Below are 143,442 nucleotides of genomic sequence, written 5' to 3' on the forward strand. Positions count from 1 at the left end.
TGAACGCAGAACACAAATTGAATATTATATAGGGAATAAAATATAAAAATAAATAAATAAGCAGGTGGTGCATGTGCAGAATATTAATGTAGTAGAAGTCTGCTGCTATCTGTTTAAAACCTGAAATTCTGTTCTGATGAGTCATTGTACATTTTACAATTACAATTAATTACATCCAATTATATACAGTATGGAAAGCAATAAATTTTGCATAAAATTATCAGTCAGCATCATACATAAGCTCTGAGCTGACAGGCGGAAATGTGCATGCTGGCATATAGAACGACAGCAGAATGTGTATGCGCTGTCTGTGATGGGGGAGACTGCTTTGTCGCGTCGGACTGCGTTCACATAGCTGTATGAGCGTATCCGTGATAGTAGTGTACTCCACGGTCTGCGTGTGAATGTGAGTGTCTGTGTGAGCCAGTAGCATCGGGGGGGTCAGAGGTCAGCCCTGTTTGTGTTTCCGTGTCAGTGAAGTGTGCCGAAGAGGCTGGGGGGGCGGGGGGGGGGGTAGATTTATGATCTTCATGTCAGGAAGACTGCAGGCTGTGGGATAATGAAGATAGATCAGAAAGCTATCTGCCTCTCCCTCTCTCTGCATGTTGCAGGATAGTCACTTAAATCCTGGCCCTAAGTCTAACTTGTTTGGAGGGAGCTGTCTTGTGGTCCCAGCTTTTCCACACATGGGACACTTCAGCGCCTGCTGACAGAGAGCAGATACCCTCTGATGCCACCCCAGCCCCCCACCCCAAATGCCGATACTCTTGTCTTCATGGGTGGCATCTGCCAGTGTCACATCATTGTTATTCCAACTCTGGAAATGACATCAAACCTATTTCTTTTTGAAGCGTTCAGATGTTAAGCTGTGCTTTTGCGCTACTGCAGTTCAGGGCAAACCACCAATTAGCTAATATTTTCAGTGTCAGTTTACCTTTGAAATGCATGTAATTACTTTACATTCTATGCAATGTATTCATATGCCATTTATTAAAATTGTTTGCTGCTGTTTTGGTGTTTTGCATCATCTCTGGAAAAAAAACTATAAAAATGTCTTTGTCTCCCAGACTAACTGCTGGTTAACAGATTAAAAAGGTTAGAACAAAGGGGGGGGGGAGTCAGGAAAAAAATGGGTGGGGGGCAAGACGGAGGTGATCGGAAAGTGAGGGGAAAGAGTGAGGAGGTGAAATAGGGAGAAACGAACAAAGGAGCAGCAGTTAGAGGCAGTGTAGTTTTAGAGAATGTAAAACAGGGGCCCCATTTGGAATCTTTCAGAGGAGAAACCACAGAATAGTGTGAGCCTGAGGCCGGTGGGGGGAGGGGGGGGCGGAGTGGGAGGGCGGGGGGGGGGGGGGGGTGGTAGACACGACAGGCCGTAATGAGATCACTGTTTCCCCGCTTTCGGACTGATGTCATGCAAAGTTTAGTGCTTTGTTCAGAGGCATGCAGAAGATGTGAGGCATGATCACAAAACACACACACACACACACATACACACACACGCACAGAGGAGCAGGCCAACACCAACAAGCAAACAACAGGTCAGAGGAGGGAACACACACAGAAAACACACTGACTCACACACATACGCACAGTTAAAGAGGAATGAGGGAAAATAAGGGGAGGCAAGGTGTGTGTGTGTGTGTGTGGGGGGGGGGGGGGGGTAAATAAGCAGGAATGAGGAAAAGAGAGAGAGAGAGAAACCAAAGCAGGATGAGAGACTGTAGAGCGCTTGTCAGGTTTGGGTTATAAAGTTAAACACGCATCCTGGGCGATGAACAGGGTCATTCATCCGCTGGTGCAATTTACACATTTATATTCTCCAGTCATGGAAAGAAACGTGGGAGGACAGAGGCGCTTGGCCATGGTGGGTGAAGGGAGGGGCGGGGGCTTAGCCACATATGGGCGGGGCTTAGACACAGAGGGGTGGGGCTTAGCAGCGTCGCATGCTCAAGGGCGTCAGCACGCCGTGACATGTGTGTCCAATGAAAGGTGAAGGCTCTCCCTGTGTAAAGCTCATGGTCGGCCATGATGTCACTGTGAACGCTCCCTGAACCCAACTCTGTCAAATACCATTATATTCCTATTCCCCCGTCTCTCATTTTTATTTCCCGCTCCCTACTCCCTTCTTCATTCCTCCTCTCTCCAGTGCAGTTTTTTCCTTTCACTTCTCCAGCAGCGCTCCCTTCTGCAATACATCCTTTCTTTTTTCCCATCTTTCTTCTGCTGCCTCCCAAAATTGCTAGTCTCCCTTCCTCTTTGTTTGCCTCCCCTCATAAGGTTGCCTTTCCTCTTTCTCTCTTTCTGTCGCTCGTCCTCTTTCTTTCACTCTATTTCTCTTTTTCTCTCTTGTATTAAGGCACCACAGATGCACTGCAGAGCCCAAAGGTATGGAAGCATTTTGATTAGGACGTACTTTTTCAAACCAGCTGTGGAAAAAAAAAGTGCTTGTCTGTGTGTGTGCGTGTGTGGGGTGGGGGAGGTGGTAGAAGAAATGGGACCAAAAGAGAGGGTGAAGAAGAAAAGGGTAGGCGGAGGCTCTGTGGCTGCGAGGCAGTTTGATCCACATGTGGAAATAATTCTCTAATTACTGCCAAATTTGTGAGCTCAGGAGAGGAGGAGGTGGGAGGAACACAGGCACTTCTCTGAGTCCTTTCACTGTGGACAAAACTGCTTTTGTGAGGCAGAGGGTGGGGAGGGGGGCAGTGGCGGCAGTCGACGCCACTGCTGCCAGTTCAGTATGGGTGCTGCCCGCCGACGAGAGCCAGCTTGTTGGCCTTTGCCCCCCTCCCTCCCCAGGGCAAGCTAAACCCTCACGCTGCAACGTTATTTCAGCCAGCCCAGACTCAACGTACAGCACGGTAAATAAACACATGGCCGGCGTTAAATACGCGGCTCACTGCCTCTGCTTTCACCCGCTGTCGAGGCCCCCGGTTCTGCTCTGACCGCCACATCGTTAAAAATCGCGCCGCGCCGCTTTCAAGTTACCATAAGGCCCCCCGTTTAATTCCCTGCATCTTTTACGACAGCACAGAAAGACAAACAAATTAAAAGGTTTATAGAGGTTTGGAGTGGCCACCGCCTCGCCGGAGCCGCCCTGCTCCCTGTTAGTGTGTGACTGATTGCTCTTATTAAACGGATGGATATCAGCGAGCGCAAAGTCAGACAAATCTGTAGTGTGTGTGGGTATATGGTGAACGTGGAAGTGCACTGACTCAGACTATGAAGGCAGAATCTGAAGTTTTGGGCACGAGCTTTTTCACAGGTGTGTGCGTGCGTGCGTGCGTGCACGCGCGCGCGCGCCTTGGCAACGGTCTCATGCGAATTGCAAAACATGACTGTAATTACCAACATGCTCTGTCACAACACGCAGGCAGGATGAAGGCGCACAGAGTCTGGGGAAAACGCGAACACGCTATCTGTCTATCTATCTAATTGGCAGCTGGCACATTTTAAATTGAGCAGAAAAGAAATAAATCTTGTAAACATAATATTAAAAGAGAAAGACGGGTACCAGAAAGCCCCGCATTCTTCGAGTCCAACACCAGCACGGCAGAACTTGATTCCATATTCAGAAAACCACATAGAGACCCGGCCCCCTCTCTACCGTAGTTATTTTCCAGGGACCGTTTCCCTTCCTGTTTGCCAACAGTTTCCCGTAGTAGCAGAGCGCGGAACTGCAGCACCACCTAGAGGACGGTATCCACAGCGTTTTAATGTCACGCTTCAGTTAACCATTTAGTTAGACTGGCTGACTCCGCGGATGATTTCTGCTCCTTTAACAAAGGCGAGCTTTGCTGTTGTATCAAATTACTTCTCAATTTATAAACAGGAGGGTAAGAGTGTACATTTTTAATGAAAGATAAAAAAAAAAAATCCCGAGGCAAGAAGGAAAGCAGGGACAAGACTGGAGATGTTTTAGAGATGCAATTTAGAGGGGAAACACCCGCCCCTTATGAAAGAAGTGTGGTTTCTGCTGGTTTGAGCTAAAAAAGGAAATAACTCAAATCCTTGAATTTGCTGAACATACAAGAAACGTGACTCTGGGTGGCAGCTGCTTGTCGTTTACAAAAGAGAAAAGAACCTTCTGGAATCTTCTACTTCCTGCTCATGGGCACTTGCCATTTTACCTCTGTCCTGTGCAGACTCCTCCTCGGAGATCAAAGTGGCTTTCATCCCCATTATGCCAATCTGTGGGGAGCGGCTGGGGGTTATGAACACATTGTTAGACCCATTACTGGAGTCCCTAAAGCCACCACCTTTCCAGTTTATTACTTAATTGCAGAAAAAAAGAACCACAGTTGCAGTTCAATAGCCAGAGATTCAGATTTATGTATGAAAGATATTTCTGCAATATATTAGTGCATTTTCTTCAGTTTCCTTTACTATTTGTGACCATGGGTCCTGCCCACGGTGCCCCTGCCTTGTGCTCCGCGTTTTCTGGGATTGCCTTCCGGTTTACTGTAACCTTGTACTGATTTAAATGTTTGGAAGATGGATGGATCATCTTAAGTAATATTTGTACTAGTTAATGCAGCAGAATATGGTCAAATGATTTAGATGTTAGTGAACATACACTGCAAAATTTAGATTATTTTTTTCTTGTGTGAAAATTAACACACCCTTACTAAAAATCTTGCTACTTCATGTCTTCGTCTTTTAATGACAGCCCTACTTCTGTGGTGTGTACTGCTCAATTTAATGGTCAAACAGTAATAGCTTGTGAAGATCGTCACGGGCCTTCCAGGACGTCACAATAGGGCCCTGCTTTAAGGTCAGGGGCAGGTGTCCCACGCAGAGAGACAGACAATGCAGGGGTCAGGAATTAACAGCAAACTGAGACGCTCCAGTAAAACCTTCTCAGACAACTGCTACCAAACACAAGACTGTTTGTTTCACACAGTAAAGTAGACGGCGCCAATCCCCTCCAGACAGCCAGGACAGAGAGCTGCACTCAAAACGGTCTGACGCGATAAATTTAGGCAAGTGGACACATTTTACGCCTGAAAAAAACGGGTCAGGATAGTGATTTATGAGTAACCAAATAATTACTACTGATTTTGTTAAAAGACAGGGGTTTACATTCTTCTATAAGAAAATGTAGCTTTAAAATGAAGCTTGTTCCTTTACTATTGCTAAACTGTGCATCTGAGGGGGTGTGATATGTTGGGTAACATCTGCCCCTTCACAGATCCGGAGTTATACCCTCAAATCCAGTCCTGGCTCCGTCTGTGTGCAGTTCACATGTCTGGGTAACTTTTCCCAGGTACTATCCAGTGTCACGCTGGAAAAATAAACCGGAGAGAAACCTGACAAGGTGATTCTGAGGTGCTATTGGCCAGGAAACTCGGGGGTATTTTTGGACAAGATCAGATTCATGGAGCCAAATGTAATAAATAAACAATATGGTAATCTTGTTTTCAGTTAGACATGCTCTACAAATGCTAAAGGCAGGCAGAATATCTCAAAGTGCGTCCTTCTCCAGTTCGCCGTTCTCATTAATACTGACTTTCCTTGAATGTTCAGAGTCTTTTGTTCTGTCTGGCAGTAGACAGCCAGAGATGTTTGCTAACACAAAGTTCTCACTGCGACACTTACTTTTGAGTCACATACTCAAACGTCTGTAATTTAACTTCGAAATAGAGCCAGTTCACTTCAACGTACTCTGTCTAGATTATGCATTCAAACAGAGGAAATGATTAAAGGTGGTTAAAGGTGGTTATCCCTTGTATCTAAGGCATATAACACGGATCCAGGCTTAGAATGTTGGAGGACAGACTCGGAGCTGTGACTCACAGATTCAGTTTTGCTGCCGATCCTCATTTTCTGTTTGTAATGCGGGGTGGATGCACCTTAGACTGTCCTTTGAACTTTTATATTGTTCATTTCCCTCTGAAATGTTTCTCATATATAACAGTGATGGAAAAAAACTTCAAAACCCCACAGAGGACAGGATGAATAAATGTTGATGATCCCCCTCAAATCTAATGTATTTTCCATCTCTTATTTTGTCGCCCCCACCTCCTGAACTGTGACAGCATTTCTGAGTGTATGATATCATCACCAGTGACATGTCCTTAACTACGAGGACACCCAGTGGTGTTGGATGTCACGGGCGCTGCATGGCTGGCTCTGCTCTAAGTCTTTATCACAAATTGCTGCTCAAACCATATTAATTATCACTCATAAATATAATTTAGTGTTAGCACATATTCATTTACATTATTGTCATTGTAAACTTAGAGAGCTCATTACTATGGCGCTAAGACATAATCGTATAAAACATAAAAAAACAATTGTTATTGCAGTCGTTTTTCGAATTACATAGCAATTATCAGTCTAATAGAACTTCATAGATTTAATAATTTAATGACTAAAGGCAGAAATAACCATTTTCACCACAGGGGGGAGTATTTTAGTCACAGATAAGTCAGGCTCAAGTTCCTTTTGCAAGGAAGTCTAGTTGATATGTGATATTATTCATCACTGGGTTAAATAACGCGACGCTTTCGGATGCGTCGCTGTTTTATTCCAAATGCGTGATGATAAAAGGTGCAGGGCGCCGATCCAGACTACATTGTCCCAGCAGCCCGTCGGCCTCAGACCTGCATTCTGAGCTCTGATCGGCCGCACTGAATTCGCCCGTCCGAGTCTTGTGTAACTGCAGTTTGTCGTGAGCCTCTATGCCCCCGAAGCAGCGCGGCAGTCACGGTGAGCTCCGCCCACTTTCCATGTGCTTCAGTTCTCTTCTTCCTCCCTCTCTGCCTCACGCTCCGCGCATTTGCATAAAATGTGTGTCAGTAGGGCAGCGCTCCGCGCGGCTCACATGCGGGGCGCACATGCGGCGCGCCCGCGCTCAGGCGCGCCGAGGGTCCGAATGGGATCAGCTGACTCCCCCGCCCCTCCACGCCGCGCCTCCTCCAATGGAAACGTGAGGGAAAATGAAAGAAGGACAGAAGAAAAGAGGGGGGGAGTCCATACTGCGTGAAGTTAGTGGCTGAACAAGGGCGAGAGAGGACAAGCCTCTCTCTATGCAATAACAAAAACAAGGGAAGTTATAGGGACAAAAGCGCAAGTCACATTTGGCAAGCACCTAAAAACGTGGCTGGTGTGGGTGTAGCGTGGTGGCGGGGGGTGTGTGTTTCGCTTGTCACTTCTGCCTTAATGAAGTCGGAGGATTTCTTCAAAACAGACGCTCAGTAGTTGTGATCTATCACTTTCTTGCACAGGACACCGCAGCGGAGCTAAGCGACCCGTCAGTAGAGAGCGGACCGGTGACACGGCGACACAGGACTGTCAACGCACCTTGAAAACACGATCATTATTTACAATTATATCATACGGACATCACGTTTTTTTTCGGATGGCATGAGACAACCCCCCCATGCACTGCGATCGGTTGTTTTCTTTCAGTTTCTCGAGGAACGTTTTATAAACAGCCATTTCATGACTCTTTCGCCTATATTGCACTACTTCTTGTTGACACAGAGAAAGACAGCACAGCGGCACTTTGACTAAATACGCTGAGACACTAAGCGGACACAAGGATGGACAGCGGTCCAGGTAAGCAGCCCGACAACTGGCATTTATAATAATAATAATTGTTGTTGTTGCTAGTAGTAGCTGTTATATTATTTTTGTTGTTGCTGGTTTATGTATTATACACATTGTCAACTTATATCATGTGACAGCGTGCAAAACTAACGCAACTGCATAGCGACTTTTCGGGTTTAATGTATGTGGTGTCATGTAAGTGGTGTCATGTGAGCGCTATACCGATTGAGACATAAGCCATAGAAAGGCAGAACCTTTGTCATTGGATAAATAAATACATATTGCCATATGGTCGCATGTTTTAATGTAGTAATCAAAAGTACTGCACTTTTCGTTTAGTCACTTGGAGTCGAAGCACAATATACAATACAAAGCCAGCTTCAAACTTTATGCAACTTCTGGAATTGAGTTACTGGTTATACATTATATTATATATCTTGTACCGAAATCCCCACAGATGGGTTGTTTGTGCTGCTTTGTGTGAAGTGAACTGGGGAGCAGGACGGAGCTTTAATTCACGTGTAGTGCCACTTTTAACTCAGCTACGCCTACCACTGTAACTTCCTGCCTCTCGGCATGTCAACAAACTCACGTGTCACGGACTTCTGATAAGATGTTCTTTTCCTTTATTATCATTGTTATTGCTTTGTTTGTTATTGATCTTACTTGGAGAATATTTTCTCTCGGTACATAGCTTCGGTATGACCAAAAATAAAACATCATCCGTTAGCTTTCGGAAGAAGACGGCCACAATCCGCTGCGACGCTACCTTAAATAACTAAACTACATGAAGTGCATGTTTGTGACCTTCAGTTGCGGCGACGCGCCGGTGATTCATTTGCAAAGCTGCAGTCACGTTTCGGTGCTGGTGACTGCAAAGGTGCCTCCTGCGGAGCCACTCCTCTCGCGCTGTGGATGCAAAGCAAAAGCTGTCAAAATGGACTTAAATCTATCAGCTGTGAACGTCAACAAATGTAACACTGAAAGTGCTGTTGTCCAAAGCACTAATAATGAAGTTACCTACCTTGACTATATCAAGTAGCCTACATTTTGCGCATTCGGTTCTTACAGTAAACAGAATTCGGTTTATTTTCTGATAAAAAATGAGAGTCCTGCTACAATCTGGATTTATTAAGATTGCACACAAATGTATAATCTATGACTACAACCGGACCCAATCCATAATTTTAATACGTAAAGTCAGAAGTGTACGTTGAATTATAATTGGATTAGTACAGCATGCACTAAACGTTTATAGGTATATGTATATAAATAAACGCATTAGAAAATAAGCCGAACAGTGTGATGTACTGATCATAAAACGGAGCATGTGCAGGGTTTACAGGCACCGTTTCTGTCGGAGCCGGTGGAGGCAGTAGGGAAAAACGTGACGGCCGCGTTTCACAGACGATGCCGGAATTTCAGATTACCCCCGCGGCGACCGCAGTCTCTCCTTATATCTTTGTCGATCGACCGTGCAGCAGGAGGTTTCCATGCCTAACTAAGTTTGAGCGCCGAGAGAATGGAATTGCGCAGCTCTTTGACTGCAGGTTCGGCTCCCCACGCTGCCATCACGTGGACGGGCTCCCTCGGCCGCGTGCGGCGCGTGATTCCCGCCCCCACCCTCCTCTTTTTACCCACCCAGAGACTCTTGTTTTGATCCCCACCTGCGGCGATGGAGGTTTTGGTCAGTGGGTCAGCAGTTTTTGCACATCAAATGAGCTGAAGTACTTCCATCACGTTTCCTGGTTTCGTGATGACGAGGCAAAGCGGATTAAATACAATTAAAAATAAACCAGAACGAATCGGCGTGCACGTTACATGCAAATTAAAATAACGTGATTGCTGCGATTGTGGTTGGGGGAGGGGGGGTTGCACAAGCTGCTGCAAACCTTCGTATCGAATGGGACGTTTCTGGTGTTGAGCTCCGGGGATCCTGAGTGGGATGTAGCGGAGGGGACGCTGGTGGGGGGACATTGTTACACAGCACAACCCGCTAAACATGAGCTGTCATTTTCATTCATGTTTAGAAGTTCAGCGCCCTATTTACAGATGAAATATATAACACGTTTATAATAATGTATGCGTGTTTCATTTTCTCTGTTAACGTTTGAATTTGGGGTGTGGTTTATACAAATATGTCGTAATTACTAATGGCAGGGGGAAAACGGAATTGTAATTTTAAAACATCCATTAAAAGTAAAACTCTTGGGGTTATTGGGGAAGTTTGGGGTGGGGGTACAGAGACCCAAGCTGTTCAGTAAGCATCAACAAACTCTAGGAGCGGAGTGATCATTATCCCTTCATTGCTAAGGGGGCTCTTCATAATACAAGAGTTTTGTGTGTCAGATTATCAGGATTTCCAGGTTATTGTGACATTGGCCTACTTTCCGTCTTTATAATTCTGCAGAGAAAATCCTACGGAACAGCACAGTCTTTAAGGCTTTCGGAGCACACAAACTTCGGGTTCCACTATGTGTCCCTCACAGGTCACATTTTCTGTTACTGTTTTTTTTTATGCTGACCACCCCCCAGCCCCTCCGCCCAGCTTTTTATATTTAGTCCAGCGTTTTTTCCCCACCAAACTGACATGCACTGGGGGCAAGCGGACACCCTGCATGTGTCCCACAGCAATATGGACAAAGAGAGCGGGGATTAGGGGGGATGCCCTGGAAACAGGAGGGGGGGGGGGGTAACAGGGCTCTCATGTTTCACAGCATACCCTTACTGCTGGTATAGGACTCGCTCAGGTAAACTTGCATGAGATTTTCCTGTCAGCTGACCTTGGGGGGGGGGGGGGGTCTTCAGTCTCACGTGTGGCACAGCATCAGACGTGCCCCTCTGGCTGAGCCCGCAGGGTGACTTTGATAACTGGGAACAGAGTAGCAGCTTACAAATGAATTATGCTTAAGCCCCCACCTCCATATCCCAAAACAACACCCTGTGTTCTGGTCATTTTTGCTTAGTAAATGGATGCCTGGGCACTGTCTTTATGAGGTCAGTGCTAAATAAACTGCTTCTAAATTTATGCCTTATATACCCTGCAAAATAATAACACCGTTTTGACTAGCTGCTTTATGGGGATGCTGGAAAAGGCAATATTACAAATTGGTCTTTCCATGTTGGGTCTGACCTGTATGCAAACATTATTGGGTTATTTAGTGAGTTCTGGAGCTGTTCAGTAGGCAGGGTCTTCGGGAACACGAGTCTGGCAGAGTGGTGCGTTGTTTTTCCTGGAAACAGACCCACTAAAGGGAGGTCACTCCCACTGCACCGTTAGTCCACACAGGCCCTGCAGAGGAGGGAAAATGTGTCCGTGGGTGGAGTGCTCGCGTGTAGAAAGAGGGCACGAGGGATCGAGTCCAGGGGCACAGTCCTGACAGGTACAGCCCTGTCACACGCTGCGAAAGAAAAGCCGGAAGTGCGGAGACACGTGCTGCTGGAGGAGTTTCCAGAACGCGCCAGCCAAACAGAGTCACGTGTTTCAAAGGAAGCAAAACGAATCTATAAAAGAACCGCTGCCAATTACACCAGGCTCTCGCGCGGAGTCACGTGAAAAATGTCGTTTGGCTACATCAATGAACTATTTTTAAAGTTACATTCAATCCAGTGTACTGTTAATATAAATTAGCCTATAGGCAATTTTGCCTTAATTAATATGAATAAATTGCGTTAAATGCACACGACGTTTAAGGAATGATTGGAAGCTGTAAAACATCGAGGTACCTTCTAATATTATCCTACAAATCAGAGAATGAAAAAAACATATTATTTCTTGGACGGTTGGTGAACAGTGAGACAGGCTCACACTTCCAGGCTCCGCATTTCCCCGACCTCCCCCAACAACCGATGCTCACTGCGGGCAAACCCATCCTAGCATAGACCGGCAAACGTGACGGATCACGTTTCCTTTCTGCAGCCGAATTCCGGCGGCCGAACCCGTGGTGCCAGCGGCGTACCGCACGGCGGCCCAGGTCCCACGCCTCCCCCCTTCACTCCGATGCTTGTCGTTAAAGGCGCTCGTCCAACGTGATCACCCAGCTGCCTGTTTTTGTATTGCGGCTGCAGTCGACACGGGACTGCGGAGGCGGTAACTGTGTCGGGAGTCCATGTGAGGCTGCGGTCAGGTGTCGTGCAGCGTTACTCGGCTCCGGGCGCCCTGCCAGTGGAGCCTGGGCGGCAGCCAGTTCCTCCGACACGTGAGGTCTCGGCTCATCCGCAATGCACGACCGGGAGACTGAGAGGAAGGAGGAGGAGCGACGTTACTGTCAGATCTGGCCACTTAACATCAGTTTCAGTGCCGGTGCTTTTTTAGCCGATCACCATTATACTGAAATTGCATGTGGACGCGGAATTTTGCCAGGAGCTGCGTCTTGAATGTTGCTTTAGCTGCTCTTCCTATAGTTTCTGAACTATTGCGACTGCAGGGGGCCAAAATGTATGTCGTTTACGTAAAGGTTATTTTTAAAGACAGTGTAATGAGGAGTCATTTTATTTATTTGTTTATTGTGTTATTGGTGTGGATGGTTATTGTTCGCCTTAAACAAATACAGTCTAAGGACTGTCTTGTTTCTTTTTTGAGCTGAACTTTTTACACACTATAATGAAATAGGTGACTTTCACTGCCACTACATTGTCAGTGCTATGGACTGGGTACAGCCAGGCAAATGCTGATTCAGTGTGTACTGCAGACAGCTGTGATGTATAACAGATAGAATATGGCCACAAAGTCCACAAAAAGCATTTGTACTGTACAGTACAGTGCAGTCCAGTTATAAATAAAATCAGGATGGAAAACCGTTGGCTGTTTGGCTATGTTTGGTGAATGGGTCTCTTTTTAGAGACTTCTGGCGTGTGTGTGATCAGAGGGAGTGCCCTGTTTCAGCTGGCCCGGTGACCACTGTGTGCCTCCACAGGGGGTGTGATCCTGTACGCGGGCTCTGCTGGCAGTGCCAGCCCCAGTCCGGGCAGCCCCTCCAGTGGGTACCAGACCCAGTCTCCCTCCTCCCACTCCCAGCCTTCGTCTCCTGAGGAAATCTCCTTCACCGAGATCGGTGCCCTGAAGCAGAGGGGGGCAGGGGGCACCCCTCCATCTCCCAAACTCGTCTTCCAGTTCCCTGACATGACCACCACTGCCACGGCCCCCCAAGTCCAGCAAACCTACTCCCACCCTATGGTGGGCAAGAGGCCTTGTGGGTTCACTGGGACATTCACTAGTGAGTATGACTGGTATTGCTGTGTTTGCTTGTTTTCTGTTAAAAAATAGATTGGGGGGGAGGTTATAGGGGGCTAAAATGGACAGTAATAATAACAAATCACAGTTATGGGCACCAACGGAGAAAAATACATGGACTGTACTTCTTCTGAAACTATTAATTGTAAATTAATCAAGCCTTCAAGTCACCCTGGATGGATCCCCTGCTAATGATTGCGTCCCCACCTGTGTCTCTTCCAGAGACCGGAGGAATGGTGCTCTTGTGCAAGGTGTGCGGGGACATTGCCTCTGGCTTCCACTACGGCGTGCATGCCTGCGAGGGCTGCAAGGTACGGCAGATGGAGCGCCCGGGGGAGGGGGAGGGGGCTTACAGGCATCACGTGGAGCCCTCTGCTGGCTCCCTGCCCTTCCACAGCAACCCACCTTCCTCAGTCTCATAATCTCTCTCATTCTCTCTCCCTCTCTCTTCACGTCTTCCTGTCTCTTTCACTCTCATTCTTTCTCTCCCTCTCTCTCTATTCCTCACTCTCCTTCACCTTCGTCCAAATCTCTCCCGCTCCCTCGCTCGCCTCCTCTCCATCTTGCCGTCTCTTTCCATTTCCCATCCTCTCTTTCTCTCCCCCATCTCTCTGTTTCTCTCTCTCTCTCGCTCTCTCCCCCACTCTTCCTCTCTCCCTCTGTCTCATTCCTCCGCTCTCTCTGTCCCTCCCACCTCTCAGGGCTTCTTCCGCCGCAGCATTCAGCAGAACATCCACTACAAGATGTGTGTGAAGAACGAAAACTGCCTCATCATGAGGATGAACCGAAACCGCTGCCAACACTGCCGCTTTAAGAAGTGCCTGTCTGTGGGCATGTCCCGAGATGGTGAGCCCCGCCCCCACCACCAAAGAGCACTTCCCATAGGTCCAGAGATCCCGCCCATAGTCATAATTTGGATAATTTAAATTGTCACACCATGAACAATTGACCTCGTTCAATGGTACAACAGAAGGACACCTTCTACATGTTGAATAAAAAGTCGTCGGATTACAAACCTGTGTCTCTAACCACTAAGGCCCCAGGTCCCTGTCTTATGTAACTGCCCTGCATGAACTTTTTCAGTTATACTGTGCTTGAGTGTCCATGATGGTTTATCTTGATGTTTTAATAGACACTGGAGGGATGTATTTGGACTTTGGTGTCCTGTTTGTGACTGAGGCATCACCGTATTGCCTGTGTTTATGGTGCCATGACAAATTCCAGAAGCTTCTAGCAACATCTTTCCGATCCGAATAAATCCGTCCCTCTCTCAAATTTTCCATAGCAGATCCACATCCTGCCTTTATTGTCTTGCCTTCTCTTGTATCCAGTGCCAGTGTTGCCCCCCCTCCCCATCCATGCTACCCCAGCTGTGTCCACTCCCTACTTTCCAGCAGACAGTGATTTATGAGGCGAGGGGCTGCAAAGTCTCCGAAGCCATCAGTTTTGTGGAAAACTGCAGCGAAGGTGGTTTATTTTTGGAAATTGGAACACGGGGTACTTGATTACTTCGAGTAGCACGTCATACCTTTCTATCGCATTTCGCAATTAATGACGAGAACAAGCAACATTTAAATATGCGATGCACCAGATAGCCAGCTATGAAAAGCCCTTTTCCTCGTAACATCTCTTAAATATGGTAATCCAGGGCTTCATCCATCTTTTTAATGGTATTATTTAACACTAGCACACCGAACCCCACTCTCTGGAGACTGCAGAAGAAGATAGATGGCAATAAATCATTTTTTTTTTCTGGAGCAAGCGCCCATTTTTGGATGTGACCTAAAAACAAAACAACAACAAAAAAAATGTCCACGATTTCCGCAGTCCCATTAATCATGGCGTCCTTGGGTTTCTCCCTCACTTTTGCTGCAATTGTCTTAGCTTGTATGGTTTTAATTAGGGCTCTCAAACCACAGTTATTTATAGCACCAAAACAGTACCTGAAAGCCTCTGTCAGAGACTTTCTGTTGATCGTCACTGGGGCAACAGCAGCCATGTGATGCTTCGAGAAGCCAAGTCCTTGTGTTTGATGGAGTGGTAATGAATTCTGACATCGTATGTGATGTTCCAGACACACGGTCCTAGTGATGATTATAATTAGTGCTGTGTTTTCTCTACTGATGGTCAAAGTTGACACCACCCCAGTAAATGAAAAGTAAAAGAAGTTCTATCAGGCACAGAAGTTCAACATACTGATATATTTCTGAATGGTTTTAAATTTTTAAATAATATTAAAATCAATTTCATTCTGAAAGACACATTTTAAATGGCTTTTCTACAACCAAAATTAGATACTTTTTAAGTGTGTTCTTATGGGTCTTTTCTCCAGCAGAGTAAGGGGGAAAAGTGATATTAAATTAAGACAGCAAAGTGAGATTAAAGTGTCCACAATTGAACCAGGGGCAGGCTAGTGGGGAGGGGGGCAGGCTAGTGGGAGGGGGGGGGCAGGCTAGTAGGGTGGGCAGCCTGGGCAGCTGCCCCAGGGCCCCCTCCAACTTCAAGTCTCACATATATGAGAAACATTCCTGGGGATTACAGGGTTCATGTGATGCATATCATGAACTTCTCATTTTTATGTATACAATCTCATTATGGTGTGAGTCAGCACAAAAATTTATTTGGTACAAAAACAAATTTTAAAGGTAATATTTTGTAATGTCTTGTAGCCTTAACGAAAAAAGCATGTTTGTGGGATTTGCTAACTGCAGCAGTGCATGATGGGTATGACATTTGCCGACTACTTCAATTTCATGATCCGCAACTGCTGCAACTGGCAGGCAGGCCCTGGGTGTGAATTTGGAAATGGGGGGGGGGGGGGGGGGGGGTATGCAGTTGTTCTGCTACTGAACTGGACCTTACTGAAAAACAGGAGGTGTCAGACATTAAATAATTTGGGCAGCAATATCTATTGGATTTATACAAAATGTTACATTTTATTTAACATTTATTAACATTATTAAGAATTCACAGAGCTTTTAGGTGTTTATAGATATCAAGGATACATAATTACCCCAAAACAAGCAGTGTGGTAATAATTCTAAAATCTTTAACATAAAATTGTGCATTTAGTGTTTTCACTGTGTAATACATTTTAATAAAAAACTGAATTTTTAATAAATGGTCATACAATTTTTGTAAAACTTTGCGAACCCTCTGGAATTATCTGGGTTTCCAGATGCATGCAGGCATGTAGTAAGGGACCCAGCAAGGGCAGGGTAGGGTATTGGTAGGGTTTTTGGACCCCCCCCCTCCCCCCGCCTCATAAAGTTTGTCTCTGACTGCATGGCTCCTGAAGTATGATCTCGAAAAGGCAGTCATTTAATAAACAACATGCATAGCATGTAGCTATATTTTTATCGAACAAATGGTTTAAACATTCAAGTGACGGAAAACCCTCATGTTCATTAACTAACGGATATCCCTCATTTGCAATAACCTCAAGCAAACACTTCCTGTAACTGCTGTACTGTGGTTCGCAGTTATTTTGGCCAGTTCCTCCATGCAAAAGTATTCCAGTTCAGGCGTATTTTTGGGATTTCTTGCTTTACTGGCCTGTGTCAGATTGCTCCACCATTTCCGTTGGACTGAGGTCAAGACTCTGGCCGTTCTGCAGTACGGAATCCTCTGTTTCTGAATTTATGTCTGTGTTTGGGGTCATTAAGGTTGAGCTTTGGATTACAGAAAAATATCTTGACATTCTGTTATCGAATTTCCTGATATGGTTTGGGATTCATTGATCTTTCATTGATCTTGAGCCAGCAGCCAGTCAGGCCCAGAGGCAGTAGCTCCAGACCATTATGCTCCACCATGCATCACAGATGGGATGAGGTTTTGCATTGGCATGTATTTTGTTTTCAAACATATCGTGTACGATGAGCGGGTGGATCGTTGGAGTTTAACTTACACAAAAATGTTCTGAGGGCAGAATGAAAAATGATTGGTTCAGAGAGATATGCAATCAGATTGTAGAGGAGGCGGGGCCAACACATCTGATTGGCTGGTTTTTGTACAAGTAAAACTACCATGAGCGTTCCTTTGGCTACTCTAGCTTATTTCTGCAGTCTCAAGACATGCAGTTGGTCTAAATGGTGTCTTTAAGTTGCCCAGTGTTTGTGTGTATGTAACCTGCGGTGGTGTGGTATTCCATTCATGGCGTACACCAGCCCTATTCTGTGTATATGCTCCAGATGACTAGGACCACAGTGTTTAGAAGATGGGTGAATAGAGATTGCTGTATATAGTTACCAAAATCTTGTTTTTTGTATGTCCAGAGATTTTTTTCCAGCAGTGCTGTGGAACATCCAGATGGTTTTGAGATGTTTTTTTCCTTTCATTGTACCTTCCCCTGAACACCATTCTTCTTCAGACTTTATCAAATCAAAGAGATGCCCGCCACTCCTGAAGCGTTACCTCCTTTGCGATTCCCCCAGACGCACCCTGCAGTGATCTCTGTAGGAAGCCCATTCCTAGGGAGACTAGCAACATGCTGAATCTCTACCTTTGCTAAACTGCCTGATGATGGACTACTGCAGGTCCAAGTCACTGGAAATCCATTTGTATCCCTTTCCAGTCTTGCTAGCTTCAAACTCTGCCTAGGTGTTGCCATGTGAAAACTAACTAGTTTCCCTTTGCCTCGTTTCTGTTTAAGCCGCAGATAGACCAGGCACAGGCCTGAGCAGTTTGCTACCATAGATGAATGAGATGATTTAGAGATCTCCAGCCATGTACCCAGTGCCCCGTCTCTATCCCCTTTTTGTATAATTGCCGTTATTACTTTTCATACTGATACTTGAGCTGTAACTCTGATCTCCGTGGGTCACAGTTCACCCCTCCAGTGATATTTCCCGTGTGTCTGCCCCCAGTTCCTCTCCTCCCCCTTTGTCATTTTATCTCCCCCTTCGCTCGGTCTCCCTTCTCGCCCCTCATTCCCTCACTCCCTCCCTCTGCCCTGAACTGCCACTCGGTTACGGCGCCAATCCCATCACCTTTGTGCCGGCCCACTGACCCACTTTCTCGGTGAAATAGGGAGAGCTTGAAGGAGCGGGAGGTGCCCGAGTATACAATGGCAGGGAGCTAATAATAGGCTTGTCAGTTGACAGTTATTCTTGGAGCAGGGTGGGGGGGGGGACCTGGGAAGGAGGGGTAGTTAGAAAACACTCCCTGGTATGCAGTGATTTGAAGGTGTTACGGAGACACCTACGCTGCCTACATATGGATGCTTTCCAATTAACGATAAATGAAATGAACACTGTGCCCCGTTTGATTGGTAGTAATGAAGACGGAGAGGTAGCATCACCATGGTCGTTGACCGTGACATCCGCCCTGTCCTGATGTTTTCCTTGTCGTCTTCCCCTCAGCTGTGCGCTTCGGCCGAATCCCTAAGCGGGAGAAGCAGAGGCTCCTGGACGAGATGCAGAGCTACATGAACAGCCTGAACGAATCCACATCCATGGATATTGATTCATCCCCGCCGCCTGAGACCCCACCCAGCTCTGGAAACAGCCAATCGGAGGATGCCATTGGGGCCATATCGCGAGCGTATCGCAACATCTTCGTGAACAGGCAAGATGGCCTGGGCAGGAGAGGCAACATGAACAAGAACAACAGTCCGCCGTCATTTCAGAACGTGTCGTCTCCGGATCCTGGCTGCGGCGAACCCCGGCCCCAAACCTACCAAACGCAGGGATACCACTCTTACACCTCTGCTGGGTTCCAAGCCCACACCATCCCGCACTGTCCTGTAGGCCCACGGGACATTAACCCCTCGTTTGCCTTTGTTGACAATGCCTCTCAAGGCTACCAGTCTTCAGCCACTGAAAATCACGGCCAACCAAAAGGCTACCCGGGCAATTACAACGAGTACTCAGATGGCGAGTCGCAATCCCAGAGTCAATGTCCCTGGAGACCAGGAGGAGGCACCAAAGTTCTGGTGAGTTACATCAGGAGGTAGACGTCAGGAGGTAGACGTCAGGAGGTAGACGTCAGGAGGTAGACGTCAGGAGGTAGACGTCTTGTCTTTTTCACACCCCTGCACCCCCTTACTGATCGGGCTTCTTCCCCTGCAGGCCTGCCCCCTCAATGCCTGCCCCATCTCCCCGGGTGTGCTCACCAGCCAACAGGTGTGGGAGTCCTTCTCCCAGTGCTTCACACCCGCCGTGCGTGAGGTGGTGGAGTTTGCCAAGAGCATCCCGGGTTTCCAGGGACTCAGTCAACATGATCAGGTCATGCTTCTCAAGGCTGGGACTTTCCAGGTACCAGTGTCCTCCTTCCTTGAGGAATTTCCACCGGTCGAAACATTGAGAGCCACCTCACGTAACTAAACCTATGCTCTTGGTCTTCTGGCTTCCCATAGGTCCTGATGGTGAGGTTCTGCTCATTGTTCAACCCCAAGGAACGGACAGTGACCTTCCTGAATGGGCAGACATACCCCCTGACAGCCCTAAGGGCTATGGGCATGGGCTCCCTGCTGGACGCCATGTTTGACTTCAGCGAGAAAGTGGGAGCACTTGGACTGGAGGCTGATGAGATGGCGCTCTTCATGGCCGTGGTGCTGGTTTCTGCAGGTGGGGGACGCCGCCCTACAGTTCCTCATGGTTCCTAACAACCGTAAAAATGCACAGATGATCTGTGCAGATTCTAAGCACAAGAAAATATCAACTAAATCTCATAGAAAGAGGTCACATGACCAGTCATACTAGCTGTCATAATTTAATGGGGGCCCTCTTGTCTGTCTTTCAGCTTTAAGTGTGACAGTCTTCTACACATTGCCCATGTCTGGATTAGTGAACCTAACAATGACCTGTTTTTGCTTGTGTTCACACCACTCATGAGGGCATCACAAAACATTATAAGAGCAAACTGCTACGTTTAAAGTTGAAGGACAGACAGGAGGGCTCACTCAATTCATGACAGGCAGTAACCATGAGATACGTCGCCTTTATTGATGCTGGTAAATGTGTGCTTTACTATTGGGTCATGGTGTTGAGTAGGGAGTGTTATAACGTAAAAAGTGAAGTGAACCAAAACTCCCAGCAAACTGTGTGATGTGCACTAGCAGCATGATTACCAGCGTAGACTCTCATGAGGTCTGACCTGGGACCTGTTTCTGCAGATCCCTCGGGGCTCGTGAACACGGGAGCCGTGGAGCAGCTGCAGGAGTGCCTGATCCGGGCCCTGCGCTCGCTCATCACCCGGCGCCGGCCCGAGGACAGCACCCTGTTCCCGAAGCTGCTGCTTCGCCTTCCGGACCTGCGCACCCTCAATGCCATGCACTCCGATAAGCTGCTGGCCTTCCGCATCGACCCATGAACCGACGGTCTGCCAGGACTGGTCCAAGCCCCGCCCCCCTTCCATGTCACCGGCTGATTTTTACATTTCCATGGGGCACGTCAAGAAGCACTCCATCGTTCATTTGGCCGTCGTTCTCCGTGATGGACGCAGCTCTCATCATTCCTATTCTGGACGGGGAAACTCTGTAATTGCCTTCATACAGGCACCATCATGTCCTCCTATATAAGGCGCATAAACTCTGCTTCCCTGCGGAGTGATCTGACTGGACAGGCGAGTTTCTAGAATTTGGACCCCCACCCCCTTAAATTCCACCTGCCTGTTTTCAGACCAAAATGCCGCATGCTTGTTTACTTCTTATATCCACTTTTTTCCTCGTCTCCGTTTGTTATGTGCCTGGTGCTGGGAAAAGGGGAGAATGAACTGGTCACCCGGGGAGCAGGTGTACCCGGGGAGCAGGTGTACCCGGGGAGCAGGTGTACACCGAAACACATGTGCAGAGATAAGGGAACATATATAAATGAAAATTAACCTATACATGTTACCCAAAGTGGGAAATTGCTCTTCCCATTCATTAATAAAGACCTATATTGGAATAAAAGAGTAGAGTAGGTAACTATAGGACGGTAACCTTTAGCAAGTTGCACATGTACTGCATTTAATGACTGTAGTTCTCTAAACTGCGTAGGATACAGAAGAGACACATGATCAGCAAGTGATTTTTGCCTTTGGGCTCAGGTGTCAAACGTGACGCGGTTGTTTTTTTCTATGATTCTCCTTCGGCAGCGAGGCAGAAGATCAGCATAGCCCTGCCCTGTAATTCCTCCTCTTTAATTACGTGTTTAATCGGGGTGTTTTCCCCCTTGTTAGCATGTGGGGCTCACAGATGCTTTCTGTTCTTGTAAAAACTGCACTACAGCTGGCAGCCATGTTCGGAGGGGTGCAGTTGCTGTGTCAGATCATAAGCAAGGGAATTATTAAAGGTTTCTTTTTTGTTGGGGGGGGGGGCTGACAATCTGTTTGGAAATGAGAGGATGGGACAAGGAAAGGACATTCTAGGACAGTATGTGTCCCACGCCTGGTTGCAGCGATGACCTCGCTGATTAGCTCGGCAGTGTCCAGCTGATCTGGGTTTTACAGGCACCTCTGGGACCTAAACTTAGGAATCTGTCACACAAACTTGTCAATGGCACTTATGGGACCTAGATAATGAATCCAACTTTATTATTTTGTTTAAAATGTGTATCATGACATCTATGACAACTGTTGGTTGACCGCTAACCTCTTGTATATTTTGTAAATTGTTCCTGCTTTATCTTCTTCCATAGATACAATGTAAGAATGATATTATACAGTGTTTCATGTCTGTTTCATTTTGTGACTCGACTCGTCCTTCCGTTTAACATACACTATAATTAATTCTTTTTAAGCAGAGTGGCGCTGTATCTTAGCAACCAAGCCTTACTGGCGGGTATTTATAATCCGCCCGCTCGCGTCACGTGATTCGGGAATCGCGGAAAAGGTCGCACGTGCCTGTGTTCAGAGCGTGGTAAAGTACACATGAAAGTGTAGCACGTGAGAAACGCTGAAAACGAGCAGGATTCTTCGTTAAAATGTTTAAAAGCAACCAGATGAAAAACAAGCGGAATTGAATACTGCTGACAATCACACAGAGACTGATTAGAAAGCACTTTCGCCTGATGGATATGCAGCCATGTGCTTTACTTGTCAAACCCAGGGAGGTCTGCCATGTTTGTCAGGCATTTGTAGGCCGATATGTACAGCTGGAATATAATCCATCACTTCTAAGATTTTTATTCAAATGTTCAAATCAGATGTGCTTAATTAAAAATGGTTTCTTCTCTAGGGTTCCATATTCAATTTCTAATGTACATCCATCCATCCATCCATCCATCTTTCAAACTCTCATTCAGTTCAGGACCGGGGGTGGGGTGGGGGGTTTGCTGCAGCAGAGGGCACAAGAACATTAACTTGTATGGGATGTAAGTCCATTGTGGGCGTACAGACATATTCTATAATTTCCACACTCCTCAAAATCACAATGAATTATAGACCAACTATAGACTATATCGTACATATACATGTTCACTCGATATGCATTCAATATATTCAGTTAGCCATAATGTATATGCAGATGTGTGTGTGTCTGTGTGTGTCCAGGTATATCTTACCCTGTGGGGACCAAATGTTCCCACAACTTGATGAAAACCCATTTTTTTACCTTATGAGGACCCATAAGGGAAAACTCCATCCATCCATCCATTTTCCAAACCGCTTATCCTACTGGGTCGCGGGGGGTCCGGAGCCTATCCCGGAAGCAATGGGCACCAGGCAGGGAACAACCCAGGATGGGGGGCCAGCCCAAGGGAAAACTCTATTTTACAAAAAACTGTGACTGCAATGAAAAAACTAAAAATGCAAAAGCTCTTGTATTTTGCTTGGTTACTTATTTTTAGGGCTGGGTTGACGTTAAGGTTGTCATAGTTAGCATTAGCATTTTCCCCACAGAAATGAATGAGCGGTCCCCATAAACATATGGTTACACAACTGTGTGTGTGTGTCTGTGTGTGTGTATATGTGTGTGTGTCTGTGTGTGTATATGTATGTGTGTATATGTGTGTGTGTGTGTGCATAGTGCCATATAGATTGCATAGTGTCTTGTACACTGCACTACTTTCTTAGGATATTTGACGTTTTTACTTAACAGGGTATTCAGTGTTTCCCCCCACCCCCCTAGTAGAACTCTTTGTACTGCAAATTTTCACCAAAAGAAAGGCTGTCTACATAAATGCTGGATGCAGTTTGCACCTGCTTTAGGATGGCAGTTAGATTTGACTTGTCGTGCACATTTAGTTGGTGGGCGTCAGTGAAGGTGTGCTTATGCGAATCCCACTCTCACCCCTATGCGGCCCAATTGGAAAAAATTAAATACACCAGTTTATAAACCAGTTGCCAAAGCCACAGAGCCGGATTAGGGATCCCAGCCCTGGATGTATGAAGTCCCAGAGCTGTCCACTAAGTTTCTGTAATATAGTTTTCATCATTATATGAATTAATATTTTACTGAATTACACAGAGATCTTAAAGATCATCATCTCAGATCCTAAGTGACAAAAAACGTTAAGCACCCAGAGCGAATGGTGCGATTTGGATGTCATGTGGTACATGTGCAGACCAGCGATGGGCATGTGAACAATTCGACTTCCAAGGAGCTGGTGCATCTAGTCACCAGACACAGAGGATTCCTCATAGACGCATTAGACAGCATTACCAGCACTTCATGTTTGATAGGGGTCGCATTGGGGGTCTGCATGAGGCCACATGCTTGTATGACGCAATTGCCCGGCATGCAGATGTCTGTTCCTCGATGTTGGAACCAATGGGCACGCACCCACCCACCCACCCACACACGTCGTGAAGGTTCCGGTCGCCCAAGACAGACCACACCAAGGGAGGATCGTCATATTGTGCGGCAAGCATGACAGAACCCTATGACATCTACGCCTGACACCCCGACAAAGGTATTGGACTCCCTGTGTCATCTGACACCGTGTCCCGATGTCTGGCATCTACCAGACTACGTGTTCACCATCCCATGTGTAGGCTGTTAACACCAGCGCAGAGATGGCTGCCATTGGAGTGATGCTGAAACTGGGAGGCATGAACTGATGATGAGTGGCATTGCACCATGTTCTGAGATGAACCTTGGTTCTGCATTATCACAGATGACCGTTTGTGTACGTGTATGGAGGCGGCAAGGGGAAAGGACTGATCATGCCAATGTTGTGGAGAGACACACCAGTGTTGCTCCTGGCATCATGGTGTGGGGAGTCATGGGGTATGACATCATGGTTTGGGGAGCCATAGGATATGATATCATGGTGTGGTGAGCCATAGGGTATGACATCATGGTGTGGGGAGCCATAGGGTATGACATCATGGTGTGGGGAGCCATAGGGTATGACATCATGGTGTGGGGAGCCATAGGGTAAGACATCATAGTGTGGTGAGCCATAGGGTATGACATCATGGTGTGGTGAGCCATAGGGTATGACATCATGGTGTGGTGAGCCATAGGGTATGGCATCATGGTGTGGGGAGCCATAGGGTATGATATCATGGTGTGGTGAGCCATAGGGTATGACATCATGGTGTGGGGAGCCATAGGGTATGACATCATGGTGTGGGGAGCCATAGGGTAAGACATCATAGTGTGGTGAGCCATAGGGTATGACATCATGGTGTGGTGAGCCATAGGGTATGACATCATGGTGTGGTGAGCCATAGGGTATGACATCATGGTGATAGGAGCCATGGGGTATGACATCATGTTGTGGTGAGCCATAGGGTATGACATCATGGTGTTGGAAGCCATGGGGTATGACATCATGGTGTGGTGAGCCATAGGGTGTGACCTGAGACAGCACAAGACAACACCCATCCACACACAGCACGTGTCTACGGACTGCCTGTGTCATGTCGAGGTCCTCTGGTGGCCAGCCAGGTCCCCCGATCTTTCCCTAATCCAACATGTGTGGGATCAGCTCAGACCCAGTGCCAATCTGCAGGATGTCGAGTGCCAGTTACAACAACTGTGGGCCGACTGCCCTCAGGAGAGGACACAACGGCTGTACGACTCCCTTCCATACCATATGGCCGCATGTATCCAGTCCCGGGGGGCACACCCTACGGACATGGGACCAGCAGTGCGCCCATGCTGCCAACTCTGTCATCCATTTAATCTGATATTATAATCATTGCCATACAGTCACATGCCCTTTCACCACGTGCGGATTCATTTCATTTCCACCACTCCCTCTGGGTGCATTTTTGTCACTGACTGTGTGTCAAACTAGGAATCTTCAGAATGCATTTTAAATATCAAACTTTGAGTTTTCATCAGAGTACAGTGTAGGTCGCTTTAAATTTCCTGAGTGAGAAAATAATGAAATGTTGCATACACTGTGCACAGTAGATCCCTGGGTATTTAGTCTTGCGATTTTCAGCTTTTTGTTTATGCAGGCTGACCCAGTCACAGATTGCATAAGTATTTCTTCTCTCGTAGGACCTTGGACTCTGTCTCTGGAGGAGCGCAGTGTCTATGTTGAACAAAAGAGAGCTAACGTATTATGTGTTACTGCAGAAAAGTGGGGCAGGCATTCGCTGGGGCAACCATGCTTCGTATTTAAGAAACGCCTTTAAAAAGCACAAAAGCGATGGAAAAGTTCAGGATCTGTTTTCTGAAGTGTATATCGAAGAAGGTAGCTACGAGCAGAGAGGGCCATTTGCGTGACGTATTGATGTTATTTCACTTGATCCATAAAGAGGTCTGTTTCTTAAAACCGTTAACGAGTCTGCATATAAGATTTCAGAGAAACCCGATCGACCACGATGCGTTGACTTGAACAGGTTGAGCCAATAGAGTAGGAGTCCCACCCAGAGCGTTTGTAAGGAAATACTCAAAAGAGCAGCGCCTCTGCTTGTGTCCTTGTTATACCAGCACAACACGTGGGAAAACCCCAAGGCAAAGACGCATTGACGGCATTTCTTTGATTATGTGCGTATATCTGTCCGCTTATCTTACGGAAACAGTTAAAGAGTTTTTACTCCTCTGTATGAAAGACTGAAGGCTCACTTAGGTTTACCAACTAAATGCATATGGATCTTGACAACTTCAAAATATACCTGTTTTTTCCAAATCAAGCAGTCGTTAATCAGGCACATTACTTGCATTTCACTGTTTAAATAAATAGGATGTGATTTTGTGAAAGGCACATGGGAAGTAGGCCTATTCCACGCACAAGCAGACGTCCATCCATCCATACATTTCCTGTAACCGCTTGCCCTATTCAGGGACGCGGGGGTCCGCTGTCTATCCCGCAGGCTACGGGCGGAAGGTAGGGAACAAGAAAACACGGGGCACCAACCCATCACAGGGCACATTCACACACCATTTACTCACACGTGCACAGCTACGGACACTTTAGTAACTCCAGTTAATCTCAGCATGATGAGCAGACGTGGGACATTGAAATCCGACATGCAGCGGGGCTGCGTGTTCTACCATATTCGAGGGCTCTTTCGGCCATGACCAATTCTATTCCTGTGAAAAAACGCTTAAAGGGCGCCATCTACAGTAAGGAAAATGTAAAGCGTCACATTTTCTTATTCAAATGATCACTACGGCCAGAGGCGGCCCGCCCCATAGGCGTCTAGGGCGTCATTTGATTAAAGGGCGCAAAAGAGCGAGTGAAAAAAATCTCAATAAACACCCAGAGTCGGCCCCGCCTCAGGCTATAAATCCAGCCATAAATGAATTGATCCTAGTTATGATCGAAAATTATTTCAGAATATTTAATTAAATTTTGATTGAATGAATTTGAATAGCTTTTCGCTCAACAAAGCTAGCCAATGATTAGCGTGGTGTATCTTAATTTTGGATTAAGAGGATAATGGTCTCATCATGCCTTGTGCATTAACTGTTTAGTCAATTTTAAACCGTTGGTGTTATATTTCTACATCAGCATCGCTCTGTGGTTACATACGGATTCATGTTAAAGAACAGAATAGACCCCGCTGGATGGATATTTTGCGGGCTCATCGGCGCAAGTAAGAAAGGAAACACATTTTGTACTGTATGTTGACAGTTGTGAAACAATAGACTTGAAAACATGAAAGTACACACCGACTATTAATTTTGTGTAATAATAAGTACGTAATATTGCTGACTTAGAATGTGTCCTGTCTCACTAAATTTCTTGTTTATATAGTCATGAGGATCGAGCTCGTTTAAATATCCAAACTTCATTCCTGTAAAAGAGGTCGTTAAAGTTCTATCTTCTAATGAGTGTCGGTACAATCGAAAAGATGTTAATTGTTCAGCAAATATATATGCTGTTTGCAATATAATTATCAACCTACCGGCGTAATTATTCTGCCTTAACAAAATATGGCTGATTTATAAAAAGTAGTGATTCAGCACTACGGTTAATGCCCTGTAACATCAATATGGGCCAGTTTTTCTGTTCACCGTCCAAAGAGCTGTAGATAGGTTAGCTGGCATCTCTAAATCGCCGATAGTGAATAATTGTGCGCGAGTGTATGTGTGACCAATGGTGCGCTGACACCCAGCCCCTTTGCACTTCCGACCAGCATATGCATATGGAAGATACATTTCCCTGCTTATTATTATATTTCAGAAGAATGGTACGGTAATTCGACTATTACGGCTACCCGCAAAATATATCCATCCATCCATTTTCCAAACCGCTTATCCTACTGGATCGCGGGGCCCGCAAAATATATATTTTAGCTAATTATTATAATAAAAATAGACCCATGAAACAAACAGCATTTAAATGCTCAGTTTAAATGCAAACATCAGTAATAAAATAATTTGCTCCGTCATCTTAAGTGAATATGTTTTTCAAAACACAAACGTCCCTTCGTTTGGTTAATTGTCAGTCACAGTCATCATAGTTGTGGCCTGTTTAGTCTTTTTTTCTGGGTTGTGTCCATATTTCTACAACCCTGCCCCCCTCACATCCACCTCTGATCCTGCACAGCTGGGGGAGGAAACAAACTGGACATATATAATGGGTTTGACTTCTAGCATTGCCATTCTTGCGTGGCATTAAACCTGGCTCCAATTCAAGCCCACTGCTATTTTTAAAATTAAAATGTAAAATGGGACAACACTGTGCAGCTCAAATGCTGAGTCTGCCGTTTTAAAAGTTCCACTTCCTCACTGCATGACTTAGAGGAAGTTAATGACTCACACCGTTCCCCGGTGACACACAGAATCACCAGTACAGCCAGTGTCTTGCTTTTTGTCCACATGCTCCAGCTGGATGTGCCAGTGGCCTCGTTATCCACACTGTCTCTCTTCCCATCTCCTCACAGGGCAGTAGAAACTCACAGAGGGGCTCAGGCTGATCAGTGTACCTGCACACTTGCCAGCTGGGATGTGGATGTAAATTCTTCAGCATAAAACATATTCGCAAAGAGGTTTTCACACAAAGGCTGTTCAAGTTCTGTTCTTAAACCCAAGAGAAAAGAATGTAAAAAATACAGTAAATTCCGCATTAATATTGGCATGAAGTTAGAATTCTCCCCTTCAAAAAATAAATCTTGTTTCTTTTTACAAGAACAGAAATATCATGTTTCCAAAAGTAATATTCAGCATAAAAGTTTTATTTGAGTTATAAATTATCTAATGACCGATGTTTATGTAATACAGTAATCGAGTTCAGAAGTGATGAGTATTGGATGGACTTCTGAGGCCAAAGAGCGTGTATTTCCCCATACTCACCATATACTGTATCAAGGCAGAAACATCTGTCGAGATCCAGATTCTGAAAGCGCTCCCACTCTTTCCCGCCTGAAGAATGTCCTCATTTGCACTTGAAAAAAGCCTTGAAATGAAACGGAGCATGAAACTCCCCACGACAGGAGCTGCGGGATGCTTATCTCTGAATGCAATATTGTGGCTGCAGTAATGCGCATGTCCAGGACAGCAGCCAGTGTGAAGCTGCAAGCATCTTTGCTTACTGTATGTCATGTGACAGCATTCCAGTCAAAATCCTACAGTCACTGTCCTGTATAAGATCAGGTTTTCATATCACATAAACATTAACTTTGCAAAACAGACCACCTATCAGGGTAGCTAGATAGAAAGGACCTTTGCATGTTTGTGATTAAGTACACCATATGGACAAAAGTATTGGGACACCACCAAACACTGATGTTGGACATGAAGGCCTGGCTCACAATCTCCGTTCTCGTTCTTCACAAAGGTGTTTGACGGGGTTGAGGTCTGGGCTCTGTGCAGGCCACTTAAGCTCTTTCACATCAAACCCACCCAGCCATGTCTTTATGGACCTTGCTTTGTGCACTGGGGCACGGTCATGCGGGAACAGAAAAGTTAGAAGTATAAAATTGTTCAAAATGTCTTGATATGCTGAAGCATTAAGCGTTCTCTTCAAGCCCAACCCCCAAAAAACTACCCCATACCCATACCATCCCTCCTAAACCCAATTTTTACAGTTGGCACAATGCAGTCAGGCAGGTAACGTTCTCCTGGCATCTGCCAAACCCAGACTCGTCCATCAGACTGCCAGTCAGAGAAGTGTGATTCGTCACTCCACAGAACACGTTTCCACTGCTTCAGGGTTCAGTGGCTTTACATCACACTATCTTACGCTTGGCATCGTGCTTGGTGATGTGAGGCTTGCATGCGGCTGCTCGGCCATGGAAGCCCATTGCATGAAGCTCCCAGTGCACAATTTTTGTGCTGGAGTTAATGCCTGAGGAAGTTGGGAACTATGCAGCTACTGAGTCAACAGAACGTTAATAACTTTTATGTGTCTCATCGCTCGGTGACGCCGCTCCCTTACTATACCTGGTCCTGCCATTTCATAGGTGAATTTGTTTTCCTAAATGTTTCCACTTTGCAATAATGCCACTTACAGTTCACAGTGGAAATTTAGCAGGGAAAAAAATTCACAAACGTACTTATTGCGAAGGTGGTATCCTACCACGCTTGAATTCATGGAGCCCTTCAGAATGACCCATTCTTTCATGAATGTTCGTAAACCTGACTGCATGACTGGGGGCTTGATTGTAGGTACCTGTGACAATAGGTCTGAATGAAACATCTGAATTCAATGAGGCATATCCCAATACTTTTGTTTATATAGTGTATGATCATTTAAGGTGTGTTTTCGACCAAGTGAATCTCAAATGAAATTAAATTTAGGAATTTTCATTTACAAAAAATGGAGTTTGCATACCAGGACCTGATAAAGCCAATTAGCAATAAATAGGTGAGAATCAATTTGAAGAAAGAGGATAGAATCTCAAACTCCACCACAGAACGATATGTTAATTATTCCATTTCACACTATTTTTTATATAAGCACAACTTAACAACTTATACAGCTTATTGTGTTATTTTTTTTTGTTTGTTTGTTTTCGGGTTGGGATCACAAAGGTCTCAGGTTCGAGAACTGAGAAATACCATTCTCGGTAGCCGCATATCTGTCCCGCTAGAGGGCGCCTGTAGGCTTTCCGCATTACTATCACCCGTCTGGGAGCTTCGCTACTTTGCAGAACAGCAGAAATATTATCTGTTTCCTGAACAACACGATTTCAAGTAATACAATATTTTAAATTCCTATGGTGTACTTCAGAATGACCCTTGGTTTTGTTTTTGTTTCCAAGACTCATTTGCAACTCTGATGAAAATTAACTACTTATTCTGATGGTGAAATTGTCTCTTCAAAACTCATTAGTACTGAATATAAAAGGAAAGAGCTGTCTGTTTCCACCCCTCTGACTTGATCTGACCCAAAGTTGGAACTTAATACATTTTATGACTGTGTATTGTCAGCAGCTCGGCTTACACACACTTAAAACATTGTTGTGTAGGTGTCAGTCACAGGTTGGGACAAGGGTTGTTTTTTAATGACTGAGAATCGCTGAGAGGACTGTGGAGCGGTGTTGCCTTGTCGGAGCTCCAGATCTGCAATTTCACTCCAGTCTACTTCAACGACGTCACCACGTTTCCAAGCGAGTTTCCCACTGCTGCCAGCTCTCACGCATTTGGCGTGTCGTTCACGCTTTCAGACTCTCACTGTCATGTCCTGCCTTCCTGCCCCTCTCGTTCTCCCCCTAGCGTGACTTTAATCGCGCTTGTTCCCTTGGTTTGTGTTAAATCTCGTTCAACCCTCATGTGGATCAATTCAGTTGCCTCTTGTCTGCTCCCTCGTCAGTCCTATATGAAAGTGCTGCCCAGTGCTGTGCTCCCCAGTCCTGTCATTGATGTCATAATGTTAACCCCTGTGCATGTCTGCAGTTTTTCCTCAATACCTGCTTCCCTGTTCTGATCCCTTGTGGTCAGGTTGTTTTTTTTAGTTTCCCTTTTTTTTAAGTCCCTTTCTTTGTTTGTTTGATCCCAACACTATTCCTCGCTGCGCCATGATGCTCACACAAGAAATTGTATGGCAAATCTGTATTATTCCATTATAAATCTAATAGCTACATATAAAGGGCTGTGGTAGTTTGCAAACCTTAAAAAGACTATTAACAAGGTAATTGAACTCTACATACATATAAAGGGGTGTGCAGACTTGTCTGGAATTGAAAATTCTATGCCAGTCAGATGACCAAAGTTGGCAAATCTCCTTTCCTTGTAGTAATCCGGTTTCTACAATATTCTTAAGAATATATATATATATATATATATATATATATATATATATATATATATATATATAGATAGATAGATAGATAGATAGATAGATAGATAGATAGATAGATAGATGTCATGCCCGGCTCGTCCGCTCCTCCTGTGTGCCACGCCCCCTGCTTACCCACGTGTGTTTCCCGGATCGTACCCAGCTGTGTCCGTTTGCTTTCAATCAGTCTTGTGTATTTAAGTCCTGGTCTCCCCTGTTTTCGTGGTCTGTCATTGATGTTCGTGCGCGTGAGCTGTTTCCCGTTATCCGTAATAAACCCCCAGTTTTACCCCATTATCTGCCTGCCTGCGTATTCCTGTTCGCTCGCCTGCCCGACGATCGCCCGCTCCCCGTGTGATCGTGACAGATAGATAGTCAGATGAACTCACTACTGCAAACTGAGATCCCAAACAAGCAATCCATACTTCTTGTAAGTGGATGTATGCTATGTGAAATGATTCCGTTAATTAAAATTACATTAATACGGAATGCCTATTTTATCTTCTCCCATACATCCCCTTAAGGTTAGCTATAAACTGTAACTTTGGTGACTGTGACTTGTGGTACTTGTGCAGGGGTCTTACACTTCGTAGCAGTACTTTTCTGAATAGAGAGCGCGTATTTGATATTTAAGAGACTCATTTATCGCTTCACTCGAACGAGACACACTGCAGTTTTGCTTTGGCCGGTGTCACTCGACAATGTTTGTGTTTCTAAAAGAAGATGCAGGGAAATTGAACTGCAGGACAAGATGTAGGCTATATCTGATCATTTCATATTTTAATATTTATCTTACCTCATGTCGTTAATGCTTCAATGCGTATATTAGCCTTAGCCTAATGGTATATCATTATAGGCTACTTATGAACTTTTATCTTTGAATTTAGTAACATTAAATGTTTCATCGTTGCAGTGTGTCGTCATGTTCTTATTTTTTCCAGAGTGATTTCACATGATCCTTACAGAGCGTTCATGTTTATATGTGAAATGCGCAAAAAATCGAAACGGACAGATTCACCTTAGAGAATTCGATTAAAACGCGGACATTAAAAACTGAGCTGGGTGTCAGGTTCATTCAATATTTTTCAAAAGCTTCCCTGCTTACTTGGTTATATGACATGCTTGGTTATATAAGAGATGCATTCCCGCTCCTTCCACAACATCACTGCAGTGCTTCGCTATAACAACATCACCTGGCACAACCGCAAACAGGAAAGCGGCGTCACCGTTTTTCAGTCGAAGTGGTACCTTCCATTTATGCCGTCGAACCGGGATGTTAGTAGTAGTACCATTTCTGGGAAGCGGGGGGAGTGATGGAGGATATGTAGGAACAACCTGCTGGTACAGTATAAAGCGTTTGTTTGATCCGGGCTGAGTCTAAACTAGTTATTTTTCCATAGCTGATTGGCCGTAAAGTAGCGCCTGTGTAATTTAGTACCAAGCAAAACAAATAAGCAGAAAGGAGAAGAAGAAAATTGCCTCAGTCTTGAGGAGATAAATATTTTGGACAGTGAACGTTAGACTCTGCAGACAGTCATGACGCAGGGGAAGGTAAGGCTCTTTATTTTCAGGGTATGCCATCGTGGGGTGGTGACGATCATCAAAACGCACTTCTTATAGCACTATTTTTATTGCAATCATATGAGAGGACAAAGAAGCTTTAATACCAAAAGCTATTGCAACAGTCCCGTCCAAATACTTATAGCGCTACCTAAGTGTTACCTCACCACTGATTTCCTTTTCGGTCCGATTCGATCCAGTACCAAGGTGGGTGACATGGTACCGATACCGATATAGCTGTCCACCTGTTTGAGTCTATAACGATCTCATTACATTATGTGCAGGCGGATCAATCGATCCATTACCAGGCCAGTAGTGTCTTAGCCCATGAGAGTGCCCCCACCCAGCAATGCCTGGTAGTTATTATACTGCTTCCAGGGGTGTAGCAAGGAATTCTGCCCCCATGACAAAACGTCACCTTGGGCCCCCTTGGTACATTCTACAGAATGGAAGGGGCGCCCCCACCAGTCGAGGCCCGGGAAAACGTACTTGCCCCCCGCCCGGGCCTGCCTGCTCCCCATAATAATATAAACATTTAAATTATTAGGTAGGAAAATAAATATTTTAACGTTAAAATCTATTTTCACCACAAAACATTCAGATTGAAAGATCGATTTTTTTTTATATCGGTCCTCACACCGGGATCCGTAGTTCCACACAAACTAATACTGATGAAGTGGAGCTATGAGGCAAATAGAAAATTTCATCCTTATTTAATGTTCATATAAATGTTTTTTGTTTGTTTGTTTGACAGTATCACCCAGTGAAATATGAAATCATTACAGTCATGTGAAACTATATTTCAGCAGTCATACCAATACAGACCAGCATAAACTGCTGATGTGTTGTGCTGCAGTAGTTTCATTTTGGATAATAAAAGTCCTTTGATTCTGATGCCAGGAGTTCGGGAATTTTTGAGTATGAAATAAATTACCAAAAGGACTAAGTTTTAGTCTGCATCTGAAACATCAAGAGATTGGGCAGATTAATGCATCTTTCAGATTGTGAGTTTACCTAGAACCTTGGTGTTTACAGTTAACTGCAATTCACCTGATCACTCTTGATAACATTCTGGAGTTTATGCAGATTGCCATCATAAAAACTGAGGCAGCAGATTTTGTGAAAACCAATACTTGTGTCATTCTCAAAATTTTTGGCAGCTGACAGTTAAAAAAATATTCAATTTGACGCAGAGTGTGATCTGTAAAAATGTAAAAAAAAATTATGAATTCACTGAATATAAAAATTAATTTATAAAGAAATAGATATTCATGTGCACAGTTTGTTGTGCAGTGGAAAGTGGACATTGAGAGAACATTCTGAGTGAGGAGGCTCTCCAGTTACTTTTAGCTTCTACAGTCATGGTTTTTATGGACGATCATTAGCTCATTGTGGTCTGTCTGGAGGCTCTGAAGTTTGCGAATGTGTACAATAATAATAAGTTAATTAGAAACCTTTCTATAATGTTTTTCTTCTTTTTCTTACAAAATAAGGAAAACCGACTGTGTTTAAACTTCACAGGAACACGATGCACAATTAAATACCACAGACTGTAAGGAAATCAGGAACAAACAAAGTGTAAAGCGGAATGAAGTTATACTGTCACGCTGTGGGGGTCTCACCGTGGGGGTCTCACTGTGGGGGTCTCACTGTGGGGGTCTCACCGTGGGGGTCTTTTGTGGGAGAAAAGAAAAACACCTGAGAGTTTCATATGTGCAGTAGATGAAATAAGCAGTAACCACCAGCTCCGGTGACTCATGGGATATCTGTTGCATCTCTAGGTCTTTGTGGCAGACAAGACACTCAGTGGCCCCCAAGGAGACGGGACGCCTCCAGTTTGCCCTCCCAGCTACGAAGAGGCAACTGCAGGTTGTCGTGGTAGTCATACATCATGAAGTTGTTGGTTTAGCTGAATGGGCTTAAGTCAGTGCCTGTGAATAAGGTTTCATTTACACTCATCTTTCATAATGGGCTCCTCTTTGTCTTACATCTTTATTGCTTACATTTCCTTTTCACATTCGTCTAGATTCAAACGTTTCCAGAATGACAATAAATGTGACATCCTGGTTGGGGTTAATTCATGACTTTGAGACTCAGTGCACTGTGTCATTTCGGTCGCCAGGCCCCAGCCTGTGTCACAGCTACCAGGGCGGTGGAGAGATGCTCACGGAGTTTACCTGGCAGGACAAAAACATCCGACGGATCTTCATTCGTAAGGTACCACTTAGAGACGTGTTAGAAAAACGATCTCATTAATCTCTATGGAGGAAGCCATCTCGCATCCTTTGCGTGTAAGACCTCATCTCGCATCCTTTGCGTGTAAGACCTCATCTCGCATCCTTTGCGTGTAAGACCTCATCTCGCATCCTTTGCGTGTAAGACCTCATCTCGCATCCTTTGCGTGTAAGACCTCATCTCGCATCCTTTGCGTGTAAGACCTCATCTCGCATCCTTTGCGTGTAAGACCTCATCTCGCATCCTTTGCGTGTAAGACCTCATCTCGCATCCTTTGCGTGTAAGACCTCATCTCGCATCCTTTGCGTGTAAGACCTCATCTCGCATCCTTTGCGTGTAAGACCTCAGGTGTGCCTCTGCCTCACTTTAACGTGCTGTCTGCTGCCTCTCCAGGTTTATTGCATCTTGATGATCCAGCTCTGTGTCGCTGTGGCTGTGGTCGCCCTTTTCTCCTATAGGTGAGGTTTCCCAGCACTTTAGAAAGGTGGTGATTTGTACCATCCAGTCTCAGGCCGGACTTTCACTCTGACCCTTAGTCTCCTCTTTCCATGACAGCGAGCCGGTGAAGACGTACATCCAGGCGAACCCAGGCTGGTACTGGGCTTCCTAGTAAGTTCCCAGTTCAGTTGCAGCAGAGCCCAAATGGCGGCACGCAGGAGATTAACTGGGCTCTGTTGATTCTGATGATTCATTCTCCTCCCGCTCAGCGTCGTGTTCTGTGTCACCTTCATCTCGCTCTCCTTCTGCTCCGTGGCAAGGTGGGTGTTGTGGAGTCGTCACTCGGGGAGGGGGGAGTCGAGCTCAGCTTCGTGATTCGGGTGAGTCATGGTAGAGAGGGTGAGTGTGGCTGCTCTGCTCCTCCTGCAGGAGGTGCTTTCCATGGAACCTGATTCTGCTGGCCGTCTTTGTAAGTATCACCACCAGTGGTGAGGGTCTCTCTCAGCACAAGGCGCAAGTGAACAAAGTGGCTGCCTAGGGCCTAGTGGCCAGCAGGGGGCGCCCCTAACTGATCAGCCTGTCATTTTGTGAAGGAAGATTAGGTTAGTGATATTTTTCTTAGGGTACCCTAAAAGGGTTGGGCCCTCTTCCCCTTTAAATGACACCACCCTTTTGAGACCATAAGAATCTCATCTGATGACACTGAGGGGATGGAATTCATGACTAATTAGAAATCGAAGTAGTATTCGTGCTGAAGACTACATACACCGCAAAATGAGCTGAGTGAGAGACAATAAGTGCTGTTACAGTGTAGTGAAGAGTGGCAAGCGATTTACAGTTACTCATTTAGGCTTTTGTCGCAAGTGAGGATCAGAGAGTAGGGTCACATTGTGTCCCGGGAGCTATTGGGGTTAAGGACCTCGCTCAAGGGAACAACGATGACATCACTTTGTCAACCACGGGATTTGAACCAGCAACCTTACGATCACAGTCCTAACTCACAGAGATCCGCACACCATTCTATCAATGCAAACATATGTTTGTATTTAAACGGCATTTTCAGTATATACAGAGCAGCAGTGCAGGGAGTTTGCAGGGGTCCCATTTGGAGAACCTGGGCTCATTTGTTCCTGCTTGCACCGTTTCCCAGAGTTTTGAGGCAGCCCCCCCCCCCCCCCCCCCCAAAAGGGTTTCGACCATTAGCCTGAGAAAACCGGCATTGCCGTTAAGGGACTGCAGCTGTAAACAGGGCCCCACACGTCCTGCGATCCCCAAGCTGAAATATGCTTTACGTGGGAACAAATCCACACAAAAGTAATATCACATTTCTCATATTTGCTATCAGTCCACAGCATGTGTGAAATTGCTGCGTTGCCATTTACTGCCGAATCTTATATTCATGCTGTGTGCTGTTTCAGACTCTGTCCCTTTCCTATATGACGGCGATGGTGTCCAGGTAGCCTCTCAAAGTCGGAGTCACTCTCTCTCTCTGTGATCTCACTTCACCCCAGATGCATCATGGCCTGCATTTTGGCACTGGTGCCTTGGTAAACTACCAAGCCTCTTGCTGGGCAGCAAAGGAGCCATTAGCCATAAACTGTCGCACGATTTAGACCAGCACTATGCAAATAATGGTCCTTAAGGACCGAATCCTGCTGATTTTCCAGCCATTTTACCTACGAGCCAGTGCCAAGCCTCTGTAGCACAATCAGAATCAGAAATGATTAAACTACCTACTTGGGAGAACTGAAAACAAGGCCTGGATTTGGAATTGAGATCCAGATTGGAGGAGCCCTGATTTAGACCAAGCTTCTCCATATTTGGTGAATGTTTGAAATTTGGACTTGCAAGTGTGATTTTAGTTGATTGATTTGTTAAGTATTTTGCTGAGGTAAAAGCCTGATGCTAACCAGACCTCTTTACAATATAAAGGTGACGATACAGAGGGCAACTTTTTGAGCAATGTTGCCGTGCAGCCGCCTGCCATGTGAGAGAAAGGGCAACTCACCTGGAGCTGGGTGATGGCAAAAGCTCACCTACTGCTGATCAAAGTTTCTTGTGGGCCAGTATCAACGGGAAAGTGCCCGAGCAACATTTGTCTGCAGCATCGCCCTGCAACATTGCTCAAAAAGTTGCCTTGTGCATCATCACCCTAACATCCCAGTAACAATTTGCATGCATGTAAACCTGATGAATTCTTACATTTAGTCATCCTGGGCTCTGTATAAGGTAACATCTGCCCCTTATTCCCCCCTGACAGTTATTACAACACCAGGTCTGTTTTGGTCACCCTGGGAATCACAGCTCTGGTCTGTCTCTCTGTCACCGTTTTCAGCTTCCAGACTAAGGTGGGTAAGGTTGTCTGCTGCACATGTAGTTACTGCTCTTGTGTTAGTCCAAACCCTATGAAAGCATAACAAGCTGTACAGAGGTGCACTATGGGCACCTTTCCACTGCGCCAGGTACCTTACTTTCGGTACTTCAAGAAAGTACCAAAAGTACAGGTATTTCAAAGTGCTGGCAGTAAAAACTAGTACCGACGCTGAATGACATCACAACACGAGGTGGGTATTATGTACTGACTTAGAATAATGGCTGAAGTGTATTATAAGGCTGTGCGAAGTGATATTAGTGCCAACATCTCATGTTATGCACATGCAATTTTCACATCGCAAGGACCGCAATAGTCTGCTGGTTTGAGATCATGCTTTTTATTAGCTTCATACTGTTTGGGCATTATAGCATTTTTGCTTTGTGTTTGGAAACAAAACTTAGCAAGCACTGCAACTGTTCCTCTTCAAAATGATCTAGTGTATGTTGAAAAATCAGTTTAGCTCCTCAGCTTTTGCATGAGCGTTGCATGTGTTCTCAGCGACAATCATAGTCACTTTCATCCTTGCTGTTTAAATCACTCCTGGATGGGTTTGTGAGAAATTTGTGTTAAACTCCTTTTTTTGCTTTATAAATTTTTATTACAACAAAATTACATGGCAAATCTTCGAGTACTGTGCTGCCGTAGTACATTATACAAAATACTTTTTTTTTTCTTGTCATGCTGTCCAGATCTGACCAGATCGCAATTAAAGCTCGGATCTCTTAATTTGTCCAAGCATCCATTATTAATATGTTTTCGTTTTTTTACTTTGTTAATTTCAGAGTTTGTAATTTTTTTCAAGACGACAGTGTTTTTGCATAACCAATGGAAACAAAGAAAGCATTTGCAAGTCTCACCCCAAAGTACAAAAGTACAGAAAAGTACCAAAACTGGTTTGGTACTTTAGGTACTACAGATTTTGGTGCTGGTACTAATACCCGACTAAATGTATGGTCCCTGGTGCGGTGGAAAAGTGCCGCCACTGTCAGACTGTATTCATGTGGATTTGTCTTACGGGGGCCTATAGACACAGTGGATGAGTGTGCTGACCTATAGGCCTGCTGTCTCCATCTCCCTGCAGATTGACTTCACCTCCTGCCAGGGAGTGTTGCTTATCCTGTCTATGACTGTCTGCTTCTGTGGCATTTTCCTGGCCTGCGTCGTGCCGTTCGGATATGTGAGTAATCCCTCCATCCTTCATCCCTCCATCCTTCATCCTTATTGACTACGACCTTGACGCACTGCTTGCCTGCTATAACAGCTCCTGTGTGTTGTGTTTTTCTGTTTGTCAGAATATTTATGCGTTCTTCACTTTTTAAATCTGTTTGCACTATATGTACTTTGTTTGCACTGTCTGTACTGTCTGTACTTTCTTTGTACCTTGTCTGTTTGCACTATATGTATCTTCGTCTGTGGACTGTTGTCTTGCTGCTGTATGCACCAGAATTTCTCCCTGGGAACAATAAAGCTAATCTTAATCTTAATCCTAATCTTAAGAATGTGGGTAGGAACCTGTCTTACTATTTGTAGAGTCTTTTGATCCAAATATACCTGAGGAGAGATCTAAGTCTTGACTATACTTACTTGAAACCCAGCCTCATTTTCTCCTGCTCTGTGTTGCAGGTTCCGTGGTTACAAGCCATCTACGCTGTTCTGGGAGCGATCGTGTTTACTATGGTGAGGAAATGTGCTACACCATGCAGTGGATCCTAATCATCCATCATGTCTACCCTCCAACCCTAACCTAACCCTAACCCTCCAACCCTAACCTAACCCTAACCCTCCAACCCTAACCCTATCCCTCCAACCCTAACCTAACCCTCCAACCCTAACCTTCCAACCCTAACCCTCCAACCCTAACCCTAACCCTCCAACCCTAACCCTAACCCTCCAACCCTAACCTAACCCTCCAACCCTAACCTAACCCTCCAACCCTAACCTTCCAACCCTAACCCTCCAACCCTAACCCTAACCCTCCAACCCTAACCCTAACCCTCCAACCCTAACCTAACCCTCCAACCCTAACCTAACCCTAACCCCTCTGATCTTCTCTTTCTTCCAGTTCCTGGTATTTGACACCCAGGTTCTTCTGGGAAAGAAGCATTCCTCCATTAGTCCTGAAGACTACATCTTTGCCTCACTCAGCATCTACCTGGACATCATCTACATATTCTCTTTCTTACTCCAGCTCTTTGGGATGGATAGGTATTGATCCCCTCGGGTCCCTCTACACACCCTAGATATGTCAAGGTTTCCTTTTACACTTTTACTAATCTGTTATCCACTGATCGGCCTCTGGACCTGGACTATCGTATTGGTGATGCACCAGCTGATCATTCAGTGTTTAGTAATTAATACCTCGTGGTACTGAAAGATGGCAAGTTATAAGAAAACAGTACTTACAATGCAGAGGGAGGGCAGTTTGTTTTCCCTACACTTCCATTAATCATTGGTATATAGTTACATAATAGCATGCAAAGGTCTTTCTTCATGTCATTGAATGCAAGTTCAACTTACAAAGGCGGCAAAATCAAACTGTGTAATTTAACAGGTGAGGAAAGCTTTCATGTGTGACGAATAGGCAAAAATTGTGCGATAATTAATTAGTCTATGTGCTTTTCGTAAAATATCTCTGAACATACATTATGCACTGTGTGCTTCAGTGAATTTTCGAATTAACAGGGCAACATAGAAAATTATTCGGGGGAAAGTTTAGTCTTTTGTGGAAAAAAACAAACATCCAAAAAATGTCCAGTTCATCCAACATATTTTCTTGATGTTACAAAAGTCAGTTAAAAAGTCACGTAAATAATTCTATTAGGATGTGAAGAGAGCTGTATGGAAAGTAAATAAGTATGTTTAATATGAATGTGAACAAAGCTCAGGTTTGCTTCTGAGTTGTGAATGGATTTCGTAAAAAACAAATCAATTGTTGTTTTATTTGTTAAGAGGAATTCAGATAATATGATTTTATGAATTATGGCTGTTGAGGTCCAGATTATTTTGAGAGTATTTGTTTAAACAAGGGATTATTTTTTATTGCCATAACTTTTGTAAAGAAAAAGGATGGATTTTGGTAGTTGCATCAGCAGGCGACGGACTTGTGTACAATGCAGTGGCCATTAATGCATCCATGCCCGCTTAGTCCCTGTGCTCCGCTTCTGTTCCCTGCTTACCCTTTTGCCTTTGTGGGCTATTGATGTAGTATGTTATTGATGTAGTATGTTATTGATGTAGTATGCTATTGATGTAGTATGCTTTTGATGTAGTATGTTATTGATGTAGCCTTGACCATTTGTTGTATCAGGCATTAAATGCATGCATGGTTGCTAAGGCCACTCCTCGTGTGCACATGCAGACTCCCCCGCTACGTCAGACGCACTTTGCAGACCACGCTGTGCTAGGTGTTGACCGCAAGCCCTCCATGAATTGTGGTGAACATGGAAAGTGGACAAGCAATCTCTGTTGCTGTCCCTCTTATTGCCTGTTGTACTGCAATTTTGGCTCACAGCAAATACTGTGGACACGTTTAGACGTTTCACCAATGGGTTGCAGGTTCAAATTCCTGGCAAGGCAGCTGTAACACAGGGTCGCCTAGCCACATCTCTACGCACCCAGTCCTTGTCAGCACCTTTGAAACTCTGCTGTAACCACAGGTGTTTGTTATGCAAATTATAAAACAATAAAATGACAGAGAGTATTTGTTAGAAGTGTTGTTTTGCTGTGGGTTTAGGATCCTTGTGCTTTGTCGGCTGAATGTGAGGGTAATGTATTTGCACACTGCAGGGGTGGAATACGGCCCTGCAGGTTGCTGGTTCAAATCCCATGGTCAGCAGAGTGATGTCGCCACTGGGCCTTTGACCCTGATTGCTAAAGGGACTGACTGACACTGTTTTCTCAAGTGAATGTCGCTTTGTATGAAAACATCTACTAAATAAATAAATGGAAATATTTGTTTTGACAATTTTTTTTCTTAATTTCAAAAACAAAATCATTATGTATATTTTGAAGACCATATGAGCAGGAAAACACATACGTGGGTTGTGTAAACATTTAAATAATTTAAATCATTCTTTAGACCATTAGATAAGCAACCCTGATCCTTTGGTGCTGGTACCCAGCAGGTTTTCCATCCTGCCTCGTCTCCGATGAACCACAGCTGCTCTCAGGCAGATAGGAACTCATCAGGTAGGACGGAAAACCTGCTGGACACCGGCAGTCCAGGATCAGGATTCCCTACCCTTGCTTTAGACATTCAGAATCATTTTCCACTGAACTTGATTTTCCACTGGATACAGTTCTAACACCAGTCAGACTTTTCACGGTTTAAGAGCAAATTGGCTCAATTCTGTTATCTCAGGTCATCAGGAAGTATGATCATTAACGTTAATCATGTTTCAAATATACTATGAAGTGTTTGCCAGATCAAATCTCTTACAACAAAGAGAAAGTAACTACATCTAGATAAGAGTTTGGCGTCTTAAAAAGAAAAAAAAAATCCACATTGTGATCCTGAGCTCAAATCAGTAATATACTTCATAGCCGTGCATGTTTGCATACACAAACAGATAGTTTATATGTCACATTCGTCTAAATGTTGCAGAATGTGGTAATTGCTGCATTGATAGCATGCATAAGTGGCGATGATGGTAGTGTTGTTGCCTAAGAGATTGCGGTTCTGTCCTCTGATTGACTCAGACAGAGTCACTATATTACAGTGCTTGAACCGCCTACACATGGCAGGCCCACAGGTGGGGAAGTGAGTGCTGTAGGGGCTGGTGGGTGTCAGATTGCTGTTCTCTCAACAGGCTGCTGCAAGCGGATAATATCACAATGAAAGCATGATAAAGCATTTAAAAGACACTTATTCTTTGAAAAGGCTTTTAACATGTATAACAGCACAGATAACTATGGCAAACTGACCATACATGGTAAGAGGCTGATTTCTGCCTCTTTATTTAGTGACATTTGGTTGGTCCCACAGATGCTGTGATGTTGTAAGCTTCTCATTTCCGCTTAGGCTGCAGGCCAGAGTCACCCGATCATGTCCAGAAACGGAACCTCGGACATCATCTGGAGTCCACAGCGCAGAGCTTCAACGGTTATTTCAGTTTTACTAGCAGCTTCATTAGACACTGAACATGAAAACCTATATCAGTCTGCTTTGTTTATGACAATAGGTTCCTGTTGAAGTTAAAATGCTTTTCTTTTTGTACACCATTAATGATACTGCGTAGGTATAAATACGCTAAAATTATCACTAATAATATCACTAATAATAATAATAATTAAGTGTTGTATTCTGGATTTTTATTATGGCAATAATTTATATCAGACTTTATTCAGAAATAGAATGTTAATTTAACTGACAGCAGGAATAAGAAAGTGCAATTAGTACTGAACACTTACTGGCTTATTTGCCTTTTAAACTCCTCAACATTTTAGATGTACCAAAAGCACAGACACTGGATAGAGTTTCCTAAATTCGCTAATGAATAACAGAATGGGATTTAGGCTTATTAAAAGTAATCTATATTACTTTTGTTTTTTCACCATAAACAAACACCCATCTTCTAATCGCTTACACTAGTCAGAACCACAGTGGAGCAGAGTGATGCTGTTAGTGTTGTTGCGGTTCTGTCCTCTGATTGGCTGTAGGAGGAGGCTGCCTGGACAGCTTAAAGCAATGTTAGCCAATTCAGCCCCTGGGGACTCCAGCCAATCAAGAACACCAAATACCTGGTTACAGGTGTGGAGGGGGGGGGGGGGGCGCTGGGAGACAGCAAAAATGTCTGGGGTTCTCCATGGACTGGGGTGGGAAGCACTGGCTTCAGGGACACCCAGGGTGGGGCACCGATCCATCACAAAGCACATGGAACATCTGGCTATTCAGAGATGCCAGTTAGCCAATTAACTGCTTGTCTTTGGACTACCTCCACAGGCACAGATCAGAGGCGGGATTCAAACCCACAACCCTGGAGGTATGAGGCCACTGTGCCAGCTACTAGCAAACATAATGCAGATTGGGGTGAAATAAAATTGATGACAAACACACACGTGAAAAACAAGATCTTTTTAATTAAAAAAAAAACTGACACATCAAATTCAAAAAGCAAAACCAAAAGTCAAAAAAAGTCTTTAAAGCTGTGATTTTGCCCCCCTGTAATAAAAAACAAAAAGGTGCACGAGTGTGTGCACACTGACACTCACACTCACGATTAACGGAGGAACCAGAAACAGTGGTACAGGAAGACAGAGAACAGTTAACCCACTGATTACTACAACGCTTTTCTCGGAACCGTTCCAACAAAATGAAATCCTGTGTACATAAGGAAAGTGCTTGAGAGCAGTGGCTGCGGGAGAGATGAGTCGGTTGTGTGGTTGTGAGTCCTGGAGACACGTGAAAGAAGGAAGACAAGACACTGAAACTGTCTAGTTCAGCAAAACAGGAGCCAGTGTGATTGACTCTGGAGTCCAGAATAGGGAACAACTGCCTCTATAGGAGCTACACAAACACTCTCCACATTTTTGTGCAAAAATCCCTTTCATATTTACTCGATACTGCAATTTCTGCCTAATAAATTTTCAAAAAACGTTTTGATTGCAAAATCTGTTATGTACAACACATGCAAATGTGCATAAACGTGTGACACGCAATGTGTGTGCTAATGTTAAGGTGTGGGAGAGGAGCACAGAAATGTAAAAACCAACGCCTAATGTTCAGCTCACCCTTCAGGAACCACTAAATATTGCCAGATGAAATAGCATGATTTTCTTGTCAAAGTTGTTCCTAGGAGAATTGCAGCTATCTGAACAGACATTTAATAGGCAATGTCAAAGGCACGTATTTCTGACTGATCTGCGAGTGAAAACAACGTTGCTCTTAACTCTCTTCAAACAATTCATTTATACTAATCATTGACGGTTTTTTATAATGATCAAGTGCAGTTTTAGACGTCTGGAGATTTCAGTGGGACTCGAGCTCATTTTACAGTAAAAACCACCAGAGTCTCCTGCCCCCCGTCGTAACACAGCTGCAGCTACCCGCTACACCACGACAGAAGTGTCTGACCCTAAACTGCCTTTTTAAAAATATATATTTTTTAATTAAATTAGAAAGTAAAGATGGGTTTATTTAAACACCCACTATGGCTTGAGCCTCGCAAAACTGATTCCTCATTTTCCTCATTAGCAGCGAAAGGATTTAAAACTATGAAATAAAAAGGTTAGAGCCGCACCAAACGGGGCAGAGGACTAAATGAACATCGCAGGACATCCTTAACAGATTTCTTTAAAATCCAAGGCTGGTAAGTGAGAGATACTGTCCAGTACAACCATCTGAACTGTTCCTATATGCACAGTCTACTGCCTGTAGACCAACTACTGAGAGCTGGGGATTGAGGTATATGGAAGCTTTTACATGCAAGAACCAATAAATATGCCACAGAATGAGTTTGGCGACTGAGCTCAGCTTATGCTGACTAGGAGGCAGGTAGAAGATAAGCAGCCTTAACCCACAAGCTCTCACCTTCGACTTAAACCTGGATCCAGAGGCAAAACATTTAAGCACAATAGTTCTTTCATAGTTTAAAACCAGTATTGTTATTCTCAGTATAGTGGCTGGATTGATTTGTTACATTTAAATAACATCATAAGATAAAAAAGACAGTTTCCTTCATGAGGCCATTTGCATCTGATAGATATGAACTGACTGTATGTCCGAAAGAATTACCAAGCAAAACCAGACACAATTAAAGTGATACAGGGAAAAAACACAGCTAAATATAGGAGGAGAGTCCGAATGCTTAGACAGAATCAGGGTAAATTAGTCTGAATATGTACAGAAATGCAAATAAACCTGAAAGCATGCAGCTGTTTTTCACGTGTAAACGTGACCAAACCAACTGACCCATCCGGTTCCTCATCTGTCTGCCCATTTCCATTGATCTAAATTGTCCTTTACAGGTTCACTGGCCCCTTTTATGTTAAAGTATCAGTAACTTTCTAAGAAGGTGATTATTTCACTTGTCTTAAGCAACAATCAGCCACACATTCAATACCGAGACTCAGAGGACAGCGAGTGAAGGACTGGATCCCGAATCCGGGAGAATGAGATCACATTCCATACCGAGACTCAGGGTACGCCAGCGGACAGCGAGTGAAGGACTGGATCCCAAATCCGGGAGAATGAGATCACATTCCATACCGAGACTCAGGGTACGCCAGCGGACAGCGAGTGAAGGACTGGATCCCGAATCCGGGAGAATGAGATCACATTCCATACCGAGACTCAGAGGGTACGCCAGCGGACAGCGAGTGAAGGACTGGATCCCGAATCCGGGAGAATGAGATCACTGACGGACAGAGGCAGTCAGAGTGGAGCCGGCCTCCTGCTCAGAGTGAGACTTGGCTTTACACTCAGTTCATCTTCTACCTTAAAGAAAGTGTCCTTCAACAATGTTTAATTTAAGATTACATCATCAACCCAATGGCTCCCTGGGATTGGATGGCTTATCTTTCCATTCCTTGTGAGTCCTAAATGCATTTTTCTGTTGTTTTTTTTAAACGCTGATCCCAAAGGATAAACGTCCCTCTTTAAACGCAGAGTAAAATCTTTCAGCCTTTCAGTCACGATCAAACAATCAAAGAACACCACTTACTGCTTGCTCAGCCAACAGTCACTTGTATGTCTTGGTCCTTGGTCAGATTTAATTGACCCAAGGGTTTAATATTACGCAGAAGGAGCTGCAGCTTGTGTAGTCAGTAGATATGAGACACTGTACTGTACATACTGTAAATACAGACAAAGTCCCTTGTAGAAAAATCAGTCAAAGCCCCAAATCTATCCAAATGTGAAAAAAGTCAAGTATTTCCTGATATAAAAAAAATTGGCCAGCAACATTTTTCTACTAAATTGAAGAAAGGAAGCTACAAAATTTAATATTACAGGAAAAGGCCAAATTACCACAAAAGACCTCAGTGATTTGGATGTTTTAACATTCCACAAATAGAATAAACTCGGAGTGAAACATTAATTCATTTTTTTATATGACGCTTTTGTACATTGCACAGTTGTGGCATAAAACATATCCATAGCAATCTAATCGAATCAAGTTTCTAGGTTTAAATTTGTATGCTGGAATTTTGCGCCCTGAATTTAGTACCAGTACTGCAACATCTGGATCTCCACTAGGATGTCATCTGGAAATGTCACGGTCTCCAAGAAACCTTAGAAACATGCGACTGTTTCACCTTTACCTGCATAAACGCCTGAGACGGAGGTAACCCTACTGAAAACGAGGCTTGGTTCCAAATGTGACTGATAAAGAATCTAAACTATTACAAAAGAATAAAAATCCCACACAAATGGGGAAAACACTGAGTTTTGTGCACAAACTCACAAACCTCAAGCATCATTTCAAAATCCTACGCATTGTTTAAAGGCTAACAGCTAATCTCCTAGAGTGTTATTCACTAATAACGATCTACATTATCGGAAAGAAATTTAATATATTAAAAAAAAAACAAAAACAAAAATCAAGTCAATTAAAAGCCCCAAGAGAAAAAAAGCATTTTTAAAAATCCAGGTCACAGGAGAAGATTAATACACAGAAACAGCAGCATTGTGAAAGCAAAAATAAAAACAAAAAAGACCCCCCCAAATCCCTCCCCCACTATACAGCTTCAGAGGACTTTATGTCGTCTGCTCGCCTTCTCTCCTCACGTTGACATTTTTTCAAAATCTAAAGTTTAGCTTTTTTAGGTCTGCACAGTTCTGTTCATATTTACTTGTCCGACGGCATGAAATATTTAATGAAAACCAGACAAGTACAAACACAAAGCCGCTTAAAATCAGCCCTCGTCCGCAGCCTGAGGAAGCCGCTTGCTGAGTGCAGTATCACTGGCTGACATCCCGGCAGAGCGCCCCCAGTCCAGGCTAAGAGCCGTGAGTCTGAAATTTAATGAAACCCTTACAAGCCTCAATGACATGGAAGCCGGTTAACAAAACTTGTAGGCTGAATTGACTATGTTTTTTCTTTTAAAAATGTATTTCAAACCATTGAACATCGTTACTTTCAACGCAGAAGGCCTACATTTAGCTAAGCAATTCCGTGTCAAATATACTATGTTGTTTCCGGTTCAGTGTCTTCTTTTGGAAGTGGGTGTGTTACATTAAATCTGTGAAATACTTACATACTTATATAAATTACTTATATCTTTTAGTTCTCGATATCGTGGTGCGTTTTCATTCGGCCGATTGAAATGGTAAAAATTAGAACTACGGCTAAAATATAAATAGTAAAGTTTGTGATTGTCTTTTGCTCCTAATTGGAAAAATTGTTTCGGGGGAAACGTGAACGTTCGTCTTTTCCAGGATGCTCTTTAACAATGAAGTTGTGGCTCTTGATTTTCACAACGGCTCGGATGGGAAGCAGTGATTCAAGCGGTTTGGTTTGTATTTGTCTTCAATTAAAAAAAAATAAAATACAATAGAAGTATCAAATCTACTATGTCGCAAAACTGGACAAAAATGCATCGTTTCATTGTTTCAGCTTGTGAATCTGTACAAAAATCCGCCTCTTGCAGCCGACCAAATGTCCAAAAACAGACACAACTAAAAAAAATGCAAATAAAAGTTTGCATATTTTACAAAAAAGGAAACTAAAAAAGACACTTTGTGTTGCAACTTTTTCCATGTTTCATTCTGAAACTCCAGAAGCTTTTTAAAAATAAGGATTTTTTATGATACGTGCACAAAAATAAGGTTTGTGTCTTTTCCCCTTTTGTCGGTTTGCGGTATTTTCTCTCTCTCTCTCTCTTTCTATGTATATTTTTTTCCACTTATCAAAATAGATCATTCGTCTTTCCCGGAAATTCCCCCACCTTTGGCTGCGTCAACCATGATAAGCTTTTGTCTTCCAAGAGAAACACGTTCCTTTCTGTCTTCCATGTGAGAGTCCGGTGTGTGACGTCCAGGGAGTTTGTGGAGTCAATGCCCATCTCCAGCTCCAAGCTGCCCATTCTGGGGTTGAATCTGTGGGAGCGGAGTTGGGGGGGCAGAGAGTCAGCAGGCTTCATTAATAAAGAGCCGCAAATGAGATGGGCTGAACTGAACGTACCTTTACTTCACTTGCTGTGCTGGTAAGAGTAGCCTGTGTGTTCTGTGGACGTATCTATAGCAACCTGCTGCTGCTGACCACAGTTTTCCTGCAAACAGAGATCAGCCCAAAGACTAACTGGGTTATGGAAACTATTTATTTGACATTTCAGGTCCAGAAGCTTCAACTCCAGACCGAAATTTTGTTTCTACCAACCAATCAGACTGTGACTCTTTATGCTCTGATAAAAACTGGTGCGTTTATCCTGAACTTTGTTGGTCTGACAAATCATACAATCTATCAAAACGTTGTACGGTGGATGATTTGACCACATTTCTGAAGATCTTACTTGGGTAAAGTTTTACAATATGACTTTAAGGTGGAGTGATCACTGTATGGTGCACTAGGAAATCTGACCCCCCCCCAAATTTACCTCTACTGAGACGCTGGAGGGAGGCACTGGGGTGTATTGTGGGATATAGGTCCCTTGCATAGCTGTGTTCGCTGGTATATACTGCAGAAAGAGGAGGGAGACATTGGCAGCAGTGAAGGAGTGAGCCGGAGATGCTGATCCTGGTTATGCGCAGGTCTGAGGGACTGACCGTGCCGGTGCTGCCCAGGGACATGTGGCTGAGCTGCTGCGTCAGGGGAGCCATCATGGAGCTGGGCTGGATGGACATGGCGTGGTCCATTGTGGGGGTGAGCACCGCCCCCTGGAGGCAGACAGGCAGTCAGACACAGGTGCACAGGCAGGGAGATGCAATGAACGGTACAGTCAGGCCAGGGCGGACCGGAAGAGCGGGAGGAAAATGGAGGAAGAGAGGAAGAAACAGAAGGAAAGACGGAAAGGTGGACAGATAGACAGGTGAACAAAACAGGACACAGGTAGACAGCAGGGCCTGATCCACCTTTTAAGGGGCCCTAGGCAAAGCCGGCCCTGAAACGGGCCCCCAAAACGGGCCCCTACCAAGAAAACTAACGATCATATTTTTCTCATGACTTCGTCTGGGCCTCCTTGTGCCGAATGGGCCTTAAGCAGCTGCCCACTTTGCCCATGCCTGGATCCGGCCCTGGTAGTCAGGCATCTTCGAGCCTTTGGGCCTCTCTGCTGGTGTAAGGAGTGCAGGGGGTATAATGTTACGGGGATTCACTCACTGCTGGCTGCATGAGGTACGACTGGTGGTGCATCCAGGACGGGCTGTGCACCTGCGGAGGATCAAAGAGGCTTCAGGAGAGGCACCTGAGGATCTCACACTCACTGGAGGGACATTCCCATGCGGGTTGTATATTTTACATTATAAATTTCCATTTTACAAATAAATGTAAAAGGTAAATTTACACGGCATCCGTGACTGTATTCTGGCTGGTGGGCTTTAAGACCCCGGGCGCATGCTGGCTCTCCTACCTGATAGGATGAGACAGGGGAGTGTATGTAGGGCGACAGGGACGTCTGAGCCATCATCCTGTTAGGAGTGATGCTGTACGGGGACGAGTAAAACCTGCAGGACAAGCAGAGGTTGGCCTTCATCAGTTCACTGTTACTACTGAGAAGCTCCATGGATGCTTTTACTCGTGACTGAATTACAATAACAGATAAACATACACAAATGTCTGATAGAGGCAAAAGTGAGGAACTGAATCCCAGGCGAGATGGTGGTAACATCTGGGATCTGATCCCAAGCTGAGCATGATATTTAATTAGCTGTTATGTAAGTAGCAGGAAAAAAAATGCATCATTTTCATCATATATGTTTATAGCATTAGAGGGGAATGAAGTCCTGAATTCAGCTGAAATTCATGCTCTTGCTGGCCTGGCGATGTAGGTCACTGCCGCCCTGAGAAAGGTCTGTGGTCTAGAGGCAGAATAGTGACTTTCATCTACAGCTGTAGTGAATCATGCATGTAATGTGTAAAAAATTGCTGCTGTGTTTAAAATCATTGTCTAAAAAAAAAAAAAGGCCCACACTGATCCCAGAACAGCACTAGGAGTGTGCAGTTCCCTTGCACTGCAGCCCTCGCAGTCTGGGCTGGTGGTGGAGCTGTAACTGAGATCTACACCTACACATGTTTGCGCTCTGCTCGCTTAGATGGGGGACTCATCCCCTCATTTGCCCCTTTTAAACCATTTTTCTCAGGTTTCCCACTTCCATCGTTATGCTTAACCCCCCATGCTTTATACTCACCCGTTCTGTAAGGCTGCTGGATCATATGTTAATGTCATTCCGCCCTAGGAAACAAAGCCATGCGTAATGATAACACTCTCGTTATTACATACAAGAGTGACAGTTTTAATTTCACCAAAAATCCAGGCCAAGGTTTTGTTTGAACCAACCAGTTGAGTCCTCCGTGAAGGCAACTCCTCATACTCAACTGCTTGATTGAAACAAAATCCTGGTCTGGATTTTTACTTTCTTCGCCTGAACTTTCCACCGCTTGGCTTGCAATGTGCTAAAGGCTCTGCTTGTTGTTTTTGAATCCCGACGCAACGACGTGTCTGTTCTCAGCCAGTGAGATTTACATACAGATTAATAAACTGACAGGCCGGCATCTTCTAGCTGGTAGCCTTTAGCATCTCACCGTTTCCGATTCCCTGGTCCACGGCCTCCCATTCTGAAGGAACTTGCCCAGGTTCTGCCTCTTTTTCTGCCCCCCGTCAGCAAACTTGCACAACAAGGGCTCTGTAGGCACTGTGCGGACAGATGGGAGTTTAAGGCCCAACATCAAAAGTCAAACAAATAAGCAGGTACATCCACCTCTCAACGCTAAAGGTTTCTTCTTCTCCACAGAAAACAGCTACAATCTCACCTGGTATTCCTGGGGGAGTCTTTATGTATTTGCCATTAAAATGCTGAATGATGGATTCACACTTCTCTGTGGACTCCATCCTGCAAGACAACACATTCATCCAAGTTTCTTAGTTTCTCAGGGCAATGCAATCCCACTTACGGCCAAAAGGGGGCAATACTGCAAACATTTCATAACCACTGTTCCTACGATAATCTTAAAATCTACTTTCACCGGACGCTATGCATCAGATGAAGCCTGCGAACACCATGTACTACCTTCCACTGGATGTGGAAGTCAGCATTTTCTCAGGCTTCACCTGCATATCTTAAAAAAAAAAATCTCCTTTTCCAGGATGGGCCTATTAATAAATCAAATTTCAAGGCAGATGTTAGATCCCTTCTAACAGGAAGTACTGCATTATTTTCCGGCTGGATCCAGAAATCCTTATTAATCTTATTTGCTGCAAGTGATGCATTAAATTAAAGTCTTTCGTCACAGGTTTCATTTTGAGGTCAATTTGGATTTTTTTTTTTTTTAGACCAGAAGGCTCCATGAAATGTTCTCAGTGAGGCTCTTTGAAACAGGAATGAAAAGGGGGAAGTGAAGATTGCAGCATTAGAAGACAAATCTGAGAATGACAGAGTAACGAGTCAATGAATCCCCCACCTACCTGGCAAAGCCGACGCCCCGACTCGTCCCGTTACTGTCGCGAAGGATGCGGGTGGAGATGACCTGACCGAAAGGCTTCAACATGGCCTCCAGCTCTTGCTCGTCCATGGACAGTGGCAGGTTGGAGATGTACAGGTTTGTGGGGTCCTGCTCCTGTTGCTGTGCGTCAGTGGTGGACAACAGGGCAGAGACTCAGTGTTCAGGACAAACGTGGTCAACTGGGTCCATGTTCGAGACAAACAAAAGCTTGACGATTGAAGCTCAGTGTTCAACACAAACGTGGACAATAGAGCAAAGGCTGGTGCTCAAGACAAAGAGCCAAAGAGCAACTGAGACCTACATTCAGTTACAAATAAAGTCTGATCCTTCATCCCAAATTCTTCATGTTTTGCTCTCAGATAAGTAACCTCCATTAATGAGCAGTACTTCTCAATCACGCACGAGGTCACGGCAGCACTGCAGACACAGACATACTGGGCAGTGTAACAACGGCTCTGGACGTCTTCACATCTTTCAGGGGAAGTGAAATAAGCAGCACAGATAAGCAGATACAGACAATTCAGTAAGAAGGACGGGGGCAGAAAAGGAAAAATTCTTCATAACCAATAAGGCCGCGAACTTGGGGGAAATCATTCACCTGTATCTTATTCAGTAAGTGCAGTGTGTTAGTGGACAGGGCTGAAATGCACTGCGTTGGGACACAATCTGCGAAGGATGTTTACTGTAATCCTGCATCGTGTTGTTCCCGCCACCCGCAACAAACCCAACATGTCACTGGTGCATGAAGAGGTCACACACTTGCAGATAAGTAGCTGGAGAGACTGTCATACTTGTATGGGAAAGAAACGCAAACTAAGAGGATTTTTATTTCCCAGGATTCAGCAGCAACGCTGTCAGGAATCCAGTGACGTCTTTGTCCAGCTTTTTGAAGGACTGGCTTTTTTTTTTTAACAAAATGTTTCTAAACATTCGTTTTTACACGCCTGCTTAACAGAAAGAAGTTTACCATAACAAATAATCTTTTTTATATAGGAAGCAGAACAAAAATTTACAGCAAAAAAGCACTGGAAGATTTCAGAATTGAGAATTTCCCATAACTGCTTTGACTAGTATGTGGATGTACTGTAGGTGGACAGTTATATAAATACATATGTAGGTTTATTTTTAAAGATACAGAATATTAATTATCCTGTAACATAATACACCAAGATAGTAAATGGTTACTTGACACAAATTTGTCGTTAAAAATAAATGCAGAGATCGATGACTGGTGCTTTTCTACACAAGAAGGCTATTTCACTGCAGTGTAAATTTACGGTACAGCGAGACGTCCTTGTTCCTCAGGCAAATGCTTGTGCAGCTGGATGAGAAACCTGATCCCATCCAGCAGGACCGAAGGAACAGGAAAGATAAAGATGAAACATTTATGCACAGGAGCCCCAGTGAAACGCACGGCGGCGACATTAATCACTATGAAGTTCGAACTGTTATAGGAAAGTCTAACATTCATAAGGAGTGACGTCTGGAGCCTGTCTGGCTTTCCAGCAGGCATGGAGCTAAACACGATTCCTGGAAGCTAGCAATGAAAGGTGAGGGAGGACACGTGAAGATATGGATATGTACTGTACTGCGCTGGAAATGGAGCATGTCGGCCGTGAGTATGGGGGGGGGGGGGGGGGGGGTGCATGGTGATGGTGGAAAGGAGAGCAGGGAGAAAGAAGGGAAGGCTGGGGGAGGAAGCTGGCTGTACTCAAGTTGAACTCAGTCCCCTGGGAGACTCCTCTCCTCACTGTGTCATTTTACTAAGTGTGTGTGGGGGGGGGGGGGGCATTATGCATGTCGACTCACATTGGTGGTGGGGGGGGGGGTGAAGGGGACATGTATCAGGGAAACAGAGCAAGGGAATGCAGCCAATCCAGCTAAAAGATTCTCTTTGTCTCTCTCTCCCCCCCCCCCCAGGCCGCCCCACCCCCCCCATCCCGCCCCTGAGGCAGCACATTGTTTTATGCTGAACTGTACGGGCCCTTCATGTACCCAGAGAGCACTCGCCACATTCCTCAGGCTGCAGACACCCTGAGTGCCAAATGACATGCACGGCTCTTTCTGATGATGCGGCTGCAGACGCCCTGAGTGCCAAGAGGTCATGCACGGCTCTTTCTGATGATGCGGCTGCAGACGCCCTGAGTGCCAAGAGGACATGCACGGCTCTTTCTGATGATGCGGCTGCAGACGCCCTGAGTGCCAAGAGGACATGCACGGCTCTTTCTGATGATGCGGCTGCAGACGTCCCGAGTGCCAAGAGGTCATGCACGGCTCTTTCTGATGATGCGGCTGCAGACGCCCTGAGTGCCAAGAGGACATGCACGGCTCTTTCTGATGATGCGGCTGCAGACGCCCTGAGTGCCAAGAGGACATGCACGGCTCTTTCTGATGATGCGGCTGCAGACGCCCCGAGTGCCAAGAGGACATGCACGGCTCTTTCTGATGATGCGGCTGCAGACGCCCCGAGTGCCAAGAGGTCATGCACGGCTCTTTCTGATGATGCGACTGCAGACGTCCCGAGTGCCAAGAGGTCATGCACGGCTCTTTCTGATGATGCGGCTGCAGACGCCCCGAGTGCCAAGAGGTCATGCACGGCTCTTTCTGATGATGCGGCTGCAGACGCCCCGAGTGCCAAGAGGACATGCACGGCTCTTTCTGATGATGCGGCTGCAGACGCCACGAGTGCCAAGAGGTCATGCACGGCTCTTTCTGATGATGCGACTGCAGACGCCCCGAGTGCCAAGAGGACATGCACGGCTCTTTCTGATGATGCGGCTGCAGACGCCCCGAGTGCCAAGAGGTCATGCACGGCTCTTTCTGATGATGCGGCTGCAGACGCCCCGAGTGCCAAGAGGACATGCACGGCTCTTTCTGATGATGCGGCTGCAGACGCCCCGAGTGCCAAGAGGACATGCACGGCTCTTTCTGATGATGCGGCTGCAGTGGGCAATTTATAGGTGCATTTTCCTCATCAGAATAAAAAATAAGGAATGCAATCAAAGTGATGGCATGTTCCATTTGTAAATGTCGGGATTGCAGTTACGCGGACCCACTGGCATCGCGAAAAGATGAAAGCCATCTTATTCATGAGCGAATGGTGTCTAGAAGACACAAGGAAACAGATCATGCTGATTTAAATATGAGCCCTTCCTGACCACTGTACAAGTTAGCCGTTCCCTGTTATTTCAGCTCGCTGGGGAGGGGGGCAGTTTCCTGGCGCTTTCAATTATTTTAGCTCCAGAAATGGCAGGAAGCAAACCCCTCCCTGTCTCACCACTGCTGAGCCACCATCAAGCCGTGACACCCCAAACCTGCAGTCTCAGGTTACGCTTCAAACATATGCCTGCACACCAATGAAATAATTTTTTGGGCGTGGGGGCGGGGGGGGGGGGACATCGGCTCATCTGATGGAGAACCAGAGAGGAAAAAAACACCCCAGAATCCAAAACACTGCGCTGTGGGGTGGGGGCGCAGGAGATAATCTCACAGGAGATATATAAAGGTCTGTGTGTGCGAGCGGGTATACCTATCCTTATGGGGACACAATGTCCCCATAACGTGATAAACATCCGTTTTTTTTTCCCTTATGGGGACCGGTTTCCTGGGTACTTATGGTTATGGTTAGGGCAGGGTGGGACTTAAGGTTGCCATAGTTAGCATTAGCATTTTTCCCATTGAATTGAATGAGCTGGCCCCATACGGATAGGTATACCCTACGTGTGTGTGTGTGTGTGTGTCTGTCTGTCTGTGTGTGTGTGTGTGTGTGTGTGTGTGTGTGTGTGTGTGTGTGTGTATGTATGTATGTAAGCCACACTGTCTCTTGACTCTCTCAGCATACACAGAAGATTAGTGATGCTTGACCTGATGATTCTCAAGCTCCAAATAGTGATTGAAAAGGAATAACTTCAGAACCACCAAGACCAATCAAGGTATGAAGGATGTGTCAGAAGGCCCCAGGATGGGGAACTGAGCGCCACACCCACCCCATCCCTCACACCCTCATTCACACCAGCACCCGCTGGAGCTGCTGATGTTTGTGTCACGGGAACTCAGGCCATCTCGCCCCCCCCCCCCCCCCCCCCCGACATTCCAGGCCCAGTCGGGCCCTCGTTCAGCCCGTTTGCCGGCATTCTGTTTATTCCACGTGCCGCATGGGAGGGGCGAGACCTCATTCTGAAAAAAGCCAAAAGTTCAACCCCAACTGCTCTTTCAAAACCCCCATTAAGGCCTGTCCTGAATTAGCTTCACTGGAACCCGTCACAGTGTAACTGTAAAAGGCGACGGGCAGGTTCAGGGTTCTCTGGTCTGGTACATATTCTGCAGGATCACATGACTGTACTAATCACCACTGACGTAAGGGCTGTAAGAGAGAAATGCGACTCAGGCTCCCACGTTACACAGACAGTCACGCCGAGTCTGCCTCAGCTGAACAGCACTGGGGAGTCGCAGTTCAGAGGGAAGAGGGCCCCCTCTGGTCCACCCCACAAAACCGCTTAGTGTGTATGAGATGGTAACTGGACTTCAGGCCCTCAGGGCCTTACATAACAAAGGGCCATTTTGACTGACAGAGAGCATGAACACCAAATTAAGCACTGCCCCCCAGCTCTGGGAAACCCATTGTCAGCAGGCCATTCACAGAGGGGGCCAGGGCACGCTCCAGGGCGGGGTCCAATGAGGACTGCTAAATGGGATCAGGCTGATGGGACAACGGGGCCCCTTTTCCACAGACAGATGCCAGCAGAAGGGAGTGGTCACAGGTCAAATCAATGGGACACCCAAAGAATGGGGAATCCGGGAGAGATCACAGAGAAAGCAGGAAGGATACAGAGAACAGAGAGAGACCATAGAGAGAAAAGAGAAAACAGGGGAAGAGAACAGAGAGTATACAGAGAACAGAGGAAGACCACAGAGAGAATACAGACAACATAGAGAGATCAGAGAAATAATAGAGACAAAAGAGATAATACAGGGAACAGGGGAAGACCACAGAGAGGGCAGGAAGGATACGGAGAACAGAAAGACCACAGAGAGAACACAGAGAAGAGAGGAAGACCACAGAGAGAACACAGAGAAGAGAGGAAGACCACAGAGAGAACACAGAGAAGAGAGGAAGACCACAGAGAGAACACAGAGAAGAGAGGAAGACCACAGAGAAGAGAGGAAGACCACAGAGAGAACACAGAGAAGAGAGGAAGACCACAGAGAGAACACAGAGGAGAGAGGAAGACCACAGAGAGAACACAGAGAAGAGAGGAAGACCACAGAGAGAACACAGAGAAGAGAGGAAGACCACAGAGAAGAGAGGAAGACCACAGAGAGAACACAGAGAAGAGAGGAAGACCACAGAGAGAACACAGAGGAGAGAGGAAGACCACAGAGAGAACACAGAGAAGAGAGGAAGACCACAGAGAAGAGAGGAAGACCACAGAGAGAACACAGAGAAGAGAGGAAGACCACAGAGAAGAGAGGAAGACCACAGAGAGAATACAGAGAGACTAGAGAAAACAGGGGAAGATCACAGAGAGATTATGGAGAACAGAGAGACAGTAAAGTACAGAGAGAAACCACAAAAAGATCACAAAGAGAGAGCAAAGACCATAGAACGTACAAGAAGAATACAAAAAACAGAGAGAGACCACAAAGTGCAAGGGTGTAAATTTGGGTACAGATGGCATGGACAAGTCCCTACCTATACTACGGGAGTACAGTGTGTGTTTAGGGAGGTGGGAGTGTTATGGGTTGATTTGGTTCCTGCCCATGTTGTAAGATACGCCACTGACAGAGACAGCAGAGACCACAAAGAGAACACAGAGAATACAGAGAACAAGGAGGACCACAGAGAACGTACAGGGAATGGAGAGATACTACAGACTATTACAGACTACAAAGTGAGAGCAAAGACCACAGATAGATCATAGAGAGAATACAGAGGTAATACAGAGACCACAGATGGACCACAGAGAGAGACCATATATAGACCACAGAGAAAATACTGAGGTAATAGAAAGATTACAGATAGACCACGGAAAGTAAGCAGCAAAACCAGCAGGTCTCCAGGCCTTGGTCTGTACCACACACAGACCCTCACTAGAGCTGGTAAAATCAAAGTTTCAAAGATTCAAACACTGGGAATAACTGGTCACAACTGCAAACTGTTCATGTCACAGAACTGGAATCCAGCTGATCCGAATACACTGGAAAACAAATGTGGTCCCAAGCAGCCCCCGGCAGCCATTTGGAGAATGTGAGAGCTATGAGGTGTCCTCTTGCAGGTGTTTGGGGGGGGTGTTTAAAAACCAACCTTGGCCATCTGAGCCTGCACTCCACTGGCCTTGAGCGCAGTGACAGCCTTCTGTGCTGCAGCTGGGCTGTCGAAATCCACAAAGCCATAACCTGCGGGGGGACAGCCGGACTTACAATGATGCCGCTGCTGCGGGGTGGGGGGGGGCACACACATGCTGGACCATCACACACACAGGTTACAGCATCGTGTGCGTTTCAGTCAGTAGGGACCCAACATCCTGCTGCATACATGTAACACCCAGCCTAAGAACCCCCCCCCCATTATAAAATAAAAGATAGTGATCATGACCCATACAGTGAAATTCAAGTCTCACCTTTACACTTGTTGGTGGTCTTATCTAGGATGGCTTTCGTCGACACTATTTTTCCATACCTGGAGGGCAAGCAGAATGGGGGGGGGGGAGAGACACAAAAATTAAGCTCTGGTGATACACGAGAAACATGTGAACTTCTCAGGACTTTCAGGATTCCAAGAAATTCCACAGAGCTTCTGCTTCTGCTCTTTAACGACAGCTGAAAGCAGACGGAGGAGGCCTATCATCACCGCAGGTGCTGCCCCGCCGCCTCACTGCTCGTCTGTCATACTTGTCTCCGGTGTCAATCACCTTTGCCTTAAACCCTCTGCGAACCCGCCGGCTCCACCTCCCTTAAAGACGTCTGCGGACACCCCAGCATCACATTCCCCTGTGAAACTCAGAAGGGTCGATGTGGTGCTATGAGGCAGCACATGTCAGGACCCTGATGGCTCACGGGGACCCGTAACTGGACCCCCCTTGCCATGCTGACTCCCTCCGAAATGCATCCTCCGGGTCTGATCCACCCCCACATCCCTGCAGTTGGGCTCCATGATCTCCTTTTAAGAGCAGGGCCATGAGGTCAGCTGGGCAGCCTCTTGCTGCACCTCCATACCCACAATCCTTTGCTGGCTTGATTTTCTCCAAGTTTGCTTCTGTGGCTGCATCAAAAACATAGGGAGGAACTGGACCCCTGCCCCAAGAGGCCCAGTATCAGACAAGGAGAGGGTTTGGTCACCTCCAGCAATCAGAAAACCAGCTTGCTTTATTGTATGTCTGTGCACTACGACAGGTTTACAGAACGGGGTAGTTTACAAGAAAACATGGAGGTCAATCATGCAGCATCTTCACATCACTACTATTTATCTTCTGTGCTTCAAAAATGTGCAACTTTCACACAGAAATACACGTAAACAAAGTGTCGTGGTGCAAATTCAGGTTGAGGATCAAGTGAGAGGCCGGGGGACAAATGAAATGTACAAGCAAAACTTTCTTCTGAAACGTTACATAAAATGTTGACTAAATATTCACAAAGTGTTTGAGAGAAATGCAGAATTTCGTCACACATAATCCCCGAAGGATACACACTCATGCATAAACATACAACAACAGATAAATCCATCCATCCATTTTCCAAACCACTTATCCTTCTGAGTCGCGGGGGTCCAGAGCCTATCCCGGAAACTATGGGCATGAGGCAGGGAACAACCCAGGACGGGGGGCCAGCCCATCGCAGGGCACACTCACACACCATTCACGTACACATGCACACCGGAGTACCCGAAGGAACCCCTACAACATCACGGGGAGAACATGCAAATGGAACACGCACATGGAACCCAGGCGGAGACTCAAACGCTGGTCCCAGAGATGCAAGGCAACAGTGCTAACCACTGCACCACCACGCCGCCCTCAATAGGTAAATATGCGTAAATAATTATGTATAATTACATTCCAGGCACGCGAGCGGACTGCCAGGCACAAGAGCGGACTGCCAGGCACAAGAGCGGACTGCCAGGCACGCGAGCGGACTGCCAGGCACGCGAGCGGACTGCCAGGCACCCGAGCGGACTGCCAGGCACACGAGCGGACTGCCAGGCACACGAGCGGACTGCCAGGCACACGAGCGGACTGCCAGGCACACGAGCGGACTGCCAGGCACACTTCAAATGACCTGGGAATGTCACGTTGACCATGTCAAACTATGGAATGCCCTCAGGAACATGGTTGTAACAGGGCATGTCTTTGGCCTTATGAAGAGTCCTGAGATTGGAAAAGAAGCCACAATCGTAGTGGAATATGGAGAAACTGTCTGGATCCAGGTTCATAAAGGAGATAGATGAGGGTACAAAATATCAACATGCCTGTTCATCTTCTACACAGGAGATACAATGAAAGAAGGGGACTGGATGAAGAATAATATGGTCATGAAACCATGAATAGCATCAATATTCGGATGATACCAGAAAATGAAGGTCTGAAGACACTTATAATTCCCTCCTTGGATCAATTTATATTTTACAGGTTTAGCAGATGCTTTTGTCCAAAGTGACATCGAAGAGCAGTAAATGGCACATTACAAACAGATATGCTGTTAAGGAGATGACTAGACATGACTGCAGCTAGGCTGAGCCACTAATGAAGGCCCAGATACAAATGTAAGCAGTGTTGGAGCAGGAACAACTTCTAACAAAGCAAGAGCACAAAAAGACTATTCAATGACCAGAAGTGCAACAACAATATTCAGGAAACAAAGAGGCATCGGGGTAGCAGAGGAATTCATGGAACAGATGGGTCTTGAGGCGTTTCTTGAAGGTGGAGAGGGAGGCTGATGGCTGGATGTGGTTCAGCAGCTCATTCCACCATTGGGGAACTGCATAAGAGAACCGTCTGGGGTGAATCAACGATCAACAAGAAAGGATCCAGCAATCAATAAATACGCTGCAGACTGACACTGAGCAGAAATGCGATGAACCAAGAGAAATATCTTCAAGAGTACAGAAATACTTCTAAGAACGATGATGAGGATAGTTCAGAATACATTTCCTTTTATTCTTTGGGAAAATGTGTTGTGAAAGTAGAACTATGTAGAAAGCAGGAAGGGTACCGATGTCTTTGAATTTCTGTTCTGTGGAGGACTTAAGAATCGGTCTGTAATGAAAACAAATAAGTGGATTTTTGATCAAATCAAACCAGGATTTTCACTTGAAGCACAAATGACCAGACTGAGGCTGTCCTATTCTGGGCATATTATTAGAAGACTCACTGCACTGGAGACAAGCACACTGGCTGTAAAAGGGGAAGACGATGAAGCGACAGGAAGAAGCGGGACGGACTCGGGCACCGCAGCGAAAACGCCAGGAAAATAAGTTCATTTCAGATCATAGTTCCATTGAGGTAAACTCAATAATTCCAGTTTGAGTCCACTAGTCTTGTCATACACACTTGCATTAGGACAACAGGAGAGGACTGGCCTCTGTAACCAACAAATGCATAAATAACCTTGAGTTTGCAGGTTTAGGTCTGAAAGTGTAGGTCACGCTGGTGAATCTGCTCCTACATCAGCATTTGGGCATTGGAGCAGCTCTCAGTAGGGTGAAGGGCGACTGGCCTTCACCATGAATGTGAGCACACCGGCAGGAACACACAGGCCACCCGGTCATGGTTGGGCTGCTCTGCAACCTGCTAGTGGGGGGGGGGGGGGGGGGTCGGAATCCAGAAACTCTCCGACCTTATCCCTCACCTAAAGTGCATGCTGACCAGTGGTTGTACTGGCGCAGTGGGAGGGTAGGCCTTTAAATCCATTTCAAATGTCTTACGATACACATGTATATTCTCTTACAAACAGATCCCAGCCACTAAAAATTTTAAAGAACAGAAAAAAAATCGGTATAATCACAATCAAACAAATCACACAGAAAGTCAACCACAGCAGATGGGGCAAACCAGTAATACTTTCACTTTACACAGGAATGGTATTAAATTGTGTAAAGCATTAATGGTGAAGCTGGAGAAGCACGTGAGATTTCATGTTGAGCTTGTGAGGGACGTCAGCTTAATGGTGTCTGCAGTGCGTAAATGTCCTTCTGCCTTCCCAGCATGCCTCTGTGGCAAGTCACATGACCATGAGACTCCCATTAGGAGTCTCTGCATCATTGTTCTGATGCCTTGGAGTCACCGCCCTGCTTTTCCCCTTCGTGCATTTCCTGTCAGGCCGCCCGCCCCTCCCCCCACTCCTCTCCCTCACTGCACCTCACTGAGGCACATGGGAACACAGATGCACATTCTCAACACATGCGTGCAGGAGAAAGCCTGCTCCACACGCAGCCTGCACAGGATGCATCAGAGATGCCACCAGGGGTGAGAGGGCAACATGCTCTCTCACTGTCCCTCATGCTCGCTCTCTGCGGCACTGGGGTCCCGTCGGGCTGGCCGATGTCGGACAGGCATGTGGGAGAGCCAGAACCGGGACCAGTTAGCTCCGGCAAGCGAGAGATGGTTTAGAGCCGTCAGACAAGACATCTGTCAGCTGGCGCTGGTGCGATACTGCCTTCGGGATGGAGGCAAGGAGCGAGAAACATCGGCAAAAAGTTAATGATAGAGAGAAAAAAGAACTGCAAAGGAAAGGGGTAGAGTCAGGGGCAAACGTGAGATAAAGAAAGAGGAGATGGATACAGGGATGGGATACAGGCTATTTCTGTAGTCACAGGATATGGCGAGTCAGGAAGAATTTTATTTGCTTTCTCGCAGTTGTCACATCTAGAGAAGACAGGCTGACTGAAAGGGGTGGGGGGTGAATGGGGGTCTGGGTCTGGCGGTACCTGAGCCTGAGCCTATGAGGAATTTTCTGAGGGTTCCTCCTGGAAGTATACCGCCATCCGTGCTGAACTGGGGGGGGGGCAATTAAGAAGCTTTAAACCCTTTCATACTCCCCCCCCACAAGATAAAACTGCATTTAGATAAAAGAACCGCTATTCTGAACTTGTAAGGTCCAAACATTTGACTACAAAGAAAAATCTGAAAACAGGTGCATTTTTCTGCATATATGCAGAGGAACCCGTGGAGATCTTTGGTGTTTCATACATCTGCTCTTTGGATGACACAGGCAGTGAGACGGGGGGGTGGGCTTTCTGCTTCTGCAAAAGGGTACGGCATATTCCACCACATTTGCCAAAAACGGATGGGGGGGCCATGTCCGGATACGTAAAACAAGCAGCCCCCCACCCCTCCTGCCCATATTGGCTTTGGTTTCAGATTTTCTTCCCATCTCCTGTCTATTCCAAGGCTTGACTATATCCTCCACATGCCGCAGTTCCGGAAGCTTCCCATGGCAGGAACATGTGTTCACTTTGACCCAAAAGAATGTACCGGAAAGAAGTGCAACCACTCACAGGAACTAGACCGGCACAGGAAGGAGTTACTCACGGCTGGCACAGCTTGACCAGATCCTGGTCTGTGGTTCCTGGGTGCAGCCCACGTATGTACAGGTTGGTCTTGCTCAGTTGCTCTCCTCCGCCACTGCTGCTGTTACTGCTGCTGTTGGTGTTGGGACTGGGTGGCGCCATCTGCTGGCCGGAGGACACATAGGCCTGCTGAAGAGAAGAAAATTCAGACTTGGTGTGAAAATAGCCCAGGTTGATTAAGAAATACACATTAGGAATGCAGGATCAAAACAGGCAGGGGGCGGGGCTATCATACACAGCCGCTCACATGGCCGATGCGGTTTATGCAATTGGTTCGTCTGGGCCATTGTGTGGTAATCCCGCCCACCGAGGCTTTTCAAAGGCTCATGTCTCACACATATCATCGCACACAGAACATGTTTACAGATGGTAACGTGATTCCATAGAAAAGGTCAGGAGTTGCAGAAAACGCGAGATAACGTGAGACACGCGGACTGGCAAATAAGCTACAGTATAAAAGCACAGCCGGCCGGAACCAGACTCGATCAAAGGACCTTTCATAATGAGGGAAAAGGGGGAAATGTGGATGAGCTGAAGTAACGATGTCAACATCGACAGCATCTACACTCCCCCCTCGGGGGAGGCGCACACCGGCCAACCCAAATGCTTCAGTGACCGAGCAAAAGTGAGCTTCACATTATGCAGACACACGGAAAACAAAGTTTGACACTCTAAATGACAGTCAATGACCTTGTGAATCAGGAGCAAAATCCTGAGGTATACTTAGTAGAATTAGAAAAATTCTCAAACATGCGGCGTGTTTGGGGGAAAAAAAACTAAGTAAATGTACAAGGATTTCTGAAAGGAGATTTCGACATCGAGTAAGACCTGGCTGGACGTGTGAACGACGTCATCTGACAGATTCTCACAGAAAGGCCCCTCAAAATGGAGCCAGCTTCACAAACAGGTTCCGCAAGAACTCAGCTTGCGCAGGGAGCAGCCTCACACTGAGCAGGGCGACTTAGCTCACTAACGAGATGCGGGGGGGGAGTGAAGGGGGGGTTATGGCTAACAAACTAGCGGCATGCTGTGCGAGCCAGCCTGTGTACAAAGGGCGTGTGCCGGTGTGGGAGGCCGGGCGCCATTTTTCATTTCAGCCAAGACGACAGTTACTTCATTTTCAGCCTCACAATAATGCCTTAGGATTAGGGGGGGGGGGGATTTTAAATACAAGTAAACAAGGAATACATTTTTTTCTTTCATTATTAAAGTTATGTTAATATTATTTTTACATTTGAGACCATTCTGTTAATTCTGAACGAGTCCGGCTTCCAACTCTCATCAACAAGGTGTTTTTTGCCCAAATAACTGACACTGACCGGACATTTTCCACTCATCACATGATTCTCCGTCAACTTTACACACTGCAGTGTGTGAAAATCCCAGGAAGGCGGCTGTTTCTGAGATGTCTGGCACCAGTGATCACACCACATTCAAAACCGCTGAGATCATGAATCAAGGCCATTCTAATGCTTAGCCAAACAGTAACCTAAACTCTTGAACCTGCGTGCATGCTGTATGTATTCAGCTGCAGTCTCATGATTGGCTGGTGTGTCTTATAAACGGGCCAATGAGTATGTGATGAACAGTGAAATGAAAAGATCACATTTGGGAGTCGCGTATTAAGGCAGATTTCACAGAGCACAGGTGGATCCCAAGCTGATCCCCAAGGCCACACAGGCAGCAGGAACAAATCGGACACAAATCGGAAAACGAATGAACAGAACCACCCGCAAAAGAGGCACAGAATCCAATTCCTACATCCACATCTGGTGCGGTGATGTACTTAGAAAGTTAATAAAACTGACATTTCAAGTATTCAAAAATCTTAAGAATAGTGTTAAGAAAAAGCTGAGTTGGGCGATAGTTGGCAATATTTCTTGACAGAACAACTGACTCCTGACTGGGTTCTGCTTCAAGGTCTGTTAATGTCAAACCAAATTAATCATCAACCATCTCAGCTGACCCACATTAACCGATACAACCGAGTGTTTATTAAAAATGAAGCACCAAGAAACTGGGACAGAAAAATTGGGGTGGGGGGGGGGGACACTTACCAAGAATAATTAACCCCACCCCCTCCAATTTTTAATTACCAGGCCTGACTAGTTTGTTCTTGTTGGATGCTTTCATCACACGTCTCACAGTAAGATGACCATCTAACCCTATTCATGTCCAAAAGCTCCTGGAAACGTCAAATGGTTCGGGGGCATGAAGGACCTTGGAGAGCCTCATTAAAAAGGAACAGACACCCTGCACATTAGTCTGTGTTCAAGCTTCCCAGATGATTTATTCTGTTTTCTTGAAAGATCCACAGTCGACACCTTACTTTTTAACACCCACAAGCGGCTGATAACTGAGAAATGCTGCGGATTGCCGTGGTTGTGAGATGCGAATCGCCCGGCGTCTCGCTTAAGAGACAACGCAGACCCTTCCACCATGTCAACCACCCAAAGCGTTTCAGGATTCACTATACATACTAATACAACCACTGGACCACAAAAATTCCTCTTTCGTGTAACAGAATAAAACATAACATCAAACCCAAGGCCTGATTATTTGCCATTAAACTTTATCCAACTATACTTTGAGAAAAACCTTCTGTACCTCTCCCCGCTGATACAGACCTTTTCCCTTTACTGCCGCTTACCCCCCTAAAAGGCAACCAGCCGCAATCCATTCAGGTCCGGCCTACTGGCTCCGCTTTCCTTCAGGCCCAGTGTTTGCAGCCCAGTCTTGATTTCGGCAGTGGGCTTTCACTGGAGTTTAAGGCTGTCGTAGAGATTTCCGTTTGGGGAACTTGCGAGGTTCTCAGAATGGTTAGACTCCACAGGGAGCCCAGTGAAAACGACTCCGTAACAGCAAACACGCAGATAGAGGATTCCACCGTGTGCCATTCTAACAGCCCACCAGCGTGATTCGTAAAGCGACGAGGGTCGACCCGGCTCAAAGAACAGCCTCATTACCAGAACAGGAAGTGATCTCATGCAACGGCACTGCACAGGCAGACAGAATAATCTGCAGGTAGGGTGCACATGATAATTCTGCCAAAACTGCAATAATATCCAACTGAATCATAGGTAAAAAGATCATGATTAAAAAAAACTGCAAGACAGGACAAGTACATCTTTGAAAACAATGGCTACCCTGATTCCAGCGCTGCAAGCAGACTCACTGCTCCGTAACTCTCCATTCCTGCAGCCCATACACACCTGAACATCCTTTGCGAGACTGCCTGAGCATTCATGATCTTATCAGCCACAATAAAGGTGCTTCATGCAATTATTAGCGAGACTCACACGGTCAAACCCGCCCCCCCCCCCTTTCTGGGTGTGTTTTTGCAATTCCTCCTCCAATTTATTCCTGTTGAAAAGTTAATGGGAGTGTGAAATATTTGATTACAGCCGGCCGTGTGATCAGACTACAAAAGAACAAAAGGTAGAACCAGAAGGTCACGGAGCGGCTCTGAAATGGTCGGGGAGAGTCTCAGCTGGGGGTGGGAGGGCAGCAGGCAAAGAATGGGCCAATTCACCCTAATTATGAGGCGTTACTCCTCTCGGTGTCAGCAAACTGCCCCACAGCCAAAACAGCCAGCGGTCTGCATACCAATTCGTGCTGGGAGACTGCCCTGCCGACTCCAATACGCTTCAAAACATCGAGCCAAACAATGAGCCAAACGAGAACCAGAGCATCGCCCCCCAGCTCTCCAGAGCAGCCACACGCGCTTCCAGAACCTCTAAAACACGCTCCATGCTCGCTGCAGAAACACTGCTCATTTACGCCGTAAACACATGAGTAACTCTACACTGGGAACTCCAGACTAATTGGAGCCTGAACTCGTTAGCCGGATGCACTTGTGACGTCCGTGCCAGTCGACCAGCCGCATCGCGCCTCCCAGCGCCCGGGATTCCTGAGTCGGAGGTCTGGAGTGTCGGCTTGGGAACGAGGGAAAGACGGACCCAAAAACTACAGACGAGAGAAGCGTCGCTTCTGGAAGCTTCAGCAGCTCGTCATCCGATAACCCAGATGTCAGCTCTTCCCCTTCCGAGGTTTTTTGTAGGGGTCCCACCCTGTTGCTCGTATCGTATTTGCGTCCAGAAGTCCATCAGCTCTAGGGTGATGCCACCTTACTTGCCAGGGTCTTGTCTGGATCCACAATCGACCACAATGAGGGTCAGTTTTACATGGTGTTAAGTTAAACCGAGTGATTCAAGGAGCCCTGAAGTGTTGGGTGAGCTGTTGGTTTGGCAAGAGTAAAGTTACGGCCATGGATAACCTAACTCTACCATTCCATTCCAAGCCATGATGCCAAGCTTTTTCATCAAGGCAGCTCAGTACGTAGGACTCCCTTCCAACCAACCCTGTTTCCTTTTTCCATTACGCAGAACACAGGAGCCGCTCGCCTGCCATTACTGTGAACAGACAGCAGGTCGTGAGCGAAGGAGCGAGACCGAGACATCCAACGGAACCTGGCAACGGCCACGAAACAAAAGAGAGGCGTCGTGACAAGACCCGGAGGAGTTACTATCCAAAAAGATGACACCCGCAGATTCACACAGCCGCGGCCAAGTGCGTCGACACACCGGCACGGCAGAGCAGCAAATCGCCCTCCTTCCTGTGCTATCGGTCTGCACAGAGGCCACTAACTATTTGTCTAACAAATTAATTATTACTAAGAGGACTCTCCCCCACGCAGTTTACTCAGAGTCCAGCAGGGAAGCCTGAATCTCTCCATCACTCCCCCAACTCCAACTCTGCCTCTGTGCAGATTATCTGAAGAGTCAAACTCTCTAACAAGATCACCTATCTAGACTGGTTGCTTCCCACAGAAATCTCAGCCTTGAATAGCATGCCAGTCCTGAAAAATTAATCACCCTGTGTGGGAACACTTTGAATGAGGGACCACTTGTTTTCCCTGCTCTCTCTTTATCCTTCTGTTCCATACTGTGTTTTTTATCTCCTTCCTTTTATCCAGCGCTTAGTGCTCTTTAAATTGGATTTGTATGGTTCCCAAAGGGCTTGGGGAGAAAAGGCATTTATCCACAGACACGCAGACCGAGAGCTTCGCCCCATCTGCTGGCTCCGATTGCCGCCATCGTGGGTATCTCCTTCTGCCAGGGAGGGGTTGGCGGGTAGGGGGGGGGCTAGCATCTCCTGTGACATCTGCGTGAACGTCTTCAGAGGATGTGCTGAGTGGGCTCCAGCAGGCAACTCAACCAGCCTCGATCTGCCTCTCCAGACTGGAGATTTGCAGAGCGAAAGACAAAAATGAATGAAATCCACAGACTATCCATCCATCCATCCATCTTCCATAACTGCTTATCCTAATGCGGGTCTGGAGCCTTTTCCACCAAACCTAGAGCACAGGGCAGGGACCCCCTGAAAAGGAATGCCAGCCCATCCAGGGCACAGACACACATACAGACACCCCCCCACACACACACACACACACACACACACAGGTTTGTAATTATTTCTTTGTTGGGACTGTATTGGGGCAGTGTGTGGCTCTGTGGGCTAAGCCTCTGTGCCTGTAATCAGATGGTCAAACCCAGCCTCAGCCTGTGGGTCCTTGAGCGAGGCCCTTCCTCTATGGAAAAAGAGCAAGTTGTGGGAGGCGTAAAGACAATTTCCCTACGGGGATCAATAAAGTATCTATTATTATTATTATTATTCATTTCTATGGGGAAACCTCTAGCACCAACATAACAGCCTTAACCCCACCCAGCCCCAACCTTAACTATAAATAACCAAATTAAACACAAGACATTTTTGCTAGTTTTTTTTTTATTGCATTCATAGATGGGGACTGGAAAATGTCACCTTACAAGGTAAAAAGTTACAGGTTTTTATCACATTGTGGGGAACTCTGATCACACACACACACACACACACACACACAATCAAATGACATAACATGGGTGATTTATGGATGCATGCCTGTTATTGCTGCAGTTACACTGAAAACTTTAACAGAGATACACAGAAATCAAACTAGGTTCCCTCCCCTTTTCCTTTTAAAAAGGGCTAATGCATTAAAAATCGAATGTCTACTGGACCCCCCCCCCCCCCCCCAAAGACAGTCGGCACTCAAACTGCCTGGTGACAAGACATCGCCGGCAAGGCCGAGTCACTGAGCCCCCCAAAGTAACCACGCCCAACACTCACAGGGATGCCGGTCATAATGTGGCCTGCTACAGCTCATTAAGGCAACACTCTCCGGGAAACCATTTCAAATAATAAAAAAAGCAATTAAACACTGGACAGAGAATTAGTGTGTATATATTTGCTTTCTTCCTTTGAAAGCTACCTTCAAAATTGCACATGAATATTTAATAGCTTAATGCTTTTCCAGAGAAGTTGTGCAGAATTAACACATAGCAGCGCTAACCGTTAGCATTACGGAGCACCCGAAGACTGATGTCATAGGTCAAAGGTCAATCACTGTGACATAAGCATAAACCAGTCAATAAAAGGAGAATTTACTTATTTGGCTCATACGACTGTGGGGCCAATCACAGCAATGAAACAATTCGGCAAAATACCACCATCAAATTAAGCAATAAAACTGACAAGCGGGTCTTCTGAGCAAATCATTCATTCCTGTGTGGAGCTGAGTGTGTCTGCATTTTTTCCACAAAAGTGTGTAATTTAACTGTCAATGTCATTAATGTTAATAAACAGTTCGAGTTTGAATTTGGACTCTCAAATTCTGAAAAATAATAATAGTTGTTCTCAGAATTTATCTAAGATTGCCTTGAGTCAAATTATATCCAGAAATTCAAACCATACATTAAAATGCAATCCAAAAAAAAGTTGTTTTTTTTTGTACCCTACTGGCCAGCTGGATGTCTGAAAGTTAAAATACATCCTTCTTGGATATATGGGGCTTGGGAAGATCTCACAATAGGCACAGGCTTCTAACAGACACCTGAACAAACAAGACAAAGCACCGTCCAGAAAATCCTTAAGTCAGACCATCTTAGCAGCACAAGGGAACTACAGTCAAGCATCACAGTGGAAGCGGCTTCTCTCCTGACAGCCACAACGCACCCTGACTTTTAAATAACTATTTAAAATATATACTCACGGATATTACAGCCCTTGCTGTTATCTCCCTGAAGCCCAGTCATTTTTTTTTTTTTTTTTTGCTTTTAGGTCTCATGACAGTTAAGGGCCATAATTACATTTCAGTAATTGGCCCATTTCAGTTTCGCTTCAGTGTTTCACTGACCGACCTAAATAAAAATATATATGAAAACTGGCAATGATCATATTACAGAACACAGACTCGATCTGTTATTTAAAAAAAAAAAAAAAGTGTTTTATCAACGTTTATAAAAAGGTCCATGTTGTTAAAAAAATAACGAATATTTAAAACAGTGAAATATGCAGTTTTGCAGAGACATTCACAGACCAATCAGCCTGGAGTATCCCCCCCCCCCCCCAGTCGTCCTCTCAAACCAGCACCTCGAGTGCTTCGTACGGACTGTAATCCTTCTCCAAATCAGCTCAACACTCAGGTGGCTCATTACAGAAGCGCTTTACCTCGTAAAAGCCGAGTTTTACCGCAGCACCTCAGAGGTGCCAGTCAGGGGCCGAGCACTCGGCATTCTGGGAGTAAGGAGGAGGGGGGGGGACATAAACAGGTGACAGGGGGAGGGGGAGGGACAGCTTTATCGATGCGCCACTACTGCTGTTCACAACATCCGGTGTGTCCCTCTGGGGAGGGGGGCAGGCTGAATGAACAGCAAACACGGACACAAACAGACAGAGACACACAACAGCACAGCAAGTCATTCAGCTGGGGCCTGTGGCACAAGATACCCTGACAGATAGCCACTAATTATTCTCTTATTCATGTCGTTTGCACCGAAGGTACTTAAAACTGGGGCATTCCAGCCATCGGGGACACGCTGTGCTTTTGTATGCATGACATTCAAACTGAGTCTCAGAAGCCAGTATAAAAGAAACTAAATTACTATAATCTGTTCAGCCCTCATGCACATGCCCAGAAATTGTTTCAGGAGTTGACGATACTTAATGCAACAGAACTACAAAGACCATCCCGCACACTCGCATTGTTATCATCGCCGTTTTAATACGTACCAGTAGACTCCCTCAATAAATAGCTGCATCTATCCAAAACTTAAAACCAAAGCAGCAGAGAATTACTGTGACTGAAAAAAAGCAGGGATGTCTTAAGAGACCCAGGCATCACTTCTTGCAGACTTGTTTTTATAATCTCTCTGCAGTCCTGGACGACCTGGGAGCCCCCCCCACGTCTCGGGTCCCAGGGGTAAGACAGGTCAGTCAAAGAAATCCCAGCCAGACTCAATTTAGAGGGTTCTGGAACATGCCACGGAGGGCAGTAGCGCATGGAGTGAGGAGTGGAAAGGAAAACACACTGCAGAAAGGCATCCTGACGTGCAGAAAAATGCGTCCATTTGCATTCATTTTAGCAATTTTTTTCTTTTCGGCAGAACTGGCTGGTCTTAAAATTTGAACTCAGATTTCACACAAGTATTCATTTTTGTTACTATTGGATTGTGCAGTTATATAATTTACTGTATTCATTAATATTTGTTAGACTCGAAATCTAATTCTCAAAGGATCCTGAGCTTCTCTCAGTGGTTCTGAAGCTGCCCGCAGCATTCTCCACTCTCTTCAGGACCAGCATCATCTTCAAAGCGCCTCGCTGACTGTCCTGCTAAAATTGGCGTGTTCGTGTTTCGGGAGGATGTGAACATTTTGTGCGTAGCCCAAAATCAAAGCCGTGTTTAATGACCCTTTTAAGGAGGAAAGGCAAGGACACCATTCAGCTCTGTAACAGGCAGATACAAACACTCAGGCTCTTCACCAGAAGACCAAATGCCGGACGGCAGGCAGAAGGTCTCCCAGCTCCACATGAGAGCCTCTATGACTGCGTCTGTCTTAGGCAGACATTCGCAGATGCCTGAGTCGAAAACGAGTGGAAAGACCCCCCCGTAATGAACACATTGTCTAAGGCAGGAATTCCATGAATTCCAAGGCATTAATCTCAGTAATATCAGCCGCTGCCAGCAGCTAGGCTGGAAAAGGGGTGGGGGGCACTGGGGGTGGCCAATAAGCTAGAGCTTTTGGGGCTGGAAGGATATTAAAGTGTGGAGCAGGAACCGCCATGCTACTGGAGTTCGGCAAACCAGGGGCTAGATGGTGTATTGTGGAGCTGGGAGGGGGGCACAAGATCGTATTTAATGTTCGCAGGCTTTTTTCTCTGCTTATAACAGAGTAGTTAATGCTCTGTGTTTTTCTAACACTATAGACCTGAATTTATGGAATCTGAATAGCTGACAAACAATGAAGGCTCCAAAAAACTGTTTTAATAAGAATTTGTTTAAAAATAAGGATTACACATCCGGAAAACATGCGGAAAACATGCAGCTGTGTGGATGTATGTGTCAATTTTGCTGTAAATATTTAATGAGCGTTATATGGGTTTTCAATCACAAGCCCTTGCAGGGTCTGACACTAATTTAATAGTGTTTCTGGTGATTTCTGTATCCACACAAATCCCCCTTCTGCCATATGTGGGAAGTGGGGAGCCCGTTCTCTACAGGCAGACAGGGAAGTAAATAAAATAAAATAAACATTTTCCTGTTGTTTTCAAAAACACAGACCTACTGACTGCCGTCACCATTCCTTACAAATCGCATGGTGCCCAGTGGAGGCCTGATCTCACTGCAGGCGTTTTCCCAGAATCCCACACTGTACCGGAAGATGGTACCGCATGTGAACCGCCGAACTCATTCGCAGGCGATTAAAACATCCAGGCTCGAGCTCCCTACATGAACTCTGAACATATCCAACAGTCAAACCCCCCTTTACTAACGGCTGTCCAGACAAGGTCAAGCAATTCACCCTTGATTAAAACAAAGACGATTTCAAACAAGTCACACCTGCGTTTCCATTTTCGCAAACATTCAAAAAAAATAAAAATCCCTGCTGCCAGAAATCTCTAATGAGATTTTACTGAAAGTGTTGATTTTATATTTAAAATACAGAAAAGAAATTCTTCAGGAATCATCCAGAACACGGTTAAAAGGAGAGTGCTAAGGAGCAGACAAGCTAATCTGATTAAAAAGTAATTTGTGCATAAAGACATATTTATGAATATTAAGCAGAAACACTTAATGTTTCATAGCGTATTCAGCTAGTAAAGAGCTCTACGCTTCAAAAGTAACAAATATTTTCAGAATAATTATCACATCTAGTTCCTGCAAAAAGCAAACCTTGTGACTGGGCATCACTATCAAGATAAAATTACAAACCTGTATAAAAGTAGAGAGAAAGTCAAGTTAAGCTTCTCTTCTACATCTTTAATGACGTTAATTTGGCACAGGAAATGGGGGAATTGGCGCGGGGGTGTCAGTGGGGGCAGCAGTGTAACTGAACCCTTGGCCATCTGGTTTTGTAATGATTTCCCACACAAAGAGCCTTTTGCTTTACCGCACCGCACCCCCCCCCCCCTCCATGCAGCATTTATTTTGTTATGTGCCCCCCTCCCTTATTTATTCTCAAACCACAGGTATGGGAAAAGAGATATGTGAGGAATCCACTGCGTGGGTATCTGACCTCCACATGAACTCCCCACCGAGGAATCTTTGAGCCAGTCAAGGGGAATAAACATCGGCGTTAGCAGCCCCCCCCCCCGACCCAGACCCCCATTTGGAGTCTGACACTTTCATTTTCATAACCTTCAAATTTGTTCATCTCCGTTTCCTCGTGCCGTTAATGAATCACAACGCCTCAGTCTGGGGTGGACTGGCATGGGGGGAGGGGGGGTGGCCCCATCTCAGAGCTCGGGTAACACACTCCATCCTGCGCCCTCAGACCAGAGTCTAGCGGACAGCCAGCCCTGTGACTCCCTGAAGACCAGCTGTGTCACAGCGCAGCGGAGAGAGGAAGCGCGTCACCATGAGGACCACGCCTGTGATTTTCATTCCTCAAGCCCTGTAGATGTTCCCCTTAAAGCGGCAGACGAGCTGTGGAGTCCTCTGCTCCGTGCGGATTTCACCACATGGGGCCCAGGTCTCACAAGACGGGCTAAGTCTAAGTTTAAAGTTCCTGCACAATATACTCGGCGCGTCACCCACACTCTGGAGATGGGTGTCAGGTGACCTTTCCGTAAGGGTGAGAACGTCCCGATTTTCCACTTAGTAACCGAAAACAGAAACAAAAAAGAGGCAAAAATACTACAAACGCTGCTATGGAAGAACCCGAGATCTTTCCAGAAAGGTCCTGTTTGCTCCTTCGTCGGATCGCGGAGTGAGAGCGGTGCGGGTGGCGGAACACAAAGCCGCCTCTGCCTTCTCAGACTCGCCGTGTAATAAAGCTCTGCAATCAACACCCCTGCGTTTGCGCAGCAGCTTGTCTTCTGGAGGTGACTGGGGTGATTTTCCATGCCATCCCCTGTGGAGGTGCAGGCAGATTACAGCGCATATTCACCGGAAACCACATCCGCTGCCCTCGCTCGCCAATGCCTGACACTCCAGCAGCGAGGACTTCTGGTTCCCGGAACTGTGACCCAAGCAAAACCGCGATGATACCAAGGTTAAGTTCCAGCCTTATTGCTCGTTATAATTATCTGGCTGCTAGAACGTTAAATGACGATGAAAACCAGTGAAGCCTCACAGAAGCAGAGGAAAGGACTTCGGAAACAAAATACCCTGTTTTGTTAAGATCACGCCAGTTTAAATAGGAAGAGAGATTAACATAAAACATCACTGCATAATGAAGCCTTAAAACAGACTTGCATTTTAGAAGTATTTATTATAGATTTAGGCAATACAAAAAAAGGAGAAAACCTCACGAAATTTACCAGCTATGTGTAAGCCGTAGATACACTGAGAACATTGCACTATACTGGAAACATCACCAGCGGTAAGAAGGTGAAATGGGAACATTAACATACTGCTTCACCTTTCTTGTCATAAGTTTTATTCAGCCGGGGGGGGGGGGGGGGGTCTTAAAAGGAACAGAACAACTTGTCTGTTTTCACTGCACTCCGACTGTAAGATTTGCCCAATGATGCACTTACAGTATCCATCATACATATGATTAAATTAACAACAAGGCTTGCTTCATAATAATATACTCAAAAAGCATACAGAAAGGCAAAAAAATACGAAACACAGGATAAATGCAGGACTCAATTAATTATTAAGTACTGCATTGTTGCAAATTGGCCCACTTGAACACACTTAAGTGTACATATGAGCACCGTGCCATTGTTGGCCAGTGCACTTAAGCAGGCACCCAGTGACCTGCGTTTCCATAAGCATCCCAGCAGTTAGCCAGCACGCTTATGTGTGTGTGCTTCGGCAGCTCAGTTACAGGCAGCAGAAACTGTACATAATGATTATTTATCGCTTGCGTTTTAGCGTCGTTGGTTCATGCTGTGAGCATTAGCGCCCCGGGAAAATAGCCCGCCTTCCATCTGAGCAATATATCTTCAACTATAATTTAACACTTTGATACATTATGAGCGGGTCAGTGTCCCGCAAGCGTTAAAACCAACAGCGTGTGGATTCACTGCGTCAAGGACGATTCAAGAACCTGTTTAAAGATTAGAGTTTGCATCTACCTGTTTGTGGAGGCGGTGAATCATAACAGTGGACTCAGCCAAGAGCGAAAGAACAAATAAACAGCACAGAGTATTCCTGACAGGTTTTTAATTTCTACTTATTTATTTATTTATTGTTGATGTGCTGGATACTAATGATGTGTTCGTAAGCTGTTCGACCGATTTGATCGTCCTTACATAATATTTTCAGGGATGCATGATGAGCCATGACTGCAAGAGCAAAATAAATAACGAAAGAAATAAATAAAAAGATAAACAATGAATGCGAAGCAAGCAGCCGATTGGCTGTCATTGTTTTAAAACACGACCCACTAAACAGAAGGACGCGTCCCGTGGGATCGAACTGATTTTCCTGAAATCGTATATTTGATAGGCTAATATAAACTAAAACATAAAAATTAAGATATCATCAAGGCACAAGCTACTCGCATAGTATTATCAATTACCACGACAATACAGGTGTTTCATTCATTCATTCATCCATCCATCCATCCATCCAACTCCTATACCCTTTGTCAAACAACGTGAAAATAAATGTCAATATACAGGCCTAATACTTCAAGCAGGCTACACTAAAATAGGCCTATACTTTAATAAATTAATCGAATAACTAATCTTGAAATTTGAAGCCAATCGTTTGGTCGGCATCAACTCCGGCTTACATGTTTTTGTACTATCAAGCAGCCTATATTTTAATTTCTGCTTTCAGAGTAGTGACACCGGATGAAACATTATTCTCTCCCAACTTCAAGAAGAAATGCATCACGAGTAGCTTGCTTTTGGAATTATCTTGGGGGTGGGTGGTCCCTCCCCAAGACAGCCCGAAAAGCCTGGGTGCCCGTCACCGCTATACCCGGCTCCCGCTGAAGCTGCCAGTCTGCTTCTCCATATTCTCTATGGGACAGGATGAGCGACTCCATTCATCAAGGCTTTCTGAACAGATCATGGACTACAGCGATCAGAATATCCCACTCAGCCTCCTGAATCAGTGCATTTTAACATAGTCCAATTTTAAAAGCTGCAATTAATCCATGCAGTAAACAGCTTATAAAAACTTACTTAGATTTTTCTTTAGTCGGTCCGAAATAACAACTGCAATTCTCGGCGAGTTTTACGACGGCCAAGTAAAGCGTTATTTTGCACGGAGATGGCTGTTATTAAAAGACGGAGAGCGCAAATGATGGAAACGTTAAACACCCCAGTCCAAAAATGAGCCTCCCGTCAGTATCAGTCTGTCAGTCTGTCCGCGTCTCAATGCGGCCGAACGGCCCGCTTCTGCTCGCCGGCATTTCTGACGCTCTGTTAAGCTTACATGCCCATTTTCTTAACTTTTAAATGGTAGTTAAAAGTGCATGTAGGCCTAATACTTAATATGTTTAGATTTTAACAGACTGATCATCAAATAAAATATGTTACAGTATATCTACTGTACATTTAATTTCACTAATTCGCTTTTAGGCCTATCTTTAATCTTTAATTTTCTGTACATTTTTAGAAAAAAAACAAGACCTTTGTAACCGAATCAAAATAGGTATCGACTAAAATTTCAATATAACTTGGTTAAATTTTCTCCCCAAAGAAACGATATACAGTTGATGTCAAGGGTTATAATGATGCAGGGCAAATATGATTCCCAGTGTTACGCAAATGTAGTAAAACATTTTTATTCTCTCGCACTTACCTTAAACTAGGCCCATATGACACACATGTAAATATTTACATTAACTCTATTTTTTTTTGTTTTTTGCAAAAGTAAAAATACTGCAACAAAGTGCTCAGGTTCGGCCTTGTTTACAGTTCATCACTTTATGGAGAAGACGATTCATCTTGGGAGTCTTACATTCTTAAGGGGTGGGGCATATTTAATAATATATTATATTATATATTATATATTATATTTTATTATATATTATATTATAATATAATATAATATATGCGCGATACAAAGTTTACGGAACTTATTCCTGCGAAACACTAATGTTACGTGCGATCAGTGGGTAGAAGCGACTCCCAGCTATACTTTCTTTCCAGTCCCTTCAGCGTCCTCCAGCAGAGCCCTACACCAGGCGAAAGTGCCGTGCTGTGTGTTTGCTGAGGGGGGAGTCACACACACGGCAGGGGGGAGCCACGCCGGACACCGGAGTCTGAAAGTAAATCCAGGTGGAAAAGGCGCAGACGTGTCTGCGATCGGAGCTCCGTAGTGCGGAGGGACAGTGCAGCACCGCGAACCAGGCGCTTTTCCAGGGCTCCCCTTTCAAGGACACTGCAGCTTACAGTCATGCATGGAACAGGCTGCCGCCGCCGCCGCCGCCGCCGCCACACACACGGGGGGGGGGAGGTAGCACACCCCCAAAAAAGAATGAAAACCACTCAGCCGCCTTACCTTTTTGCCGTTTCTGCTGTTGTATCCATGGTAGGGGTTGATCGCTGTCCTCGGCGGCACGGAGAGCAGCATTTTCACGGCGCTGTGTCCGGAGCGGCGAGCAGAGCCGAGGCTGCCAGCTGACGTCAGCTGGGGAAGTCAAGCCCGGATTCCGGGCGCGGGGGGGGGGGGGGGGCGGGGGAATAGAAGTCGGAGTTCGCCGCTGCCGCTAGGGGGCATTCGGCCAATCCCGGAAAGAATAGACGGGGGCCTCCGGCTTCTTGAGAGAGATTAACTGCACTTCTGTCCATCACTTTCAGTTTGACTTGCTATTTATTTCCTATTTCCCATATTAATATATCCATCCATCCATCCATCCATTTTCCAAACCGCTCATCCTATTGGGTCGCGGGGGGTCCGGAGCCTATCCCGGAATCAATGGGCACGAGGCAGGGAACAACCCAGGATGGGGGGCCAGCCCATCGCAGGGCACACTCACACACCAGTCACTCACACATGCACACCTACGGGCAATTCAGCAACTCCAATTAGCCTCAGCATGTTTTTGGACTGTGGGGGGAAACCGGAGTACCCGGAGGAAACCCCACGACGACACGGGGAGAACATGCAAACTCCGCAAACATGTGACCCAGGCGGAGACTCGAACCCGGGTCCCAGAGGTGTGAGGCGACAGTGCTAACCACTGCACCACCATGCCGCCCCTATTAATATATCAGAAAGTATAATTGTCAACAGTAAATATGGGAGACAATGATCATTATTTCATTATTTTACAGATTCCATATTGACCATTAGCACATTTATTTAATGAAAATTCTTTTGTGCTTAATGCAACGGCATTGGAAAGTGTTTCATAATAGGAGGATGGGGGGGGGGAGCACATTTGCATAATTTAAATACAATGGTCCATTTATTGGAGGGGTGGGTAAATGAATCTAATTTAAGTGCTTGTGGTGTGTAATCCAGCTGGTTGCTACGTTCCTGGGTTAATGAACTGAAGCAAATACAACAAAGCAGTTAATAGAAATTTTTTAAGATTATGGCAGAATAAAGACAAGGTGTGCGATTTGGGCTACATTGTTAGCCAGACAGAAAAAAATCCCCCAAAATCTTCATTACCAGACCATTAGGAATATTTCTATGGCCCAAATGGAACATCGCTTCAGCCTCTCCCCCTACTGGAGAGTACAGCACTCTAGGTCTGTTTGTAACCATCTTGTACATTACTGTAAACACTGAGATCGTCTAGAGACCATCTGACATGTTAATGTAAACACAGCTCTGTCTCCTCATCTGTGTAACACAGATGTGTCACACATTCAGGTACTTTGAATGAATGAACTAATCACTGACTGGGCCTATTTAAAGGTTGGTGTTATTATTACTATTATTAATGCTGTTGCACCTCAGGCTGCTTGTGAGAGCGATTGGCGTATCCATAGCAACACTGAGTCGCATGGTACATCTCAGCCTGGGACAGTAGTGACATTGTTGCAAGTCAGATGGAACCCAGACGGGCAGCTGGCCAAGTGACAGCGGCATTGTTTGGACATCAACAGGCGTGTCGCTAAGCAACTCAGCCCTCATGTTCCCCTGGACTTTCGAACAGCGGCACAGACCGCCAGCTTTTTCATGCTCTCCACCTGCACAGCCTGTCCCTTAAAATGTGGTCTCAAGAATACATCCGCATACCGCTGAAGATCGTTCAGATGTAGATCTGCCTGACATTTGGTTCTTCTAAAACAGCCCCGATTCAAATGAACTCAGAGAAGTAAAACTTTTTCTTCTTACATGCAAACCAAGTGGTTCTCTTGTGTGGTTCCCTCATGTGGGAACAAGCAACCGAAGCACGTCCAGCCATCAGACTCCCTCTTCACCTCCAAGAAACACCTCAAGACCCATCTGATCCCTGAATTCCTCTGCTACCCCGATGCCTCGTCAGTGTTTCCTGAATCTTTTCATGTTGCACTTCTGGTCATTGAATAGTCATTGTGTTCTTGTACAGAAGTTGTTCTGTAGCTCCTGCTCCAGTACTGCTTACACTTGCCGTTCATTGGAAGCTCAGTCTAGCTGCAGTCATGTCTAGTTTTCTTCTAGGCGGCACGTAGATTTGATTGTGCTCTTTGCCTCACTTGTATGTCATGTTGGGCGAAATCGTCTGCTGAATATGTAAAATGTAAATGCAAAGTGAGTAAGCAGTGGACTGGGTCAGTGGCTGCCCCCATCCTCTTACCTCCTCACACCTTAACGCAGTGTGGCTTTAATCAGGCTCTCGGTCAGACAGTCGGAGGACAGCTCAGGGCACAGTGACAGACCCCCGCCGCTTTCCTCCCTCCTCCCCTCAGAAGACACTGCAGGTCGGTCAGAACACAGACTACGAGATTAAGGAACGCCGTCTTCTCGATAGTAATAAGAATGTTAAATATGCACTGATAACTCACAGTAAAATGTCAATCACCACTGTTGTTTATTAACCACTCACACTTTAAACTTCAGTAATTTGCTGTCCTACTTGTTCAGCATGTTATTGTATATTGATGTATATTGTATGCATACTGTATGTCAAATGTATACAGTATATTTCATCTATAGTGTACATATACTGTATATTGTATGTATACTGAATATATTGTATGCATACGGTATGTATACAGTATATTGTATTCATCTATCCATTTTCCAAACCGCTTATCCTTCTGAGTCGCGGGGGGTCCGGAGCCTATCTCGGAAGCTATGGGCACGAGGCAGGGAACAACCCAGGATGGGGGGCCAGTCCATCACAGGGCACAATCACACACATGCACTCCTATGGGCAATTTAGTAACTCCAATTTAGTAAAAATTGGACCCAGCTCACTTTAGGGAAACCGGAGTACCCGGAGGAAACCCCACGACGACATGGGGAGAACATGCAAACTCCGCAAACATGTGACCCAGGCGGAGACTCGAACCCGGGTCCCAGAGGTGTGAAGCAACAGTGCTAACCACTGCACCACCATGCCACCCCTTGCAAACTGTATGCATACTGTATATTGCATGCATACTGTATGTATACTGTATATTGCATGTATATTTTATGTATACTGTATGAAGCAACAGTGCTAACCACTGCACCACCATGCCACCCCTTGCAAACTGTATGCATACTGTATATTGCATGCATACTGTATGTATACTGTATATTGCATGTATATTTTATGTATACTGTATATAGCATGTAAATTTTATGTATACTGTATTATGTATGTATACTGTATAATGTATGTATACTGTATATCGCATGTATACTGAATATATTGTATGTATGTTCATGTTCTCACTATCCTGTTATTTGCTACTCATCGTTCTTTATTGTTATGTGTTGTTTAAGGCTGCAGGGAGGTGCACAAGCAAGTATTTCATGGTACTTGCATTTGTACAAATGCCTTTTAAGTCCTTGACCCCATGAGAGGTTGCATGCTCCTCACGGTGGTTTTCTGTGCAGACCCAGCTCACTGCAGCCCTACCTAGGTAAGTAGTGACTAAAATCTGGTGGATGAATGGATCGTAAGCGAGCAGGCGTTCACCGCATGCTGTCATTCACATTTCAGCCAGCTAAACAGATGGATATTTACTGAAGCAGAATGTACCAGAATAATACAACAGGCACCCCCCCCACCAGAGATAAGAACTTGAAGGCTTAATTAATTACGTTTTGTGTGGATGGCTCGATTGCCACACTGTTGTCGAGCGTTTAATTGTCATTTTACCTTAAGTAATATCTGCAATCATCAATCATCTTCTGCAGTTTTCTGTTTCACTGAACATTTTAATGAGGACCCACACTGATTCAGCCGCATAGTTGACTCAGAGTGGCAGAGCAGTTCCCCCTCCCCATTTACAGTATACCATTAGCACATCTCTGCGGGGGCTAAGCAGTACACGGATAGAGGATTATTACTTGGGGGGGGTGCAGGTTCAGAGTAGCAGGGGTCCACGATCTGACCTCCAGGATGAGCAGAACACACCAGGCAGATCACGTCTGGATCCCTGCTCAGATCGTATGGACGTGCCGATGCGGGAAGGAAGCGTGTATCATGCTGGGGTGAGAGCACCTTCGGCAGGCAACGGACAGGAAGCCCATGGGATGTTCCACAGGGGGTGTCCAGAGCAGGGGGCAACCCACCTGCCTGTTTGGCGACTCCGTGCACCCTGGCAATAGTGAGCTAAGAGGAGGTTAGAGGATTGCGTCAGGGGGAGGAAGGTGTTGGTGGGAGGAGGTAGTCGATTGGAGGACGGCGTCGGTGGAGGACCGTTTGTTAGCAACACCTACATGACTATATAGCACAGAACAGTGTAGTCGACCACTTCAGAAGTGCAGGAGAAAGCCCATGTGACACACTAGGCAAGCTTCACGATGAGAATGACTGCTGATCTCCTAAGAAGATGGCCACCTATGTTGCGTAAAGGGTTGACTGGCACTGAGGCTGGCTTTACCCCCCTGTAGTAACATCATTACTCAATAACAATATACTGCCATTTCATAAAAATGGACTGTGTGCTCATTCAAGAACCCCAGAGACGTAAAGTGAGATTATTTATTTTAGGGGTTCCCACCTTTAGCCGTTTCTCCCAGCAGAGCCAGCAGATCAATCAGCAGTTTTATAAGATTAACCATTTCCATTTATTTCAGATGTAAACAGAATGCTTGAAAGTGAGAGGTAATAAGAAATTAAAAATGCATAGTTTACTTTTGGAAATTAACCAAACGCACAGCAAAACCCCAGCATTCCGCGGCCCCATGGAATACTGGCCACACACTGGTACCAGTACGCGGAGTGGGGGCTGGGAGCCCCTAATTTGCTTAACGCATTCAGATTTTTCCTGCTTTTGCTTGCCACCCAAACAGCATTGCACCTGATCCCGCCTTTTGCCTTGCGGGTGCTGAGCCCCCAAAATGGCTCCACATGGCCATTCTGGGCTGGCCATGGACGGCTTACGTGGGTGGCCTGACCACCAAGTGGGTCTCTGAACCCTATTCCCAGACTGAGTGCTCTCATTTTGTTCCGGTACCTTGTACCTCATGGGGGGTGGTTGTTGGCTTGTAATTTGTCTGGATTCTTTGCACTGGCCTGTTTGCTAAGGGCAGTACAGGGAGGAGCATTATACAAGTAGAATCACAGTACAGGGAGGAGCACAGTACATGGAGGAGCACAGCATGGGGAGGAGCAAGTACAGGTAGGAGCACATTACAGAGTGGAGCAAGTACAGGAAGGAGTATAGTACAGGAGGAGCAGGGAGGAGCACAGTACAGGGAGGAACACAGTACATGGAGGAGCGCAGCATGGGGAGGGGTGGGTATAGTACAGGTAGAGCAAGTATAGGTAGCAAGTATAGGTAGGAGCACATTACAGAGTGGAGCAAGTACAAGTATAGGTAGGTATAGTACAGGGGGAAGCAGGGAGGAGTACAGTACAGGGAGGAACACAGTACATGGAGGACCGCAGCATGGGGAGGAGCAAGTACAGGTTGGAGCACATTACAGAGTGGAGCAAGTACAAGAAGGAGTATAGTACAGAGAGGAGCAGGGAGGAGCACAGTACAGGGAGGAACACAGTACATGGAGGAGCGCAGCATGGGGAGGAGCAAGTATAGGTAGGAGCACATTACAGAGTGGAGCAAGTACAGGAAGGAGTATAGTACAGGGAAGAGCAGGAGCAGGGAGGAGCACAGTACAGAGTGGAGGAGCATTGTACAAGTAAGATCACAGTACAGGGAGCAGTACAGTACAAGGAGGAGCACAGCATGGGGAGGAACAGTGCACCTACTCTTCTCCCTTGCATGCGAGAGTTCATGGGAATATAGCGAAAGGGTCTGCATGTGGTACGTGGAGAAATGTATGACTACATGCCTCGGCACATTTTGTGGAGGTGCTGCAGAAATATGGAGCAGTGGGACCACTAGCGAGTGTTACTCAGTGTGTAGCAAGAGCTGTGTGCACATACTTGGCACAAAATCAAAGTTGCTTAGACTGGATATTAGCCTCCGGCAAGGGTGCATCCTGTCTGTTTTTGATTTTCATTGTCAGGATATCAAGGTGCAGCTGTGACTTACGGAGGGCTGAAGGTGACATCCCTGCTATTTGAGGATTATGTTCTGCTTGTATCTTCATCCAAACAAGGCCTCCAGCACAAACTTCAGCAGTCTGATATCGAGGGACGAGAATCAGTCACGGTGATCTTGGTCTAAAGAATAGATCACTGCATTCAGGTTAGGGGAGGGAGTTTGCCATCAGAGTGCTTTGGGATCTCAGTCCTGAGTGATGGTAAGAGGGAACATGAGATCAGGGGTGGATCTTGGCAGGGGCAGGATGGGCAATTGCCCCTGGGCAGCATGTTTTGAAGGGGCGCCAACTTAGCAAACTGCTGGTGCCAAGCCCCTCCCCCAGTTTGACAACTTTTAACATCTTTATCATTCCCTCCCCCCCATACAGTTTTTAAAATTAATCATTTTAGCTAGGTTGACACATAGTGATTTTTGATAATTGGGTGGTGACTATTGCTGGTGGGGGGGCGGGGGGGGTTGATTCAGTGGCAACAAGTGTGTCTGTGGTGGTGAAGAAAGAGCTTCTTCATCAGCTCCCGCCGCAAAGCTTGTGGTTTACGGGTCAGTCTATGTCACTCCCCCTCACTTATGGTCAAGAGCTGCGGGAAATGACTGAAAGAACAAGATCGCAAGTACAAGCCGCCGTAACGCAGCTTCTCCACAGGGTTGCAGAGCTCACTCTCTGCGATACGGTGAGGAGTTCCAGAGCAACTGGAGAGATAAAAAACAAAAACAGCTGAGCTGGATCTACCATCTGGTCGACTCCCAAGGGAGCTGGGCAAAGCCCCCCCCCCCCGCAGGCCAGATCCATGACACACTGGAGGGGCTACATCTGGCCTGGGAACATCTGGGAAACCTCCCAGAATGAGATAGAGGTTATGGCCTCGGTAAAGAAGCAGTTTGAAGGTGATTTACTCTTACAGTGTAACACAGGGGTCTCCAGCTCCGGTCCTGCAGAGCTACTGTCCAGCAGGTTTTCTATGCTACCTGTCTTCTGGTGAGCCACACCTCTTCCTGTATTTACTTGGCCACATAATTTAATTTTTTCTCTCAGTAACTTCAAACTCAGGTTATCTCAGGTTTTATACCCTGGCAGACAATCTACCATGGAACATTTGCCGCACATGTAAAGGTAAAACCAAGCAGATGTAGTATTGAATTATCACAATATAATTAGGCTGCTGTTTCATTTCGACAATTTTATACGAAGCCAGTTGATAAATTATTATTAGAAGTTCCCACAAAAAAAACGCCACGCTGTCCATTAAGGGCGATATACGGGTTACATACTGTAGTATTTACATTCCCTAACATATCTGCACATCTCTATAGACGGTCATGTCACAGGAATGTTTTCGACGGAATGGCGATGGCGCCAAAAAGTCAAGTCTGTGGGAAAGTAGAAGCTTCGTTCAATCGCTGTACCATCAAGACCAAAGGTAGACCGTCCTCTCTGGAGGCCCAGGCTGTTCTCAGAACGAGCATCAACATCAGAAGTGGTCTGGCTGTATCTTCAGCTCACAGGGGTCACTCTTTGGTCACAACTGAGCTCACTCACAGCTTCATCACAGTGCACAAAACAAGGGTGTAGAGACCAAATCAGCATAGACCCTCCCTATATGTAACATACAGGGTATTCCCACAGGATCGGTAGCGACATGTTCCTGCCATCCATACCCAAGTGTACGCCCTTGGGACCAAGCATATGTTCAAAGCCAAAGAGAGGACAAAAGAATACTTGTAGCAGCTGCAAACCATCCATGCATCATCTTTTCATCGCAAAGCAGAACCGACCTCCGTGCAGCTCATGTACTGATCACTCTGCCCCTCTGCGGTCTGTTGTTCTCTAGGTGTCATTGTTGTCTGATTGTTAGCCTGTAATTAAGTGATTTCAGAAGGGCTGGCATTTTCAGGTGCGTTAGCGGCGGATCGGTGTTAGCAGGTTGTTTGTGCTGACCTGCGCTCTTGCCCAGACTTGCTGAAATATGTCACCCAGATGCCATGAGCTGCAGTCACTGTGTGAAGCTCCAACACTGCACGATACCTTCAGCGCAGTACAGGGGCCACTGTGTTCAGGGACTTACAGCTTGTAAACTTTGCTAATTCATGCTAACCTCAACATTGCTTCCTGACAAGGACAATATACGGTAACGCTTTACATCAGCCGCCCCTTTATAATGCATTCATAAGCAGCATGTAAGTATACCTTAACATTCATAACAGACATTATATGATAATAAACAACAAAAAATAAACATTATAATCATATATTATTTTCTATTGGTGTAAAGTTGTTAAGATACGTTAGGATGTTAAGGTGTACTTATATGCTGTTTATAAATGTTATTTGACGGCATTATAAATGCATTATGAAGGTGCAGTTAATGAAAAGCATTTCCTCATACACTAATAGAGCTGCCCTTAATCTCTTTGTCTGTCTTATCTGTGTAGTGGGTCAGTATCCATTGATGTGTTTGATTACAGGGAAATATGGCCCAGAATCAGGTGGCTGTCTTAGATCAGAAGGGCTCCGCTTTGAAGAAGGAGATAGCATGGGGTACGGAGTCGGGGGGGGCGGGTGGAGTGGGGGGATGGGTCCAGGGGGGCGGGGGGTGTCTGGCTGTTGGCACATGCTTCACATTCTTTGGGTGTTATCAGCATGGTGAGCTCTGTAATTGTCTCTGTGAAAACATGCAGCAATTGCAGAGGCAACCTGCGTGGCAGCAAACATGGAGAAGGAGGAAATCCCCGGCAAAAGATGGGGATACTGCTGGGTGCCACATTACAGCGAGAATCCCAAAGCCTGCCTGTAAATCCAGCGCGTTCGGGTGAAGCCAGAGGTGATCTCAGCAGTCAGAGGAGCATGGGCTACCTTTGGGCTATCTTTGGGTTATCTTTGGGTTATCTTTGGGTTATCTTTGGGTTATCTTTGGGTTATTTTTGTGAATAAAACAAAGACTTGCCAAAGAATTAGGATATGAAAAAAACTCAGCTGGAAGCTGTTTTCTATTTTAAAAACTTTAGTCATAAATAAACCACATTATAATAATATTGCTGGGAGACATAGGACAGTGATGTGGTAGCTGATATTAATATAGTCAGGACTCTCAGCAGAAATCACTCTTGTTATCCGTGTATAAACGAAGTAAACTGTGCTTGTGCTTCACGTCATGCTGCTCTTTGGGATGCCAAGAACCGAAGGGAAGGAAGGTCAAAAAGGTTGGAGATGGGCGAGAGGCCTCTCCATCCAACTGCACACAGGCACTCAGACACACACACTTCATCCTTTGTTATGAAATGGCAGCAATTTATCGCCGTGGGTTCTGGGATATAAGGGCTGGGAGGGAAATGCTCTCGCTCAGATATCACAGGCCCCAACAGTCCATGCTCACGTTGCCCCAGATCTTTGGCATTTCACGTGGCCATGCGTCCGTTCCCACAGAAAAGCTCCGTCACGGTCCTGTCCTGCCGGTTTGCCGCTCTGTAATCACAGAGTCGGGAGTCAGAAAATGAGAACAAGCGCAGAAGTGAATATTAAAGGAGGGAGCTGAAGTATTTTATGTGAGCTGCTTTAATTCACATGACATAAGGGGCTAAACTAGTAAAAATGATATAATAATAATAATAATAATAATAATAATAATAAGCCCACAGCAGGACTTTCCTTCACCACAGAAATCCAGCAATTATAACTTGCTTTTACTTTTTTGGGACATTAATCTAATTATGATCTTATTTTAATCTATTAATGATTAAAATGTGATTAATCATTAATCACATTTTAGTCACCAGGATTACGATTATGTACCACAAAGCTACATTTAGGCAAGTAAAGGTCCATTCATCTCCCATAATTAAATGACATTTCACTGCTCAATGCATAGTGAGAAAGACTCTTATCTTATGTATGTAACTGTTGGTCAGGGGTCAGGGTGACCCTGCCGGGTAGGTGGTACCCTGAATGGGACTGCATTTCACCAAATAGTATTTTACAAAAACTGGACATGTGACGTGTCACACATTACAGTCAGCAGTCATGTGGGTAACATTTAACCTCGTACGTAAAACACAGAGAGCTGAGCTTTCACTGTGATCCTCTGCAGTGCTTCATGCCTTGATGTCCCTATTGCCACCCAGAACATTCGATTCCTGCAACACTTCCGCTAGGTGTCCGAGTCCTAAGATTTAAAAGCTGTGAAAAAGCCACAACAAAGATTATGAGTCAGTAGAATCGGTGGAATTACACCAGGTTATCAGACTTAACAGACACTTATCACTCGCCAAACAGCCAGTTGCTTCCTGAATCAGTTCCAGCTTGGTTGGAATATAGACTGAGAAATTTACTTGTGAACATCGACAACAGTCTCAGGATCTGGATAATGGCTCTTCATACCCAAGATGGCTCAGCTTCCAAAACGGTTAATTGGTGATCAGACTAACACTGTGGAACTTCCCGGAATGTTCAGAAACATCAGAGATAAGTAGGAGCCCCCTGTTCTTCCAAGCATTTCTGGTTTCTTTCTTCTCTTACATGTACAGCCCTTTTTTTGAAAATCGGAATGGCACGGAACTCCAGGATTTACAGAAAATGCTACAATCAATTACCAGTCTGTGGAGATGTTAGCGATTAGCCGCCTCATTTTTAATGGAAAGCCGGAGCAGCACGAGGGCTGCAGACTCACAGGTATATTATGGTAACATATCTGGTCTTCAGCCATATGTTCTCCCTCTGGCAAGATTCCTCTGGCAGACTGTCCATTTTCTGTTTTCCTCGAGTTCTGATTTTCAAAAAGGGAACAACCCCCCCCCCCACCCAAACACCCCCCCCCCCCTTCTAGGCCCACAAGCATTTTACTGGAGTGCAGTAGATTTCCTGTTTCAGCCATTATTCACCCTCTAAGATGAGTTCATCAGGCAGCCGTAGTAAAGAAAATAGACACAAATTTATTTTCTGTTTTTTTTTTTAAAAAAAGCTAAATATTTAAAGCAAGCAGTCATCATTGTATATGACAAAAGAACATGCATGTTATGCATATGTGCACTGAATGCAGAAGTGTTCATTTACCATAGTGAAAGTTTATCTGAGTGCTAAAATGAGCACTTTCAGGGTTGACAGATCACTCTCAGTGTTAAAATTATCCTTGCTGGTTGGCTTTTCGGTCTGCAGGCTTCTGTTGAACTCGGAATGAAACCAGTTGATGATCCTACTTGTTTTACATGGAATGTACCTAGTTTCAGGTTTTTTGGGGAGGGGGGGGGGGGGGAATAATCTGTTGTTCTTGCTTTTGCTTTCCTGAACACAAACACTTACCGATCTCGCTCACAGGGGAAACTGTGGGGAACGCTGGGAAACATGACTTATGAGATTCTCTATCGTGTTCCAAGCCTGGAGGCGGCGGTTGTGGTGGAGGGGGGGGGGGGGGCTGAGGGGAGGGGGGGGGGGATTTGGGAATGTTGCCGCTGGATTCTCGGGATCGTTCCAGTCGGTGATGTAAGCCGGACAGCCCATGTGCACGCTGCATGGATCTGCTTCTTCCAGGCCGTGTGAGCTAGAGGTCCAGGATGGCGGTGTCACTGTATGGAAGGTGACGGGGATGAGAGCCATAGCTGCCCGGTGGCATCAGGGAGAGACGGAGAGAGAGAGAGAGAGAGGGAGAGAGAGAGAGAGAGAGAGAGAGAGAGAGAGAGAAAACGGCTTCAGAACAATAACGCACGGAGAGTGCATCTACTGGCCAGATCATACATAGCTCAGGTGATACTGGTCAGATTTTCGGTTACTACTGCATTTTTGTGTGTGTGTCAAATTTCAATTTCCTGGAACCTTGATCCAAAGCAATGAAATCATGCAGATTTTCACAGCTGTCCAGTTTATAGCCCCCCTCCCCCCCATCACCTTATCCAGTACATGACTGCTGTGAACCTGAAGTCTGTTCCAGGAAACATGGATCATGAGGCAGGGGCACCATGGGAGGGGCGGCGGGGGGCAGTAGGGTGGGGTGCCAGTCCCTAATGGGGGGGGCAGTGGGGTGGGGGTACCAGTTCCGCACCGGGGTGGGAGTAGGGTGGGATGCCAGTTTCTTACGGGGGGGGCAGTGGGGTGGGGTACCTGTTCCTCACTGGGGGGGGGAGTGGGGGGTGGATGCCAGTGTCTCACGGGGGGGGCAGTGGGGGGGATGCCAGTCTCTCACAGGGGGAGCAGTGGGGTGGGATGCCAGTCTCTCACAGGGGGGGCAGTGGGGGGGATGCCAGTCTCTCACAGGGGGGGCAGTGGGGTGGGATGCCAGTCTCTCACAGGGGGGGCAGTGGGGTAGGGTGCCATTCCCTCATGGGGGGGGGCAGTGGGGTGGGGTACCTGTTCCTCACAGGTGGGGCAGTGGGGGGGATGCCAGTCTCTCACAGGGGGGGCAGTGGGGTGGATGCCAGACCCTCACGGGGGGGGCAGTGGGGGGGATGCCAGTCTCTCACAGGGGGGGCAGTGGGGGGGATGCCAGTCTCTCACGGGGGGGGGCAGTGGGAGGGGATGCCAGTCTCTCACAGGGGGGGGGCAGTGGGGGGGATGCCAGTCTCTCACGGGGGGGGCAGTGGGGGGGATGCCAGTCTCTCACGGGGGGGGGGCAGTGGGAGGGGATGCCAGTCTCTCACGGGGGGGGCAGTGGGGGGGATGCCAGTCTCTCACGGGGGGGGGCACTGGGGGGGATGCCAGTCTCTCACGGGGGGGGCAGTGGGGGGGATGCCAGTCTCTCACGGGGGGGGCAGTGGGAGGGGATGCCAGTCTCTCACGGGGGGGGGCACTGGGGGGGATGCCAGTCTCTCACGGGGGGGCAGTGGGGGGATGCCAGTCTCTCACGGGGGGGGGCAGTGGGGGGGATGCCAGTCTCTCACGGGGGGGGCAGTGGGGGGATGCCAGTCTCTCACGGGGGGGGCACTGGGGGGATGCCAGTCTCTCACGGGGGGGGCAGTGGGGGGGATGCCAGTCTCTCACGGGGGGGGCAGTGGGGGGGATGCCAGTCTCTCACAGGGAGGGCAGTGGGGGGATGCCAGTCTCTCACAGGGGGGGCAGTGGGGGGGATGCCAGTCTCTCACAGGGGGGGCAGTGGGGGGGATGCCAGTCTCTCACAGGGGGGGGCAGTGGGAGGGGATGCCAGTCTCTCACAGGGGGGGCAGTGGGGGGGATGCCAGTCTCTCACGGGGGGGCAGTGGGGGGGATGCCAGTCTCTCACGGGGGGGGCAGTGGGGGGGATGCCAGTCTCTCACAGGGGGGGCAGTGGGGGGATGCCAGTCTCTCACAGGGGGGGGCAGTGGGGGGGATGCCAGTCTCTCACAGGGGGGGCAGTGGGGGGGATGCCAGTCTCTCACAGGGGGGGCAGTGGGGGGGATGCCAGTCTCTCACAGGGGGGGGCAGTGGGGGGGATGCCAGTCTCTCACAGGGGGGGCAGTGGGGGGGATGCCAGTCTCTCACAGGGGGGGCAGTGGGGGGGATGCCAGTCTCTCACGGGGGAGGGCAGTGGGGGGGATGCCAGTCTCTCACGGGGGGGGCAGTGGGGGGGATGCCAGTCTCTCACGGGGGGGGCAGTGGGGGGGATGCCAGTCTCTCACAGGGGGGGGCAGTGGGGTGGGATGCCAGTCTCTCACAGGGGGGGCAGTGGGGGGGATGCCAGTCTCTCACAGGGGGGGCAGTGGGGGGGGATGCCAGTCTCTCACGGGGGGGGCAGTGGGGGGGATGCCAGTCTCTCACAGGGAGGGCAGTGGGGGGGATGCCAGTCCCTCACAGGTGGGGCAGTGGGGTGGGATGCCAGTCTCTCACAGGGGGGGCAGTGGGGGGGATGCCAGTCTCTCACAGGGGGGGCAGTGGGGGGGATGCCAGTCTCTCACAGGGGGGGCAGTGGGGGGGATGCCAGTCTCTCACAGGGGGGGGCAGTGGGGGGGATGCCAGTCTCTCACAGGGGGGGCAGTGGGGGGGATGCCAGTCTCTCACAGGGGGGGCAGTGGGGGGGGATGCCAGTCTCTCACAGGGGGGGCAGTGGGGGGGATGCCAGTCCCTCACAGGGGGGGCAGTGGGGGGGATGCCAGTCTCTCACAGGGGGGGCAGTGGGGGGGATGCCAGTCTCTCACAGGGGGGGCAGTGGGGGGGATGCCAGTCCCTCACAGGGGGGGGCAGTGGGGGGGATGCCAGTCTCTCACAGGGGGGGCAGTGGGGGGGATGCCAGTCTCTCACGGGGGGGGCAGTGGGGGGGATGCCAGTCTCTCACGGGGGGGGGCAGTGGGGTGGGATGCCAGTCTCTCACAGGGGGGGCAGTGGGGGGGATGCCAGTCCCTCACAGGGGGGGGCAGTGGGGGGGATGCCAGTCCCTCACAGGGGGGGGCAGTGGGGTGGGATGCCAGTCCCTCACAGGTGGGGCAGTGGGGGGGATGCCAGTCTCTCACGGGGGGGGCAGTGGGGGGGATGCCAGTCTCTCACGGGGGGGGCAGTGGGGGGGATGCCAGTCCCTCACAGGGGGGGGCAGTGGGGGGGATGCCAGTCCCTCACAGGGGGGGGCAGTGGGGTGGGATGCCAGTCTCTCACGGGGGGGGGCAGTGGGGGGGATGCCAGTCCCTCACAGGGGGGGGCAGTGGGGGGGATGCCAGTCCCTCACAGGGGGGGGCAGTGGGGTGGGATGCCAGTCCCTCACAGGGGGGGCAGTGGGGGGGATGCCAGTCTCTCACGGGGGGGGCAGTGGGGGGGATGCCAGTCTCTCACAGGTGGGGGCAGTGGGGGGGATGCCAGTCCCTCACAGGGGGGGGCAGTGGGGTGGGATGCCAGTCTCTCACGGGGGGGGGCAGTGGGGTGGGATGCCAGTCTCTCACAGGGGGGGCAGTGGGGGGGATGCCAGTCCCTCACAGGGGGGGGCAGTGGGGTGGGATGCCAGTCCCTCACAGGGGGGGGCAGTGGGGGGGATGCCAGTCTCTCACAGGTGGGGGCAGTGGGGGGGATGCCAGTCCCTCACAGGGGGGGGCAGTGGGGTGGGATGCCAGTCTCTCACGGGGGGGGGCAGTGGGGTGGGATGCCAGTCTCTCACAGGGGGGGCAGTGGGGGGGATGCCAGTCCCTCACAGGGGGGGGCAGTGGGGTGGGATGCCAGTCCCTCACAGGGGGGGGCAGTGGGGGGGATGCCAGTCCCTCACAGGGGGGGGGCAGTGGGGGGGGATGCCAGTCTCTCACGGGGGGGGCAGTGGGGGGGATGCCAGTCCCTCACAGGGGGGGGCAGTGGGGGGGATGCCAGTCCCTCACAGGGGGGGGCAGTGGGGTGGGATGCCAGTCCCTCACAGGTGGGGCAGTGGGGGGGGATGCCAGTCTCTCACAGGGGGGGCAGTGGGGTGGGATGCCAGTCTCTCACGGGGGGGGCAGTGGGGGGGATGCCAGTCCCTCACAGGGGGGGGCAGTGGGGGGGATGCCAGTCCCTCACAGGTGGGGCAGTGGGGTGGGATGCCAGTCTCTCACGGGGGGGGGCAGTGGGGGGGATGCCAGTCTCTCACAGGGGGGGGCAGTGGGGGGGATGCCAGTCCCTCACAGGGGGGGGCAGTGGGGTGGGATGCCAGTCTCTCACGGGGGGGGGCAGTGGGGTGGGATGCCAGTCTCTCACAGGGGGGGCAGTGGGGGGGATGCCAGTCCCTCACAGGGGGGGGCAGTGGGGTGGGATGCCAGTCTCTCACGGGGGGGGGCAGTGGGGTGGGATGCCAGTCTCTCACGGGGGGGGCAGTGGGGGGGATGCCAGTCTCTCACGGGGGGGGCAGTGGGGGGGATGCCAGTCCCTCACAGGGGGGGGCAGTGGGGGGGATGCCAGTCCCTCACAGGGGGGGGCAGTGGGGGGGATGCCAGTCCCTCACAGGTGGGGCAGTGGGGTGGGATGCCAGTCTCTCACGGGGGGGGCAGTGGGGGGGATGCCAGTCCCTCACAGGGGGGGGCAGTGGGGGGGATGCCAGTCCCTCACAGGGGGGGGCAGTGGGGGGGATGCCAGTCTCTCACGGGGGGGGCAGTGGGGGGGATGCCAGTCTCTCACGGGGGGGGCAGTGGGGGGATGCCAGTCCCTCACAGGGGGGGGCAGTGGGGGGGATGCCAGTCTCTCACAGGGTGGGCAGTGGGGGGGATGCCAGTCCCTCACAGGTGGGGCAGTGGGGTGGGATGCCAGTCTCTCACGGGGGGGGGCAGTGGGGGGGATGCCAGTCCCTCACAGGTGGGGCAGTGGGGTGGGATGCCAGTCTCTCACGGGGGGGGCAGTGGGGGGGATGCCAGTCTCTCACAGGGGGGGCAGTGGGGTGGGATGCCAGTCTCTCACAGGGTGGGCAGTGGGGTGGGATGCCAGTCTCTCACGGGGGGGGCAGTGGGGGGGATGCCAGTCCCTCACAGGTGGGGCAGTGGGGGGGATGCCAGTCCCTCACGGGGGGGGCAGTGGGGTGGGATGCCAGTCCCTCACAGGTGGGGCAGTGGGGGGGATGCCAGTCTCTCACGGGGGGGGCAGTGGGGGGGATGCCAGTCCCTCACAGGGGGGGGCAGTGGGGGGGATGCCAGTCTCTCACGGGGGGGGGCAGTGGGGGGGATGCCAGTCTCTCACGGGGGGGGCAGTGGGGGGGATGCCAGTCCCTCACAGGTGGGGCAGTGGGGGGGATGCCAGTCCCTCACAGGGGGGGGCAGTGGGGGGGATGCCAGTCTCTCACGGGGGGGGCAGTGGGGGGGATGCCAGTCCCTCACAGGGGGGGGCAGTGGGGGGGATGCCAGTCCCTCACAGGTGGGGCAGTGGGGGGGATGCCAGTCTCTCACGGGGGGGGCAGTGGGGGGGATGCCAGTCTCTCACGGGGGGGGCAGTGGGGGGGATGCCAGTCCCTCACAGGGGGGGGCAGTGGGGGGGATGCCAGTCTCTCACGGGGGGGGCAGTGGGGGGGGATGCCAGTCCCTCACAGGGGGGGCAGTGGGGGGGATGCCAGTCTCTCACGGGGGGGGGCAGTGGGGGGGATGCCAGTCTCTCACGGGGGGGGCAGTGGGGGGGGATGCCAGTCCCTCACAGGGGGGGCAGTGGGGGGGATGCCAGTCCCTCACAGGGCACATGCTCCCACATACCACAGGACCTCACTGTGAGGCTGTTTGCAGACACCTGGTTAGTGACTTACTCTGGACATGCGTACAGCAGCAATGTCTAGCCAGCAACATTTGCTTTGAAAGTTCACTTCTTTAGCCGCCATGCTTTCTGCTGTCCCCATTCCTGACATGTTAAACATCACAGGTCTGCACTGCAGTATGTATCTGTAACAAAACATAACCATGATGTATCATGGCAGGAAGGCAGGAGTCCCCCACACCGAGACAGACTTATGCGCAGTGAAATGCTTAAAACACAGGCACAGTTGTGAAACATCTGGCAATATTTGTCTAAAAGCTCAAATGTTTGCTTACTTCCTCCTTTAGACCTTTGGGCCTTAAATCTGGCCCAGATCAGCCATGATATGAACAGGGTGGGGGCTCAACCTTCACTTGTTTATGCAAGAAATATAATACTTGCAAAAGACTGTTAGACTGTAGCTGGGTGGCGTTTTGCGACTTGTGCAGGACAGCATGTTCTGGAGGGATCGAGCTGGGAAAGTCTATGCAGAAACTGCTTTCGTCGTCAGCCTCCAAGCCACCGGCTGCACAGCCTCTTCATCTCTTAAAGGAGAGGCATCTTATTGTCTTAAAGGAGAGGCATCTTATTGTCTTAAAGAAGAGGCATCTTATTGTCTTAAAGGAGAGGCATCTTATTGTCTTAAAGGAGAGGCATCTTATTGTCTTAAAGGAGAGGCATCTTATTGTCTTAAAGAAGAGGCATCTTATTGTCTTAAAGGAGAGGCATCTTATTGTCTTAAAGGAGAGGCATCTTATTGTCTTAAAGGAGAGGCATCTTATTGTCTTAAAGGAGAGGCATCTTATTGTCTTAAAGGAGAGGCATCTTATTGTCTTAAAGGAGAGGCATCTTATTGTCTTAAAGGAGAGGCATCTTATTGTCTTAAAGGAGAGGCATCTTATTGTCTTTTTCTATCAGCCGTGGAGATCTGCTCTTATCATCAAAGCCATTTTGAAGGGCAGTTCTGAAAGGCACCACTGCAGGCTCACACACTGAAACTGGAACCTTTTAAACAAGCCAGACAGCCCTCCCCCCCCCACCGTTCTTGACTGGTTTCGCCGGACCACTGCTTTGCCAGGATTACGTCTTTGGGCTGCCAGTCCAGGACCGTCTGGGGAGCAGAAAAAGCAGGTTCTTGTGGTCTGAGAAAGTGCCGCTCTCCCTCTCCAACCGCTCGGCCTCTGCAGCTGAACTGCCAGTTCTGTGGGATTGCGTACAGATGTGCCTGGACAATGGCCAAGCTCCCTGCCCAGCTAAACATGTGGTGCGGGGCCACGTACGCTGGCAGCCTGTCAACCCGCCTCCCTCACTGAGCCTCATGCTCCTCTCCATGTGTCATTCGGAGACTTGCTCCAGAGTCCCGTGTTTCTGGAATAAAAAGTAGCACGTTGGCCATAATATAATCACATCTTGCTTTTATTCAGGTCCATGTTCAGAGCCAGTACCCAGAATTTCCATAAAAAGGACATTGTGTTAGTATAAAATGTCTTCTACAATCAAGAGCCACTAATGCATTAGGTAGCTATAGTGTTGTTTGTTATTTACAAAGAAACCTGGCATCCATCCAACTTTCAACCACTTACCTGGCACGGGGTTGCTGGGACCTGGAGCCCATCCTAGCAATTATAGGACAAGGCAAGACTATATCCTGGAAGGGACGTCAATCCATTGCAGGACGCATGCAGTTTAGAGACACCTTCAGAATACAGGAAGAAATCTGCATATCTGGATGCATCGTACACTACAGGGAGAGCTTACAAAATCCACACATTCACAGAGAGCAGAGGCAGGACTAAAGGTGGAGGTGCAGGGCAACAGTGCTACCCACCGAGTCTCCACACCACCCCATCAACGCGGCAGGCAACCCGGTGTGAAGTAACTCATCAGCTTCACCCTGAGAAAGTCGCTTTGCGTCTTTAAAACGTTACACGGGTTGTTCATGGTGTGCTGGCTTCCAAATAAACATGTCGTGTCTTTCTGGCAGCGTGTCAAAAGCCTGGCTGTCGCCGGTAGTTGGAGATTCTCCTCGCGTCCTCCGGTGCCTGTCGCGGCCATTTTGTGGAGACGGTCAGTACATAGAGCCCTCGCCTGCTGCTGTGTGACACACTCTCGCCTCAGCTGGGTCCTCTCCCCATGGAAACCGCATCAACAAACAGCACGTTGGATAGCCAGCGCAGATATTTACGGCATAGCGCCGCTTTCTGATCTCAGCGCCACTTGGGATATAGAGCAGATACTGAAACATGTTGTAAATCTGAGCTGAGCACAGCAACGTGACTGAAGCTGCAGCCCACAGCAGGAATTCGTTTTTCTGTTCATTTCCAAAGTAATATGTGTAGTAACTGCACTGCGTTTTTCCACCAACATTGCTTGGATTTATGAATGCTTTCTCTCCTCTAGCACTTAATTTAAAATTCCAAGAAAAGTACTAGTTAACTAATCAGACGGCAGCAAAGACGACGTACCTTTCAGAGGACTAAGCATGCCTTTTCATTTCAGTTAAGATGTACAATCCGCTGTCTGCAGAGCGATATAAAATACGATGCCTCTTGCTAACCCCAACACCACTGGCCCAGTGCCATGAGCTGAAGAACGCCGTGAAGAACCGGCCGGGAATCCAACGCTCCTATGGGAATGATCAGATTCTCCACACGTTTGACATTCTTTGCCTGTGCTCATCTGTCCCTCAATCACATGTGAACCTCCAAAGGCTAAAATAGCCAGGGCAGATAATGCAATACCTCACCGTGGAAGGATGGAGTCCACGACAATGAATGGAGTGTGGCTGAGAATATATACACTGTGTTATACCTTGGGGGGGTTTTAAAACATTTTTGGCTCTATTGACCTAGCTAAGGTTAAATTAAACTACAAACTATTTTAAAGGCACTTAAAGTGGTCCTCCGACACAGATTGTGATTTTCAGCAGTTCGCTGTCATGCCCTTCAGATTACGTAATGCTCCAGTAATGTTTGCACGCTTCTTCCTCTGCGGGCCAGTAGGAATTCTTTGTCTTCAGAGAATGTTGAAAGATCAGCATGGTAAATGAACTATGGGTTGGTCTCTGGCCATCAATACTCTTTAATACCCCTTGTGAAATGGATTGTCTGTTTGATATAGTAACCCCTTACCTCCTAAGTCTGCTCTGAAAATGAATCACAGGCTCTAGAAAGAAATATCACTGCCCATTGTTTTCATATTTGATGGCCAAACTGGATTTTAGCCTGGAAGTTCATGGAGCTGAAAACGGTTTTAATAACTTATGAATTCTCATTTCCTGATCCGTCATCACCTTGTTCCGAAACCCTGATATGTAAACTCAAACCAAAGCCAAATAATATCATTTGACTAAAATAATTACTATATACAAATTCTGATGTGACGCATACTTTATACATCAGAATTTTTTTTAAAAAGAGAACATTTTACTAAAACATTAAGAGGCGATAAATAAAACAGCACTTATGGATAAATCACATATGTTATAAATGTAACATTTTCAGAATTTCATCCATTGTTGAACCCCCTTCTGTACTATATAACACGATTACATAAAAATGGCAAATTGAAGTGTATTTATGTTATAAATTTTCTTCATGTAGGGGTTGGTATGTAGGGGTTGGTATGGTAGTGCAGTGTTAGCATTGTTGTTTCATATGGGTTCTCTGGTTTCCCCCCACATTCCAAAAACATGCTAAGGTGTGAATGGTGTGTATGCCCTTCTATGGGTTGCTGCCCTCTCCTGGATTGTTCCCTCTCTTGTGACCGTAACTCTGGGATATTCTTCAGACCCCTTCCGGGATAGGTGCCGCACCCCTTCCGGAATATCCTCCATACCCCTTTCAGGATATCCTCCGCACCCCTCCTGGGATAGGTGCCGGATCCCTTCTGGGATATCCTCTGCACCCCTTGTAGGATAGGTGCCAGATCCCTTACGAGATATCCTCCATATCCCTCCTGGGATAGATGCCGGACCCCTTCCGAGACATCCTCTACACCCCTCCTGGGATAGGCTCCGGACCCCTTCCTGGATATCCTCCGCACCCCTTCCGGGATAGGCTCCGGACCCCTTCTGGGATATCCTCTGCACCCCTCCTGGGACAGGCTCCGGACCCCTTCCGGAATATCCTCTGCACCCCTCCTGGGATAAGCTCCGGACCCCTGTGACCCTGAATAGGACAAGCAGGTACAGAGAATGAACAGAGGAATGGATTTCCTTGATGTTACATTTATGCTACATTAGGCTACATCACAACATGCTAATGTTTGCCACTGTAAGTTTTCATTTCATTCTGTAATTTTCATTGTTGTTTCCAGGCTGTGGTTCTGCAATTTGTTGTCTATCACTGTGGTTTTCTAAATTCAGGATTTTTTTTCCAACAGCCAATTCTTTAATTACCCAGTCAAAGAGGTTTGTGTTTCAACAACTGGATCAAAAGCCCTCTTTTCCTATCAAAAAGCTCAACAAGCCTTCACAGGAAAAGTCACTTATCATACAAATGGACCCTTGTTATTTTGCATTTATAATGACCTGGGGTGGGGGGTGTATGGCTCTGTCGATTAGTACCTGTGATTGTAAGGCTGCCACTTCACATCCTGTGGCCACCAAAGCGCTTTTACATTTGGGCCCTTGAGCAAGGCTCTTAGCCCCAAGTGCTCTCCGGACTGTCGGACTCTGCTTTCTCAGTTGTACATTGTCTTGAGTAAAATACACAAAGTGCTAAAGCCCAAGCTTCACTCTCACCCTTACATGTGTGTATATCTTTTAAAAAGACAGAGCAAGATAGGATATGTGAGAAAAACAACACATTCCAACGTACCTGTTCTCCTACAAACGGCAAATAAAAACCTTCTTCTTCAAATAAATTAAGGTAATGTAATCTACACTTTTAAAAAACGTAGCTGTAATTTTAAAATACTTTAAGCAAGTCCCATCCTGCCTAAAAGGCTTCTTTCTGTTATAAACCTGAGCTCCACCAAGGCTTGACTGAAGCTGACATTACAAGAGATGCTGCCTATATTTAAGTCGCATGATGTGTAAAGAGTAGAATATCCACAAGGTATCGTAAGAAATGGCCAACACTCTGAAATTAACTTAGTAGACAAATGCCCTGCAGATAACAGTCAGATTCTGCATTGTGAAGGAGTTATAATGACAGGTAGAAAGACGCTGAGGCAGAGATTGTTTAGTTCACAGGCCGAGATTTCAGTTCCATGTGCTGCTTACTTAATGGTGCTGACTTCTGCTTTCTGCACTGACCAGCAAGTTCTCTGTGAAATGCATGCAGTACTTTTTGTTGCTAATTAAAACAAAGAAAAACAAACTGCTGATCTCCACAGGAAGCTCTCCTTCCTCTCAGTTTGCCAGACTCCCTTTTTAAAGTTTATCTTATTTGTGCAGACTATCCAAGTATGTAGCGCCATCTTCAGGTCTGGAGAGTACATACAAACCTGTCTCTTGTATTCCGTTGTTACCTGTGCAGCAGCAATGTTTACTGTAACAAAGCCAACAAAATAATGCAAAAAATCCAAGCTTGCAGGGTGGTGATGCAGGCCATGCAGAATCCAGCACATTCCACATGCAGTTACATTGTTAGATTCATACTCCTTTCAGTATCTCTCCCCTTCATTTACTGCATGTAGTTTAGTTGTCCCCTTAGGTACCTTTCTGATTTGTATATTAATTGCAATTAAATGAAATTCATTAAATATAGGGGGTGATGCAGTGATAGCACTGTTGCCTTGCACCTCTGGGACCGGGGTTTGAGTGTCTGCCCTGGCTCTGTGTGTCTGGAACTTGCAGGTTCTCCCCCTCTCGGTGTTGGATTTCCTCCGAGTTCACTGGCGACCCCCCACAGTGTAAAAACATGCAAATTTGAAGTCAAGTTGCCCATAGGTGTGAATGGTGAATGTGCCCTGTGATGGGTTGGTGCCCCACAATGGGTGGGCGCCTCATCCTGGTTTGGTCCCTGCCTTGTGCCCTGTGATGGGTTGGTGCCCCGCAATGGGTCGGCGCCTCATCCTGGGTTGGTCCCTGCCTTGTGCCCTGTGATGGGTTGGTGCCCCGCAATGGGTGGGCGCCTCATCCTGGGTTGGTCCCTGCCTTGTGCCCTGTGATGGGTTGGTGCCCCGCAATGGGTGGGGGCCTCTTCCTGGATTGGTCCCTGCCTTGTGCCCTGTGATGGGTTGGTGCCCCGCAATGGGTGGGCGCCTCATCCTGGGTTGGTCCCTGCCTTGTGCCCTGTGATGGGTTGGTGCCCCGCAATGGGTGGGCGCCTCATCCTGGGTTGGTCCCTGCCTTGTGCCCACACCCCCTGAGATTGGCTGAATTGGAAAAGCAGATGCAGAAAATAGATGGATGTATGTTATTAAGCTTCCTTCTCTAAATCACAGCCCATGTCTCCTTTCCAGCATGTCGGAGCTTCACATCCCTATTCTGCTGCACTGACAGCAGTTTTGGACACATTTCAACACGTTAAATGTTAATACTTCTGCCATTGAGTCATATTATATGAAGTATAAAAACATGCATGCAAATTAACGCTGATTTACAGGCAAGATTTGAAAAGCAAGAATGTAGCATGAGTTTGCCAGCAGGGGTGAATTGGGCTGAGCGACTCCTACGTGTTTGTGTTTGTGATGCAGAGCCTCAACTCCAGGGAAATGGAAAGAAAACTTAATCCTTCATTACAGGTGCTGGAAGTGCCATGGCAACTTGCTCTCTGTTGTTTCTCGGCCATTGTGTGTGTTTATCAACAGCATTGTGGTGTTTTATTCTGGCCAAATGAAATAATACCATTACGCATATGACCTTTACGGCCACTTCCTGTTATTTCTCTGAGGGCTTTGCGGGGGCCAAAAACAGCAACCCCCCCTGCCAACACCAAAGGCCTGCCTCAGGATTTCAACATGCATCGCATTGTATTTGAATGACCCTTTCCATAAATTTCCAGCTAACACGATTCTTTCATTCTCTCATTCTTTACCCTAAATAATACCCTGGCACATATTCCAGCCTGTTTTTGTATCCATATTGTAGTTCAATTTGTTGCATAAATTACATCTTACGAAAGTCAATCCATCCATGTCTGACAGCTAATCCAACGCAGGGTCAAAGTGCTTTTCATAAACTGCTCGTTATAAGTCAACCCACAAACTGGATTTACTGCGTGAGTAATGAGGGAGGTTATACTATTAGTCAGACCACTCAAATGCTGGCACTAACTCTGTTAGAAATGTGGGTGGCATAGAGGCTCCTGTTGCCAGGGCTGGGGGTCGAATTGGCCCTGTCTTCAGTGTTCATGTTTTATGTTATACCAGATTCCTCTCTCAGTCCAAAGACGTGCAGTTCGGCTAACTGGTATCTCTGCACTGCTTATACAGTGGTTAGAGGCGTGGAGCCCTGAGCTCAGCTGCCCTCGGGGCCCCGTGCTAGGCTGCCCTCGGGGCCCCGTGCTAGGCTGCCCTCGGGGCCCTGCTCCAATTGGCTGGTACATTTCAACAACAAACCTATTTTATTAGTATATTCCATTTTTCATAATAGGTGAGATATATGACTTGTGTTTATTAAATTCTCTTTGACTATACTATTAATTTAGTCTTCATACTAAATATTGATAGTAAATTTTACCATATTAGGGGAGAGTGAGTTGGAGGGCCCCCAATGTCCCTGGAATTACCCCTGCCCATAGCGTATCATTGTATTTGCCTGCCTTGCCATCCCTTCCAGGGTGACACCCTGCCTACGGTTCCCATCACAAAAGCTTCATCCCCCTTTGACCAGAGTAAGCAGTTGGAAGATCACTGGACATGGGGTAATTAAATTCTGCTATGATTACGTTCAATGCCACATGACTGTATCGAAATATTGCAGCCATTGTATACGAACACTAAGTGCTTCGTGTCGCTCTTAGGATGTCAACAGCACACAACAGCAGGTCCATAAACGTTTCCGGTGACAAATGCATAAAGAGAAATACAATTCACGGTTGTTTTTCACAATTCATGGATGTTTTTCACAATTCACGGTTGTTTTTCCCAATTCATGGTTATTTTTCACAATTCAGGCTTGTTTTTAGCATGCGTGTGTATTGGTGTCTGTGCAAAAATGATCCCCTCTCCCAGCATGAGCTGTTACTTCCTGCAAGCCGCTATTGTGGCAGAAGGAGGTTCAGCGTCACCTCTGGGGACCTCAGGTTAACCCACGAGCCGGCAGCTCTTAAAGGTGAAAGTGGCTCCTTGGACGAGCGGGCCACGCTGAGCCGTCTTCCGGAAGGAGCCTTGGGACGAGCGGGCCGCGCTGAGCCGTCTTCCGGAAGGAGCCTTGGGACGAGCGGGCCGCGCTGAGCCGTCTTCCGGAAGGAGCCTTGGGACGAGCGGGCCGCGCTGAGCCGTCTTCCGGAAGGAGCCTTGGGACGAGCGGGCCGCGCTGAGCCGTCTTCCCGGAAGGAGCCTTGGGACGAGCGGGCCGCGCTGAGCCGTCTTCCGGAAGGAGCCTTGGGACGAGCGGGCCGCGCTGAGCCGTCTTCCGGAAGGAGCCTTGGGACGAGCGGGCCGCGCTGAGCCGTCTTCCCGGAAGGAGCCTTGGGACGAGCGGGCCGAGCTGAGCCGTCTTCCCGGAAGGAGCCTTGGGACGAGCGGGCCGAGCTGAGCCGTCTTCCGGAAGGAGCCTTGGGCGAGCGGGCCGAGCTGAGCCGTCTTCCCGGAAGGAGCCTTGGGACGAGCGGGCCGAGCTGAGCCGTCTTCCGGAAGGAGCCTTGGGCGAGCGGGCCGAGCTGAGCCGTCTTCCGGAAGGAGCCTTGGGCGAGCGGGCCGCGCTGAGCCGTCTTCCGGAAGGAGCCTTGGGACGAGCGGGCCGCGCTGAGCCGTCTTCCCGGAAGGAGCCTTGGGACGAGCGGGCCGCGCTGAGCCGTCTTGTGGAAGGAGCCTTGGGACGAGCGGGCCGCGCTGACCCGTCTTCCCGGAAGGAGCCTTGGGACGAGCGGGCCGCGCTGAGCCGTCTTCCGGAAGGAGCCTTGGGACAAGCGGGCCGCGCTGAGCCGTCTTCCGGAAGGAGCCTTGGGACGAGCGGGCCGCGCTGAGCCGTCTTCCGGAAGGAGCCTTGGGACGAGCGGGCCGCGCTGACCCGTCTTCCGGAAGGAGCCTTGGGCGAGCGGGCCGAGCTGAGCCGTCTTCCGGAAGGAGCCTTGGGCGAGCGGGCCGCGCTGAGCCGTCTTCCGGAAGGAGCCTTGGGACGAGCGGGCCGCGCTGAGCCGTCTTCCGGAAGGAGCCTTGGGACGAGCGGGCCGCGCTGAGCCGTCTTCCGGAAGGAGCCTTGGGACGAGCGGGCCGCGCTGAGCCGTCTTCCGGAAGGAGCCTTGGGACGAGCGGGCCGCGCTGAGCCGTCTTCCGGAAGGAGCCTTGGGCGAGCGGGCCGAGCTGAGCCATCTTCCGGAAGGAGCCTTGGGCGAGTGGGCCGCGTTGAGCCGTCTTCCGGAAGGAGCCTTGAGCGAGCGGGCCGCGCTGAGCCGTCTTCCGGATGACTCCACGCTAATTCATTAGGGGACGGCTTGTACCGGAGGGTGACTGGCGAGTGCTGAAGGTTTGTTATGTAACCCATTGCTGAGAAACCGGTGGGTGAGCAACTGAAAACATGAGCAGCAGAAAGAGGAGCATGCAGAGTGATGCATGTCAACCAGGGAAGCCCAACACAAGGCGTCCATGAAAGAATAACTGCAGAATCAATTTCTGTGTTTCAGCAACTGGTGCATGATGCTAAAGTTAACAGCCATCAGTTAAATATCAACATGCTGTTGTCAAAATACATATGACATGTTTTGCAGGTGATAATGAAATATTAAACTGCTTATGTTACAGTGCTAGTTTTGTTGTTGATTTGGTGGTAATTTTTCCGACCGTCTTCTTACAGCCCATAAATATTTCCCTAATTCCAAATGGGTGCCTCATTTTGCCAAACTTCCTGTTTCTGTTTTTCTGTTATTTATATGCTGTTTTGGTTGGTTTTAAATCACTGTTCAGCGCTGAATTCTTGCTCATTACCCTGCATACCCACATTGTGTGTGGTCAACTTTTACAATTTGTGTAAAACTAGTTTTTTGGATCAAATAAATGTGTCCAGATTATGCAAATAAAAAAAAAGCTCCGGGACGTCGGTCAAAAATCGGGTCCAGATAACGAAGCTCTGGATTCCAGCCCGGCTGGGCTGTGTTGGTCACATGCAGCCAGGAGGCCCAGAGAACCAAAGCGGTTCCTTTTCCACTGAATAGGCACCTGCATTTCAGTTCCTCTGGCCCCAGCTGGCTGGGCTTTGGGTGGATGGAAATGGAATGACCTTCCCAGTGCACTGTGCGGCCCATTGCAATCTGAGGAGTAAGAAGAAGCAGGTGTTGGAAGGTGGAGCCGCTTAAATACGTCAACACACACGCAGATATTTACTCAGTAGTTTTCATTGACCAGGAATCTCATTTGACTTGGTATTTCGGGAAGAAAACAAAAAATGTATCATGTTTAACTAATGCACCTCACGCTCAGCAAAGAATAAGCATTCAATCCAAATCAAGCTACAGCAATAAAGGGTTCTCATATCATATCATATCATATCATATCATATCATCATTATATTTACATTCATGTAAATATGTAAATACATACTTTGCCATGAAATTCAGTTTGGGTCACAGTATTAATTTCTCACTTGGATGTTAATCAGTAGCTTATTTATATGCCAGACAGGAGTTAAAGACCCTGAGCATGTCTGTGTGTACATGCCTGTGTTTGTGTCTCAGCGGTGAGAGATGGTGGGGCAGGGCAGCTAAATGGGGCTCAGCTCTCCATTCTGGAGATGCTCCTCTGCATGTCATAAGGACCATAAAGTGTGAAATATTTCCTTAAGTACAAAGTTATGGCATAACAAATTACAGCCAACTGTGGAACCTGCAGATATTATTAAGGACTGTCTGTACCCCCCCCCCCATTAAATTACTGGACCAGCTTGCAGAACAGGACAAGGTGGTGCAGGAAGTCTGACCTGAAATTCATTAGGGGATGGAAGTAAGAGAGGGAAAGGGAATAATGCACCAATCAGTGTTAATTACAGAATCAAGGCACCAATCAGTGTTAATTACAGAATCAAGGCACCAATCAGTGTTAATTACAGAATCAATGCAAACAACATTCATTAATTTAATGGTAATTATCATTAGCTGAACGATAATAAAAACTAAATCAATTAGTCAGCATTCCATAGTACTGGATATATCTTAACAAAATAAATGATACACATTATAATGAATATATTTTGATATACTTGTTAGTATAGCTTTAAGTATTAATCATCATAGACAAGTAGCTATCAAGGAAGTTATATTAATTAGATTCAACGTGGAGACTTCAGTTGTACTCCGGTTTCCCCCCACAGTCCAAAAACATGCTGAGGCTAATTGGAGTTACTAAATTGCCCGTAGGTGTGCATGTGAGAGTGACTGGTGTGTGAGTGTGCCCTGCGATGGGCTGGCCCCCCATCCTGGGTTGTTCCCTGCCTCGTGCCCATTGCTTCCGGGATAGGCTCCAGACCCTCCGCGACCCAGTAGGATAAGCGGTTTGGAAAATGGATGGATGGATGGATGGACTTCAGTTGTTGGGTCAGGATATCAGACTGAACCATAATGTGGGGGGCAGGGGGGGGGGCTGTGCAGATACCTTGCATGCCTCAGGCCCCAGAGGACATCAGGTCACACATACAAAAGACAAACGCAAAGCTGCAGACCCAGGAGGCCGTTTATAACATGGAGATCATGTAAGAGAACACAGTCCACCTGGCTGGAGATCTTCAGCTGGGCAAGAGCCGTGATGAAGCATCCTGGAAGCTGCCGAGAGGTGCGGACATGCGTCAACATGCCGGAAAAACATCAGTGATTACAATCAATATAAAACCTTGCATATATACAGCTGGGATATTGTTTATTGTCTATTGTCATGTGCCTAACAGTAGCAGACTGTACCAAAAGAATTGTCCTCTGGCAATAAAGATTCTGATGAACCACATAATTAAAAAACATAGGGTACAAGTCAAGGGAACATTCCAGATACAAATAATATGGGAAATATAGAGATTCAACTGAGAGACTGCAGTCTGACTTATGTCTAACCTTTAGTGACCTTTTGTACTGTTTCCATGTATCCAATAGCAACTTTGAGCTGACCATCAATAAAGGGCCTTTTTAATGTTCCAGAAATATCCCACTGTGGATTCACTTGTCCCTCAGATTACATCACGGCTGAGAATATTTGTAAGATGACAGCTGTAGACAGGTATAATTGATTCCTCCATGTCATCATCTCTTTCACTGAAGGACACTATAAATCGTCTGGGGAATTGCTTTTCAGAACACAGCAAAACTGTTCACAACAATTATTTCTTGTTGACTTAAAAAGTTTAAACTTTTTCTTAGAAAGAGGCTTACTAAAGAAAACATTAAGTACCTTGAAAGCGTTTACATGCTGTAGCTGCTCTTATACCTGTTCGCTTTACAGAAGAAGCAGAGAACCCAGAGAATTTCGCTGATGCAAACGACCCCCAGAAGAAACGCAGGAATGCCCGGCAAATGGAAGTAATTATGTTTTGATCTCTGCTGTTAGTTTTTGATTGAGTTTGCAAAACAAGTCAGTGACACTTTTACATTCTTAAGCACATGTGGTTCCCATTTATGGTGGAATTCCGCTGAAAAGCAGGCAGTATATGAAATCCTTTACTGTCCAGATTGTTTTTCCACTCCGGATCCAGCGCGAGCTAGTCGCATATGCTACTGAGACAACATTGGGGATCGTATCCTAAATCTCCACTAGGGGGCAGACGTTCACTGCATATGACTACACATGACCTCCACAGTCTTCGCTCTATTTTATCTGCGTGTCTCATTTTTTCCTAAGTCGTAATTATTTATGTAACGTAAAGCTGCATTTGATTAAGTCTTTAAAGGGAGTTTTAGGTTTTCCGTTTAATTCTGTGTGGGTTTTTAAAACACAAATGACCGAGAGTCTTTATTCTACAGACGTGAAGCAATTTCTGAAAACCAGAAATTTTTGAAAAGCCGGCGCCTGGCATCTTTGCTTTTCTAGTTAAATGTGTCTGTTCTGTGTTGTGTGTTGCCCCATGCCGCTATTGTGCAGACTTTCAAAACACGTCATTAATTCAATTGAACTAACCATTAAGCAATAGCATCCGGCAGTTTTATTTACGCAAAAGGACCTGGCAATAAATGCATTAAACAGAACTATGTATAAATCATTTGCCAAGATACGCAGACTTAGTGAGTCATATCGTATTTTTCCAAGGCTGCCCCACACACAATCGTATGGCTGGCAAGCGCAACATTTGAACTTGCTTCGCAAACAACAAAAGGCAAAGTCAGATTTCGTGGCACTACTATGTTAACGGAAGAAGCTCTGGTGATAAATAACGCGACGTCCTGTTCGGTCTATTCTGGGTTCGAATTCACGTCGGTTCGCTTCCTTTGTCAGTACAAGAACTCAAATGCCCCACTTCACAATAAAGACTTAATGCTTAGGGTTTAGCCTATATAATCTCTATTAATTGTTTCGTTATTGACAAGAGACAAACAGCAGCTTTGTCAGGTCTGCTTACACCGGCCATCACACGTCCTTATACGATTTTAATATGCTATACAGATGGATTCGATGCATTGCCATCTTATGACCCGTTCCATGTTAAGTCCCACAACGCGTAAGAGCCGCTGCATATGAACTGCTAAAACATTTTAAAAGTTTCATCAAAGTACCACAGTTCTGCGATGTTACGCATTGCACGTATGATTTCGGAATGAAACGGTGTCTTCCTGCTCTGTCTTGCCATTCAGCAAATCCATCCCTCCTACATTCTTTAAAACAAATATTTGAATATTACAGACATCACTTGGTGTTGGAAACATAGTCATGTCAACCCATAATATTCATTATTGTAACTAGGCTTAACAATATATATTTAAATAGACGTCCAAAACTCACAATTAACTGGCAAAATTATATACGTGTTCATATCATAGATGCTTGTATGTAGAGCATAACATACAATTTGTTTCAAGAGATTAAGAATACAGCTTTCATTATGAACTAAAAAAAATCTGATGTCTGTAGAAAAGCTTCTAGTAAATGAAATGGCAGAATAAATTAAATAAGAAATTATATGATAATAATTTTAATCGTATGAGACAGTAGAGATTATGTTAATAATCGAGTAATCTACCGATTAATCTGACGATTCATCGAGTAATTATATATAATATAATATAATATAATATAATATAATATAATATAATATAATATAATATAATATAATATAATATGCATTGCGATGAGGCGTGAGGTAAGAACCGACCAACTATTACAGCTAGGGCGCACACTCAATCACACATATGGTCAATTTAAGTACTCCAGTTAACGTATGGTTACATTTTCTTCTAACGTGGAAGGAAGCTGGATGATACGCCGACAGGCCACGCACACACAGGGCGAAAATGCAAAAGCCATACATAAAACTATAGAGACCTGCAACTGTGCTACCAACTGCGCCGCGGTGCTGCCCTCAGCCCTGCACGACGTACGACGGAAACATCGAGCTGGCATTTCACACGCATGCAATTGACACGTCGCGAGGACAGTGATAGTCTGCTGTGTGCAAATCATCAATAAGAAGCGCTAAAATATTTGACTCAGTCATAGGAAACAAAACTTGGCAAGCTCTGGAAAATATATGAGCATGTGTGTGCATTATGCACCGTATTATGTGAAATGATGCGGCCAAGCTACGTGGCTAACCTTCATATTAGCAGCAATTATTTTGATATGCAGGACTCACAGAAAGTAAATTAAGCACTGCGATTTAAGTAAAAGTGATGACAAAGACAGGCTAGGCTACTCAGAGAGACTAATGGTACATATCTTTGGTTGATTCCGTCAAACCTTAATGTCTTCTTTTAAGATATATTTGCATGGCATGGTAATGGATGATATTTAAATACTGCTTTGCAGTACTGACAAACTGCTAACTTTTGTTCACTTTTCATATTAAGTGCTTCCACACAGCTATGCGCAGTCTTCCTTCTGCCATATTGCCAAGTAATCGACAAAAAAACATTTAATCGAGCAATTATGACAGCTCTATTTGCAAGTATATGATGAATCGGCCACTTTCTGAATCAATAAATAGTAAAATTGTTTATAATTAATACGAATTGTTCTTCCTACTGACCGATTTATCTGTCTGTCTGGAGAATGTCTGCAAACTGTCATTTCGGAATTCCTGTCTTTCAAATGATGTGGGACTATTTTAATAAATATCAGAATAACGTCGATTTATACGCACAAAAAAACATATATGCAAATATATGCAGAATAAGACAGTGGAAGCAGAATTTGAAAACTGACAGAGATGGTTTTTGCCAATACACTGGAAAAAAATAACATTGAAACACTAAATGCCCTTTCGCTCATTTAGGCTCGGAGTTACTACACAAAAAAATAGTTCACATTTGTTTAAAATTGTTTTAAGGAATTATATTGTTTGTCTTTGGGAAATAAACTGGAGATAAACTTCCCAGGTCGAATAAAATATTTTCGGATAGCATATCTTGGTTTCTTTTTGCGTTCCATCTTGGGACCTCGTAAATCTTGTCAGTTCTGGTCAGAGGAGGGGAAATAATGTGTAATTTGTTAGAGAATGTGTTACGTTTTATGTACAAATCCTCTTATTTTTTTTATTTTTTTTTATTTTCTTTTTTTTTTAGAAATAAGTACTTTTCCGCATTTGTGTCCAACATTGTTCATTACTAATCTGGTGTTAAGGTTTAATCTTGCATGCAGTCAGTCTGGCTAGTTAACTACTTAATGTCTGATTGTATTTAATATGACCAAGCCAGTCTAGGGACCAATAAGAGGCAGGATTACTTGGCTGTTTTTGGTCGTTCTCTTATTAGCGAGCTGCCTGTCAGACCTTATACTGTTAGCACAAGTGATCTATATTCAACTAGGAGACGCGGCTCTGTTGAAACCAAGCAGGGGAATGGATCAGTAGGCAGTACAAAGACTTTTTTGTTTTCTTGGGCCGAGATGAATGTGGTCCTGTTAAACTCACTGCAGCCCCACCAAGTGGACAGGAGACCACATCTCAGTATCAACCGCTGCACACACAGAGGCTGTCTGGCGCTGTCTGGATCTTACGATGATTCATTTTTCTTGGACAGTGGACTGGGCCTTGAATAAATACAATATCCAGTTCTAGAACCTATTAAACTAGAGGTGAGACAGTCTTTGGGGATTTCTAGTTGCCATGGCTACTTGAACATCCATTTCGGTACACATCATTAGTTCTCATGCACATTTTTTTTTTAAAGTGGGGGAAACCATTCTGTAATTGACATAGTTTGGGATAAGTACGTTAAGAGTTCCTCAGCCATCAATATTCAAGACGCTCCTCGTGACAAATGAAACTTAATATCCATGAGTGAGTAATTTAAGTGATCTCTTTATTTAAAATATCACGAGAATTCATTTGCATCGAAGAATGACCTTTAGTTATTTAGAATTCTGTTAGGTGATGTTTATCCTCATATATCGCATAAATAAAATCATGCAAATCCCAGTTTTTTACATATACCAGCGGCACAGTAAAATATTGCTTCAGCCCTGGTCCCCTTTACTATCTCCTTAGATGCTTACTGTTGGTCATACTACAACCATCTAACTATCCAACCACCTCCTGCAACTCCTAATTCTGCACAGGGTCGGGACAGCACACGACACAACGTACGTATAGCCTACAGCACGCAGGATATACTACTTGCAGTGTTTTATGCCTATTCGTAGCGCGTATTCCACGAAGGGACAGCAGAACAGCTCAAACGCCGAAGGGATACGTTGAATGCATCTTTAACAGTAATTTTGTCCCATGTGAATCTCTGGTTTCTACACGCATTTGATATTCTAAACAAATGGGCAGGGTGTCCGGTGTTTACAAGTTTCTCCGAATATGGCTGCAGCTGCAGAATGACTATCAAACCCGTGGAAGGAGATCGAGGGTACTGAAAAAAGAAGTGTACTTCAAAACCAGCGCTTGCGCACACCAAGAATGCCGCGTAGCTAAGTGTTTTTTTTTTACTCTTTTGGTATGCCCGTTTTTTTTCTCAACGAATGCTTTTCGCACTTGATTTTCATTGGACAAGAAATTCCCAGTCGGGAAGAGAGCGCCAATCATACTACACATCGCTGGATATGCGTTGAATAAAAATCAGGTTTTTTCATTGGGTTGAGTTACGTCATGCAGCTGCCCGCTGTGCTGTGAGGCTGGTATCTTTCTTCCCCTCTCTCTCCGCTCAATCTGTAACCACCAGCAACGGAGGCGGTGGGGGCACTGGACAAAAAAGCTTTTTATTTTATTTTTTAATTTTTTGTTTTACCACGCACAGTTGCGCTAGCTGTCACAGGCGTGCGCGCAAATGTAAATAAGACGCTTTCCGTGTCCCAGACTTTTGGTTTGGTTACGTATTTGACAAACCCAGTTATTCCTGTCCCATTTTTCCATTTTTAAAATCAATTCTCTATGTAGCTTGTAAGTTAGCCGATGATCAGTAAAGGTCGCTACATGGTCGCCTCGCATCAGAGCAGCCCGTAGCCTCGTAGGGGCTGGAGAAGCCTTTTCTTTCCTTCCTTTCTTTTCTCTCTCTTTCTTCATGAGAAGGCATCTTTATCACTACGTGCAGCCGTGCATTTGCAGATCGCATTGAATGCGTGTTGGAGGGCGCACAGGGAAAACACTGGGGTACAGCACCCAGGCAGCCAGCTAGCTGCCGCTCCACGGGCTCACAAGGGCGGCTTGGAGTTTAATTCTTTTTCAGGATTTCTGTTTTTCCTTTTTGTCCTTCTCCCTTTCACACATCCATAATGTTATCGTATGCGGCCAGCATGTTGGTGACTGCGCTGCTTTTCCTGGGATTTTCGCGCAGTTTGGAGGTGATCGCTCCCACCAGAGCAATTGATGGTAAGCAAAACTGATTTATCGGCCTTTTCTTCAACGTGTGCATTTGTTGCATTTACCGATTGGCGGACGCTGTTGTTGATTTTTTTGTTTCATTCGACCCAGTCTGTCAGTCTGCTGCGTGTATTTGATACCAGAAATGTGATGCATACCACTTGTTCGTGAAATGAATCTTCACCAACTACTTACGTACCTGCCAAAAAGCAGACCCGCCGAATAAAACGGATCTGTTACTGTAATCGCTGCAACTGGTTAATCTGTGTCCTGCGGTTATTTGCAAGTCGTCTATTTTGTCGTTTTGGGCGCTGATTGCTATTTTGACGCAGCACTACGCACAATATTCATCGTGTGTGTTTGATTGCGTTTAAATAAGTGGTTTTTGACAATGCACATGCAAACCCGGGCACCAGAGCGGCAATAATGTCACAAATATGTAAATCGAAAAGGTAATGGCGCGTTAGTTTGGCGAGGGGGGATTGATCGTCTGGATCGCGTCTGATTTTTATTCTACAAAGACCAAACGTGGTGATCGCATCGCTGCAAGCCTGATGTCTGTATTGCGTAGGTCGGATACTGAATGGGTAATATTATTTTTGTTTGCTGTGGCTTGTGTGCTGCTGTGTGATGGGACGGCCTGGCGGGTGATGGGGGCAGCCACCCCTGCATTTCCCCAGTGTGATCAGCTGTCCATTATATTTTATTTCCCCGTTTTTCGTATCCGGTGTGTCTTAGTTGCGCAGTTTAGGCTGCTGATTTGGCGGCGTATCTGCTGCGATGAGGGCGACGCCACCGCGGCGCTTTCTTGTCTATTGCCTGCTTCTCTGTCATGTCTTCGTCTTGTATAAACGCGTCCGCCCTTTAAGCTTTCTTTACCTCCCTCCCCCCATCGCCATCATCGGTGAATCAGACAGGGATGTGCTTTTTAATTCATTATTTTCTGCTGTAGCGTTTGAGCAGTGAGTCTGCATCCTTGTCGCGTAGCCCATGCCTCTCACGGCATGGCAAATCGTCGGCTTTCCAAAGCAGGCTCGGGACCAGCGGCAGGGGGGGGGCTTTTGGGAACCACGGATTGTCAGACTTAAATGGCTACCATTTGTTTGAGGGGCCCTGGACTGGGGGAGTATGGGTTGGGGGGTGGCTTTATTTACCGCGTCCGCTCAGGTGGCGATCACCCAGAATCCGGTTGATTTATTCATTTATTGTGATCTTTCCCTTGTTCGTCTGCAGTTATCACTAGATCGCCTTGTGGGCCATCGATGCCGTATATATATACAGTGCGCTCCTGCATGTAAAAGCCGGCCAGACACGAGGGTCTGATCCCCCCCCCCCTTTAGAATTCACGCGGAACTTCTGGAAACAATTAAGCAAGCGCCTCCCCGATGCATTTCGCAATGAAGAAGGGCGTGCGTGAGGGAGCAATGTCCCGCCCCCCAACCCCCCTTCGGCCTCTCTACCTGACCCCCCACCACCTACAGGAGACCCCAGCCCAAACACCTTCTGGAGAAATGGCTCAGTCCATCATGCATCTTCCACCCCATGGAAGACTATGTTCTAGTAAATCATACTCAGTCAGTCTCCTAAAATAATGTGTTTTGAATTGTTAAATCTCAGATGTTATTTGAACCTCACAGAAGTGGCTTCAGCTTTACTGTTGAACCCTTGATTTCGGTCATGAAGCATTGGATATTGATTGCCCAGACAGAGTTATGGCACCATGACATCAGAGAGCATAGTACATGTGGAAGTCAAGCTGACAAATAATCTGCATGAAATAAGCAAAGAGCCTGTTAATATTTTACTCTGGGCTCAAAATAAAATCTTAACTGGTCTCTGTAGTCCTTATAGAGATGCCTAACATGCCATGACCGATCCTTAAGTGGATCTGAAATGCTATAAATCAGATCATAATTTTGTATCTGAAAATCAAATAATGCATAATTTGTTTTTCGACTACCTGTTGGTTTGACTCGAAGCATACGTTCTGGAGCGGAATGCACTCTAGCCAGTTGACCAGCAGATAGCCAAATGCTAAAGGTCAGTGGTTCTTGAGAACGGACCTCATATGAACATGGGGAGAAAATAAGCAGGATGTATAGATGTTGTATCCACGACTCTCTTGGAGATTGGCAGCGTTTCTGCCGAGTGAATCACTGGAACTCCTGGTGAACCAAACATACTCGTGGTTCTGGGTCTTTTCAAATTGCATCTCTGGTTTTGTAGCTTACAGTTGTTTTGCAACAGCATTGATACTCCCTAGAAGAGCAGATATAGATAGATATAGATACACATTGTCTTTATCCCTGCAGGGCAATTTGGGCATTACAGCAACAAACAAAGACAAAGGGACAAAGGCTTTCACCATTGGGAACAAGGAATACATCTTAATTAAATTATGCAAAACTCAGAAATGTGGGTTACACCTGTTATCCTGCTCGTATTAACCTGAGAGGCCCTGAGTGACAGTCAAGCACTAATGGAACCTTTCTGGTTTCTGCAGGTTATTCACATCACGGTTATAAGTTGGTCTGTCTATGACAATGAGGAGTCCAAGCTGACCGTAGAAGGGCTCCACTGGCTGGCCAAGTTGTTTGCAGCTGGGGAGTCCTCTAGGACCCTGTTGGTGCATGCAAAGGACACGCCTGTGCTTTATACATGCATAATCAGTTGGCACGTATGCTGAGGCATGACGAATGGCCTTGTCCTTGACTGGAAGACAAGTTGATTGTTATGGTACAAATCCAGACTTTATAAATGTGGTGTTTCCGTTCAGAGGCCTATCTCGACTAGTTATCTGCTTTCTTAACACTTTCAAAGCAGTAACTGGCTTTAGTTGGGCTTGTTTCAAGTACTTCTAAAGTGTTAGTCAACAAATTTAGATTCTATGTTTAAACTCCAAGGGTCCAACAGTGCTTCAGTTGTTAGTCGTTTTTGTAGTTTCTGGCTGATGAGAGATGCTTGTTATTGCTACTCTGATGTGCTTTTTGAAGCTTCTGTTTGGTACTTGGTCAATTAATCCTTTAAATCACATGACCCACCACCTCCCCCAATTAAAGGCATATGTGCATTGCACAAAAAATATCTTGCACCCTGAAGAGGACAGGCAGTTCCTCTTCTCTAGAAGCACCTGTAACGGAAAAGGTGATAATGTTTCTCCATTCAGATGGAATGGGTCCAGGTTTGTAAGGATTGAAGAAACAAATATAATGTGTGATGTCTGCAGAAAGTCAGCCATAGCTCAAGGTGGCAGTATAACAAATTAATTACAGCGCTTGTGGCAGTGACAACCAGTGGAATGGGCACGATGTGTGAAACTATGGGATGAAAATACTAAAAAGAATCACAACTTTGAATCAGCCATGACTTTGAAAGGAACTGAGAATTCATTTTATTGCCAAACCCTGGTTTGATTGTTACCTGACGTACAAGAGCTCACTTGGTGTGATTATGCAGATGAGGCCAGCAACAGGTCCATGTGGGTGGAATGTCATTGTATTCTTACAGCTCCACTTCGTCTTACATGCAGCCTTTTTCAGATTTGTCATGGTTGCTGTTTTATTTTTTCATCCGTGGTTTGTCCTTCGGAGGCTCTCTTATGGTTGTGGGGGGGTGAGGGTTAAAGAACTTGCACAACTTAGAAGCGAGTAAGAAGTGGACCCCCGCCAACCCCACCAACTCTGTGTTCAACATCTGGATGGAGGAAAAGCCATTAATCCAGGAAGTATGCGCAGCTCTGGGGGAAGGGATGCGCTTGGCTCCAGATGGAATTTCCTAACTTTTACTGGGCTGACTGGATGTAGTTTATGCTGCTGGGCCAATAGAAGGGAAGGAGTCATACATCAGGGGCATCATGGTGTTTGTCTGGTGTTGGGGGAAACGCCACATCATCCCTCCAGTAACCCTGAAGGAAAATAGCATCCCGAGGCTAATGCATCTGTGTGTGAATGTTCTGGTGGCGGCGCAAAGGGATGAATAGTTTTGGGTGGGGAGCCCAGAGGACAGTAGGCTGAAGCCCAACTCTGTGGATTAGTTGAGGCAGCTGTTGGAATGTTGTTTCACAGTGAGGTCAAAGCTCCATAGTTTCGTCGTTACACAGTTTCTCTCAGCACTTTGTGTGTCCTGGTACTCTGGGCTCTGTCAGTCTTGCCGTACCACGGATACCTGCTGCTTCGTGGACATCTGTGGGGGAAATGTGAACATTCTCTTAGTTATAAACCCTACAGCTGGTTACCTTCTTAGCTGTGTGGTTCTCAGGGATGTAACTTGATTTTTGGGGTAGAGGATATACATTTTGTTTTGAGCGTTATAGAATTAGACGTTTAGAGATGTTTCTCTTCCTGTCTTTCCTTGGTATCGTTCTGCACTCTCTGCAAGCCCTTTACATTCACATCTGCCTTCTGATCTTATGGCCAAGTTGGGCAGCCAGAGAATGTTAAATTCACCTTCATGTTCCTCCGTCACTCGTTGAAGATTCTAGCAACTTAAATCTGCAAACGTGAAGCTCAAAGTCAAGCAGACTGTCAGTGGTCTTCGCTTTTAAATGTGGTTTAGGAGGTTTCATACATTGACCGTTTGTGGTGGCTTCTTTTGACGGTTTAATGGTTCCTGACATTAAAATTTGAAACTTGCAGGAGGGAAATGCATTTTATGAATAATTTCCTCCTTTTTATTTCCTTTGTGTTCAGTTGGAAGTCACTGGGGTTGGTCTGTGTCGTTATCCATCAAAATGTTTCCTCTTGGATTGGCATTCAAAGCTTGTAAAATTCCATAAGTGGCAGGCAGTAATCTGTAAACAACCTGGAGTGAGTCAGGGCTACATGCGAGAACACAATGTCAGTTTTTAAAAAGTTTCTTTCTATATATATCTTTTTTGTTTTGTGGCCAAAATTAGTCTTAAATGTAACATTCTGTGGAGTCAGCATTCAGGCTAACCTAAAGTTCCGATGCTTGCATTTGGCCGGTTTTGAAATCTCCTGACGTGCGATCTGCCTAATCCAGAAGCGGGGGCTGCCTGGACCCTAGGCTGGTTACTGCAGCACATACATGGCCTGTTTTTGGCCGGGCTGGTATCGCTGTGAATCATATGCTGGGCTTTCACATCTCATTAGGGCACGGCAATTAATTCCTTGGATCGCTGCTGGCTGTGTTCCTCAATTGGGGAGAACCTCATTCTCCCTCAGCCCTCAATTAGTGCAAACCCATAATTCTTTAGTATGGAGTATTTCAATGGCTCTTTCTATATTTACTCCGCAGACGCTCCGAGTTCCTGAATTGTACATGATTCAATGTTCTTGAGAAATCACTAGCAACGCTTGAACCTTGAAAATCTTGAGTCAGATTATGAAGTCTTAAAGTTGCCAGTGAAACAGTGTTGTACTACAGACAATGTTGATTTGCAATCCTTTAAACACTTTTTAAATTTCTTAAAATTTTCTTGTTGTAAATGTCCCTGTTTGATCATGCAATGGTCTTCGCTGGGAAGTCAAATGTTTCTTGGTCGTAGCGTCTCGTGACTTGGGAGTCAGCGTGCCGCTCTCGGGGGGGTCGTGCTGACGACGCACGTCGTCGTTGTTGCACAAGCGCACAAGTCCTCGGCTGTGATGTCCAGCCTGGTCCCTTAGCTGCTGGGTCATGGATCCAGGTCTTCTGAGGAGATTAGAAGAGAAACAGGAACAGTCTTTATGTTCTGCTGCTTGTTCTTCCCTTTTTCAGTTGACCCTCAGTTGGGTGCTGAATGAATGCCCAAGGCAGTCAGCGGATGCTATTGGCCTGTTCCTAACGAATTCCCTTCCCTTCACCCTAACCCTAACCCTACCGCCTAACCTTTTTCTTCATCCACTTTCTATGTACTTAGCATGAGCATTACTCTTTATGCCTCGGTGTCTGAAAACAGCCTTTAACGATTAAAGCTAGATAGCAGCGGTGGCTGAACCGCCAGGATTTATGTCACACTCTGTTTTGTCTCTCACTCCTCCACTTTCCACTTTTCCACTCAAGTGTTTCGCTGTGAATACGTCGCCGTGGAGATGAGAGCGGCCCTTATTCAATGACGTCGTCATGTTGGGAGCTGCTTAAGTAATTAAGGCTGGTTTGGAGTTGGCGTTTCAGGCGGGTGCTGCTTGGTTGGCTGGCCGCTTGCGGAAACGTAGGTGGGCTAGCGTGGTGACCCGAGTCATCGTGCGTCTTCCAGTGAACCAAGCTGGGGCCCCGAGGGAGGGGAGGTGTGGTAGCTAACGTCAGGGGGGTCAAGTTTTAGCAAACTCAAATGGTCTTGTCCAAAGAAGTACCTCATTGCCCTGAAATTGGAATGTCCAAAGGGGAATTTACTTAATGACTGTAGTCATTTTCATCCATCTCTGTCTTTTTTTAAAGTTGTTTGCAGAGGCTAGACTTTGTTTGACGGTTAAATAGGTGCCTTTCAGGGCCATTATGGTCTCTGACTGCAGCTGTGTCTGCGCAGATCCAGCATCAGCGGAGCGGTTATGTAATGAGGACAAGACGGGATATGTAATGAGGACTTCGGATAAACAATATTCCGTTCTTATGGTTGCCTCCTCCCCTCTTATCTTGCAGCCGGGATTCGTGACCCCCTGTGTGTGTCTGTCTCGAGGTTCGTTTTGCTGGCTCCATTCCGTAAGATTCGGCGGTTCAGTTAACTGATGCCGCCTGAGGTCTGAACTGGAATGTTCTTTAAGGCCGACCACGAAAAAGCTACTTCGAGATTCACGATCTTAAGATTCTCCACAGAGATTTTTACGTGGACCAGATATCCATCAGCAAAACAGTCTATTACAGAGACTCGATCACAAAGGAGTGAATGTCCCTATCAGAGTCTGAGGACAGTCATACTACCCCCACAACTGTCCAAAGGAAAATCCTGCAGGTTCAGTCACCCAAACATCTAAATGTGCACTACAGGATATCATCTGAACTAGTCAGTTCCTAGTTGATCTTTAACCATTCACTTCAATGTCATAATTATTTGACATTCAGAAGCGTCTTGTCACAATAGCAGGAATGGTTTCAAAGCATTATGAAGACATTTAGTGGTTTTGTTTCACTCAGCCATTACTAAACAATCAGAGCTGATTGGACCTATTTTTACGGGCCCAGCCCCGGCAGGTTCCGTCATGTTCGCCTTTCATAACTCAGCCTGCTTCCCTCCTACTGCCACTTTGATCTTTCTATGTTTGTATTTCTTGCCCCTCTGAAATATGAAGACGTCTGTGCTCATTAAAGCAGGGAAGTCTGTCTGACTCTGTGATTTTGAGTGAACAGGTCAATCGCAGTTTACTACACTTTCATAGATCATTCAGGTACTGAGACACACACAAGTAACTTTGTCCCCAATCAGTTTGTTCTCTACTTTAAGTCCACGGTCTGACCCAATGCTTAGTCGGCTCATGATAAGCTGACAGATTCTACTACTCTTTTACTACTGTGTGTTGGGTGAGGGTTTGGGCATACAGCCAACGACCTCCCCCCCATCATGATGGCTGTGTTTAACTGTTTACCCCCCCCCCCCCCCGAGTGTGTAACCATATCAGGTTACCACAGGTCAGCCTACCTTCCTTTTGTTGTGGTTGCATCTGAGGTGGGGGGGGGGGGGAGCAGTTAAGGGAATTCGGAAGCACTTGAGAAACCTTTCCAGCCCCCCCTATGTTAATACCTCACCCCCCCCGTTCTCTGACATTTACATGCAAGCACATGTGTCGTCCTGCATCCAGGGCTGCGGCCTGTAGACAGATCTTGCAAATGTTGGGTGTCTGCATCTGCAGGGGGTGTCAAGCCTAGAAGAATGGCCAAGAAACCCTGATTTCTGGGGTCAATAGCCAGCTGAGTTGTTCATTTTTATCGCTTTATTACTGTCTATTTATGCAGCTTATAGTTATATAATCAAGCTGTTCCCCCCCCCCCCCCCCACATCAATAGGTGGACAAAATTGTCCTGTGAAAGCAAGTTCTCCAAAGAGGCATTTGAAGGACCCTAAACATTTTCCTTCAGCCTCTCAGCAGCACAGCTCCATGGGCCTGTAAGCTGTCCAGCGCCAAGCCCCCATCCACGCCAGCAGACTAAACTTGACCCGGTTCCACTGCGCGGCTTAATGGCCCTCTCTATTTCACCCGTCGTGGGGAGGCTGAATTGTAGCAGAACCCAAACACACGTGGCGCGTCCAGAGCGCACCGCGCTCACTGAGTCGGCGCCCCCGCAGGTGTGCAGGGCTCGGGTGCGAGGCAGGACATGCGTCCTGCCAGCTCCGCTTTTTTGCGCTTGGATGGCGACGGCGGCTTCCGCTCGGTGCCGCGGCGACACGGGCCTGCCGTTGGCCGACAGAACAGGAGATGCTTGTTTGAGGGTTTTTTTCCCCCTTTCTTGGCTACTTCTCGGGGGGGGGGGGGCGGTTAGGGGAGGGACGCAATACAAATGGTGGACGGCCCAAATGCCCTGCCAGAGCCCCCTTCTGCTCCAGGTTTTTTCCGGATCGTTACCAAGGTGATTTCCTGGATGTTAACTCCAAAATTGTTGGGGGGGGGGGGGGGGGGCGTAAAATGAATTTTTCTATATATATATTAATTTGTAATTTTAAAGAGTTTTTAAAGTGATGCTTTGGTGTCCAGTGTGCTGTGCTGCACTGCCGAGGGATTTTTATTCGGACCAAGCGTGACAGCATGTGGACCCCAGCATGTGGACCCCAGCATGTGGACCCCAGCATGTGGACCCCAGCATGTGGACCCCAGCATGTGGACCCCAGCATGTGGACCCCAGCATGTGGACCCCAGCATGTGGACCCCTCGTAACCCTGAGAGACTAATCCCACTGCAGGCTCTGCTTTTCCTTGGGATGAGGTGCTACAGCGCGATGATGTATCGGGCGAATTTGCCGGCTTCTCTGAAGAGCCTTAATGCTCTCTGGATGGGCTGACACAAACAGCAACCTCTTTCCTGGTCATGGTCTGATTTTTAAGTCCCTCCTTTTGTTGTTAAGGGCAGCAGCTGGTCTCTTCTGATTGGCTTGACCAGTGAGAGTGGCCTTCTGTGACCGAAGCTGCGTCCTGTGGCTCGGTGCAGCTCCAAGCGAAAGTGTGTCACCTGCCGCTTTCAGTGGGAGTGGCCCAGAGTCGCGGATGCCTCATTAGACATGCTTGCTCTAGCAAAAGCTCAGCCCACCATCAGAAATTTACTCGATATGAAGTTTGTGGCGAAGATTACAGCTCTTGATAGGCACCAGAGTGAAGTCATGTGACTTCTGAGGAGTCGGTGTTGGTCAGAGGGGAACAGTTCAGCCTTTCTGGAAATGCACACAAGCTGAACGTTCTGCCTCATGTAAGGCCCATAAATGGGGGTAAATCATTAAATCAGTGCTGGAGCATAGTTCATACAATTATCCAGATAACAGTGCAGTCGCCCTGGCGGGTTATTTTTAACAATACTGCCTAACCTTACTGAAGTGATTCAAGCAACTTGAGGATGACAGTTCTGCCGAGTCTGTTCAGTGGTTTAAAATGTGTCAGACTGAAACACGAGTGTCTTTACCCTCCTGCCAAGGCGAATAGGGAAGCTTGATGAGTGGAAAAATAACCTAAAATAGTAATTAGACCTTCACCTGTTCTGCTTTGTTCCTTTTTGATCTGCAGAAGCTCCCCTATGTCCATCTCTCCTCCGACTCCCTGGACAGAACTGGATTGATGTACTCAGTTGGACTTCTGAACATCCTTAATCAGAATTCCCTTCTTAATTAACACACAGTAATTATTGGGTAATGACTTTTTTTAAATGCCACTGTGAGTGTGTGCAGAGAGCAGTACCAGTCAGTTTTAATGGAGGCAGGCAGGACGTTCCCAGTGATTTGGTGGCATGGTGGGCTGTACCCAGAGACCTGGGGGGGTGAAAGGACTCCAGCCCTCTGACCTGGGTGGACATTTGAACTCGCCTGGTTGGGTGTTTTTTGATTTGAGGCTGGGGTGTGTGCCTGTTCTCTTCAGCGTACAGAGAGCTTTGCTGGTCTGCGCGGTCAGCAGTGGGGGGTAAATGACCCAAATGGTCGCCGCCGCAGCGTTTAGCACGTGGCTAAGCTGAATAAACAAGGTGCCACTGTGGGCGGTCCTTTGATGGCAAGTGTGAGATTCCCCATGCTGCGCCTGCTTGTGGTGTGGGGGTGGGGGGCATCTGCACCCTGCATCCTGGCTGTGTGCCGCACCTCCCGCCTGTCTAAGCGACCCCCCCCCCCCACTCAAAAAAATAAACTGCGTTTGCTTAGCATATGCCCTCATTCAGGGTGACTCATTGTACTCAGAAGTACAGTCATACTCAGAAGTACTGAGTACTCAGAAGTACTGCCATACAGTCTCCTGGTGCAGATGTACACCTGCATGATGCACCTCCCTAGCTTGGGGGGAGGGGGGCTAATCTGTTCAGGGAACAGCCCCGGGACCTTTCGGCAGGTCCGCCCTCAGTGTGTGCATCTAGAAATCCACACTCGCGTTCAACCACGGGTGTGATGTGGGGGGAGACGAATCCAAGGGCCCCTGAATGATGGGGCCCTAAAATATTTGGAACATAACTGGATTGGTCTGGTATGCTTTCATGGGGCCCGACACTCTGTGATCAACTCAAAGGCGGCTTCTCGTGCCACGGTGCTTAGTTATTATACAGACCCCCGGTTATGCGTTTGCATTACAGGGGAGGGTGTGGGGCGTCTCCCTCTGACCCTGCTAAAAGGGTTAGTATTGTAACATCGCAGAGACGAGGACACGATACCATGAGCTGCGATGTCATTCGGACTAAAATCACTGCCATTGAATGTGCATGATGCCATTCAGACTGTATACAGCTGCCATTGAATGTGCATGATGCCATTCAGACTGTATACAGCTGCCATTGAATGTGCATGATACCATTCAGACTGTATACAGCTGCCATTGAATGCACTTAAGCCTTCAATGTAACCAAGACGTTTTGTGACATAATGGTGAAATTTGTCATAAAATGGAGGGCTCATTCTTTGAAGGGAAAAACGAAAATGGAGAAATTTCCTTCGACTGCCAACCACTTAATTTTTTCCATCTTTGTTTTCCAGCAGGCACGCTAAGTGATCAGGTTTATCATGGCCGGACACTTAGTCTCCTTGACATTAAGATGGTGTCAGTAGCGCAGCGGGAATGAAGCCAACGTCCGCAGTGGTCCATGAAACCCCAGCTCCTCGTCCAGGACTTAATTCAGCAATGATGCTTTTAGAACTTTTGCGTTACTGTTGCTAAGTTAGCATACGCTGCCAAAAGTAAGAGGGGAAAAATAACCTCCATAAGGATAAAATAATGAGGCATTCTGGTTCCCAGGTCTCTCTTTTCTCCGCTGCCAGTGAATGTGTCACGGACATCGGGACACGCTGACCTGAATCATGTGCTCCTGAGGTCATCACTGGGCGACTCGGGTTTTGAAAAGCCCCCTGTGTGGCCGTGGCACTTTGGCTGTCCACCGCGATGCCGGATACAGGTCTCAGCTCTTTGCTCATGTAATGCCTTAAAATAATCCAGGGCCAAGTGCGTAAGTATTTTTACAAACGAAACAGAACTTGTCTCTGCTCCGCTCTGGCTTGGCACAGTTCACTGAAATATCATCATTACTTTGATGAACGGGGGCCCTCGGGCCCTCGGCGCTTCTGCTTCCACGTCGCACTGGCGGAGGGACGTGGATGAGCAGGCGGGTGCTTCTTGACTGACAGACACTTGTCATGTGACGTTAGCCGTCACTGGGACATGACAGGCCGCCTCACCTCCGCCCAAATCCCCGCGCCGAGAATAGCCGTGATGGCTTCCGGCTTCCTCACTTCTGTTATCTAGGATTCTGACCGAATCGGTACCTTGGCGGTTTTTGGGAGTCGGTCGCCGTGACTCGGGAGCGCCGCTGTGCTCTTGCCGCTCTGCAGCAGGTGCCGGCCCGGTCTTGCGGTTGGAGGCCCCCCTCCTGCCCAGTGGGCGGCCATGATGCTGTGCTAACTGGGATATGCTTCACCATTCAAGGTCTGCAGTCTGTTCGCAGGTGACACTGGGTAATGACCCGCCCTCACAGCCTGAAGCCTGCATCCGTCTCTGGATGCCTTAACCTTTAATCACTTTTACAGGCTGGGAATAGAAATGTAAACGTTCATCAGCTTGGATGAAGAAACAAAATGGCACATGCTGTAGTCCGCCCTCCAGGAATTACATTGGTAAACATTTGATAGTATACATTCATATACATTCTTCCCTATGCTGAAGATGGCCTCCAGTGCACTTCTGCGATGTTACTTTAGGGTATAAGCTAGTCTTTCACACACACACGCTTTCTCCAGCTCAGTGGGCATGTGAGCAAATGGGGAGGTCATCAAGTTGTGTGTATTGTGCTCCATTCAACTGAATCACATCCAGGCCCTTCAACTGGCCAGTAATATCGGTGGCCTGCTAGGTCCGCAGGCCGAGGGTCTTTCTCGCGGAGCAGTGACACCGTACGTCCAGGAAATGACCATTTCATGAGGGCGTCTTCTTCCCCAAGGGTTTGCATTAGCATAAATACTAAAATGTGTCCATCTGTGAGACAGCTTGGATGTTGTATTTTCTCTGAAGTAGGTTCAGATCCCAGTGGGTTGAGATGATTTTTTTCAAATAAAAAAAATAAACAATTAAATATATATATTTAAATTAAAATATGTAATTTATTTTTTTTTTGAGTACACATGCTGGTTAAGTTAACAGAACTTCGCCCACATAGGCAGCCGTTGGTCCCTTGAGCCTCCCCTCCCTTCCCCTTTTTGGCGGGAAGCTGTAGTGTTTGTGGGCGCATTAATGCCAGGCTTGGATTGATCTCATCACAGAGGAGATGTGCTTTTTATCCGTGTTCGTCCATAGCTTTCAGCTTCTGTGGCCATTTAAAATACTGTATGACTGCTCTGATGGTTCTGTCAAACTGTCCTGGAGCTTGGAAAACAAAGGTTGAGTCTTCTTTAGAGGTAAGGGGCTTGTAGAAACTCGAAATGCCCTCATTAATGAAGCCTGCTCTGGGCTTTGGGAGACAAAGCCCGCTTGTGGACCTGCTTTGACCCCTTGCCTGTTTCTCCATACCACTATGAGGTTGGAAAATTCCAACTTGGCCAGTGAATGAGGCACACTGGTTGTTTGTGTGCCTTTCTGTAGCTTCCTCGCTCTGTTAAGAGCAGCGGTCTGGAATAAAGTTGGGTTAGGGTTCGTTAACGGCCGTAGATGTCCGTCAGCTAAATCCATCCAGTCCGGAAATGGTTGCGACAGCTTTTCCCGATTTGGTTTTTGTCAGAGTTTGAATTTGTCACCCACAGTTGGTCCATCAATACAGGGTAGTCCCAGACGTTCATCATTGGTGGTTAAGTACGTGAGAAGATTCGCTCTGATGTTGGACAACCAGCACCTTCATGGGTCTTGGCGACGGAATAGCCCTCGTTTTTCAGAGGGCAGAGGACGGATTTGTTTGGTGGCAGGAGTGAAATGCCCTTAACATTTGTATGCTACCTTTGAGTTGAGAAGGTTCATTCATATCTGCTCATAGATGAGATCATAGACAAATTTCAGCTCTCATTGAGATGGGGGCCCCCCAGCCTCGGAGGCATGCGGCTTGTTTGTTTAACCCAGCCTTTGGTAATAAGCCTAAATTCTGATGGCCCGTTCCGTATTTTGCAAGCTGGCCCTCTTCCAGATTTCACAGAACAAGAACTTTCACTTGCGCCGAGATTTGGATTAGCCAACGCTTCCTCAGAAGCACGTTGAGACCTGAATTCATAAATTCACAACGTTTAATCACTGACTAATTGTTGATTCTTTGGCATGATATACTGAAACTGACCCATCTTGATGTAGTGGACAGTAACAGTCCAGAGTAAAGTTAGTTAACCAGCTGGGATGAGTTTATTAAAGTACAGACACAGACACACACACACACAGACACACACACACACACACACGGTAGTAGTGATGGCAGAATATATATGACTTTGTCTGAAGGTCCACTGTTTAAACTCCATGTTAGCAACTGGAGTTAAAAGAAATCATCACTCGATGTTCTGGGGTCTTCCGAGGGTCTTGGATGTCTTCTGAGGGAGCTGACGTCTCTCCTCATCCAAGATCTGAGTTTGGCGGCAAGTGCAAAGCGGTCTTGGGTTCCTGAACCCCTGATCGTCTTTTGATTGTCAACCAAGAGCGTGATGCTGTACATCTAAATTGTGTGTGTATATTATCATCTTAAATTTAAAAAAAATTTGTCTTAACATGTAGCATCGGTGGCAGCACCCAGAGGTCTGTTGCATGTGTACAATGATTTTCTGTTCCATTTTAGCTCCGAAGACGTGCAGCCCCAAGCAGTTTGTGTGTAAGGACCAGGTGACCTGCATCTCCAAAGGGTGGCGCTGTGACGGCGAGAAGGACTGTCCCGACGGCTCCGACGAGGCCCTCGACATCTGTGAGTCTTGCACGCGAGTGTGAAACTTAGCATGTTCGTTTGTGGGTGGGGGTGGGGGTGGGGGTGGGGGTGGGGGTGGGGAGACGGGCGCAGTCTCTTCCAGCTGTTTTGCCGTCTGATCGCTTACCGCGTTCCTGGCGTGTCTGGCCTTCGCTAAGATGGCCGCCGTCTGTTGGACACTGTCTGCTTTCTTTTTTCCTTCCTCCCTGCTCTGAGCCTCGTCCCTGAACCAAACATTCCCACCGGCTGGCGGCGAGGCTGTGACCAGGCCGGAGGTTTGCTTTGCTTGTGGCCGGTGCAAATGAGTTCATTTCAGAAGGAAAACGAGGCTTCTGTGTAAACGAGCCGCTAAAAATAAGGTTATGGAAATGCCTTTACATTAACTTCCTTTGGTTTTGGCGAGTTTTCATCCACCTCAGTCGGCTGGTAAAGGCGTGTTGGCGTTTGGGGGCGTTTTCCAACACAGCAGCACTGTGTCCAGTCAGAGCAGGGAGGTGTGTGTGTGTGTTTGTATATATATGTGTGTATGAATGAAATTATTTAGAAAACACCCCCTAACTCTGCCGCTTTCCTTTACAGCATGTAAAGGAACCTGACAGTAGTAAAAGGATAAATACTTTGTATTATGAAACTACTATAAAAATGGCTGGACTTGTTTAATCCGAAACTCAAATACATAATAAGAGCAGGATTGTAATAAAAAGGGCTAAAGCTAAAGTCCCTTTTGCTTAGTATATGATCCATTCCGTGAGCCTGTACTGTGCACATATAATATTAATAAAATACAAGTTAATAATAAGTAATTGTGCAACGTTCTATATTTCAGAAACTATTTACTTAAGTTTTTTTTTTTTCCCTTTGCGGCTGTTGCAGTCGAGCGGTTTTCTGATTATGTAAAAATCTTTTCTCCTCCCAGAAACAGATGTATTTTTGATAGCAGGGGTGAGGTTCACAGATTGTGGCCTTTGCCTGGGACACTTAGCTTACATGCACGCCAAGAAAATCGAATTATTGTGTTACTCCGACTAAAACCGGAGTTGTACAGTACAGGTAAACATGTTAGTCTGCCTGAAATTGAATTTCTCAAAGTTGTGCCAAGACACCCAGATAATGCGATTGGGAGTCGATTTATTCCTGCATGTAAACGTTCATTCGGATTGGCCTAGGCGCCCCGCGCATGCTGCAGTCCCAGCCCCCCCACCTGGAAGTACAGGACAAGCCAGTACACAGCAGAAGCTTGGAACAAAGCAGAGGGCGTACAGTGCTGTAAAGATGGCCACTGCACCGCTCGGCTAAAGGGCGCTTTTACACTGCACCGCTCGGCTAAAGGGCGCTTTTACACTGCACCGCTCGGCTAAAGGGCGCCTTTACACTGCACCGCTCGGCTAAAGGGCGCCTTTACACTGCACCGCTCGGCTAAAGGGCGCCTTTACACTGCACCGCTCGGCTAAAGGGCGCTTTTACACTGCACCGCTCGGCTAAAGGGCGCTTTTACACTGCACCGCTCGGCTAAAGGGCGCTTTTACACTGCACCGCTCGGCTAAAGGGCGCTTTTACACTGCACCGCTCGGCTAAAGGGCGCTTTTACACTGCACCGCTCGGCTAAAGGGCGCTTTTACACTGCACCGCTCGGCTAAAGGGCGCTTTTACACTGCACCGCTCGGCTAAAGGGCGCCTTTACACTGCACCGCTCGGCTAAAGGGCGCCTTTACACTGCACCGCTCGGCTAAAGGGCGCCTTTACACTGCACCGCTCGGCTAAAGGGCGCCTTTACACTGCACCGCTCGGCTAAAGGGCGCCTTTACACTGCACCGCTCGGCTAAAGGGCGCCTTTACACTGCACCGCTCGGCTAAAGGGCGCCTTTACACTGCACCGCTCGGCTAAAGGGCGCCTTTACACTGCACCGCTCGGCTAAAGGGCGCCTTTACACTGCACCGCTCGGCTAAAGGGCGCCTTTACACTGCACCGCTCGGCTAAAGGGCGCCTTTACACTGCACCGCTCGGCTAAAGGGCGCCTTTACACTGCACCGCTCGGCTAAAGGGCGCCTTTACACTGCACCGCTCGGGTAAAGGGCGCCTTTACACTGCACCGCTCGGCTAAAGGGCGCCTTTACACTGCACCGCTCGGCTAAAGGGAGCCTTTACACTGCACCGCTCGGCTAAAGGGCGCCTTTACACTGCACCGCTCGGCTAAAGGGCGCCTTTACACTGCACCGCTCGGCTAAAGGGCGCTTTTACACTGCACCGCTCGGCTAAAGGGCGCTTTTACACTGCACCGCTCGGCTAAAGGGCGCTTTTACACTGCACCGCTCGGCTAAAGGGCGCTTTTACACTGCACCGCTCGGCTAAAGGGCGCTTTTACACTGCACCGCTCGGCTAAAGGGCGCTTTTACACTGCACCGCTCGGCTAAAGGGCGCTTTTACACTGCACCGCTCGGCTAAAGGGCGCTTTTACACTGCACCGCTCGGCTAAAGGGCGCCTTTACACTGCACCGCTCGGCTAAAGGGCGCTTTTACACTGCACCGCTCGGCTAAAGGGCGCCTTTACACTGCACCGCTCGGCTAAAGGGCGCCTTTACACTGCACCGCTCGGCTAAAGGGCGCCTTTACACTGCACCGCTCGGCTAAAGGGCGCCTTTACACTGCACCGCTCGGCTAAAGGGCGCCTTTACACTGCACCGCTCGGCTAAAGGGCGCCTTTACACTGCACCGCTCGGCTAAAGGGCGCCTTTACACTGCACCGCTCGGCTAAAGGGCGCCTTTACACTGCACCGCTCGGCTAAAGGGAGCCTTTACACTGCACCGCTCGGCTAAAGGGCGCCTTTACACTGCACCGCTCGGCTAAAGGGCGCCTTTACACTGCACCGCTCGGCTAAAGGGCGCCTTTACACTGCACCGCTCGGCTAAAGGGCGCCTTTACACTGCACCGCTCGGCTAAAGGGCGCCTTTACACTGCACCGCTCGGCTAAAGGGCGCCTTTACACTGCACCGCTCGGCTAAAGGGCGCCTTTACACTGCACCGCTCGGCTAAAGGGCGCCTTTACACTGCACCGCTCGGCTAAAGGGCGCCTTTACACTGCAACCGCTCGGCTAAAGGGAGCCTTTACACTGCACCGCTCGGCTAAAGGGCGCCTTTACACTGCACCGCTCGGCTAAAGGGCGCCTTTACACTGCACCGCTCGGCTAAAGGGCGCCTTTACACTGCACCGCTCGGCTAAAGGGCGCTTTTACACTGCACCGCTCGGCTAAAGGGCGCTTTTACACTGCACCGCTCGGCTAAAGGGCGCTTTTACACTGCACCGCTCGGCTAAAGGGCGCTTTTACACTGCACCGCTCGGCTAAAGGGCGCTTTTACACTGCACCGCTCGGCTAAAGGGCGCTTTTACACTGCACCGCTCGGCTAAAGGGCGCTTTTACACTGCACCGCTCGGCTAAAGGGCGCCTTTACACTGCACCGCTCGGCTAAAGGGCGCTTTTACACTGCACCGCTCGGCTAAAGGGCGCCTTTACACTGCACCGCTCGGCTAAAGGGCGCCTTTACACTGCACCGCTCGGCTAAAGGGCGCCTTTACACTGCACCGCTCGGCTAAAGGGCGCCTTTACACTGCACCGCTCGGCTAAAGGGCGCCTTTACACTGCACCGCTCGGCTAAAGGGCGCCTTTACACTGCACCGCTCGGCTAAAGGGCGCCTTTACACTGCACCGCTCGGCTAAAGGGCGCCTTTACACTGCACCGCTCGGCTAAAGGGAGCCTTTACACTGCACCGCTCGGCTAAAGGGCGCCTTTACACTGCACCGCTCGGCTAAAGGGCGCCTTTACACTGCACCGCTCGGCTAAAGGGCGCCTTTACACTGCACCGCTCGGCTAAAGGGCGCTTTTACACTGCACCGCTCGGCTAAAGGGCGCTTTTACACTGCACCGCTCGGCTAAAGGGCGCTTTTACACTGCACCGCTCGGCTAAAGGGCGCTTTTACACTGCACCGCTCGGCTAAAGGGCGCTTTTACACTGCACCGCTCGGCTAAAGGGCGCTTTTACACTGCACCTCTCGGCTAAAGGGCGCTTTTACACTGCACCAGCAGCCGTACTTCTGCTACTTCCAGAAAATACCGAATTTCAAGGCGCTGGTTTTCTACTGGCATATAAACTGGTACCGGCACCGAATGACATCACAACCCAAGGCTTTGTTTTGTACCAGATTCAAAAAATGTCTATAGTTTGACTGGATGAGCTGCGATATTAATCCCAACATCGCATGTTAGGCGCATTCAATTCTTGCATCACTGGTCAGCTAGATTAATATCAGGCTTTTTCTTGCTTTCAGTTTGGTCCGAATATTGTAGCGCAGGGAGTTTTAAGTCTCACTAAAACATTTTTGCTCTGTCATGGGGGAAGAAACTTAGCAGGTTTTGCAATTTTAATGATTATTCCCTTTTAAGATAATTTAGTGTATGTTTAAAAATCAGTTTACCTTCGATGCATTTTCATGAGTGTTGCATTGTTTCTCTGACACAATCATAATCAAGTTCATCCTTGCAGTTTAACTCTTAGACGGATTCGTGAGAAATTTGTTAAACTCCTTTTTTGTTTCATACATCCCCCAATATTTATTACAGCTAAATCAGATTGCAATATTTGAAATAAATCCAGTACTGTCCTGTCACAGTGTATTATACGAAATACTTTATTAATGCTGTCCTGACCTTGTATCTGTTCTTCCGACCAAATCGCAATTGAAACTTGTCACTTCATTTGTCCACGACCCCATTATTGTTAATTTAATTATATTTTTTTACGTCTGACTTAATACGTCAACCGGAAAAAGCCCAATACTAACAAGCTGAAAGGAGCCTCATCCCCAGCTGTCGTAGTGGAATCAGACAGCAGTCCGATTAAACGGCATAGACCAGCTATAACCGTAGCTCGACTTAGCTGTGTATGTAAACGTACCCATTGTGGGACATTCTGTGATGGGGTCAGTAGCTGTCTATGGACCCCCCCCCCACATACACTCAATGTGGGTGACCTTACTGAATCCCAGACATTTTGTGAGGCATCAGTCGTGTCACCGTGTGAAATCAACAGGCTTCCCCAGATATTAGGAGTAATGGAACACCTGCATCTCCCGGTTTTGTGGGGGTGTTACCTACCTTTATCCTTTGACATGAAGAAAGCATGTAATTATGTTTGATATGACAGGAACGATGTAGGGATTAGCTAATTATTCTTAAAGATGGCAGGAATCACAGCATTATTGTTATCTGTGAAGGCTGTGTTCCACTTGCCGACATTATCACCCATTTTCAGCGGCTGAATTCCAGCCTCATAAATCCTCATCCTTTACATGATGTCATGTTGATTTGAGCCGGAGCTGTAGCCAGGCGCCGTCGGACGCCGTTATCCGTGTTTCCGTGTTTCCGTGCCCTGCCCGCCATGGTGTTCCTCCTGAAATGCGTTCCTGTTTCCCATCACCCTTAGTCTGTCGTGGTTGATTATGAACACAAACTGCCACTTGATATTCATAGGTCTCTAACGAAGCCTTTGCTGAACCCATGAATGAAATTGAATCTAAAACCTTATAAATAGGAGAAAGAAGTTCTGTGCTTGTGGCCTTTTATCCCCTGTACCCAGTGTGCTGTTAAAACAGAACTTAATTTGTTTTTATGCCACTGTAAAAGCATTCAGTTAAGGCAAACAAAGCAGTGCTTCATTACCAGGGGATGTCTCACAAGCGTGTTAGTGTATTTAATGGCCTGCCTGGTCATGCATTTTACGCAATTTATCTTCTGTGTGCTGTCAGCGATATTTATCCTGGAGCCCGAAGAAGATTTGTTTTAAAGTCTCGCTTCTCTGTGCAAACGTCCTGCTGAAGAGCCGGGGTCTTCCCCTGGGAGAGCAGCGCTTGGGAGCTCAGTTTTCTGAACTTGTTTGTCAGGTGTGGCCTAGTCAGAGCAGGGAGTGAACTGAAAGGGAGGCTAACTTCGAGTCTAGACGGGGGGTTGGGGTTGGGGGGGGGGGGGGGGGTGGCGGGTTTGTGACAGTCTGGAAGATATTAAGAGGCTCACCCCGAGGAGAGGATACGTGTGCTGAATTTCACGACTGCTTCATCCATTTAAAGGGCACTCCTGCTGTTAGGCACTTAGTCCATCTTCCTCCTTCAGAAAAACAGTGGCGAGAGCGGCTGTGCCGAGCCGACCCGGTGCGCCGATGCAGCCAAACAGCTCGATTCATCACAACTCTCCTTTAACTGTCGGCAGGAGAAACTCAATCGCGAGGACAGTGCGGAGGAATGCATGAGAATTGGAGTCGGTCCTAACTGTGGACAGGGAACTGGATAAAAGTCTAATGTATCCATAAATTCAACCCCCCCTCCAAGACAAGGGGGGGGCAGGGAAACTATCAAAAGCCAGTATGTCTTGGCAAATGGGTAGCGAGTCTCGGAAAGGCCTGCGACAGCGGCAACATTCAGGAAGCACAGGCATTTATTCGTGTTTGGAGATTGTGAAATTTCTGTTGCAATTGTCAGCACTAGGAAACACAAATAAGCTTTGATGCTCGTTATAGCTGGTTAGGCTTCCTGTAAAACTTGCTGTAATGATGTACTTTGAGCCAGGGGGGGTGGAGGCGTGCAGCCGAAAAGGGGTTGGGGGGGGGGGGGGGGGGGCTGGGTTTTCTACTCCGTGTGTAATTTTGGAAATGACCACGAAGTTAGGATGTCTGGCCTTAGTGAAACAAAACAGGCCTTTAGCATTGTTGGCTATTTTAGGACTGGTTCTGGCCGGAAATCAGCAGCTTTTCCAAATGACCCAGCTCATGCGTGGTTCTGCTCCTCCGGGCCTCGGACTTCAGCGGCTGACACATGGCACCCTTTATTTAAAATGTTGTTTTTAACACTTCCTGATTTCCAGCTTTTACTTCGGTATAGCCGGTTATTTCTCTTGGGGTAGAAAGCCCTTTCTTAGGGGTATGATGCTAAGGCCCACCCAGAACCTAACACAGCTTCCTTCTTTTTACTCAATTCTTTGTTTTTATTAGTCATACTTACATATTTTAGTAAAACTGAAGGACTAAGATATGAAAAGTAAAAGTAAGTCCTCCATTTAAAAGCTGTAAGCTTTAAGCTGGAAGTTCATCCTAACTCCTCTGCTCTGGGTTGGAGTGCAATTTGACAAAATGAATGAGGTTTTTGGTTGTTTCTGTGAGGGCGGCGCAGGGCGTGGCCATGGGGCAGGAGACCCCTCTCTTGCTGAGGTTCCAGGAGCACCGTTCTCTACCAGAACCCGTCCAAACTTTTGGTTTTTGGAGCTCTCGCTGCTTCCAGCTCTGCACGGAACTTGTTTACTACTTTCTAAGTAGATCAGCAGATCAATGGTAAAAACATTCCCACCTTGGAATGTGGACATGGAAAAAGAGCCCAACTGTTCTTCCCTTAGCTGGGCATGTCTGCTGTATGGGTTTCTCCTTAACATTGCCGCTGAGGTATCCAGGCCCTGCGTATGCTGTCTTGTAAAACGAGGCGTACCTGTTTGTTTGATTCCCCCATGTGAACTGTTGGATGCTTATCTCGGAAACCTTCAGCTTCTCCACCGATAAGCTGTGGTGGATATCAGAAAGGGTAGAAGACAAGGCTGAAGTGTGTTTTTGTGGTCGTGTACTGACCTTGAATGCCGTTCGCAGTGGAGGTGTCTGGGAGAAATTCCGGCTGCAGACCGTCTTGAGTTGAGCCTTTTTCCCATGGGCTCACTGGGGCCTGGAGTTTCTCTCCTTAGCTTGTCAAGATCCTTAAAAGCCATGGTTAGTCATCTAGGTACAGAACGTTCTGATTTGTGGGTTACAGGACCATGATCCAGCATTACTGGAAGACCTTCAGTGTAATGCTTGCCCAGGTCAAGACTTGCTACTGGCCAGATGATGATTTCCCAATTTATATGTATATTTTCTCTTAAATGTTGAGCTGTAGGAATTTTAGAGCATGTTCTGTCTTTCCAAATTGCTTTCTTCACCAGTGTCCACCTTGCTGCTCTCTGTGAAGGTGCCTTTCTCAGTTATTAATTTCATCGCTAGCTTCCTTTGATTATTGATGATTTAATCTTGAGGTTCACCAAGTGCCCTAGAAAATACTCGAGAAAATACTAGAAAACAGAGTATCCACTGAAACGGAGGGTTACCATATTTTGGTGAGATGAAAAAGACAGGTCTGCAGATCAGAATATTAATGAGGTTTCATGTTCACAGGCCAATTAGGTAGCGCTTCTCATTAATGAATATTAATGAGTCTTCCCTAACCAGTCACAAAACGCCAAGCTAAAGTTTGTCAAACTTCACGCCAATGACTAGGGGCCGTCGCTGGGGTCTGCAGGGCTGCCAGCTTTGGCCTTTTCCAGACAGGTTTGCACACACATGTACATGTATGTAACCCTTTTACTACCTTATAAATAGTCTGTAGGGTTTGTAAACCACCCCAACACTTTCGGTGTAGCTAATTTTAGGTTTATAATGGACTTCACAGATTTTCCATAAGATGTCTTGCGTGAGAGTTTGAAAACGTAAGCTTCACGCCCGATGTATAAGAGCTGGGTTTGAAAGTAGGTGAGGTTCACGACCCGCTAGTGGGTCTCGTCACTTTGCATACAGGAGGCTTGTTTCTCTTTGCAAAAAACATATTTTTATTGGTGTTGAACATAAGAAAAAAAGAACAAATTCTAATAGGCTTCTTTGTAAGGAATGTGTGCCATGCACATTGTTTTAATCGCTTTCACATTTCTGCTTTGCTTTGTGCTGCTTGTTTTCTGGAGAAAAGAATTATGGGTATGAAGCATGTAATTTCAGATTATTTGTAACCATATATAAACATAAAAAATAAAGAGAAATGCTTGATATTACACCATTACAAGATAACATCAGATACACTTGTTTTGATATCCAATTTGGCTTTGAAATATTTCTGCGGATACTTCTGATGCTTCTATAACCTCATAGCTGGCTACAGCCCTGCAGACGATGCAGTTCACAAGAAAACGGAACCACTGACACGTTCTGTTTTCTTGTGAACTGCATCGTCTGCAGAGTTTGATGTCGCTCATGAGCAGTGTGACACGCAGGGGAATGTGCCATGTCATTTAATTTTGAAAGTAAAGGTTGCAAATGCTGTTGCGATGCATTCGACAACCTGGACAAACCGCCGTTTTTTGGAAAATCATCCGGATGCCTGGACAGGAGGGAAAGAGGGACTCGTCCGGGGAACTCCAGATGTGTGGTGGCCCCTGTGAAAACGTGCGTTTTTAAACATCACCTCCAATGAGAAGCAGTGTGAAATTTAATGGAGCACTTGTGTTAATTCCGAAACCATTACTGTATTTCATCGACTAAACTTAACGCACTTTGAATGTGCAATTAAGGTTCTCATTAGGAATTTCAGTTCAGTTTCCACTGCGAGTTCTTAATCCTGTCTGAGAATTGTGTGGCCTGAAGACCTTTTTAGGCTACTTTGGGTTTTGGGGGAGGTGGCCCAGCCCTACTGGTCTGCTGGTATCAGTGTACGTTTTGTGATTGGTTCAGTCACAGGCATCTGACGCTCAGTAAATTCTGTAAATGGGAGCGGGAGGGGGGGGGGTCATGCCACAGCATGCGGGGTTGTGGTTGTCTTTTGTGTGGGGCGGGAAGGGGGAGGGTATTCCCCTGAGCCCCTGGACCCGCGTGGGTTCGGATGCGGGGCTGTTCTGTCATACTGGTGGTATTCAGCGATCACAGAGCCGGTGATCAGTATAGGCTAAACCAACATGAACCTCTATTTAAAAAAAAAAAAAAAAAAAGTTCTGCTGATTAAATACGAGACCTTTTACCACCACGTTTTGAGGTGCCAGTATTTCAGGTCTTCGTTCCAGACATTTCCAGACGCACTCTGCATACCGTAGTTCGCCGATTGGAACCGTCCCTCTGCTACCCTCCCCCCCACCACCCGCTTCATCCAAACACTTTGGTCGGTTTATGAATGTGCGGTTGAGTCATGTGAGCTTCAGCCCTCGCTGTGAAGTCAGTTGTACCATTTTATGTTTCTTTGTTTTTTTCCTTCCCGGAATTCCCAGTTCAGTCGTCGGCAGTATCAACACTGTGAGGAGACCAGAGCTGCTGGGATGTGCTGGAATACAGTCATGTTTATTCTGCCCCCCTCAATATTAGCAGAAATCCCATACCTGCAAAGTTCCCCCCCCAAGAACTGCTGTGTCTGGGACCTGGAGGAGAAGCAGAAGTACCTCATTACCCACCCCCCACCACGCGCCAACCCCTAAAAAACAATACTTCTATGGGTGCCAGAATCTTATAATGGTGATTACCTTGGATTCATCTGCTAGAGATTCTCACAGGAAGTGGCCCAGATGTTCCTCTGAAAGCAGAACAACAGGCCTGTAGAGGAACGACGAGCTGGAGCTGGACTTGCATTGTCTTTCTTCTTCTTTATTCTGACACTCGGATAATGAATGGAAAACACAGTAAAATATCGAGGCTGGTGTCTTGGCCTGGGGTTCTAGCCCCCACCCTGCCTGTCTTTGTTCCTGTTTCTCATCGGAATGGTTCTTCCTTGTCAAAGCAAACTTCTGGCCGCTAAAAGGCCCCCCCCACGCTTCTTATAACCATGCAGCACGCATCTTCTCATAGTCGTCTTTAGCTTGTCGCACTCTTTCTGAATAGTAATGAAATGTAAGAATTGTACCTAGGAGTGTAGGATTGTGCCGGTATTTAAATCCTGTTCTCTGCCCCCCTGAGCGGCCTGTTGTTTTGCCCCCTTGTCGTAACCATGGCCGTCCTGCTTACAGGAGCATGCCATCTCACGGCCGCACTTCCAGAGCCCCCATCGGCGGGCTTCTTGCCCCTCTTTCCGGAAGGAGCGGGGGGGGACTTGTTTGGCCATGCTAAGATTGCGCTTGGTGAGAGTTTAGGGAACACTCTGTTCATCCTCACCACCGCCCCCACCCCCACAAACCATCAGCAGCAATGCCGGCTGCCGAAGCCCCTTTTTGACATTCTCAGGACCTATTTGGAACAAGACCCCCCCCCCCCCCCCCCCCGCACACACACACACACACACACACACGTATTGATATCTTTGTGGGGACCGTCCATTCATTTCTATGGGCAAAACCCTAATCCAAGCGATGACAGCCTTAACCCTACCTAACCCTAACCCGAACCCCCACACTAGGTCAGAATAACATGTTTTTATCACATTGTGGGTACATTTGGTCCCCACGATGTATTTTACATCTCCCTCTCTTTCTCTCTCGCGCGCACACACACACGCACACACACACACACAAGCCCAGTTCCGGTACCGAATAAAAAATGGAAGGATCAGGCAGAGAGACTTTTGATCGTGGTGTTGCTGATCGTGCTGATCGTGCCGATCGTGCTGGTGTTTAATGGATCCATTCGGTGTTTCCGCACTCACCTCCCCTCCAGTTTTTTACATTGGTTTGGTCTCTGCCTTTCAAACAGGATCTTCCCGTTCCACTGAAGCACTTCCATTCCTGTCCTCCCTGAATCTGTGAAATCTCCTTACGACGTCTGTTAGTGTCGGATGGTGTACGCTGGGTAGTTGCAGTCACTGGCACACGCATGCCGTTGGAGTGGACGGCTTTTTTTTTTTTTGAGGGGGCGGGGTGTTCATTGCTAACATCTGCCTTCCAGATGTTGTGCATCAACCGCTGGTGACCGCCACTCGTGACCCCGTAAGAGGACCGTTTCCTGTACTGTGGGCGGGATCCACAGTGGCGACGCTCCAGGGGTCACGAGCCCTCATTGTTGGCGATTTATTTATCATTCGTAAAATGTCCGTGTTCCCTGGTATCCAGCCCTCCCTCCCACCTCCCTGCCAGTCCTCCTGGGGGTTCACTGCCGCCCATTTGTGGTGGTGCACTTGGACTCTGGCCATTAGCCCTTTGGGGTCAGGCTGGCTCCCACGGGAGGGCAGAGAACAGCAGTGGCGAAGGCCGAGCGGCACGCGCCCGACCACCATGTGTGATCCGATGCACTAGCGCTGCTGCATCCCACGGGGGCCGCCTGCGCAGTGCAGATTTCACTGCGATATTACAGTTTGTTTTATTGGTGGCTATGGGCTGTAACTAAGAGGAATAAATAGCAATGAAATACTAGATTAGAATCAGAGATGCAAAGTGATCTGGGCCCAGACTCCAGTGAATTTCTGCTCTGGAATCTGGCACAGAACCAGTCTGGTTCCAAAACCGGTGCAAAGCCGGTGGGAGATGTTGCTGGCAGGACCCTCATATCGGGTCACTGCCTTGCGTGGCCTCTTGTGGAGGGTGTCTGTAGATTTGAGGTGGGCTCAGATGGAGCTAATGAAGTCTTCAGATAGAGGCTGCAGATCGAACGCCAGGCCAGAAATCCAGAACTGGGTGGTGCATTAAGGAAGGGGGGACTTATTCGTCTTTGGCGTGAGAGTAGAGTGCCAGATCACTGGATCTCTCCTTTCCTCACAAACTCCTCCTCAGACTGGAGAAGTCGCAGGCAGACAGGAGCGGCAGGTAATGGAGGGCAGTAGATGCTTCACTAATGGATGAACACAGAGCTTTGTAAGCGACGGCTACCTGCTCACTTTCTGTGCAGGCCTCGTTCGGCTGGCCTTCAGGGGAGTCCTTAGACTGCAGGAGATGTTCCTCATCCCACTGGGGCTTCGTGTTCATTCACAGGGTTACTCGCCCTGCCAGGTCTCCCAGTATGCATCTTAGCTCTGTGCCTTCGATGCCTGCAGCGCCCTGGAGCCTCTCTCTCTCTCCTCTCTCTCTCTCTCTCTCTCTCTCTCTCTCTCTCTCTCTCTCTCTCTCTCTCTCGCTCTCGCTCTCGCTCTCTCTCTCTCGTCCTGCTTCTCCTCTTGCTTCATCCCGTTGGTTTGTCTCCCTTCTGATGAGCCGCTCCTCGTAGAGAGCTGCCACTTTTCTCCCGATTTACTCTTTGTGCTGCACAGATGAATCGCAGCTTAATTCCTGAAGTCTTTACTTGGAAGTTACTTTGAAAAAACAACTTAATGATCTCTGATGTCCTGCTGCAATTAAGAGAACAATCTACCCCCCCCCCCCAAAGCCATAATATAGGGTTAAAGCAATTATCAGAAGCTTTAAATAGATCTCTGCCTGTTAGCACGTTGCTTGTGAATTTCAGGCTTGGTGTAGGCGCTCATTGTTTGGGATTCTAACTAGGAGATACGTTTGTATTATCATTAATCTCCATTCAGATGTATTGGTGTGATTCTTCAGCAATTGAGAGTGATTCACAGTAACTTTTATTTCGTTAGACGGAGTTGCGATGTTGAGGTCGGCCAGCTGGGAGCGTGTCCTCCTCAGGCAGAAAGGGCTAAGATGCTGTGTAGCTGTTTCAGGTTGCCAAGAAATGAACCGAAGCCTTTGTGGTTTTGAGAAAGTCATAATCATCTTAATACGTGAACAGTAACCGCCTCCCCCCAAGGGATTTTGTCTGGAGTAGGTGGGGGCGGGTATCTTTAATGCCGTGAAGTGTACCTGCAAGCTTCCTGTTTACAGACGGCCTACAAGCCATTACCTGCCCCCCCCATGCCCCGCCCCCTGTCTTTCTGCTCTTCGCACTCATCCTGAGATGGATTATGTCGGAGCCTCGCTTTCACTGGTGGGGGTGTTTTTATTTTTCCCCCCTTGGTGTATCTTGTCTTATTTGCATTTTTCCCCCCACGGGTGCTGATGGTTTTTTCCATTTAACGATCCCGTTTAGTTCATCGGTCTCACGGAGCCGGGAGCTTTTGCCTGAATTTGACGTCGTTTTGGGGTTTTCTGCTCCCGTTGGCCCCGCCGCTCGCGATCCGGTCGCCCAGCCTTCTCTCCTCCTGCCCTCCTTGGCCTTCGATAAGATCTGCTGGGCTGGACTTCTGCTGTGATTCCCGCTGAAGGAAAGTAGGTTAAAAACCTAGAGGTCCAGGGGAGCAGCGCTCTGTCTGCTGCTGGGTTCGTTTTCCTCTGTTAAGTTCCCTGCCGTAACTATGGCTGAATACCACACATATAGTAGTTTCCTGTTGTTTGTGTTGTTGGGGTTTGATGAATGATACAGGGGTTGGACATATGAAACTGAAACACTTGTCGAAAACCGTTCTGAGATTTTATGGCAATATATGCTCAGCCTGGGGGCCGATATTCACTGATGGCCACATTCCATCACACATTCCCCCAGTTAGAGCAGAGTGTGAAGGTTGAATTAGCAGAGAAATAACAGTTGTATATAAAATCTCAATCCACAACATAATGGGAGACATCAGAGTTCAAAAGAGGACAAATTGTTGGTGCGCATTTCCCTGCCGTATCTGTGACCAGGACAGTGAGTCTTTGTGGTTGATAGAGAGCTGCGGTTTCCAGGGTGATGTCAGCACTCCAGCACATGGACCATATCTAACGTGAGTGACTGTGGGTGCAGGAGGAGGCCGTCTGAGAGGGACGTCCAGGTAGGAACCTGGATTATATCCCAAAAACAGGAAGCCGCAGCTGCCCAAGTCACTGCAGAGTTAACTCTCCTGTTACCATCAAGATTGGTCATTGACATCTGCACAGGGTCAATATTCATGGTCCGGCTGCTATATTCAAATCTTTG

At 47.1% G+C, this 143,442-nt stretch overlaps 3 protein-coding genes and 4 long non-coding RNA genes across 11 annotated transcripts in view; 4 read left to right on the forward strand and 3 right to left on the reverse strand.

The window, feature by feature from the left end:
- Nucleotides 1-6,772: 6,772 nt before the first annotated feature.
- LOC125723598 (nuclear receptor subfamily 1 group D member 1-like) lies at nt 6,773-21,448 on the forward strand. The gene is made up of 8 exons (XM_049000332.1): nt 6,773-7,563; nt 12,471-12,770; nt 13,010-13,098; nt 13,489-13,633; nt 18,148-18,719; nt 18,856-19,041; nt 19,143-19,353; nt 19,902-21,448. Exons 1-8 carry the CDS (start codon nt 7,548-7,550, stop codon nt 20,096-20,098), a joined length of 1,716 nt encoding a protein of 571 aa, XP_048856289.1. The 5' UTR covers nt 6,773-7,547; the 3' UTR covers nt 20,099-21,448.
- On the reverse strand, nt 7,842-9,138 carry LOC125723599 (uncharacterized). 2 transcript variants are annotated; one of them, XR_007386942.1, is made up of 2 exons: nt 8,985-9,138; nt 7,842-8,463 (listed from the first exon to the last, which is right to left on the reverse strand). It is a non-coding gene; the product is annotated as an uncharacterized LOC125723599 (long non-coding RNA). The 2 variants fall into 2 exon arrangements; XR_007386943.1 differs by having other exon boundaries at nt 8,904-9,138.
- An 11,071-nt stretch (nt 21,449-32,519) lies between the features above and the next one.
- On the forward strand, nt 32,520-41,891 carry LOC125723645 (protein lifeguard 2-like). 2 transcript variants are annotated; one of them, XM_049000439.1, is made up of 12 exons: nt 32,520-32,886; nt 34,677-34,773; nt 35,018-35,112; nt 35,524-35,588; nt 35,686-35,739; nt 35,838-35,888; nt 35,998-36,037; nt 36,987-37,024; nt 37,829-37,916; nt 39,024-39,119; nt 39,566-39,619; nt 40,005-41,891. In XM_049000439.1, exons 1-12 carry the CDS (start codon nt 32,872-32,874, stop codon nt 40,152-40,154), a joined length of 843 nt encoding a protein of 280 aa, XP_048856396.1. In that variant the 5' UTR covers nt 32,520-32,871; the 3' UTR covers nt 40,155-41,891. The 2 variants fall into 2 exon arrangements, with proteins under 2 accessions (XP_048856396.1, XP_048856397.1); XM_049000440.1 differs by having other exon boundaries at nt 32,553-32,886; nt 34,677-34,764.
- Nucleotides 41,892-44,000: 2,109 nt separating this feature from the next.
- Nucleotides 44,001-79,241, reverse strand: LOC125723547 (RNA-binding motif, single-stranded-interacting protein 2-like). 2 transcript variants are annotated; one of them, XM_049000239.1, is made up of 14 exons: nt 79,108-79,241; nt 64,062-64,225; nt 59,157-59,215; nt 58,841-58,932; nt 52,499-52,656; nt 51,847-51,926; nt 51,619-51,728; nt 51,225-51,268; nt 50,447-50,540; nt 50,197-50,247; nt 49,644-49,754; nt 49,475-49,555; nt 49,063-49,150; nt 44,001-48,977 (listed from the first exon to the last, which is right to left on the reverse strand). In XM_049000239.1, exons 1-13 carry the CDS (start codon nt 79,177-79,179, stop codon nt 49,070-49,072), a joined length of 1,197 nt encoding a protein of 398 aa, XP_048856196.1. In that variant the 5' UTR covers nt 79,180-79,241; the 3' UTR covers nt 44,001-48,977; nt 49,063-49,069. The 2 variants fall into 2 exon arrangements, with proteins under 2 accessions (XP_048856196.1, XP_048856195.1); XM_049000238.1 differs by having other exon boundaries at nt 64,062-64,228.
- On the forward strand, nt 54,497-55,483 carry LOC125723548 (uncharacterized). 2 transcript variants are annotated; one of them, XR_007386923.1, is made up of 4 exons: nt 54,497-54,637; nt 54,908-55,015; nt 55,070-55,339; nt 55,394-55,483. It is a non-coding gene; the product is annotated as an uncharacterized LOC125723548 (long non-coding RNA). The 2 variants fall into 2 exon arrangements; XR_007386924.1 differs by having other exon boundaries at nt 54,962-55,015.
- Nucleotides 79,242-90,634: 11,393 nt separating the features above from the next.
- On the reverse strand, nt 90,635-99,053 carry LOC125723582 (uncharacterized). The gene is made up of 4 exons (XR_007386932.1): nt 97,902-99,053; nt 96,615-97,686; nt 96,332-96,464; nt 90,635-90,797 (listed from the first exon to the last, which is right to left on the reverse strand). It is a non-coding gene; the product is annotated as an uncharacterized LOC125723582 (long non-coding RNA).
- Nucleotides 99,054-113,666: 14,613 nt separating this feature from the next.
- LOC125723592 (uncharacterized) overlaps nt 113,667-143,442 on the forward strand; it is a 34,694-nt gene continuing 4,918 nt past the window's right edge. Inside the window, exons 1-2 of the long non-coding RNA XR_007386938.1 lie at nt 113,667-114,367; nt 128,698-128,820. This is a non-coding gene — a long non-coding RNA (uncharacterized LOC125723592). The remainder of the gene's footprint in view (nt 114,368-128,697; nt 128,821-143,442) is intronic.

This window comes from Brienomyrus brachyistius, unplaced genomic scaffold (genome assembly GCF_023856365.1).
Source record: "Brienomyrus brachyistius isolate T26 unplaced genomic scaffold, BBRACH_0.4 scaffold50, whole genome shotgun sequence".
In the NCBI taxonomy this organism is placed as follows: Eukaryota; Metazoa; Chordata; class Actinopteri; order Osteoglossiformes; family Mormyridae; genus Brienomyrus; species Brienomyrus brachyistius.

What these genes read in the sequence shown, in the direction of transcription:
- LOC125723598 (XM_049000332.1), top strand. An exon ending in GAGGAGGCACCAAAGTTCTG is followed by an intron (nt 18,720 to 18,855) that starts GTGAGTTACATC and finishes CTTCCCCTGCAG; the next exon opens with GCCTGCCCCCTCAATGCCTG. An exon ending in CGTGGTGCTGGTTTCTGCAG is followed by an intron (nt 19,354 to 19,901) that starts GTGGGGGACGCC and finishes CTGTTTCTGCAG; the next exon opens with ATCCCTCGGGGCTCGTGAAC.
- LOC125723547 (XM_049000238.1), bottom strand. Translation starts at nt 79,179, where the DNA reads ATGCTGCTCTCCGTGCCGCCGAGGACAGCGATCAACCCCTACCATGGA. An exon ending in GGACCAGGGAATCGGAAACG is followed by an intron (nt 51,269 to 51,618) that starts GTGAGATGCTAA and finishes TTTGTTTCCTAG; the next exon opens with GGCGGAATGACATTAACATA. An exon ending in CCCTGGGCAGCACCGGCACG is followed by an intron (nt 49,556 to 49,643) that starts GTCAGTCCCTCA and finishes CTCTTTCTGCAG; the next exon opens with TATATACCAGCGAACACAGC.
- LOC125723645 (XM_049000439.1), top strand. An exon ending in GGCTGGTACTGGGCTTCCTA is followed by an intron (nt 35,740 to 35,837) that starts GTAAGTTCCCAG and finishes CCTCCCGCTCAG; the next exon opens with CGTCGTGTTCTGTGTCACCT. An exon ending in GCGTCGTGCCGTTCGGATAT is followed by an intron (nt 39,120 to 39,565) that starts GTGAGTAATCCC and finishes TCTGTGTTGCAG; the next exon opens with GTTCCGTGGTTACAAGCCAT.